Here is a 144,179-nt window from a genome sequence, read left to right on the forward strand (position 1 = left end):
ACTTTTCATCTGATTGGATTTTTTTGTTTGTTTTGATTACTGGTTTTTTGATGTAGGGATTTTAAAGTTTTAAAAATAAACAGAAAAACATGACTATGAATGGATAGGGAGGTGGAGATGGCCAAAGAAAAGTAAGAGGACGTGCAAAACATTTCATATGAAAAAGTAATTAATAAAAATATTTAAGTTGTGATTATGTTCTCTCATGATTCACCTTTAAATTTTCCTCCAAATAAACTTCCTCTTCCACTTCATAATGTTAATTTTTTATATATTGTACTTATCTGGCAATTTTTATTCTCTGTATTTCCACTGAGATTCAGTTGTAATGCAATATATTAATTCTTTGAGAATGCCATCTAGTATATTTTCATCATAACCACTCCCAGACCCTACCAAATCCAGCTTCTACCTCTTCTGTCTTCTCCACAAGTCTGTGTCCTCTGTTTCTTAAATAGGATACAAGGTAACAATTGTACTACCCTTACACTCATAGTTGTAGGGTGTGATGGTTTGAATGAGAATAGCCCCAATTGGCTCATGTATTTACATTCTTGCTCATCAGGAAGTATAACTCTTCAAGAAGGATTAGAAGGCATAGCCATGTTGACATAGTATTGACCTTATTGGAAGAAGTGTGTTATTTCTGGTAGGTCTTGAGAGGTCAAATGCTATGCCAGGGCCAGTATTTCTGTCTCTCTGTTTGTCTGTCTCTCTCTGTCTCTGTTTGTCTTTCTTTCTCTCTCCTCTTTCTCTCTCTGTCTCTCTCCCCACCCTCCCACATATATCTCTATCTCTCTCATCCTCCCCAACGCCCAATGCCTATGGATCTGGATGTAAAGCTATCCACTACAGTTCCAATGCCATGTCTGTCTGCTTTCTGCCATGATGAACATGGACTAACCCTCAAAAACTCTAAGCAATCTCCTAATTAAATGATTTCTTTTATAAGAATTGCCTTAGTTATAGTGTCTCTTTATTGCAATAGAATAGTAACTAAGTCAGAAGTTGGTACCAGGAGAGGGTATTGCTATGTTAAGTCTCATCATGCTGTGAGGGGACCCTGCAAGCATCATGGCAGACAGAGAAAAGAACTGCAGAGAGATGAGAATGAAAACTTGGCTCAGGTTGACTTAATCAGTTTTGATCAAACTTTGGAGTCTAATGCCAGGTGGTTTATTGCCTGCATGTTTAAACAGCGCAATTTGGGGACAAAATATTTTCCCAATGTAATACTATCCCTGGTGTATAATGAGGCATAATTACATTGAAACTCAACTTAAAGTAAATGTCATTTCATCCAAGAAGACGAGTTCCAGAGATAGGCTACCTGTATTAGCTTAAGGTCTATGGAAGGATCTGGCCTGTTCCTGGTCATAAAGGTAATGTTGAAGTCATTTGCGCTATTAGGTATCTCAGGTCCTGGTTGTAGAAGCTTGATATGGATTGGACAAATAGATAATGCAGACCACTAGGCTGTTAATTGCCTCCAATTCCCAGATTGCTGGATGGAAGAACTGGAATCAATCCTGTCTTTTGAGAGGACAATCTTGTGGGCTTAACATTCCTGGTTACCCTAGAGATCTGTGGGTGCAAAAACCTTCAATGTTACTTGTTGGAAGAATATGAAAGACTTTGGGATTTCAGAGTACAAAAACAGTTCAGTTCTTTAAATGGGGCTTAATGGGCCATTCTAGTAAGAGCATGGAAGACAGAAGTGCTAAGGGCAATTTTGACTGTGGTGTCCAAACTCCAAAGTTTAGGAGGAAAATATTATAGGCTATCCTAGAGACCATTCTTGGGATACTTTGCTAAAGAATGTGGCTGCTTTTTGTCCTTGTCCTAAGTAACAGATTTTCTGCCCCCTCCCCATAATAGGATTCTCTGCCAACATAGAAAGTCAGATCAAGCCAAATTGAAAAAGTATAACATGTTTACTTGAGCAAAGCAACATCTGGGCAAGTTCTCCAGTTCCAGTCATTGAGGCCATAGGAAGCACATCTACATACAAAAGCAGGGAAACTTTATAGGTTGTAGGCAAGGGGTGATGACATGTCTGCCACAAATGGAATTTGTGCCTAAATGTGGCAGGGACTTTGGCAGCTGGCAGAAATAAGGGAGGAAGTTGCAGTAGTCACTAAGAAAGCAGAACTGGGCTTTTTGGGCACTTTATTTGTTAGAGACTCAATGAGGGGGTAGAGTTTGAAGGGAGAGAGAGAGACAGAGAGAGGAGGGACAGAGAGAGAGACAGAGAGAGACACAGAGAGAGACACAGAGAGAGATAGAGAGGGAACTTTCCAGATCATATGTTTATTAGTTATCATTCTAATGTAGATCCACAATTAAAAAGTAGCAAACAGGATAAGGAGAAATACAAAATGTACCATTTGAGGAGAAAAGAAGTACCAGAAAAATGTAATGTTGGGGCCAAGTCTTGTGCTCAAGGAGATTAAAAGTTAAAAGTAAAGCACAGTGTTAAATGGAAGAAAGGGAGTGGTAACCTCAGGGCAAGACGTTATTCAGCTAATCCTGAATCCTGTGAAAGGAAAAGGACTGAGGGCTTTCCTAGACCTAAACAAGAGAAAGCTTATGCAAATTGAATTCAAGGAAAAGGCAATATTTCAGCCCCAGCAAGCAGAAGAACCTGGAAGCGTTAGCCATGAGGATTTGGCTTTCAACTCGAGAAGGATACAAAAAGGGGGTTATAGACTCTTCTTCTGTGGTTAAGTGATGGGCCAACCTGACTTCATCTTAAGATTAAAAGCCATCTTGTAGCAAGGTCAAAATAAGCTCATTCTTGTGTTGTGGGGTGGTCTTTATATATGCTGTGAATATGTGTTGCTACCATTGGTTAACAAAGAAGCTGCTATGTCTTATGGCAAGGCAGCATAGTGCTGTGGATATCCCTCTGTATAAATAAACACTGATTGGCGAGTAGCTAGACAGAAAGTATAGGCAGGACTAACAGAGAGGAGAATTGAAGAAACAAGAAGGGAAGGGAGAGACTGCCTGGAGCCCCCTCCATGACAAGAAAAATATATGGTACTAATAAGCCATGAGCCACTTGGCAAAGGATAGATTAATAGAAATGGCTAAATATAAGAGTAAGAGCTAAAGAATGATAGGCCTAAGCTAATGGCCAAGCAGTTTAAATAATGTAAGAGTCTGTGTGTATATTTTATAAGTGGGCTCTGGAACTGGCTGGATTTGTTGGGAGCTGGAGAGAAATTCTCAAGCTACAAATGGTGCCCAATGGGTTGGCAAGAGTTTCCACCTAAAACCTGAGTAAAAAGATTCCAAAACAGAGCTAAAAACTGTTTCTAGTTGTCTCTTTCAAGGTAGAGGCAACCTGCGTGTTTGAGCTACTATCTACTATGTCGGGTTCCTGGTGTGCACTCTCCACCTGCAGTATGGTGGGAATGAGGCCTCTGCAAGTGGCACATTAAGCTGCGTGGCAGATTTAGCCTTTGCTAGTACAAAACAAAAAGAGGTTTCTGGGCTACACACTGCTTTGATAGAAGCATAGACCCACTATTTCTGAGAGTTGATGGCTCTCAGAGCTGGTGGAAAATGTACCACCCCCATGTTGGGAAGCTGAATTGGGCAGAGCAAGCAGCAATAATGCTGTTTCAGTCTTAGAATGCTGTAGTTTCAAGCAATAGGTTCACCATAAGACTGATGTAGGTAGGCTTGAAAGAGTGAGAAAAAGGATTATACAGAGTTACATAAACAAATAGTTTAAAAAATAGTCTTTAAAGAAACAGAAAAGGTAATAAGCCACATAAAGCTGACTATCACACAGAGAATCTGGATTATGTTGTCTTTGATATTGGTAACTAAAGAAAAACATTTGATTGTAAAAGCTGTTGATTTATGCCAAAATGTATACTTTAATGGTACCTTGAATTCAAAATTTGGATGTAAGGATATGTTGCATTGGAAAGGAGTATCTGCTTTTGTTTCCACAGAAAGCCAGAGGCTATGAATTTGTTTCAGATTAAGATATAACAGGTTTGACCAGCCAAGATTACCTGAATTTTCTCTGGTGACACCATGGCCCAGATGATCCAACATCCAGAACCATTTCAAGGCAACTGGCTCAGACGATACACCCTCATGGACTACCCATAATCCTAAAATTTTCTGCTGTGGGATGTTCTGTATGGCAAATGTGTTGCTCTGATTGGTTAGTAAATAAAACACTGATTGTCCTGTAGTCAGGCAGGAGGAAGTATAAGTGGGACAAGGAGGAGAAGAATTCTGGGAAGTGGAAGGCTGAGTCAGAGACACTGCCAGCCGCCACCATGACAAGCCGCAAGTGAAGATGCTGGTAAGCCACGAGCCATGTAGCAAGCATAGATTTATAGAAATGGGTTAAGATATAAGAACAGTTAGTAAGAAGCCTGCCACGGCCATACAGTTTGTAAGCAATATAAGTCTCTGTGTTTACTTGGTTGTGTCTGAGCAGCTGTGGGACTGGCGGGTGAGAGAGATTTGTCCTGACTGTGGGCCAGGCAGGAAAACTCTAGCTACAATTTACTACAACTCTAGCAGGAAGTAGTAAGAGAAGCAACGTCCCCAAATTCTCAAATATACCATGACCCCTTTGGAGATGGAATTGGCTCATTCCTTCTCTAAACCCAAACATATTTCTAAAATAAAAGGTTAAAAGATTCTTTTGTCCCATATCAGAAGAGCCCTCTGGTGTGGGACAGGAAAAAACCAATATTTTTATTTAAATCAGGTTTATTATAAATGTGATCTCTTTCTAAAGACGAAAAGGAGATATGATATAGATATGATAAGATGAAAGGGTAGATTAATGAACCTAATTTTAAAGAGCAACTTGTTTGAAATGTTTTACATTGGTATAGATTTTAGTTCATTGATAAAATTTTAAAGTTAATTTTCTTATACTGTATATATATATTTCTATTCTCGTTTGAGGTATTATGTTTATGTAACTCATTTAGGTAGTAATGGATAGTTTAGACAAACAGATTAATAGTTAGTCATCTATGATAATCATACTTGTAGCCATGTTAGCTAAGTCTTCTAGGTATACATAGATATATTTCAGAGAGACAGGTAATCTTCAAATACGTCAAAGACCTACAGAATATGGCATTTAAAATTTTTTTTAAAATGTGAACTTTCTGGACAGTGAGACATGTCTGCTCCTGACAGCACCAGATTTACTTCAGAGAGGAGGATGGGCATTGAAAACACTCCATATGGAATTTATATTCACCTTGGCAAAAATAGCCATTTGGGCAAGAAACTGTTCTTGCCTGGACTGCTTGATCGACTGGACCTACAGGACCCATAGAAAGATGACCACTGAACTTTGCTTGACAAAATGGTCCTTCAGGTGCCTGCTTCACAGAGAAAACTCCTAGAAATTTTACAGGACACTGAAAAAAATGACCAAGAATCTCTAGCCCTGTGGACTAAATACAGATGCCCCAACTTAACAAAGGAACATGAGGTGACTACCAGGCTGTCAGCTGTCTCTATCTACCCTGCAAGACTCCTGAAAGTTGCTTGCATCCTCCCATCTCTTAGGTAATATTATATCCTTCTGAGGTCTTTGATATAGTTGAAGCTAGAGAGTTACACATTTCCTTAGTTATGATAAAAGATAAGTTAGATATAAAACCTTAACCTCACAAATATATGATAGGTAGAATATTTTCTTTAATATTGTAACTGCAATTCTTGCTTGATAATTGTTTTGTTATTTGCAATTTTACTATGTTAATGTCAAAAACTTCCTTTTTGAAAATGAAGAAAAGGGGAAGTGCGGTGGATATCACTCTGTATAAATAAAAAGTGATTGGCCAGTAGCCAGACAGAAAGTATAGGCAGGACTAACAGAGAGGAGAATTGAGGAAACAGGAAGGGAAGGGAGAGACTGCCTGGAGCCCCCTCCAGGACCAGAAAAATATATGGTACTAATAAGCCACAAAGCACGTGGCAAAGTATAGATTAATAGAAATGGGCTAAATATAAGAATAAGAGCTAGACAATGATAGGCCGGAGCTAATGGCCAAGCAGTTCAAATAATGTAAGAGTCTGTGTGTTTATTTTATAAGTGGGCTCAGGGACTGACGGGACTTGCTGGGAGCTGGAGAGAAATTCTCCATCTACACCATGGAGCCAGATGGGGAATCCAAGCAGAAAGACAAGGAGAAGAAAAGTGGAGTCAGAGGGATATGAGCACTGCCAGGGGAACAAGATGTAATGGAACACAGGTAATGCCACAAAGACACATGGCAAACAGCTTAATTTGAATGGGTTGAGGTAAGTTGTAAGAGTTAGCTAGCAAGAAGCCTGAGCCATAGGCCATTTGATTTGTAATTAATATTAAGCCTCTGACTGGTTATTTGTGTATTGAGGGGCAGGAAAGATTATTCTGTTTACAAATGACACCTACAATCTGTCGTGAATTCACACAGACCTGAGAAAGCTTAAAATAGATTCTGAATACACAAAAACAAAGCCACACTGGGCTTCCTAGTCTTACAATCTCATGCCATCAGCAGCTCAGAAATGGACCTGTCCACCAGCTGCCATAGGCTAAGCAGCATGGTGGATTTTTACAGTCTCTCCCACAGGTCATGATAGAGAGAGGATTCTCCCAGCCTCTCCCTGTGGGCTTGAGAGCACAGCTGCAGACTTAAGGACACAGCTCTACACATACTGCTTCCCAGAATTGGGGAGGTAAGCTTAACTCATTGTCGTGCCTTGTTGAAAAGATGAATGGGGCAGAACCAGCAGTCAAAGATGTGCAGCTTAGCAATTTAAAAACTCTTCCAGTAAGGAAAGAATTAAAGGTGCAAAATAAAACAGATTCAGATGGGAAAATCCTCTAAGTAGGTAACAGTGTGTTTAAAAATATAGGTAAGCTTGGGAGAGAAAAAAAAAAACGGTAGAAAAAGTCCTTTGAAACATTTTTTTAAAAAGCCATGTAAAGATGGAAATTATACAGAGTCTGCATACTGTATAATATTGCATTGTCTTTGGGATTTTTTTAACTGCAAAGAGTCATTTGATTGTAGAGGTTATAAAGTTAAACCAATATGTGTATTTTAAAGGTATCTTGACTTAAAAATTTGGGTCTAAGGATATGTTGCTTTGGAAAAGAGCTCTGCTTTTGTTTCCACAGAAGATGAGGAGCTGTGAATTTTTTCCAAGTTAATATGGTTCCATAAGGGAAGACCCCTTGAGAGGTCTTCAGATGATTCAATATCCAGAACAGCTTCAAGGCAACTGGCTGAGATGATGAAGACTCATAGACTATTCCACTCAGGACTTGACTATAATTCTAAATTGTCTCAGGAGCCACATAAGGTTACCAGTGGCCCCAATCAGTAGGATGTAGTATAGAAAACTATGGCCAAATTACAAAACTATGCCCAAATATTAAAAAATTGTAAATATTTATTTTCATTTAAGGGGAGTTGGTTACAAACTGTTATTGGTCATAGGTAAAAAAAAGACTAAACAAAGGAGTTAAATTGAGAGATCTCTTTCTAAAAGGAGAAGAGAGGATATGATAGAGAAATGATAAAAGAGTAGATTATTGAATCTACTTTAATCCAAAAAACCCAGAACTATTCTTTTTTTTTATTTTAATGCTTGTTTTTTATTTAATTTTTTTATATTTTTTTAATTTAATTTTTTTTTGTAAATTTATTTTACAACATCATTGAGTTCAACATAATAGCCACAGAGTCCCCTGTTCTCCCACTCTCGCCCCCTTCCCCCTCCCCCCACCCTACCCCCCATTCCCACCTCTGCCAGATCAAGGTCTCCCCCGAGGACCGGGATCGACCTGGTAGACTCAGTCCAGCCAGGTCCAGTCCCCCCCTCCCAGACCGAGCCAAGCCTCCCTGCATAGGTCCCAGGATTCAAACAGCCAACTCATGCAACGAGCCCAGGACCCGGCACCAACACACAGCTGCCTCCCAAACAGATCAAGCCAAATGACTGTCTCACCCGTTCAGGGGGCCTGATCCAGTTGGGGGCCCCTCAGCCCTTGGTTCATAGATCCTGTGCTTCCATTCATTTGGTTATTTGTCCCTGTGCTTTATCCAACCTTGGCTTCAACAATTCTCTCTCATATAAACCCTCTTCTTTCTCACTAATTAGAATTCCAGTGCTCCACCAGGGGCCCAGCCGTGGATGTCTGCATCCAGATTCCTCAGACATTGGATGGGGTTTATGGCACAACTAACAGGGTGTCTGGCCATCCCATCACCAGAGTAGGTCAGTTCCTGCCGTCTCTCGACCATTGCCAGCAGTCTTTTGTGGGGGTATCTTTGTGGATCTCCGTGGGCCTCCCTAGCTCTCTGCTTCCTCCCCTTCTCATGTGGTCTTCATTTAACATGGTCTCCTATTTCTTGTTCTCCCTCTCTTTTCTTGATCCAGCTAGGATCTCCCACTCTCTTTCCCTCGACCATTGCCTTTCATTGTTCCCACTCATGACCAGGTTGTTCATGTAGATCTCATCCATTTCTCCGTGGTTTTTTTGGGGGGTCTCGTTTTCCGGGTAGCCTCACTGGTGATGTGAGTAGCAGTCCAGTCATCCTTGTTCCACATCTAGCATCTTCCTATGAGTATTTTTCATTAGTATGAATTTTGGCTTATTGATGTAAATTTAATGTTAGTTTTGTTATATTATATGTATATTTCTAGTCTTGCTTAAGGTTATGATTTTAGAGTTCATTTAAAAATATAATGTATAGTTAAGAAATATAAATTAATAGTCATTTATAATAATCAAACTTATATTCATGTTAGTTAGGTTTGATAGATATGCAAACATATTTCAATCACATAGGTAATCTTCAAACACTTCAAAACTTACAAAACATGGCATTTAAAATATTTTAAGAACTTAGACTTTTGAGGACAGTGAGACATGTTTGTTCTTGGCAGCATCAATTACTTCAAAGAGGATGATGGGCATTGTTAAGAAACTCATTATGGAGTTTGCTTATAATATGGAAAAGATTGGGGCAAGAAACTGCTCTTGCCTGAAGTGCTTGAGAGTATATTGTATAAACTGCACATGCAGGACCCATAGGAAAGTGACCACTGAACTTTGCCAAAACAAGGAGGGATGATCCTCCAGGACCATGCTTTGCAGAAGAAACTGTGAGACATTCTGCAGAACACAGGAAAGTGACTGATGAACTTTGCAATTAGGCAGACAAGTCCTTGAAATTTCCTGCTTCACTGAAAAATATGCCAGAGACTCTTAGGCCTGTGGGCTGAAGATACATTCCCCAATGATACAGAGGAACTTTGGGTGACTGTCCAGACAGCCAGATGTCTCTGTTATTTCTAGAATTTTGGAACTTGCTTACAATATTCTTCCCATTTACTCAGATAATATTATATTCTTCTGAGGTCTTTGAGGGAGTTTTTAAAGACTAGATAGTTATAATATCAGTTTTCCTTGTTTAGGATAAAAGGAAAATTAGATATGAAACTTTACACTCACAAATATAGGATAAATGATGCCAGGGTAGCAAGATGTAACAGAAGACAGGTAATGCCACAATGACACATGGCAAACAGCTCAATTAGAATGGGTTGAGTTAAGTTGTAAGAGTTAGCTAGCAAGAAGCCTGAGCCATAGGCCATTTGGTTTCTAATTAATATAAGCCTCTGTGTGTTTACTTAGGACCTAGTGGATGCAAGACTGGGCAGAATACAGGAAAACTTCAGGCTACATTCCCGTCTTCTGTAAAACTTGAAATTGACCAGGTTTTGACACATTTTCTGAAATGTATCATTTTCCACACCTTGTACCCTGTTCCAGTCAATCCTGGTATACTCCCCCCACTGCCTCTCAGACATTATGAGGCACCCCTCTCTCATTCTCTTTGGACAATCACAGGTCCAAATCTTTCACTTACTGTTTCTAGACCCCCCCCCCAGTTATATTGACCTTCATCCTTGCCCTAAACGCTGCAAGCCTCCTTTCTGTTGCTTCTTCCTTTGGTACTTCCTCTCACTCCTGCTCAGAGGCTGTAGAGGTCTTATGTTTATCCTGGCCTGGTCTCTTACACCAACCCCTTGCAAACACCCAACTTACCATCTTTGTTGAGGGAAGCTCTCTTATAGACCGATCAAGAAACCACCAGTCAGCATATGCAGTGATCACTTCCACTAAAACATTTGAAGTGACCCACCAATGGTCAATGGGCTAACATATATACTGACTCTAAATATGCCTTTTTAATAGCCCATGCCCATCTGTCCTTTGGAGGGAAAGTGACTTCCTCACTACCAAGGGCACTCCCATAGTTAATGGTCCCCTTATTGCCAAGCTAACTGGAGAAGTAGCCATAATTCACTGCAGGGGAAACCAGTCCTCTAAGGACCCAGTGGCCTTAGTCAATGCCAAGGCAAACTCATTAGCCCACCGACAGGCCTCCAGCACCTCTGGATCAACAGAATATATTTTGTTTTTGGTACTCTCCTACCAGCCCTGTTATCAACCAGAGGAGAATGGCAAACTCCTGAAAATTGGGGTCATGCAGACAAAGGATGGATGGTTTTACTTTAATAACTGCCTCATCCTCCCTCAGGAGCTGGCATTGTCCATCATTTCAGACATTCACCAGACTTTATATGTAGGCCCAAAACACTGTTCCATTTCTTAGAGCCCCTCTTTGACCCCACCCATCTTTAAGCTTGTATTTTACAGGTTCATTCCTCCTGCCAGACTTTTGGCACGGCCAACCTGCAGGGGTCTTCCAGACACATCATTGTCTACAGCAACTTTGAGGACACCAATGAAGTGACAACTGGCAGATTGATTTCAGCCAAACGCCATTATCTCCTAACTCTCGTTGAGACCTTCACAGGATGGATAGAAGCTTTCTTCACATCGAGGGAAACAGCAGATGTGGTAGCTCAAGTACTCCTGGAACACATCATCCCTTGAATTGGCGTGCCAAGACCATACAAATGGACAATAGGCCAGCCTTCTCTTCCAGGGTCATGGAGCTCATGTTGTAAGCTCTCAACATTTCCTGGAACATCCGCATCCCCTATTATCCACAATCCTCATGAAATGTGGAGGGGGCCCATGGATTCACCAAATAACCCCTCACCAAGCTCTCCAATGAACTCAGGTTATCTTGGCTTTGACAAGGGCATCTCCTCATTGCCTTTACCTTCCTCTGAGCCACCCCATGCTCTCCTACAGGTCTAAGCCCTTCTGAGCTCCTTTTATGGAAGATCCATCCTCCCCAATCACCGACCTTCCAGCCCAAACTCCTTCACTGGCTGGGTACCTCCCTTACCTTGTCCTTCTAAGGTCCCTTCCCATTCACATGCTGGTAGCTATCTCCTTGCCCCCAAACCAATAGATCTAACTGCCCCTGAGCCTGCCCCATGCACCCTGGGGGAACCAAGTACTCCTCAAACTCCTAGCACTTAAGTCTCTTGAGACCAGGTGGACAAAATCCTACACTGTGATCCTCAGCATCCCTTTGATTGCCAGGCTCCTAGGACAACAAAGCTGGTACCATCTCTTCAGGCTCAAGCAGCCACCTATGCAGGATACATGATCTGTTCAGCAGTGGGGACTCTCCACCCTCCAGTTTCCCAAGATGTCCAATTGAAGGGTGTATCTGTTCTTCTGCCTTGTGCATTCTACTTTGTCAGTACAACCAAGATTTTTTCTGGCAGTCACAGTGCAGGTGTTAATAATCTATTTTTTCCTTGCAACTTGCCTTCTCTGCTCCCTCAAGAAACAGATGCCTGGGGACTCCAGAATAGCAGTAAACCAGATGCTTCTTTCCCCACACCTCCCACTGACTGTGAGCCCTACTGTGTACACAAACTGATTGCTAAACCCACTTTTAAGAGAACGATGTAACAATCACCTTTACTTTCCTTGGACTTCCCACATAATCAACTTTTACAACCTAAACTAATACTTAACTGCAATCCTATTATGTTCTCTTCTATGGCCCAATCCAGAACAATTCATGTGTGTCATTTGCGGGATATAGCAAACATAGAGGTTGAAAACACTCTTCTTCAATGAATATCCACCCAAACTATTGAACACAGCAGCATTGCTGGGTAAACATTGGAGTTTAAAATACTGTTTGTTGTCTGGGTGAGTTGCTGTCAGTTGAAGTTATTGGCTTAATCCCTTGTAAGACTCCATGATTTCTGTAAAGTATCCCACTCCTTCCCAATGTGATTCTTCCTGGGAAGTCAATAAAAGAGAGCACAACAAAAGGGGCACTCACATTCACACACAGGGACAGCCACAGGGACAGATGGACACAGACATAGGGCAGGCACAGACTCAGATTAAAAAAAATAAACAGAGAGAGCAACAGACAGATTTCTTCACACAGGCACAGACTCAGAGTCATGCACCAGACAGATGGGAGAAGATAGGGAGCATGAAGTAGAAAATCCAAACCTGGACTTGCTCTTGGTTGAAGGACTCCAAGTAGAAGTGCTTTTATTTCTTTCCTTAATGCAGCCCTGATACAGTATTGTGACTCTGAGTTAATGGCTGATGTGTTGATTCCACACAATAGGCTCCATTGTTTTGTCAAAACTACATGGCATCAAGCTGCCTTCTAAATATTCAGGCTTGTACCTGTCCATTAGGACAACTATCATCCCTCATCAGAGACATTTATTTATGCAATGGGCTGTGGTGAATGCGCAGACTCACACCTGGCCAAACTTTAGAGAATGCATAACTATGAATTGCTCAGACCTCAACAGGATGTCTGAATCACTCCCTCCAAGGCTCAGGGACTACTTTGGAAGACAGAGGCAGAGGTTGTAGATGATTACTGTAAAAGTGTGTCCAGGACACCTTCATACACAGTGAGGAACTCATAAGCCCCACCCCTCAGTGAGGGATTTTGTGCAGTTAATGTGTGCTGGGGATGGGATGTCATAAAATTTCTTGTATAACATTAGAGGGACCAGCCTTAATATTATATACCCCAGGGGCTCAGGAGAGAGAACTATGAATGGCAAGGGTTATTTTTGAAAACAGAATCGTAGCACACAGAGCTCTTAGTCCAGTCTTTTATTCTTCCATATCTTCTCCTTGGTCTTCCTGTGCCCTGGGAGTCCCAGTATATATACACTTACAGGCAGTAATCTTTTGGCACTACAAAGCCAGGCTTCCAGGGTCAAATGGAGGGGTGATAAGAATCACATAGAGGGGCAGTAATTGTTAATAATCATTTGCAACCCAAAAAGAAAGTGACTAATGGGGAAATGAATTAACTAAGGGCTTAATTCAGGTAATGTCTAAGAAGAGGGATTTAATGTGCTCAATTATAATCTTAAACATGATTGGTAGAAAATATAAAGAATCTATAAGCTGCTAGGTCAATGGGACAAAATAAAACTGTCTTCTTTTTTCCTGTAGCTCCTATCTGTCCAAGCTATCTGCTGTTTAATTTTTTTTCTGCAGGGCGGGGGAAAGTATGCTTGGTTGCTAGGCAACCTGTGATTCCTCTGGTGATAGTTAAAGGGAGATCTGGAATTAGAAGTAAGTTTTGGGAAAGGAGGAAGTTAAGCTTAATTGGCACATCTGCCAGGCCTTCACATATGGGTAGTCTGGATGCTTAAGTCTGTTCTTAGAGAGTACAGAGGTATCTCTGATAAGGTACTTTCCTCCATCTGTGGATGGACCTGGCCAGATGTTGCCAGTGATGATAATTACAGACAGGCTTAAACTGGGGTTCTGGCTGTGCATAGCTGTCAGTGCATGAGGTTATCTAAATATTCCTTTAGGAGAGGGGAAATGGTGTGCAATAAATGATGGAAAAGCTACAATAGCACACAAGAAACTCATAGCAGGAAAAGGCTGATAATCAAAAGCCAAATATTACCATGGCTCCTTGAGCCTCTCGAAGGCCCTTGGCTTCTTCCAGGTATTAGCTTTGTCATCATCAGCTGAAATCCTCCTTTGTAGATTTTTGCAGCTTGTAGCATCAAATTAAAGGAAAAGGAAATGCAGGTAAGCAACCACACTTGAACTCTATGGATGTTAAGGACAATATGGCATTTTGGTGGTGTTTACTTGTGTTTGAGCAGTTTGAGTATGTAAACCTCAACAAGGCTGATTTGTGACTTGCAAAATCCACTAAAATTCATTGATGCCTGTTATGTCCAAAGAAAACTGCAATTCCCAAAACTCCAAGGGCAGGCTCAGATATCCGGAAATGGGCTCAACCTGGACTTGAGGAGGATTTCTGGAAGGTAGATAGAAGTCAACATTCCTCAAAAACTTGTGAATCTCTACCCAAAGGTGTCATTTCCCTTATGACTGGCAGTAGAGAAAATGGCTGCCTGTGGTGCATATTACCATAATGAGGCCCATGCTAGCCTCCATGCTGCTTCAGGGTCACAAGTACTTGTTATGCATTTCAAAGTCTATGCTAGTGTCCTAGGTCCTCTCCCCTCCTCCCCTACCCTAAACTCCCTCTAGTTCAGAAGCATCCCTTCTCACACCTTCTCAGTCTCTTTATAAATCTCTCTCTTTGTGTCTCTCTCTCCTCCTGTCTCCATGTTCCTCTCCCTCTCTCTGTCTCCTCCTCTGTCTCATTCTCTCTCTCTCTCTGCCTCTCTGGCTGTTTCTGCTTCTATCATTAGCCAGGTCCAGTTGGCTGACTATGTTCAGCCAACATCTCCTTCTGCTTTGAACATTCCAGATCACTCTATCTGTTCAAACTCTGGTATCTATAATATAAATCCTTCCCCTTAAACATATCACTGAGTGGTCAGGTGATCAGTTTGTACAATACCAAGAAACAGCTTAAAATATTTGCATAATGCATTTTAATGGGAAAATATTTCAAACATATACAGAATTCAATATATACTATGTCTTCTGCCAGAAAATAGTTAACCATGTCTATTTTTGATAAAATCTTCCTGACAGATTGTCATTTGTTGTGTTCTTTCAGAGAATTATCAGCTTCGGTAGCAACTAAAAAGAAAAGAAAGAACTATCAGTTGCATCACCAAGAACATCACTGGTGACATACATCTCAGGATCAGGAGTAGCAGTGGCATCATCAGTAGAATCTTATGGAGTGACATTAGTATCATTGTGTTTGAAAAGGTGTGAGAATGTGGAGCCTCATTTTGTTGGTTCTATTCTCAGATGTTGCTTCTTCTGAAATATTTGTTTCTAAGAAGATGCTATACTCATAAGTCACAATGTATGCACACAGAAAAATAGAAACTAATATTTAACAGTTATATATCTCTGCTTAGCCATTCAGAAAAACACAAGGTTCACATTAGGAGTGAAAGAAATTCCCTTGTTCCAGAATAGGAGACAACTGTGAACCTACCAGCTTTACGTGGGCACTTTCGTTGGACTAAACTGTTATTTTTATGTGATATATTTTTAATATTATTGGGAAAAAAAGAATCAAATTTTTTCTGGTGCTAGGAAATGCCCAAAAGTTCTATATAAAGCATGAAATTTATTAATCTTACATACTAGTGCCCAAAAAATTAGATTTCTACTACAAAAATCTTCATCTATGTTAAACCATTTCTGTGGTCTCACCTTATCCAATGTTTTGGTTCCTGTAATCTCTCAAATTACTTCGTCTGCGGAATATTATATTGCTTATGTATCTTATCATCATCATAATCGAAACCAGGAACCACATTGCTGGAGTTATAAGGAGTAGCAGCATGTCTTCTGCCAGAGGAGGAATAGATTTAATAGAGGTGTTCATTGTATAGCTGGTGTGGTCAGCTGTATTTACAGAACCAAAAATTTTGTTGCTACCCTGTGTAGGTTCTGGAGTGTCACATGGCACATGAACAAGAGAAGATTCCCGATCAGTAGTGAATCTACTACACTTGTGTTCTGCTCTAAGACACGCTTCAAGAACTGGGTCAGTGTTTGAAAAGGGTCCATGGTGTCATTAGTGTGGTGACCAAGAGCAGGCTCAGGGTCAGTATATGGTCTCCCCCTTGCATGCCCAGTGCAAATACCTAAATAATTGTGGGATCCAGAACAGTGTCCTGGGCTGAATGCGCACCTTTTTTATTATCAACCGGGTCAACTCCTTCTCCATCCCATGTAGGTGGTAAATGGACCAAATTGTGCCGAACGGTAATATGGGGATCACAAGGTGCCTTCTTTTCAACCTTTAAGGAAAATGTGAGACGTTAGTTTTCATTAACATTTTCACTGATTTTATTCATTTTAAGACTTATCTGTTATGTCAGGGTCTTGATTTATAGCCCCCAAATGTCTCTTTTCTCAGTCTAATTTTATCACAACAGCCATTGATATTCAGTACTTTCTGCTTCCTTTCTGTTTGAGTAAAAGGCCCAGAGTTTTGAGAAATTTAAAAGGGGACCTGCTCAGCTTTATGCCTTCTTTCCTTCTTTTCTTTACTACCTGACACTGTCATTCTCTGTATAATGGGAAGTTGTAAAAGGAAAAGGACAAAATGTGTCCTTTCCTGTCTGTATGACTGGGATTTTGCATTCTGGCCAGATTAAGAAAATGTGACAATGAGGAGCTTTTGGAACAAAAGGAACCTCTCTCCTCTGCACTGCATTAATGCTTTCCCCACAACCTTTCACAATTGCCATTAGGTTCCTTGGACAGTAGAACAGTGAGGGTGATTTTGAAATGCATGAGCAGAGGGGAGCTGTGGAGCTGCAAGTTAGGATTCTGGGAGATGCCTTCCAAGTTCTTACTCCTTAACTATGACTATTGTCATACATGGAGGATAGCTATAATGGCCTGCCCCAGCACCTCTCTGGAGACTTGAGTGAGAACAGCCCCCATGGGCTCATATATTTGAATGCTTGGCCACCAGTTGGTGGAACTATCTGGGGGAGGATTAGGAGGTGTGGCCTTTTCAGAGGAGTTGTGTCATTATTGGTTCACCTTGAGGTTTCAGAAGACTTGAGCTATATTCAGACAGCTCTCTGTTTCTTGTGTGAGTCAGTGTAGCTCTCAGCTGCTGCTTCAGCGCCATGCCTGCCTGCTTGAATTATGATGGTGATGGAACTGTATGCATCCAATTGGAACCATAAGCCCCACTCCAAACAAACCCTTCCTTCTAGAAGTTGCCTTGGGCATGGCAATAGAAACTAATAGAACTAACATCTAATTACAGTATGAGTGACATGAACAAAGCCTGAAGGATACATTGGAGTCACTGAACGGGTGTTACCCAGAGTAATATGGCAAAAACAGATGAAGTAATTCTATAATGTTGGCTTAGACAGCATACAAAGAAGACCAGATTATTTAATAAGGTACATTTATGAAATATGAGTTTTGAAAATGTATTTGATGATGCTTGGCAGATGGAAAACCTCACTGAATTTTATTCCACAACAAATAATGACTCCAGGTCTTTGTCATTCTTGACATGTCAGTGACATGCCTAACTTAGCAGTCTCATTGTTTATACTAAGGACATATTGGTCTTTGCTTATGAACAGGTGCATAAGAAACATATTGATTCTGGGGTCTGGAAAGATGACTCAGCAGGGTTTACCACTTTTTGCTGGACCAGAGGCTCTGGCTTTGATTCACAGAACCAAAATCTTGGCTGAGAACCTTCTGGAACTGCAGTGCCAGGGGATCCAAAGCACCCCTGGAGGTCAGTGGGCAGACCACAAACAGAGTGCACAGAAAGAATGCATTCAAAACATTTCCACCCCTAAAATAAATCCACTGAAGTCATACAAGAGTGTTTGGTAGGTTCCTGTTGACATTATCTACTGCATGATTCTCTAACGTTTACTCTCTTTATTTGTGTGTGGTTTCTTTTCTGATTCAAAGAGCTCCCTTTCTGATTTTTGTCTCCATAGTCTAATTTACTATCACGTACCCATGAAAATAGTGGTTCTCAACAGGTGGTTAGTGACCCATTTGGAAAACCTAAGACTGTCTTTCACGGGGTTCACCTAACACCTTCTGAAAACATAGATATAGACATGATAATTCATAAGACGTGAAAAATGACAGTTATCATATAGCAAGGGAAAAAATTTCCTGTGCAGGTTCACCACAACATGAGATAGGTCATCAGATGGCCACACCCTTAGGGAGGTTGAGAACTAGTGCCTTACAGGGTGATTAGATTGTGGGCTCCCAGAAGGGAGGATATGAAGGAGGTGAAGAAATGGGCCAGGCTGGCTTCCTCTTCTCTGACACTATGTGAAATACTGCAGACATAGGAACACAGAGACATCGTTCCTTACACAAAAAAATATATTACATGTCAAATTAGTGGGAATTAAAGGTAAATATATTTCTTTTTCTTTGCAGCTATCAGTTAATACCTCATCTAGCAGAGACATTTCCGGTTCCCCCAAGATGGTCTCGACGCTGGAGGACATTATTGCACAGCCAATATGTTCCTCGCTCTTCTGCAAAGGAAAGGTAGAGGATGAACCTTCTCAGTTAAGGAAATCAATTCTTTTGTTTGGTCTGTATGTGAAGTGTGTGTGAGACCAAAAACCGTTATTTGCTTCGTTTTCAAATGAAGCCGTCTTCTGACACAAAAGAGGCTGTGCTGGGTTCCTTTAAATTATGAATACCAAAATTCAAAACAGAACAAAAGAAAAGTGTTTCACTCTCTTTTGCTCAGTTTCTTTGAGGTCGCCTGAGTTCTGGCATGTGATAGGTGGATCTGAGTTTTATTGCTGGAAGTAAAATGGGAACCATGTCTAAGGATCTTTAACCGAGTATTTTCAACACATGGTTCGTAGTCAAGCAGTTTGCTGGTAATTGTGTTTTCTGGGATGGATCCCGGGTCATTATGCCTGCATGCAGAGTGATCTGCTGGCATTGGTGTGCTAGTGTATTGTATCAATTTCTTTTGTATTTTGTGGAGTGTGTGTGAGTGTGTATTAATGCTGATATATTTACATTCAAAGCATATATATTAAGGCCACCAAATGGCTAATGTCATAAAGGCACTTGCCAGCATGACTGACACTTCCAATTGAACCCTGAGATTGAAATGGTGAGAGGATAGAAACAACTCCTAAAAATTATCCTTGCACCTGCACACTTCTGCTGTGGCAAACAGTTTCTTGCCTTTTCCCATTCACCAAATAAATTGAGAACAGGTTATCCTTGAACTCAAAGAGACCAGTGTCCTCTGCATTATGAGTGCACAGATTAGAGGAGTGTACCAACAAGACCACCTCCTATTCATGTTCTTCCTGCCTATAAGTTCTCTGCATTTCAATGTTTCATACCAGCAGGCTGATGAGGCCTAGGGTATAAAATTTTGGCAACCACCCTGAAAGCTGACTCATCGTTTATACTAAGGACATATTGGTCTTTGCTTATGAACAGGTGCATGAGAAACATATTGATTCTGGGGTCTGGAAAGATGACTCAGCAGGGTTTACCACTTTTTGCTGGGGCAGAGGCTCTGGCTTTGATTCACAGAACCAACATCTTGGCTGAGTACCTTCTGGAACTGCAGTGCCAGGGGATCCAAGGCGCCCCTGGATGTCAGTGGGCAGACCACAAACAGAGTGCACAGAAAGAATGCATTCAAAACATTTCCACCCCTAAAATAAATCCACTGAAGTCATACAAGGGTGTTTGGTAGGTTCCTGTTGACATTATCTACTGCAAGATTCTCTAACGTTTACTCTCTTTATTTGTGTGTGGTTTCTTTTCTGATTCAAAGAGCTCCCTTTCTGATTTTTGTCTCCATAGTCTAATTTACTATCACATACCCATGAAAATAGTGGTTCTCAACAGGTGGTTAGTGACCCATTTGGAAAACCTAAGACTGTCTTTCACGGGGTTCACCTAACACCTTCTGAAAACATTGATATGGACATGATAATTCATAAGACGTGAAAAATGACAGTTATCAAATAGGAAGGGAAAAAATTTCCTGTGCAGGTTCACCAAAACATGAGATAGGTCATCAGATGTCCACACCCTTAGGAAGGTTGAGAACTAGTGCCTTACAGGGTGATTAGATTGTGGGCTCCCAGAGGGAGGATATGAAGGAGGTGAAGAAATGGGCCAGGCTGGCTTCCTCTTCTCTGACACTATTTGAAATACTGCAGACATAGGAACACAGAGACATCGTTCCTTACACAAACAAATATATTACATGTCAAATTAGTGGGACTTAAAGGTAAATATATTTCTTTTTCTTTGCAGCTATCAGTTATTACCTCATCTAGGGGAGACAGTTCCAGGTCCCCCAAGATGGTCTTGACGCTGGAGGACCTTATTGCACAGCCAATGTGTTCCTCGCTCTTCTGCAAAGGAAAGGTAGAGGATGAACCTTCTCAGTTAAGGAAATCAATTCTTTTGTTTGGTCTGTATGTGAAGTGTGTGTGAGACCCAAAACCGTTATTTGCTTCGTTTTCAAATGAAGCCGTCTTCTGACACAAAAGAGGCTGTGCTGGATTCCTTTAAATTATGAATACCAAAATTCAAAACAGAACAGGAGAAAAGTGTTTCACTCTCTTTTGCTCAGTTTCTTTGAGGTCGCCTGAGTTCTGGCATGTGATAGGTGGATCTGAGTTTCATTGCTGGAAGTAAAATGGGAACCATGTCTAATGATCTTTAACCGAGTATTTTCAACACATGGTTCGTAGTCAAGCAGTTTGCTGGTAATTGTGTTTTCTGGGATGGATCCCGGGTCATTATGACTGCATGCAGAGTGATCTGCTGGCATTGGTGTGCTAGTGTATTGTATCAATTTCTTTTGTATTTTGTGGAGTGTGTGTGAGTGTGTATTAATGCTGATATATTTACATTCAAAGCATATATATTAAGGCCACCAAATGGCTAATGTCATAAAGGCACTTGCCAGCATGACTGACACTTCCAATTGAACCCTGAGATTGAAATGGTGAGAGGATAGAAACAACTCCTAAAAATTATCCTTGCACTTGCACACTTCTGCTGTGGCAAACAGTTTCTTGCCTTTTCCCATTCACCAAATAAATTGAGAACGGGTTATCCTTGAACTCAAAGAGACCAGTGTCCTCTGCATTATGAGTGCACAGATTAGAGGAGTGTACCAACAAGACCACCTCCTATTCATGTTCTTCCTGCCTATAAGTTCTCTGCATTTCAATGTTTCATACCAGCAGGCTGATGAGGCCTAGGGTATAAAATTTTGGCAACCACCCTGAAAGCTGACTCATCGTTTATACTAAGGACATATTGGTCTTTGCTTATGAACAGGTGCATGAGAAACATATTGATTCTGGGGTCTGGAAGATGACTCAGCAGGGTTTACCACTTTTTGCTGGGGCAGAGGCTCTGGCTTTGATTCACAGAACCAACATCTTGGCTGAGAACCTTCTGGAACTGCAGTGCCAGGGGATCCAAAGCGCCCCTGGATGTCAGTGGGCAGACCACAAACAGAGTGCACAGAAAGAATGCATTCAAAACATTTCCACCCCTAAAATAAATGCACTGTAGTCATACAAGAGTGTTTGGTAGGTTCCTGTTGACATTATCTACTGCATGATTCTCTAACGTTTACTCTCTTTATTTGTGTGTGGTTTCTTTTCTGATTCAAAGAGCTCCCTTTCTGATTTTTGTCTCCATAGTCTAATTTACTATCACGTACCCATGAAAATAGTGGTTCTCAACAGGTGGTTAGTGACCCATTTGGAAAACCTAAGACTGTCTTTCACGGGGTTCACATAACACCTTCTGAAAACATAGATATAGACATGATAATTTATAAGACGTGAAAAATGACAGTTATCAAATAGCAAGGGAAAAAATTTCCTGTGCAGGTTGACCACAACATGGGATAGGTCATCAGATGTCCACACCCTTAGGAAGGTTGAGAACTAGTGCCTTACAGGGTGATTAGATTGTGGGCTCCCAGAGGGAGGATATGAAGGAGGTGAAGAAATGGGCCAGGCTGGCTTCCTCTTCTCTGACACTATTTGAAATACTGCAGACATAGGAACACAGAGACATCGTTCCTTACACAAACAAATATATTACATGTCAAATTAGTGGGACTTAAAGGTAGATATATTTCTTTTTCTTTGCAGCTATCAGTTATTACCTCATCTAGCGGAGACAGTTCCAGGTCCCCCAAGATGGTCTTGACGCTGGAGGACCTTATTGCACAGCCAATGTGTTCCTCGCTCTTCTGCAAAGGAAAGGTAGAGGATGATCCTTCTCAGTTAAGGAAATCAATTTTTTTGTTTGGTCTGTATGTGAAGTGTGTGTGAGACCCAAAACCGTTATTTGCTTCGTTTTCAAATGAAGCCGTCTTCTGACACAAAAGAGGCTGTGCTGGGTTCCTTTAAATTATGAATACCAAAATTCAAAACAGAACAGGAGAAAAGTGTTTCACTCTCTTTTGCTCAGTTTCTTTGAGGTCGCCTGAGTTCTGGCATGTGATAGGTGGATCTGAGTTTCATTGCTGGAAGTAAAATGGCAACCATGTCTAATGATCTTTAACCGAGTATTTTCAACACATGGTTCGTAGTCAAGCAGTTTGCTGGTAATTGTGTTTTCTGGGATGGATCCCGGGTCATTATGCCTGCATGCAGAGTGATCTGCTGGCATTGGTGTGCTAGTGTATTGTATCAATTTCTTTTGTATTTTGTGGAGTGTGTGTGAGTGTGTATTAATGCTGATATATTTACATTCAAAGCATATATATTAAGGCCACCAAATGGCTAATGTCATAAAGGCACTTTCAGCATGACTGACACTTCCAATTGAACCCTGAGATTGAAATGGTGAGAGGATAGAAACAACTCCTAAAAATTATCCTTGCACCTGCACACTTCTGCTGTGGCAAACAGTTTCTTGCCTTTTCCCATTCACCAAATAAATTGAGAACGAGTTATCCTTGAACTCAAAGAGACCAGTGTCCTCTGCATTATGAGTGCACAGATTAGAGGAGTGTACCAACAAGACCACCTCCTATTCATGTTCGTCCTGCCTATAAGTTCTCTGCATTTCAATGTTTCATACCAGCAGGCTGATGAGGCCTAGGGTATAAAATTTTGGCAACCACCCTGAAAGCTGACTCATCGTTTATACTAAGGACATATTGGTCTTTGCTTATGAACAGGTGCATGAGAAACATATTGATTCTGGGGTCTGGAAAGATGACTCAGCAGGGTTTACCACTTTTTGCTGGGGCAGAGGCTCTGGCTTTGATTCACAGAACCAACATCTTGGCTGAGAACCTTCTGGAACTGCAGTGCCAGGGGATCAAAAGCGACCCTGAATGTCAGTGGGCAGACCACAAACAGAGTGCACAGAAAGAATGCATTCAAAACATTTCCACCCCTAAAATAAATCCACTGAAGTCATACAAGAGTGTTTGGTAGGTTCCTGTTGACATTATCTACTGCATGATTCTCTAACGTTTACTCTCTTTATTTGTGTGTGGTTTCTTTTCTGATTCAAAGAGCTCCCTTTCTGATTTTTGTCTCCATAGTCTAATTTACTATCACGTACCCATGAAAATAGTGGTTCTCAACAGGTGGTTAGTGACCCATTTGGAAAACCTAAGACTGTCTTTCACGGGGTTCACCTAACACCATCTGAAAACATAGATATAGACATGATAATTCATAAGACGTGAAAAATGACAGTTATCAAATAGCAAGGGAAAAAATTTCCTGTGCAGGTTCACCACAACATGGGATAGGTCATCAGATGGCCACACCCTTAGGAAGGTTGAGAACTAGTGCCTTACAGGGTGATTAGATTGTGGGCTCCCAGAAGAGAGGATATGAAGGAGGTGAAGAAATGGGCCAGGCTGGCTTCCTCTTCTCTGACACTATTTGAAATACTGCAGACATAGGAACACAGAGTCATCGTCCTTACACAAACAAATATATTACATGTCAAATTAGTGGGACTTAAAGGTAAATATATTAATTTTTCTTTGCAGCTATCAGTTATTACCTCATCTAGCGGAGACAGTTCCAGGTCCCCCAAGATGGTCTTGACGCTGGAGGACCTTATTGCACAGCCAATATGTTCCTCGCTCTTCTGCAAAGGAAAGGTAGAGGATGATCCTTCTCAGTTAAGGAAATCAATTCTTTTGTTTGGTCTGTATGTGAAGTGTGTGTGAGACCCAAAACCGTTATTTGCTTCGTTTTCAAATGAAGCCGTCTTCTGACACAAAAGAGGCTGTGCTGGGTTCCTTTAAATTATGAATACCAAAATTCAAAACAGAACAGGAGAAAAGTGTTTCACTCTCTTTTGCTCAGTTTCTTTGAGGTCGCCTGAGTTCTGGCATGTGATAGGTGGATCTGAGTTTCATTGCTGGAAATAAAATGGGAACCATGTCTAATGATCTTTAACCGAGTATTTTCAACACATTGTTTGTAGTCAAGCAGTTTGCTGGTAATTGTGTTTTCTGGGATGGATCCCGGGTCATTATGACTGCATGCAGAGTGATCTGCTGGCATTGGTTTGCTAGTGTATTGTATCCATTTCTTTTGTATTTTGTGGAGTGTGTGTGAGTGTGTATTAATGCTGATATATTTACATTCAAAGCATATATATTAAGGCTACCAAATGGCTAATGGTATAAAGGCACTTGCCAGCATGACTGACACTTCCAATTGAACCCTGAGATTGAAATGGTGAGAGGATAGAAACAACTCCTAAAAATTATCATTGCACCTGCACACTTCTGCTGTGGCAAACAGTTTCTTGCCTTTTCCCATTCACCAAATAAATTGAGAACGGGTAATCCTTGAACTCAAAGAGACCAGTGTCCTCTGCATTATGAGTGCACAGATTAGAGGAGTGTACCAACAAGACCACCTCCTATTCATGTTCGTCCTGCCTATAAGTTCTCTGCATTTCAATGTTTCATACCAGCAGGCTGATGAGGCCTAGGGTATAAAATTTTGGCAACCACCCTGAAAGCTGACTCATCGTTTATACTAAGGACATATTGGTCTTTGCTTATTAACAGGTGCATGAGAAACATATTGATTCTGGGGTCTGGAAAGATGACTCAGCAGGGTTTACCACTTTTTGCTGGGGCAGAGGCTCTGGCTTTGATTCACAGAACCAACATCTTGGCTGAGAACCTTCTGGAACTGCAGTGCCCCGGGATCCAAAGCGCCCCTGGATGTCAGTGGGCAGGCCACAAACAGAGTGCACAGAAAGAATGCATTCAAAACATTTCCACCCCTAAAATAAATCCACTGAAGTCATACAAGAGTGTTTGGTAGGTTCCTGTTGACATTATCTACTGCATGATTCTCTAACGTTTACTCTCTTTATTTGTGTGTGGTTTCTTTTCTGATTCAAAGAGCTCCCTTTCTGATTTTTGTCTCCATAGTCTAATTTACTATCACATACCCATGAAAATAGTGGTTCTCAACAGGTGGTTAGTGACCCATTTGGAAAACCTAAGACTGTCTTTCACGGGGTTCACCTAACACCTTCTGAAAACATAGATATGGACATGATAATTCATAAGACGTGAAAAATGACAGTTATCAAATAGCAAGGGATAAAATTTCCTGTGCAGGTTCACCACAACATGGGATAGGTCATCAGATGGCCACACCCTTAGGAAGGTTGAGAACTAGTGCCTTACAGGGTGATTAGATTGTGGGCTCCCAGAAGGGAGGATATGAAGGAGGTGAAGAATTGGGCCAGGCTGGCTTCTTCTTCTCTGACACTATTTGAAATACTGCAGACATAGGAACACAGAGACATCGTTCCTTACACAAAAAAATATATTACATGTCAAATTAGTGGGAATTAAAGGTAAATATATTTCTTTTTCTTTGCAGCTATCAGTTATTACCTCATCTAGCGGAGACAGTTCCAGGTCCCCCAAGATGGTCTTGACGCTGGAGGACCTTATTGCACAGCCAATGTGTTCCTCGCTCTTCTACAAAGGAAAGGTAGAGGATGAACCTTCTCAGTTAAGGAAATCAATTCTTTTGTTTGGTCTGTATGTGAAGTGTGTGTGAGACCCAAAACCGTTATTTGCTTCGTTTTCAAATGAAGCCGTCTTCTGACACAAAAGAGGCTGTGCTGGGTTCCTTTAAATTATTAATACCAAAATTCAAAACAGAACAGGAGAAAAGTGTTTCACTCTCTTTTGCTCAGTTTCTTTGAGGTCGCCTGAGTTCTGGCATGTGATAGGTGGATCTGAGTTTCATTGCTGGAAGTAAAATGGCAACCATGTCTAATGATCTTTAACCGAGTATTTTCAACACATGGTTCGTAGTCAAGCAGTTTGCTGGTAATTGTGTTTTCTGGGATGGATCCCGGGTCATTATGCCTGCATGCAGAGTGATCTGCTGGCATTGGTGTGCTAGTGTATTGTATCAATTTCTTTTTTATTTTGTGGAGTGTGTGTGAGTGTGTATTAATGCTGATATATTTACATTCAAAGCATATATATTAAGGCCACCAAATGGCTAATGTCATAAAGGCACTTGCCAGCATGACTGACACTTCCAATTGAACCCTGAGATTGAAATTGTGAGAGGATAGAAACAACTCCTAAAAATTATCCTTGCACCTGCACACTTCTGCTGTGGCAAACAGTTTCTTGCCTTTTCCCATTCACCAAATAAATTGAGAACGGGTTATCCTTGAACTCAAAGAGACCAGTGTCCTCTGCATTATGAGTGCACAGATTAGAGGAGTGTACCAACAAGACCACCTCCTATTCATGTTCTTCCTGCCTATAAGTTCTCTGCATTTCAATGTTTCATACCAGCAGGCTGATGAGGCCTAGGGTATAAAATTTTGGCAACCACCCTGAAAGCTGACTCATCGTTTATACTAAGGACATATTGGTCTTTGCTTATGAACAGGTGCATGAGAAACATATTGATTCTGGGGTCTGGAAAGATGAATCAGCAGGGTTTACCACTTTTTGCTGGGGCAGAGGCTCTGGCTTTGATTCACAGACCCAACATCTTGGCTGAGAACCTTCTGGAACTGCAGTGCCAGGGGATCCAAAGGGCCCCTGGATGTCAGTGGGCAGACCACAAACAGAGTGCACAGAAAGAATGCATTCAAAACATTTCCACCCCTAAAATAAATCCACTGAAGTCATACAAGAGTGTTTGGTAGGTTCCTGTTGACATTATCTACTGCATGATTCTCTAACGTTTACTCTCTTTATTTGTGTGTGGTTTCTTTTCTGATTCAAAGAGCTCCCTTTCTGATTTTTGTCCCCATAGTCTAATTTACTATCACATACCCATGAAAATAGTGGTTCTCAACAGGTGGTTAGTGACCCATTTGGAAAACCTAAGACTGTCTTTCAGGGGGTTCACCTAACACATTCTCAAAACATAGATATAGACATGATAATTCATAAGACGTGAAAAATGACAGTTATCAAATAGCAAGGGAAAAAATTTCCTGTGCAGGTTCACCACAACATGGGATAGGTCATCAGATGGCCACACCCTTAGGAAGGTTGAGAACTAGTGCCTTACAGGGTGATTAGATTGTGGGCTCCCAGAAGGGAGGATGTGAAGGAGGTGAAGAAATGGGCCAGGCTGGCTACCTCTTCTCTGACACTATTTGAAATACTGCAGACATAGGAACACAGAGACATCGTTCCTTACACAAACAAATATATTACATGTCAAATTAGTGGGAATTAAAGTAAATATATTTCTTTTTCTTTGCAGCTATCAGTTATTACCTCATCTAGCGGAGACAGTTCCAGGTCCCCCAAGATGGTCTTGACGCTGGAGGACCTTATTGCACAGCCAATGTGTTCCTCGCTCTTCTGCAAAGATAAGGTAGAGGATGAACCTTCTCAGTTAAGGAAATCAATTCTTTTGTTTGGTCTGTATGTGAAGTGTGTGTGAGACCCAAAACCGTTATTTGCTTCATTTTAAAATGAAGCCATCTTCTGACACAAAAGAGGCTGTGCTGGGTTCCTTTTAATTATGAATACCAAAATTCAAAACAGAACAGGAGAAAAGTGTTTCACTCTCTTTTGCTCAGTTTCTTTGAGGTCGCCTGAGTTCTGGCAAGTGATAGGTGGATCTGAGTTTCATTGCTGGAAGTAAAATGGCAACCATGTCTAATGATCTTTAACCGAGTATTTTCAACACATGGTTCGTCGTCAAGCAGTTTGCTGGTAATTGTGTTTTCTGGGATGGATCCCGGGTCATTATGCCTGCATGCAGAGTGATCTGCTGGCATTGGTGTGCTAGTGTATTGTATCAATTTCTTTTGTATTTTGTGGGGTGTGTGTGAGTGTGTATTAATGCTGATATATTTACATTCAAAGCATATATATTAAGGCCACCAAATGGCTAATGTCATAAAGGCACTTGCCAGCATGACTGACACTTCCAATTGAACCCTGAGATTGAAATGGTGAGAGGATAGAAACAACTTCTAAAAATTATCCTTGCACCTGCACACTTCTGCTGTGGCAAACAGTTTCTTGCCTTTTCCCATTCACCAAATAAATTGAGAACAGGTTATCCTTGAACTCAAAGAGACCAGTGTCCTCTGCATTATGAGTGCACAGATTAGAGGAGTGTACCAACAAGACCACCTCCTATTCATGTTCTTCCTGCCTATAAGTTCTCTGCATTTCAATGTTACATACCAGCAGGCTGATAAGGCCTAGGGTATAAAATTTTGGCAACCACCCTGAAAGCTGACTCATCGTTTATACTAAGGACATATTGGTCTTTGCTTATGAACAGGTGCATGAGAAACATATTGATTCTGGGGTCTGGAAAGATGACTCAGCAGGGTTTACCACTTTTTACTGGGGCAGAGGCTCTGGCTTTGATTCACAGAACCAACATCTTGGCTGAGAACCTTCTGGAACTGCAGTGCCAGGGGATCCAAAGCGCCCCTGGATGTCAGTGGGCAGACCACAAACAGAGTGCACAGAAAGAATGCATTCAAAACATTTCCACCCCTAAAATAAATCCACTGAAGTCATACAAGAGTGTTTGGTAGGTTCCTGTTGACATTATCTACTGCATGATTCTCTAACGTTTACTCTCTTTATTTGTGTGTGGTTTCTTTTCTGATTCAAAGAGCTCCCTTTCTGATTTTTGTCTCCATAGTCTAATTTACTATCACATACCCATGAAAAGAGTGGTTCCCAACAGGTGGTTAGTGACCCATTTGGAAAACCTAAGACTGTCTTTCACGGGGTTCACCTAACACCTTCTGAAAACATAGATATAGACATGATAATTCATAAGACGTGAAAAATGACAGTTATCAAATAGCAATGGAAAAAATTTCCTGTGCAGGTTCACCACAACATGAGATAGGTCATCAGATGGCCACACCCTTAGGAAGGTTGAGAACTAGTGCCTTACAGGGTGATTAGATTTTGGGCTCCCAGTAGAGAGGATATGAAGGAGGTGAAGAAATGGGCCAGGCTGGCTTCCTCTTCTCTGACACTATTTGAAATACTGCAGACATAGGAACACAGAGACATCGTTCCTTACACAAACAAATATATTACATGTCAAATTAGTGGGAAAATATATTTCTTTTTCTTTGCAGCTATCAGTTATTACCTCATCTAGCGGAGACAGTTCCAGGTCCCCCAAGATGGTCTTGACGATGGGGGAAATTATTGCACAGCCAATATGTTCCTCGCTCTTCTGCAAAGGAAATATAGAGGATGAACCTTCTCAGTTAAGGAAATCAATTCTTTTGTTTGGTCTGTATGTGAAGTGTGTGTGAGACCCAAAACCATTATTTGCTTCGTTTTCAAATGAAGCTGTCTTCTGACACAAAAGAGGCTGTGCTGGGTTCCTTTAAATTATGAATACCAAAATTCAAAACAGAACAGGAGAAAAGTGTTTCACTCTCTTTTGCTCAGTTTCTTTGAGGTCCCCTGAGTTCTGGCATGTGATAGGTGGATCTGAGTTTCATTGCTGGAAGTAAAATGGGAACCATGTCTAATGATCTTTAACCGAGTATTTTCAACACATGGTTCGTAGTCAAGCAGTTTGCTGGTAATTGTGTTTTCTGAGATGGATCCCGGGTCATTATGCCTGCATGCAGAGTGATCTGCTGGCATTGGTGTGCTAGTGTATTGCATTAATTTCTTTTGTATTTTGTGGAGTGTGTGTGAGTGTATATTAATGCTGATATATTTACATTCAAAGCATATATATTAAGGCCACCAAATGGCTAATGTCATAAAGGCACTTGCCAGCATGACTGACACTTCCAATTGAACCCTGAGATTGAAATGGTGAGAGGATAGAAACGACTCCTAAAAATTATCCTTGCACCTGCACACTTCTGCTGTGGCAAACAGTTTCTTGGCTTTTCCCATTCACAAAATAAATTGAGAACAGGTTATCCTTGAACTCAAAGAGACCAGTGTCCTTGCATTATGAGTGCACAGATTAGAGGAGTGTACCAACAAGACCACCTCCTATTCATGTTCTTCCTGCCTATAAGTTCTCTGCATTTCAATGTTTCATACTAGCAGGCTGATGAGGCCTAGGGTATAAAATTTTGGCAACCACCCTGAAAGCTGACTCATCGTTTATACTAATGACATATTGGTCTTTGCTTATGAACAGGTGCATAAGAAACATATTGATTCTGGGGTCTGGAAAGATGACTCAGCAGGGTTTACCACTTTTTGCTGGGGCAGAGGCTCTGGCTTTGATTCACAGAACCAACATCTTGGCTGAGAACCTTCGGGAAATGCAGTGCCAGGGGATGCAAAGAGCCCCTGGATGTCAGTGGGCAGACCACAATGAGAGTACACAGAAAGAATGCATTCAAAACATTTCCACCCCTAAAATAAATCCACTGAAGTCATACAAGAGTGTTTGGTAGGTTCCTGTTGATATTATCTACTGCATGATTCTCTAACGTTTACTCTCTTTATTTGTGTGTGGTTTCTTTTCTGATTCAAAGAGCTCCCTTTCTGATTTTTGTCTCCATAGTCTAATTTACTATCACATACCCATGAAAAGAGTGGTTCTCAAAAGGTGGTTAGTGACCCATTTGGAAAACCTAAGACTGTCTTACACGGGGTTCATCTAAGACCTTCTGAAAACATAGATATAGACATGATAATACATAAGACGTCAAAAATGACAGTTATCAAATAGCAGGGGAAAAAATTTCCTGTGCAGGTTCACCACAACATGAGATAGGTCATCAGATGGCCACACACTTAGGAAGGTTGAGAACTAGTGCCTTACAGGGTGATTAGATTGTGGGCTCCCAGAAGGGAGGATATGAAGGAGGTGAAGAAATGGGCCAGGCTGGCTTCCTCTTCTCTGACACTATTTGAAATACTGCAGACATAGGAACACAGAGACATCGTTCCTTACACAAACAAATATATTACATGTCAAATTAGTGGGAATTAAAGGTATATATATTTCATTTACTTTGCAGCTATCAGTTATTACCTCATCTAGCGGAGACAGTTCCAGGTCCCCCAAGATGGTCTTGACGATGGGGGACCTTTTTGCACAGCCAATATGTTCCTCGCTCTTCTGCAAAGGAAATATAGAGGATGAACCTTATCAGTTAAGGAAATCAATTCTTTTGTTTGGTCTGTATGTGAAATGTGTGTGAGACCCAAAACCGTTATTTGCTTCGTTTTCAAATGAAGCCGTCTTCTGACACAAAAGAGGCTGTGCTGGGTTCCTTTAAATTATGAATACCAAAATTCAAAACAGAGCAGGAGAAAAGTGTTTCACTCTCTTTTGCTCAGTTTCTTTGACGTCGCCTGAGTTGTGGCATGAGATAGGTGGATCTGTGTTTCATTGCTGGAAGTAAAATGGGAACCATGTCTAATGATCTTTAACCGAGTATTTTCAACACATGGTTCGTAGTCAAGCAGTTTGCTGTTAATTGTGTTTTCTGAGATGGATCCCGGGTCATTATGCCTGCATGCAGAGTGATCTGCTGGCATTGGTGTGCTAGTGTATTGTATCAATTTCTTTTGTATTTTGTGGAGTGTGTGTGTGTGTTTTAATGCTGATATATTTACATTCAAAGCATATATATTAAGGCCACCAAATGGCTAATGTCATGAAGGCACTTGAAAGCATGACTGACACTTCCAATTGAACCATGAGATTGAAATGGTGAGAGGATAGAAACAACTCCTAAAAATTATCCGTGCACCTGCACACTTCTGCTGTGGCAAACAGTTTCTTGCCTTTTCCCATTCACCAAATAAATTGAGAACAGGTTATCCTTGAACTCAAAGAGACCAGTGTCCTCTGCATTATGAGTGCACAGATTAGAGGAGTGTACCAACAAGACCACCTCCTATTCATGTTCTTCCTGCCTATAAGTTCTCTGCATTTCAATGTTTCATACCAGCAGGCTGATGAGGCCTAGGGTATAAAATTTTGGCAACCACCCTGAAAGCTGACTCATCGTTTATACTAAGGACATATTGGTCTTTGCTTATGAACAGGTGCATAAGAAACATATTGATTCTGGGGTCTGGAAAGATGACTCAGCAGGGTTTACCACTTTTTGCTGGGGCAGAGGCTCTGGCTTTGATTCACAGAACCAACATCTTGGCTGAGAACCTTCGGGAACTGCAGTGCCAGGGGATGCAAAGAGCCCCTGGATGTCAGTGGGCAGACCACAATGAGAGTACACAGAAAGAATGCATTCAAAACATTTCCACCCCTAAAATAAATCCACTGAAGTCATACAAGAGTGTTTGGTAGGTTCCTGTTGATATTATCTACTGCATGATTCTCTAACGTTTACTCTCTTTATTTGTGTGTGGTTTCTTTTCTGATTCAAAGAGCTCCCTTTCTGATTTTTGTCTCCATAGTCTAATTTACTATCACATACCCATGAAAAGAGTGGTTCTCAACAGGTGGTTAGTGACCCATTTGGAAAACCTAAGACTGTCTTTCACGGGGTTCATCTAAGACCTTCTGAAAACATAGATATAGACATGATAATACATAAGACGTCAAAAATGACAGTTATCAAATAGCAGGGGAAAAAATTTCCTGTGCAGGTTCACCACAACATGAGATAGGTCATCAGATGGCCACACCCTTAGGAAGGTTGAGAACTAGTGCCTTACAGGGTGATTAGATTGTGGGCTCCCAGAAGGGAGGATATGAAGGAGGTGAAGAAATGGGCCAGGCTGGCTTCCTCTTCTCTGACACTATTTGAAATACTGCAGACACAGGAACACAGAGACATCGTTCCTTACACAAACAAATATATTACATGTCAAATTAGTGGGAACTAAAGGTAAATATATTTCATTTACTTTGCAGCTATCAGTTATTACCTCATCTAGCGGAGACAGTTCCAGGTCCCCCAAGATGGTCTTGACGATGGGGGCCCTTTTTGCACAGCCAATATGTTCCTCGCTCTTCTGCAAAGGAAATATAGAGGATGAACCTTCTCAGTTAAGGAAATCAATTCTTTTGTTTGGTCTGTATGTGAAGTGTGTGTGAGACCCAAAACCGTTATTTGCTTCGTTTTCAAATGAAGCCGTCTTCTGACACAAAAGAGGCTGTGCTGGGTTCCTTTAAATTATGAATACCAAAATTCAAAACAGAGCAGGAGAAAAGTGTTTCACTCTCTTTTGCTCAGTTTCTTTGAGGTCGCCTGAGTTCTGGCATGAGATAGGTGGATCTGTGTTTCATTGCTGGAAGTAAAATGGGAACCATGTCTAATGATCTTTAACCGAGTATTTTCAACACATGGTTCGTAGTCAAGCAGTTTGCTGGTAATTGTGTTTTCTGAGATGGATCCCGGGTCATTATGCCTGCATGCAGAGTGATCTGCTGGCATTGGTGTGCTAGTGTATTGTGTCAATTTCTTTTGTATTTTGTGGAGTGTGTGTGTGTGTTTTAATGCTGATATATTTACATTCAAAGCATATATATTAAGGCCACCAAATGGCTAATGTCATAAAGGCACTTGAAAGCATGACTGACACTTCCAATTGAACCCTGAGATTGAAATGGTGAGAGGATAGAAACAACTCCTAAAAATTATCCTTGCACCTGCACACTTCTGCTGTGGCAAACAGTTTCTTGCCTTTTCCCATTCACCAAATAAATTGAGAACAGGTTATCCTTGAACTCAAAGAGACCAGTGTCCTCTGCATTATGAGTGCACAGATTAGAGGAGTGTACCAACAAGACCACCTCCTATTCATGTTCTTCCTGCCTATAAGTTCTCTGCATTTCAATGTTTCATACCAGCAGGCTGATGAGGCCTAGGGTATAAAATTTTGGCAACCACCCTGAAAGCTGACTCATCATTTATACTAAGGACATATTGGTCTTTGCTTATGAACAGGTGCATGAGAAACATATTGATTCTGGGGTCTGGAAAGATGACTCAGCAGGGTTTACCACTTTTTGCTGGGGCAGAGGCTCTGGCTTTGATTCACAGAACCAACATCTTGGCTGAGAACCTTCTGGAACTGCAGTGCCAGGGGATCCACAGCGCCCCTGGATGTCAGTGGGCAGACCACAAACAGAGTGCACAGAAAGAATGCATTCAAAACATTTCCACCCCTAAAATAAATCCACTGAAGTCATACAAGAGTGTTTGGTAGGTTCCTGTTGATATTATCTACTGCATGATTCTCTAACGTTTACTCTCTTTATTTGTGTGTGGTTTCTTTTCTGATTCAAAGAGCTCCCTTTCTGATTTTTGTCTCCATAGTCTAATTAACTATCACATACCCATGAAAATAGTGGTTCTCAATAGGTGGTTAGTGACCCATTTGGAAAACCTAAGACTGTCTTTCACGGGGTTCACCTAATACCTTCTGAAAACATAGATATAGACATGATAATTCATAAGACGTGAAAAATGACAGTTATCAAATAGCAAGGGAAAAAATTTCCTGTGCAGGTTCACCACAACATGAGATAGGTCATCAGATGGCCACACGCTTAGGAAGGTTGAGAACTAGTGCCTTACAGGGTGATTAGATTGTGGGCCCCCAGAAGGGAGGATATGAAGGAGGTGAAGAAATGGGCCAGGCTGGTTTCCACTTCTCTGACACTATTTGAAATACTGCAGACATAGGAACACAGAGACATCGTTCCTTACACAAACAAATATATTACATGTCAAATTAGTGGGAATTAAAGGAAAATATATTTCTTTTTCTTTGCAGATATCAGTTATTACCTCATCTAGCGGAGACAGTTCCAGGTCCCCCAAGATGGTCTTGACGCTGGAGGACCTTATTGCACAGCCAATATGTTCCTCGCTCTTCTGCAAAGGAAAGGTAGAGGATGAACCTTCTCAGTTAAGGAAATCAATTCTTTTGTTTGGTCTGTATGTGAAGTGTGTGTGAGACCCAAAACCGTTATTTGCTTCGTTTTCAAATGAAGCCGTCTTATGACACAAAAGAGGCTGTGCTGGGTTCCTTTAAATTATGAATACCAAAATTCAAAACAGAAAGGGAGAAAAGTGTTTCACTCTCTTTTGCTCAGTTTCTTTGAGGTCGCCTGAGTTCTGGCATGTGATAGGTGGATCTGAGTTTCATTGCTGGAAGTAAAATGGGAACCATGTCTAAGGATCTTTAACCGAGTATTTTCAACACATGGTTCGTAGTCAAGCAGTTTGCTGGTAATTGTGTTTTCTGGGATGGATCCTGGGTCATTATGCCTGCATGCAGAGTGATCTGCTGGCATTGGTGTGCTAGTGTATTGTATCAATTTCTTTTGTATTTTGTGGAGTGTGTGTGAGTGTATATTAATGCTGATATATTTACATTCAAAGCATATATATTAAGGCCACCAAACGGCTAATGTCATAAAGGCACTTGCCAGCATGACTGACACTTCCAATTGAACCCTGAGATTGAAATGGTGAGAGGATAGAAACAACTCCTAAAAATTATCCTTGCACCTGCACACTTCTGCTGTGGCAAACAGTTTCTTGCCTTTTCCCATTCACCAAATAAATTGAGAACAGGTTATCCTTGAACTCAAAGAGACCAGTGTCCTCTGCATTATGAGTGCACAAATTAGAGGAGTGTACCAACAAGACCACTTCCTATTCATGTTCTTCCTGACTATAAGTTCTCTGCATTTCAATGTTTCATACCAGCAGGCTGATGAGGCCTAGGGTATAAAATTTTGGCAACCACCCTGAAAGCTGACTCATCGTTTATACTAAGGACATATTGATCTTTGCTTATGAACAGGTGCATAAGAAACATATGGATTCTGGGGTCTGGAAAGATGACTCAGCAGGGTTTACCACTTTTTGCTGGGGCAGAGGCTCTGGCTTTGATTCACAGAACCAACATCTTGGCTGAGAACCTTCTGGAACTGCAGTGCCAGGGGATCCAAAGAGCCCCTGGATGTCAGTGGGCAGACCACAAACAGAGTGCACAGAAAGAATGCATTCAAAACATTTCCACCCCTAAAATAAATCCACTGAAGTCATACAAGAGTGTTTGGTAGGTTCCTGTTGATATTATCTACTGCATGATTCTCTAACATTTACTCTATTTGTGTGTGGTTTCTTTTCTGATTCAAAGAGCTCCCTTTCTGATTTTTGTCTCCATAGTCTAATTTACTATCACATACCCATGAAAAGAGTGGTTCTCAACAGGTGGTTAGTGACCCATTTGGAAAACCTAAGACTGTCTTTCACGGGGTTCACCTAACACCTTCTGAAAACATAGATATAGACATGATAATTCATAAGACGTGAAAAATGACAGTTATCAAATAGCAAGGGACAAAATTTCCTGTGCAGGTTCACCACAACATGAGATAGGTCATCAGATGGCCACACCCTTAGGAAAGTTGAGAATTAGTGCCTTACAGGGTGATTAGATTGTGGGCTCCCAGAAGGGAGGATATGAAGGAGGTGAAGAAATGTGCCGGGCTGGCTTCCTCTTCTCTGACACTATTTGAAATACTGCAGACATAGGAACACAGAGACATCGTTCCTTACACAAACAAATATATTACATGTCAAATTAGTGGGAATTAAAGGTAAATATATTTCTTTTTCTGTGCAGCTATCAGTTATTACCTCATCTAGCGGAGACAGTTCCAGGTCCCCCAAGATGGTCTTGACGCTGGAGGACCTTATTGCACAGCCAATATGTTCCTTGCTCTTCTGCAAAGGAAATGTAGAGGATGAACCTTCTCAGTTAAGGAAATCAATTCTTTTGTTTGGTCTGTATGTGAAGTGTGTGTGAGACCCAAAACCGTTATTTTCTTCGTTTTCAAATGAAGCTGTCTTCTGACACAAAAGAGGCTGTGCTGGGTTCCTTTAAATTATGAATACCAAAATTCAAAACAGAACAGGAGAAAAGTGTTTCACTCTCTTTTGCTCAGTTTCTTTGAGGTCGCCTGAGTTCTGGCATGTGATAGGTGGATCTGAGTTTCATTGCTGAAAGTAAAATGGGAACCATGTCTAATGATCTTTAACCGAGTATTTTCAACACATGGTTCGTAGTCAAGCAGTTTGCTGGTAATTGTGTTTTCTGGGATGGATCCCGGGTCATTATGCCTGCATGCAGAGTGATCTGCTGGCATTGGTGTGCTAGTGTATTGCATCAATTTCTTTTGTATTTTGTGGAGTGTGTGTGAGTGTGTATTAATGCTGATATATTTACATTCAGAGCATATATATTAAGGCCACCAAATGGCTAATGTCATAAAGGCACTTGCCAGCATGACTGACACTTCCAATTGAATCCTGAGATTGAAATGGTGAGAGGATAGAAACAACTCCTAAAAATTATCCTTGCACCTGCACACTTCTGCCCTGGCAAACAGTTTCTTGCCTTTTCCCATTCACCAAATTAATTGAGAACAGGTTATCCTTGAACTCAAAGAGACCAGTGTCCTCTGCATTATGAGTGCACAGATTAGAGGAGTGTACCAACAAGACCACTTCCTATTCATGTTCTTCCTGCCAATAAGTTCTCTGCATTTCAATGTTTCATACCAGCAGGCTGATGAGGCCTAGGGTATAAAATTTTGGCAACCACCCTGAAAGCTGACTCATCGTTTATACTAAGGACATATTGGTCTTTGCTTATGAACAGGTGCATAAGAAACATATGGATTCTGGGGTCTGGAAAGATGACTGCAGCAGGGTTTAAGACTTTTTGCGGGGCAGAGGCTCTGGCTTTGATTCACAGAACCAACATCTTGGCTGAGAACCTTCTGGAACTGCAGTGCCAGGGGATCCAAAGAGCCCCTGGATGTCAGTGGGCAGACCACAATGAGAGTGCACAGAAAGAATGCATTCCAAACATTTAAACCCCTAAAATGAATCCACTGAAGTCATACAAGAGTGTTTGGTAGGTTCCTGTTGATATTATCTACTGCATGATTCTCTAACGTTTACTCTCTTTATTTGTGTGTGGTTTCTTTTCTGATTCAAAGAGCTCCCTTTCTGATTTTTGTCTCCATAGTCTAATTTACTATCACATACCCATGAAAATAGTGGTTCTCAACAGGTGGTTAGAGACCCATTTGGAAAACCTAAGACTGTCTTTCATGGGATTCACCTAACACCTTCTGAAAACATAGATATAGACATGATAATTCATAAGACGTGAAAAATGACAGTTATCAAATAGCAAGGGAAAAAATTTCCTGTGCAGGTTCACCACAACATGAGATAGGTCATCACATGGCCACACCCTTAGGAAGGTTGAGAACTAGTGCCTTACAGGGTGATTAGATTGTGGGCTCCCAGAAGGGAGGATATGAAGGAGGTGAAGAAATGTGCCGGGCTGGCTTCCTCTTCTCTGACACTATTTGAAATACTGCAGACATAGGAACACAGAGACATCGTTCCTTACAGAAACAAATATATTACATGTCAAATTAGTGGGAATTAAAGGAAAATATATTTCTTTTTCTTTGCAGCTATCAGTTATTACCTCATCTAGCGGAGACAGTTCCAGGTCCCCCAAGATGGTCTTGACGCTGGAGGACCTTATTGCACAGCCAATATGTTCCTCGCTCTTCTGGAAAGGAAAGGTAGAGGATGAACCTTCTCAGTTAAGGAAATCAATTCTTTTGTTTGGTCTGTATGTGAAGTGTGTGTGAGACCCAAAACCGTTATTTGCTTCGTTTTCAAATGAAGCCGTCTTCTGACACAAATGAGGCTGTGCTGGGTTCCTTTAAATTATGAATACCAAAATTCAAAACAGAACAGGAGAAAAGTGTTTCACTCTCTTTTGCTCAGTTTCTTTGAGGTCGCCTGAGTACTGGCATGTGATAGGTGGATCTGAGTTTCATTGCTGGAAGTAAAATGGGAACCATGTCTAATGATCTTTAACCGATTATTTTCAACACATGGTTCGTAGTCAAGCAGTTTGCTGGTAATTGTGTTTTTTGGGATGGATCCTGGGTCATTATGCCTGCATGCAGAGTGATCTGCTGGCATTGGTGTGCTAGTGTATTGCATCAATTTCTTTTGTATTTTGTGGAGTGAGTGTGAGTGTGTATTAATGCTGATATATTTACATTCAAAGCATATATATTAAGGCCACCAAATGGCTAATGTCATAAAGGCACTTGCCAGCATGACTGACACTTCCAATTGAACCCTGAGATTGAAATGGTGAGAGGATAGAAACAACTCCTAAAAATTATCCTTGCACCTGCACAATTCTGCTGTGGCAAACAGTTTCTTGGCTTTTCCCATTCACCAAATAAATTGAGAACAGATTATCCTTGAACTCAAAGAGACCAGTGTCCTCTGCATTATGAGTGCACAGATTAGAGGAGTGTACCAACAAGACCACCTCCTATTCATGTTCTTCCTGCCTATAAGTTCTCTGCATTTCAATGTTTCATACCAGCAGGCTGATAAGGCCTAGGGTATAAAATTTTGGCAACCACCCTGAAAGCTGACTCATCATTTATACTAAGGACATATTGGTCTTTGCTTATGAACAGGTGCATAAGAAACATATGGATTCTGGGGTCTGGAAAGATGACTCAGCAGGGTTTACCACTTTTTGCTGGGGCAGAGGCTCTGGCTTTGATTCACAGAACCAACATCTTGGCTGAGAACCTTCTGGAACTGCAGTGCCAGGGGATCCAAAGAGCCCCTGGATGTCAGTGGGCAGACCACAAACAGAGTGCACAGAAAGAATGCATTCAATACATTTCCACCCCTAAAATAAATCCACTGAAGTCATACAAGAGTGTTTGGTAGGTTCCTGTTGATATTATCTACTGCATGATTCTCTAACTTTTACTCTCTTTATTTGTGTGTGGTTTCTTTTCTGATTCAAAGAGCTCCCTTTCTGATTTTTGTCTCCATAGTCTAATTTACTATCACATACCCATGAAAAGAGTGGTTCTCAACAGGTGGTTAGTGACCCATTTGGAAAACCTAAGACTGTCTTTCACGGGGTTCACCTAACACCTTCTGAAAACATAGATATAGACATGATAATTCATAAGACGTGAAAAATGACAGTTATCAAATAGCAAGGGAAAAAATTTCCTGTGCAGGTTCACCACAACATGAGATAGGTCATCAGATGGCCACACCCTTAGGAATGTTGAGAACTAGAGGGTGAAATGCTTGTGTGTTTCCAGAAATGAGGGTATCAAGGTGGTGAAGAACATTTTATTTATTTATTTATTTGTTTGTTTGTTTGTTTGTTTGTTTGTTTTTTTGTTTTGGTTTTTCGAGACAGGGTTTCTTTGTGTAGCTTTGTGCCTTTTCCTGGAAATCACTTGCTAGTCCAGGCTGGCCTCTAACTCACAGAGATCTGCCTGGCTCTTCCTCCCGAGTGCTGGGATTAAAGGCTTGGGCCACCACTGCCCGGTGGTGAAGGACATTTTAAAAGCTTGGTTTCTCTCTCTGACACTATTTGCAATACTGCAGATATGGCGATGCAGAGGCATCATTCCTCTCACAAGCAAATATGTTACTTTTCATATTAGGTGCAATTATCAGTTAATAAATTTTTTTCTTTGTAATTGTCAGTTATTACCTTTTCCAGTGATGATAGGTTTATTTCAGTCTTCATCTTTTTCAAATTGCAGATGTTAGTAAAGTAAAATAGTTGTTTTTTGCTTTTCTGTAATAGAAATTTAGAGGTTTCACTTTCTTTGTTTTTTTCTGAATTTAATTCTTTTTTGTGTGTGTGTGTCCACACAAATTAAAACTCCTTTATTCCTGAAAGGTTCAGTGTATTGAATCATAAAATGTAGAAACTCTTACTTAAACCTGAAATATCTCAAAATATGCTCATCTATTTACAAATTACTACTTTGTCATCAAGTACTAACCTGTATTTATGCTAGCCAAGTATAAGAGAACATCATGAACTTAGAAACTTGACCTTGCCCTGTGGCTGAGACTACACTGAATTCCCAGTGTTTCAAAATTTCTGATCTTATATGAGATGATTATTAATTTTAATTGACCTCCTTTCATCAGTGTTTCTCTATCCTCGTGGGGAGTCCAAGGTGTGTATTATTTTTCATTTGTAAATAAACACTGATTTAATCACTAATGTGTGTTCTCCATATCATAGTACCCATGAAACAGCTTTTGTCCATTGATTCACATTCAGAAGTCATTAATATGCAACTTATGATTCACTCTAAGGCTCCAGGATACAATTAAACCAGTTTCCTTACCTCCAGCAGCTCACAGTGATAAAGTCGCTTTAATATGAATAGATCAATATCTAATTAAAACCCACCACTATTTTAAATGTTCAAATGTGGCACAGAGAATGTAAGGGTCTATTATTTTAAAACACAAAACAAAAATTCCAGACATTAAAATGTTACTATATGGTAATTGAATCTTCGCTTCTAGAACTGCTGGCTAATTGGGGAATACAAACCTATTATGTAACTAAAGGAAGACTTTTCCACATACTCCTAGGGAATCAAAGAAAAAAACATGCTATAATCTCTTCATAATGAACAATTTGGATGAACAGATTACAAGTGGCTAAATTTCCACAAGTTCCTGCTAGTGTAAATAAGAAGCAAAGACAGAAAAGAGGAGATGCTCTCACATGTGATCCTGAAGTAGGAGTGTCCATAGGAAGATAAAAGCTGCCTGCACTTATGCCAAAGGTAAAGGCACCTGGGCAATTCCTAGAAACTGAAATCACTGGACCTATTAAAATGTATTCAGGTGTATTAACACAGTCATGTTTTAAAATCACTCTAAGGTGTATTTGTATCTGCAAACCATCCTTGGTCAAACATGAAGCATGTATTATGTGAGGACTGTTCTCAATCTTCCACTCACTGTGTTTCCAGTCCATTCCTTTATTGGGCCACCACTATCTGCAAGGACTTATTACTCACTTACAATTTATAGAAATGACAATTCACACCAACAGAATGTTTTTCTCTGGCCAAATTTCCATGCAAAACTGTGATAGGTAAACTATTGCTGCATTTTAACAAAATTCATATGAAAATGAATTTCACAAAGGATCACTTTACCGTAAAAACATACGTAGTGTCTTCTTTCCCTGGTGTGGATGCAGGGCCGTCAGGTTTTTCAGAGAGCCTTCAGAATAAAAACATGCTATAATGAGTTGGTTTGGTCCTTTGATCAACTCTGTTGAAAGATTGGTTACCTGTATATTAAGTGACATTTTTGCATTTATGTAATGCAACCTTGACCTGTGTTTTATGGAGTTTTTTTTTCGGGTTGCTTTTGGGAGTTTCAACTTAATCTATAAAACATTCAGTTAAGACTTACTTCTATTTAAAAATAAAAGTTAAAACAGTCGATGGCTTGGGAGATAGCTCAGTCAATAAGAGTGTTTGCTGCCCACACACAACAGCCGGAGTTTGAATCTTCAGCAACCACATAAAAGTCTTGGCATGGACGTATGCACTGGTAACCCCAGTACTGTGGGTGGGATTTACAGGGTATCATTTGGGCTTGGTGGCTGATAGCTGCTCCAGGTTAAGTCACAGACCTTATGTCAAGTAGATAAGCTAGAGAATGACACAAAACACTGATATCCTCCTCTTCCCTTCATGACTGCACAGACACATGCATCACATGCAACATCCACATATTCAGACACACTAGAGGGAGGATGGTGGTTTTTGCACACACTTTGTTCTGATGGTTGCAGTAACTGATGGCTTTGTGTTTGTGTGCTCAAAGCACCTAGTGCTCCTATTTCATTCTTCTTCCTCTACCCCTAAGGCACCATGACCCCTTTCTTGTCAAGAAACTTTTTAGGCAGTTCCTTGAGTCTCATGCTCTCTCCCAAGAAGTTGGTTTGGTAGAACACGAAATATACCCTATCTCTAAGCATCAAGCTGCCAACAATCGCAGAAGTCACTGCATTTGGGGTGCTTTGAAGTTGTTTTTTCACCACCACCACCACCACCACCACACAGGCATGCACACAGGGACAAGGAAGAGGGCTTCTTCCACATCCTTTGCTTTAATGGCTGCTGTAAGTATATTTTACAGTTGCACATGTATATGACCAGTTCAATTATTACTCCTGGTTCATCCCTCCTCTCCTGAACCTATAGCACACAGTCTCTTCTCTGTTCTCCCAAGAGATGGACATGGTGGAACAGGAAAGCAACCCTGTCTTTACTCTCTCCAGCCAACATATTTTTGACAGTCTATAGATGGCATTGTATTTGTTGTTGTTGTAGTTACCTGTTTTCTAGTAGACACCAAACCATCACCAAATATTGCCTTGTAATGTTAAGTCACAGCCTGTTCTAAAACTCATGGGAGGGGAGCACCGTCTCTCCATCTCCTTTCTTTACTGGCTATGGCTAAGCTCTAGGTGCCTGGGGTTTGTAGTTGGTGAATGCTGATGCAATAGCTGTGTTTTTCTTGCTTCTATGTTGGGCTTCATTCAGTTGTGGGAAACTTCTCTACAGAACCATGTTCAAAGGCTACTGCTGATGGGAACCCAGCAAAGCCCAAAAACTTGAGTCTCAGTTCTTTATACTCATTGTGGATAGCTGTCTCTAACCATGATAGCTGTTTCAGGAGTGTGGGTAAACAGACTCATATCTGACCAACACAGCATGAAGACATTTCAGACAGGACAGGAAAAAAAAAATAAAAGAATAGGGCCGGGCCTTGGTGGCGCACGCCTTTAATCCCAGCACTCGGGAGGCAGAGCCAGGCGGATCTCTGTGAGTTCGAGGCCAGCCTGGGCTACCAAGTGAGCTCCAGGAAAGGTGCAGAGCTACACAGAGAAACCCTGTCTCAAAAAATCAAAAAAAAAAAAAGAATAGGATCTGGTAATAGAATTTCATTGTCATGATTTCCCAAAAGCCATTTAAAGCAGAATGAGTGATCAAAGAGTCAACATGATTTTCAAAAACTATGCTGAACATAGCATTTTAAAGGAAAACATATAAGAAACAATAAAAATACTGGAATGTTTACCAATTTCACACAGAATTCTACCTACTCTGAAGACACAATTTTTTATTCAAATATGTTTACAATATTTTAAAACTATATTCCCCAAGATGGGCTTGAACTTGGTAATCCTCCCAGTAGGCAGGATTGCAGGTCAGTGTCACTGCCTACCTTACTCTTTATTTCACATTTTAGCATTGCTAAAATCTCTGCCATGATATTTTATGACTATAATAGGCAATATTTTTAACTTTGCCACTATACAAAATAAAAGGTTATCATGCAGTCCACTGTGCCTTACATAAAATGATATATGATACAATCCACAGGCCCATGGCAATTCTACAGGTCACATGTATCTATGTAAATTTTAGCTCTTAAAACTATGAAAGGCAAACAAGATGAAAATAGCAGTAACAAAAATCTAAATCCTCAGTCATTGATACTTTGATTTTTTTCACTTCTCAATGCCCAAAAGTAATATTTCTATATTTGCTGCCAACAGGCACACAGCCTAGTCCTCAGACAATAGACATAGTGTCCCTGATAATCCAGACACCAAATGGTAGCAAAGCAAGCCATAGTGCTTTGCCTGGAACCCCCAATGTGTCCAACACATCAAAATTGAGCAAATATCTCTATAAGGAGATAACCCACTGTATCATAGCTCCCTTGCTTTGATTTTTCATAAAGCTTTAAGCCAAAAGAAAATCAGGATTCAAATGAGCATGGGTCTTTGTATTCACTATTTAAATGTATAGAATGTAAGGAAAGCTGACTGGGCAGATAAACATAAACATTTTAAGAATGAGAGGGTCTTGAGAGATAGTAGAATGTGTATGCTGTATAGGAGATGTCTAAGTTCCATGTGGGGAATAAATGGATTGACAGAATGGATAAATACAGTTGGAAAGTTCAGTGTTTTAAAAGAATGTGTTTGTTAAGCAAAGCATATTTTGAAAATATAATTTATTGTTCTATTATTTGTATAAAGCTCACATTTTGAAGACTAAGTAACCACTCAGAACTACAGAGATTACCAAGAAGCATACGGGGTATGGAAAAATCTACTGTTGAGTGTCCCTGGTTCCCCTTTAGAACATAGTGTGAAATAAGAAATAGAAAACAAGGGCTGGGGATGATTGGAAGAGCTCAGTTGGTAAAGTTCTTGCCAGGCAAGCCTGAGGGCCTGAGTTCAGAACTCCCAACACCTTGAAAATCTAGTGCTGGGGATGTGGATACAGGAGGATCCCCAAAGCTTGTTTGCCTGCAAGTTAAGCTGAACCAGTATACTGCAAGACAATAAATCACACCTAGTAGGGATTTGAGTGAGAGAACCTGCCTCAAAAAATGAGGAGTAGGGACCACAAGGTGGTTCATCAGGTGGTGGGACCTGCCAGCAGACCTGATAGCCTGAGTTCAACCCCCAGAACCCACAATATGGCAGAATACAACTCTCAAATATAGCTTTCTTCTGACCTTCACATACTTAACTGCAGGTGTATGGGATATATGTGCACACACACATACCACTCTGTTAATGAGATGAAAAGCAACTGAGGAAGATAATGTCAACCTATAGCCTTCACATATGTACCAACACACATACAACATGTACTCAAAGGAGTGGGGGTCAGAGTCATAGTTCCAACTGAAAATTTCCTTATATGATCCCTCAGCAAACAGGGATCCCACTAATGTAAGATTTCTTAGTGATTCTTTGGGGGGGGCTTAAAGTTGACATTTTATGTAAAAATTTATCTCATGTTACAGTTTTCTGTGTTGTATATAACATAGTATTAAAAAATATCCGTTATGGGCTGGAGAGACGGCTTTGTGTTTACAAACTCTAGTTTTGCTTGTAGAGGACCTGGGTTTGATTTCTAGCACTGACAACTGTCCGTAACTCCCGTTCCAGGGGATCCAACACGTTCTTTTGCACGTGGTGCATTGGAAATACATGCAGGCAAAACACTCATATACATAAATCTAAAAAAAATTAAGTATACACATAAAAATAAAATGTATGTAGTTTCATTAGCTAAATCACTTTAAAGCACCCAATAAAGTGCTCTAAAAGAGACAATGTAAAAGGATTTGTAAACTAACTGAAGTTCTTTGTTTTGCTTCTCTTAAAAAAGGCCTAGGAGTTACCCTTCCAAGTTGGGCAGGTCCCAGATGCCTGGAAGCCTAAAGCAGGCACAAACCCCACTGGGCTCAGTGAAAGAAGAGCCTAAGCATGACCTCTCCCCTCCCTCAGGTTACAGTCCTGGAAGGTGTGTTTCTCCTTAGTTGCCTTGACTGTCACCAACAGTTCCTGTCCCTCCTGTCCCTCTCCCCTCCCCAGGTCCCATTACCTGCTCCTTGTGTCCTGGCCATTCACGAGGGGAAATTTGCTTCGTCGTTTGCGACAACAGTACCCATGACCCAGGCATGAGGGCCACAGGCAGGTGTACCAGCGAGCCCGCTTTGGGGCTTGAATACTAAGGGCATCTGGGTCAATGTCTTCCTGCATGTTCAGCCCTAAGGCTGTGCAGGCCCTCCCTGCCTCCCCCCCCCGCCCCGCCCTTTTACCCACCCGCACCCTCACAAACCCTACAGTAAAAAATAGAACACTGGTAGAATACAAATTTAAAACACTGGTAAATTTTCGCCACTGACACACAGGACCGTCCTGCAAGCGCAGATCCTTGGTTCAGTGGGAGCCAAACTCGGCTTTACCCTTAGCAACACAGCTACCCTGGCATTGTGATGCGCTGTGAGCACACAATGGTGCTCAGCAGTTGTGAACCCCGTGCACGTGCTCTGCGCATGCCCATGTCAGACTCCAGTGACGAAAGCCTACCATGCTCAGAGCATGTGCAAAGCACTGTCAATTGGAATTTTGGAGTAGAGCTACCTGCAGAGCTTCCAAGGCAAAACACTGGGGGAGTTGGTTGGTGGGTCAGGTCCTTAGAGTCCTGCAGCCATGAGAAAATACCTCCCTAAGACTGGCCTGATGGAGATAGAAAAAAATCCATCAGGATTGGGCCAAACCAGATCCAAAAAGACAAATACTGGTTTTGATTTTTTTTTTCTTTTAAAAGTTCTGATATGAGAACTACAATCTGAATAACCACAGAGGTTTGGTACTTGGTAAGGGAGAAGAAGGGAGGAGAGTATCTCTCAAGGAAGGGAATAGTCTATAGTGTTATGAAAATATAAGTGAACACTAGATTAGGAAGGTTTAATTAGAGGAAGATGGGAGAGAAGGATAAAGGAGGGAATATGAGCAGGGACAATCAACACTGCAGACCCTTTGAAAAACTATATGGGAACTGACTACCCCAGAAGCTTCCTATACATAAGTGAAAGGAATCTAAACGGGCTCAAAACATAATAGGTTTGACAAGGCTCCAATTAGACATCTTATGCCGCTATCTTAAACCTCCTGTGCCAGGAACAATGTACAGCCTGTTGAGTCCTTAACCAAAGGGACCCACAGAACCCTCCAAATAGCACAGGGTATTTCCAAGTCTGTTGGTGTCTCTGCACAACCTGATGTTAAGGTCTTGTTTCTGAAGGTAACACTTCTGTCATTGAACATGGAGAAATTCAGCTGACGTCTAACTAGATTCTTCACCTACTAACCAGAGTTCCTGGTACTGGAAGGCAGTCTGTACTGGAGAGAAAGGTAATCCTCAATATCTCTCAGCTACAAACCCTGGGACCCACAACAGCACCCACATGGAGCTCACAACCATCTGTAAATGCAGTTCTAGGGAATCCACCATCCTCTTGTATCTTCACAGGCAGCAGACATACATACAATGTACAATATGCATGCAGGCAAACATAGTACACATGAAATAAATATAATCTTTAAATAATAATGTAATGCACTTATCTAGTAAGTTCACTCTATTAAAGTATACAATCCAGTAGGGTTTTCTTAGTATGTTCTTAAAAGTATGCATTCATCACCCTGTTTGATTTTAAAATATTTTTGTCATTGGAGAAGAAACCATTTATTCACTAGTAGTTACTCTTCACTCCTCCAGACTCTACCCCCTATCAGCTACCAATCTAACTTCCTGCTTCAGGTTTCTCACTCTGGGTGTTTAATAGAAATCAAACCAGCTAATAGGGAACTATCCCATTCTTCTGTCATTTTGCTTCTTTCACTGAGTTTAATGTCTGTGATGTTTATTCATGTTATAGGATGTAGCAGTACTCTACCCTTTTTCAGGGCTAGATACTTGACCATTGTATTAACACAGCACCCTTTGTTTACCCATTCATCAAGCAGTAGTTATCTGGGGTTTCTACCTTTTCTCTATTATAAATGCTGTGCATACTCTGGTGCTAGTGGCTGCATCATTGTATAGCTATACTTCCAGCAGTTATGTAGCAGGTTCCTGTACCTTGGTTCCTCCACTCTCTCTTATGAGCCCCAGCACCTGTACATGCTAGACAAGTGCACTACCCCTAACCTCGATCCTCAGCATGCAACATGTACACTTCAAAGTTTCCTTTTTTCCCATTATTTTACAGTGATTACATGTTGAAGAGACAAATTAAATGAAAGCAAAATGCTAGCAAAATTAATTTCACTTGCTTAGTTTTACATTTAAGGTAATTTGTAAAGGTATTCAAAATTCAGAATATGCAGCCAGAAGTGGTGATACATTTCCTATAATCCTAGCATTCAGTGGGTGGATGCAGGAGCATCTGTCCAAGGCCATCTTCACTTAAATGAGACCAGCCAGGGACACATGAGATCCTGCCCTAAAAAACAAAATAATAACAAAAAAAACAAAAACAAACAAACAAAAACAAAAAACCCACAAATTAACCCACCAATGAGCATATAGTTGACTTTGTATCTCTAATAATTAGAGGTGGCATGCAGTTTTGTAGTATAGAGGATGCTTAAGATTCCAGCTTAGAGAGATGTTGAGACCATGGTTGGAGGAAGCACAGAAACAAATAGCCAAACTAGAGGAAATGCATGAACGGAGAACCAATGGTGGAGGAACCCCCATGGAACTGGACCAGGCCCTCTGGATAAGTGAGACAGTTGATTAGCTTGATCTGTTTGGGAGGGCCCCAGGCAGTAGAGCCAGGACCTGTCCTTGGTGCATGGGTTGACTTTTTGGAGCCTGGGGCCTATGCTGAGGCACTTTGCTCAGCCTTGGTGTAAGGGGAGGAGGGGACTGGACCTGCCTTGGCTGAGTCTGCCAGGCTGGGCTGACTCACCAGGGGAGACCTTGCCTTGGAGGAGGTGGGAGTGTGGAGTCAATTGGGAGGGGAGGACTGAGAGGTGGGAGGAGGGAAGATGGGGGAATCCGTGGCTGATATGTGAAATTAAGTTAATTATAAAATAAAAATACTATAAAAAAGATTCACGCTTACTCTGAGTCACAACAGAACCCACCCTACTTGTTAACCACCCCCTGCCATTTATCTATTCAGAGGCTGCTTTTTGCCTCTGCTTGGCTTCAAACTGGGGGTGAGAGTATAATGAGATGTCTGAAAGGCCCACCATATGCAAAAAGTAAATCAGGCAAAGAATTTGTATGTGTGGCAAGCCTATTTTCTGAGGCCCTCACACTGTCTCCCCACCCTCTCACAACCCTTTCCAGGAAAAGATCAAACATCACCATGTATAGCTTCTTAGTGAGTATTTAGTTTGGCGATCTGTATTATCTTGGACATTTTTGATGGATTCACCACAACAATCCCCCATGGTTGGGCATGTTTACACAAACCTGGCAGACCTAGACACTTCTGCCTAGCCAGTTCCAGGTCAAAATAGCCATTTCCGGGTCAAGGCGTCTCCCGTGACCAGGATCCTGTGACTTTTCATGGTTGCATAAGAGCACACCATGCCCATGCATGGAGTAGTTACATTGACCTGAGTACGCACATGAGCCACCCAGCCTTTATGAGCCTACGCCATATTCCCAGCTCCTCCTCCTCCTCCTCCTCCTCCTCCTCCTCCTCCTCTTCTTTTCTCCACACAGGTGTCTCTTCCACAAGCCTGAGCACTTGTCTGTCCCTTTTATCTTAATAAAAGTCTTGTTAGTGGATTCTGTCGTGTTTAGTGACATTTCCTCGCAGGGTAGGAGCGCTGCAAAATAACTAACATCTGGTGCTGAAACCCGGGACTGCTTCACACAAACCAGGGACTCTGCTCTGTTCATGACAGACCACTCTCTATTTTGCCTGGCCGCACTAAACTACATCCAACACTGCTTCTCTGATTGGAGAGCCCCCCTCTTTTTGGCCAGCGTAAATGGTTTCCTGAATCTGTAAGAATGACTGTTGAGCATCCAGCAGCTCACTAAGTATTCTTGAAACTGGGTGAACCCCTGGCCATGGTCTTTATTGGCTACAGTGGGCCCCTATCACAGGCCTAAATTTCTAGCCATCTCCCATGTCTGCAGCCTGAGATATTCCTCACAGTGGGACCACCGCCACTGGGTGCGTCCTGGGGACCGCATGAAGGAGACATGTTCTTCCGGCTTGATGAAGCGGTAGATGCTGTCCAGATTCCTGGGGAATCCTTGCCTCACGTGGTGGTACCCCACTTCTCTGGCTGACCAGCCAATTAGCGGCCTGTGCCTGGTATCCGTCCTTGGCTTTGGGGACACCTGGGGCCTTGGCTCTGGATCACGTTTGTTTTTTTATTTTATTTTTTTTTATTTTCCTGGCTCTCTGCTGCAGACATGGGAAACAAGGCTTTCAACCCTATAAGTCCTTCCTCTCCATTAGGCTGTCTTCTTGAAGCTTTAAAACCTCTCAGGTTAATGCCTTACACAAAGATTCCTAAGCTGATCCGTCTCTGTACTAAGAAATGGCCCAAATATACTTTAAAAAACAAGAAAAAGTGGCTGCCGAGCAGCTCCTTAGATCCTGATATTTTAAGGGAGTTATCTAATTTCTGTCAGGAAGCAGACAAATGGAAAGAGTTGCTTTCTTCTTTCTCAATGCTAAACCGTCTTTTCTGGATTCCTTCTCTCCTGCTCATATATTCCTAGCTATGCCTAAAACGGTAAGAGCACCACAAAATAACTAACAATTTTTGTCCTCTATTTAATCTCAAGGGCCACAATGAAAAATGGAGAGTGGAGCCCCGGAAGGAGGCAAAAGGCCATATAGGAATTCAAGTTTACAACCCAGACCCAACACCCTGGTTCCATCCCAGATTTTCCCACAAGCCCTGTTTCTGTTTCTGGAAGAACTGACACTGTGGTCCTTTTCCATCTTCTACTTGCCTTAGGGTGGAAAAGGTGACCTGGGTGTGATGGGCTTGGCGGGGTCAAGAGGACCAATGGGCACTGAGTTCAGTGTGTGGTCCAGAGGGACATTCCCAGGCCCTCTCACTAAGACTGGGGAGCAGCAGTTGTCCACAAAGATGGGGAGGGCAGGACTGGAGGACTGTCACCCTGTGCTGGGGAGTCAGGCCTTTGGGGGACATCATGCCCTGGGCTACAGGGACACAGGGATCATGTTCCTGTTGTTCTCTTTGGCTATCAGGGTTTTGCCTCTGGATTAGGCTTTTGAGGGCTGAGAAAAGCTACATTGTTTTTAAGCCTTGTATAAACACAAACCCCCAGGACATCTTCCTGTTTACTACTGCATGCCCCTTAAAACTCACAGTAGAGTCCAGAGACCTAAGCAGCACATTCAGGAGTCCTTCCATTCTTACTGCACACCCAGCTGTCTTGGAGGCTGATTATAAGCAGTCTGCTTTCTTTTAGGGCTTCCCAGGATCCAGAGTAGAAAAGGTCAATCCTTGTCTCTCCTGCCAGACCAGATCCTAGAGTTGGTGGTGGGTAGCATCCCAGATTTTGGTCTGGGTACATTACTGGAGTTGGAGGTGAGTAGAAGACAGGCCCAGCTCTCTCTTGAGATATCAACTGCAGCCATCATTCCTGGCTACTCCTCTGTCTTTCCAGAGACTGATTTTTGGGCTGAGAGAGAAGAGCAGGTCTCCTGAGCAGGGCAATTCTGGTATAAAGGACCACCCAGTGAGGTTCCTGTTCCTCACAGGGAGTAGGGAAACAAATGAGAGCCAGGTAGGGAGTCATCCTCAGTCATCATAGGGGTGCAGGAAGAGAGGACTTAGCCTAAGGCCAGGTTTCTATCACACAGCCTTCTCTTCTACCAAAATAAAACAAACACCAACAAGCACCTGCAGACACATGCCCTGTGTGATGAGGGGATCTGAGAGTCAGGACTTTCTTTGTTTCCTTTTACTACCTAACTTGAAGAGATCTTAGGGGTGCCAGGCAGTGGTGGTGTACACCTTTAATCCCAGCACAAGGGAGGCAGAGCCAGTCAGATTTCTGTGAGTTCCAGGCCGGGACTACACAGCAAAAGTCAGGACAGGCACCAAAACTACATGGAGAAACCCTGTCTTGAAAAACAAAACAAACAAACAAACAAAACAACAACAAAAATCAAAAGAAAAAAAAAGACTTAGTGGGTCTAACCAGAAAGCAAGCTACATAATATCTGAGCCTGGAGCTTTGCAAAAATGAGGGAGTTGGCCTAGGATATATCAGTTTGACATGCTCCTCCCTAACTACCCCTCACCACACACACAGAGAAGTACAATATTAGTGCATTGACCCTCTCTTTTGGTTTTCTCCTAGGGATCCAGAGGTGAAAGGGGTGACTAGGATCACAAAGGAGAAAAGTTAATGGCAAATCTGTACAAGTGATGTGCTGCAATAGAAGTGGAAGCTCCCCCACCTGTGGATTGAGGGATAGTCATCATAAAAATGGCTGACCAAATGTATCCACAGCCAGTTCCAAGTGGCATTTCAAAACAGTCACAGTATTTGTTGTTCTTTCACAGGGTTTCCCTGGATTTCCTGGAATGCTGGGGCAGAAAGTAAGTGTCTAGAAGTAGAGATGACAGACTTAGGTCCACCAAACAGCAAATGGAGCCTCCTTTTGGTCCTTCAGGCAGAATCATTGATTTTAACTAGAAATTAAAGTTTAAGTGGAAACTATTTAATGCTATCCATTTCAAATCCATAGGAGGAAAAATATTCTAATGAAAGTGATTTTTTGAATAATATTAAGATTGTCTTACCTTTGAGGCCACCATTAATGAACAAGAAATTTAAGGAATATCATGTGATAACATATCCATTTTGAAATTGACAAAATTTTTTTTAGAAGTAATATCAGGAACAAATTTATTTTTTCTTTTTATTTATTATTCTTTCATACAACTCATCCCAACATAATTTTCCCTCCCTCCATTCCCACTCTCATGCTCCTATACCTCTGTTCTTCCCACTTCCTCACCACATCCCCCTTTTCTCCCAGATCTGTTACTCCTCTGTTTCCCTTCAGAAAATAGAAGGCTACTCAGGTATATCAACCAAACATTTCATAACAAATGCAATAAGACTAGGCGGAAGCCCTAAAGTTCAGGCTGGACAAGGCAACTGAGTAGGAGGAAAGGGGGCCCCAAAACAGTTGAAAGAATCAGGCACACTAACATGCACACTGTTAGGAGTTCCACAAAAGTGCCCAAGCCAAAAACTCATAGCATATATGCAGAGGACTTAGCAGAGATCCATGCAGGCTTTGCGATTGCTGCTTCAGTTTCTGTGAACCACTATGACTCCTCCTTAGTTGATTTTGTGGGCCATGTTCTCCTGGTGTCCTTGACCCTCTCGTTCCTGGGATCCTTTCTCTACCTGTTCTTCAGGGTTCCATGAGCTCTGCCTAATGATTTGGCATGGAAATCTGCATCTGCATCCATCAGCTGCTGGAAAAAGCCACTCCGATGATGAGTGGGATAGGCACTGACCTATGAGTATAGCAGAATGTTGTGAGGAAGAGTTTCACATTTTTGTTCTATTCTAGGTCTCTGAGTGACCCAGCTTCTGGTTCCAGGTCATGCCTGCCTGAAGACCAGACAAACACCCCCTGTCCAACCCTAGGCCATACCTGCCAGAAGACCAGGTGGGCCAGCTGCCTGTGGATCTCCCTCTGTAATTAATTTTGAACTCTAATTTGATAATCTCTTATATAAATTGCTACAATACTACTAAAGGTACAGCACATATTCCAGTAGAAACACAATAAAAACATAAAATATTTTATTATATGCCAGGAAAAGCAATGGAAACAATGGTGGCTGTGTCCTGACTGTTTTTTTTTTTTTAAATCAACTTGACACAAGTTAGAGATACATATGACCGGGGAATCCATGACTGAGAAAATCCCTCCCAAGTCTGGCCTGTAGTAAAGCATATAAGACATTTCTTTAATTAGTGATTAATGTGCACAAGGTTATGCAGGTTTCTGTGAATGTTTGAAGCTGACTATGCTAAGAGCATGTCCAACAGGAGAGCTTCCTCCTCCTATTAGTTCAACACCACAATGGTTTGTTTTCTCTAGCCTTTTATGAATGCTTGAGGAAAAGAACAGGAACCTTCTTACCTTCCTTCAACCTGTAGGATATCTGAGAACAATTTCAACTTAGCTTTAACCTTTGCCTCTCTGTTTGTTTACAATTGAGACATTTTTTCTCTGTGGGACAATCCTGGCTGTTCTGGAATTTGTTTTGTAGACCAGGCTGGCCTTGAACACACAGACATCCACCTGCCTCTGCCTCCCAAGTGCTGAGATTGAAGGTGTGTGACACTAAGGCTTCATGCACCTTAGCCTCTTTAGGACTTTCTATAACAGAATAAAGAAAAGATCCCCTCTCCTAAGCTTCACGAGCGTGCTTTGAATTGAGAGTAAGATTTTGAGAGGGAGCTGCCTCGTCCCTGGTAGAGAATTCCTCATTCTATTTAGCCTTGTGGGCAGTGAGGAAGTAATTAATCATATCCTCATCTAATACTCTATTTTTTATTTTCTATTCTTTTGAACTTTTGTTGATTCTTTGTGGATTTCATTTCATACATTCAGAGCCTACATTTTTCCACATCTCCTCACATCTGCCCTCTGCTTTTGCAACCTCCCTCACAAATCATAACCAAATTTAAAATTAAAAAACAAAACAAAACAAAACAAAAAACCCAAACAAACAAAACAAAGAAACAAGACAAAACAAAAGCAAAATCAGCCAAAAAAGAAAAATCTGTTGGAAGTTGTAGTGTGGTCCTTTGAGGCACAGTTTACCCTTTAGTCCATTCATGTTTACTTGCAAGTGTTCATTGCCATGAGTCATTGTTCTAGCTCCAGGCCAATGGTTTCTGCTACACCATGGATAATGAGGCTCAGTGGGGCTCCTCATGTATATACTGTTATCCTGTGTCATGGAGATCCTGCTATTTTGGATCTCTATGTTCATCCTCTTCACATGCTCCAACAGTTCATAAATGATTTGGATGTCGGGTTGGGTTAACTCATAGCCCTGATTCTGGGCCTGGATGGTAGTTGGGCTAATCAGTTCTCTAGCTTTCCCTCATCATCTCTACCTGGAAGAGCTACCCAGCACTGTCTTGCCTAGCTCACCAAAGGCACCTGTAGCAAGGAGCAGGGCCAGTTCTCCTGTTCAAGGCCCTGACACTGAAGTCTCCCTCATTCATTTTGCCAGGGCCAGCTCTATTCTTTTTTGCCAGGGCAAGGTGCAGGGCCCTGTTTCCTGATTGCTGTAGGGGGCATGAAAAGGGGTGCTGGGTCCACACTCATGCTCTTATGCACTCAGGACTGGGTCACCTGTGACCTCAATAACATGGTCATCTCTAGTGTGCTGCCCAAGAGGAGTGTAGGTCCCACTCCCCTGTGTGCTATTTCTGGTGTAGGGAAGGGCTAGTTTTCTCACTCTTGCATTCCCAGGGCCAGCTCTCTCACCTGCCATTGGTAGCAAGGGACAAAGGGGAAGGACATCTTTCCCTTCCCCATGCCAACACATGGAAGATGGGGGTGGGGAAGGGGCCAGCTCTTTTGTTCCCATATCTTAGGCCTGACTCACCTGCATCTACAACAGAGGCAGCTCTATTGTGCTTCACAGATGGGAAGCAGAAGCTGCTTTGTCAAATTCCACATCTGGTGAGGGTTAGGGCAAGCTATCGTACACTTGTGATCTCAGTGCCATTACACTCACCTGTCACACGTAGTAATGGATGAAGGAGGGAGGACATCTTTCCCTCACCATGGCTGATCGGGGAGCAAGGTGGAGTCTCCTGTTCTCATGCCTTCAGTGTCAGCTTACCTGACAACTGAGTCAGCTGTAGTCTGCTTCTCAGGTGAGGTATATGCCTAGAGTGAGTTGTGGGGCCATCTTTCCCAAGTCTAGCAGCAAGCTCTCCCTTTCATAAGGCCAGCTTACCTGCTACAGTATTCAGCAAGGGGCAGGGCCAGCCATCCCAGTGCCAGTGAAAAGTGGGACTGACTCGGTACAAACTATTTCCAATGACCCCCTTGCTAACACAGGCCATAGACATCACCGCAGATCCCAGCTGTAACAGTACTATGAACCCAGACATGATCCTTGGCAGCAGCTTGGGCCCAGGCACCATCACAACTCCAGTGGCAGAACAGGCCACTCAAATTGGTGGCTGACTCGGTCACAGCAATGGCTCCTGGGCACTACCATCTACAGAGCCCTTTGTGGCAACTAGATTCACAGACACCACTACAGACCCCAGCCTGAACATGGACATGGACTTAGACATGACCCTACACAGAGGTCCATGCTAGGACATGTCCTTGGATCTAGGTAGCAGCACCAACCACCCAGATCAGCATGGCCTGGGCATACCATGGTCCTCAGACACCAACATGTTCTGAGGTAGCAGATCATACCCTATGGCACTCAGTGATAATTATACTTTCATTGATTTGTGAGCTATCATGTTGACTTTATTTTCAGTTTGACTATTCTTTACTGGTTTTGTTTAGTTAAATTCTGTAATTATTATTTCATTCAACTGTTTCTTTTGTTCTGTCTTTAATAAATCATTTATTTGTATCTCTAATGTCCTTGATCATATCTCTACCTAATATTAGGAACTCCTTGGCTTATGTTTCATCTAAATTGCCTTTCTTGGGGCATATTACAATACAGTTTCTCGCTTCAAGAGGAGGCATATTGTCTTAGTTTTTCATGTTTGTGTATGTTCCCAGTGGTCTGGACAACTAGGGTTTTGAATTGTTTATTAGATGAGATATCTGTTCTCATCTTTGATGTATGGTATTCCTATCATGAGTTACTCTTGCCCCAGTCTGGTGGCAGACACTGGTTCTCTGAGAGGAAAAAGTTCTGTGGAACAATGGATAGCCCCATGGAATAGAGATGGATTTGAATCCTTACCTGGGACCAAACTGTATTTGGTGACACTAGGTCCCTAGTACACAGTGGTTCTATGGATCAGTGGGAAGTAATAAATATATGGATATTGGATAGAAGGAATGGGATAAAAGTGGGGGAAAGAGTGTGATGTTCATTTGTTTCCTGCTTTGAGGTAAGGTCTTCTTCAGTGGTACCAGCTGGCCAAGAACTCACTTTGTAGACCAGCCTAGCCTTGAACTCAGAGATCTGCCTCACTCTGCCTTGAAGTGCAGGGATGAAATGAAGTTTAAATGTCTATGACACAACGTTTGGCTCTCTTTTTGAGTTTTTACTTAGTTTAGTTTTTATATTTGGGATAATAATGCTCTGTCAGATGTACGTCTGGCAAGGATCTTCCCCTACTCTGTCATATTACTTTCCATGGGTTTGATCATTTCCTTATGTATACGACAGCTTAGTAGTTTCATAAGGGCACAATTATTAGTTGTTGGTCTTGATTTCTGAAAAATTAGAGTCATGTTAGCCATACTTCCATACACCTACACAATACAGGATAGTCTGTTTCCTTCCAGCAGAGTCATAATTTAAGGTTTTATATTAAGGAATTTTATCTATTTGGATTTTACTTATGCAGAGTAATAGAGATGAGTTTAACTTATTTCCTCTGCATTAGAATAACCACTTTCACACACTATCTTGTGAATAGAGTATCTATTCTCAAGTGTTTGTTCTGGCATCTCATCTTTGTTCAATATGAGATGTCTTTACTTGTGGTATCCATCATTGGTTCTGTTTCCTGGGGTGTGTCATACTAGGCTAACCATTCCTTTCCTATTTCACAGATTCTTGGTGTACCTTATTATTTCTTGGCAAGATCACTAATTTCAATGACAACAATTAGAGGTACAATATTTCCCCATATCACTGCTATTCAAGTGTCCCTGTGGTTTCTGTAGGCTGTGTTCTCATTCATGTAAGGAAACTTTATTTTCCTCTCTAATTTCTCAAATTCCCTTCTGCTTGTTAGAAAAACACACTGAGGGCATGAAGTGAGGTCTTAACTTTTCAGATTGCATAAATTTCTGGCAGAGGACTTCAGTTCCATTTTCAGTATTAACTTTCAGTAACTCATTTTCCATTGTAACTTCAGTGCTGTGGCATCCAATGCTCTCCTCTTCCCGAAACGGGCATGGCATGCATAAATATAAACTCACACAAACACAGACACATAATTTTTAAAAATGGATTTTGAGATATTTTTACATATTTACTCAGTTTCTGATGTTTTACTTATCATTAATTTGTATTTTAATATAATTTTAAATTATGTATGTTGGTGTGTGTGTAGAGCATGTTTTTGTTGGTGTATATTATTATGAACATAGATGCCCTTGGAGGAAAAACAGGCCTGATCTTTATATAATTAGAGTTGCTGTGTTTGGGAGACACAGGACATTGGAAAGGTACTAGGCTTTTTCTCAGCCTGTTCTATGCTTCTCAGCTTGTCTGAAAGTGTCTGTCAGATATTTTTAGAATAATGAATGTGCTCAGGTTCAAGAATTCCTGAAACTAATATGAGTGTTTCCTTACTGAGTGAGCTTAAAGAAGTTCTCTGGGTGATAGGATGTTTCCTTTCCCTTTAGAACAAATTGTTTATCTTTCTTTAAACATTCTGTGTCTTAATGGGTCCCATTTACATAGAAGGGTTTAACCTCAGAGGAAATAATTAAATAAAGAATGTTTGAAGATGACATAAACAGATCTACTGCTCTGAAAACGAATTGAAATGTACATAAATTTAGAAAATGTGTGTGAGTGGAGTTTTCCCTAATTCCAATCATTTGAGTATATGAGCTGAGGGATAAAGTAATAGGTTCATAAATGGAATCATCTCACATTGTTAGTACATGACTAAACACCATATTTTCACCCTTATATATTCATATTGAATACATATATTATTTTGTCAAAAACAAATAAACTAAATTAAAATAAATAAAGCCTTAAAAAAAATAAAAGATCATGCAAATGTTCAGTAAACCTGTGAGACTAAGGTGGGATCACATTCTGGCTCCATCACAGGAACAAACTGAACTGTCCCAATTCTACTTCCCCAGTTCCACTACATCTGGGTTCACAATTTCTGTGAACCACACTATGGATGTTGTGTGTTTCGTTTATGTATTAAAATGAGGATACCTACAGAATTTCTGGCTGAGAGGTATTCAGTTTTTAATCAAAATTAGTATAAAATTTATTCTGAAAGTCTAATAGTTTCATGTATTTCTATGGTTTCATATATATTACTGCCAATTCTAGTAACCAAGGCCCAGTACTGAGCTGTAATGTTGCAAGCCCAGTGGTACAGTAGTGTTCAAGGGTAAAATAAATATCTGGCTAAAAGTATCTTTCTTAATTCAACAGACAGTGATTCCTGTAAGTCAGGACAACCTCAGGTTCACTAAGTGACTAATGATATTCTTAAATTGATCATCATTTTATGTGCATTTCCACATCTAGTGTAGCACAGTTTATGCAATGATGGGAAAAAAAGCTCATGCCTTGAATATGCCAGGCAGGTGCCCTACTATCTTAGCTATAATCTCACTCATGTCACTATCACCATAAAGGAAATCAACCACATAATATGAGTGTACTATGTAATTTATAGAATAGATTTTAATAACAACTGTAGTGGCCACCTGGAAAACTAGAATGATATAAAAAAAAAAACCATATTTGAACTGAACAAGAGCAAATTCAATGGACCTGTGAAAGTGGACAGGAAAAATACCATGAAGCATAAATCCTACACAATGAAGTATAGAGAACTGAAGAAAATGGGTGCAGGAGAGGTCTTCCTCACCAGGGAAGAGCACATCAATTGGTTTCCCAATGTCAAATGATAAAGAACAAAAGCATACATACAGGTATTAGTAGACAGAGTGAATATGTTATGCTCGTGAATATATATATGTATTTACATATGTAAATGCAATAACAATTAGTGAAAAAGAGGTCACAGATATGAAGGAAAGCAGGGAGGGTTTAAGGAAAGTTTAGAGAAAACTGAACAGAGGAAGAAATGTTTTAATTGTATTAAAATCTCAGAAATAAAAATAAAAGCATCAAAATATGTTATACCATGTATATATGCATATTTGCCATTTTGATTGCAAGATTAATATAACTTAAATGATTTCCATGATTTCCCATAGTATTTAGAAATTCAGTACAAATGAAAGAAAATATCAAGGCACTTTAAAGAGATAGAAGCTGAATATTCAATCATTAGATCATGAAGCATTCAAAAAATCATATAATTTCTTTACTTTTAAATTTGGTGCTGGGCAATGAAAGAGATACCATGATAGAGGGAGACTTCATGTGGATAGGGAGAAACCTGGTGCTAGGCAAGTTCCCAGGAATCTACAGGTTGACCCCAGCTTAGACTACTAGCAATAGTGGAGAGGGCACCTGAACTGAACTGGCTTACCCAAGTAATCAGATTGGTGAATACCCTAACTGTCGTCATAGAACCTTTCTTCAGTAATTGATGGAGGAAGATGCAGAGATCCACAGCCAAACACCAGGCTGAGCTCCAGGAGTTCAGTCTGAGAGAGAGAGAGAGAGAGAGAGAGAGAGAGAGAGAGAGAGAGAGAGAGGGAGGGAGGGAGGGAGGGAGGGAGGGAGGGAGGGAGAGAGGGAGAGAAGAGAGATTCAATGAGCAAAGAGCATCAAGATCATGATGAACAAGCCTACAGACAACCAAACAAAACTAGTGGGAACTCATGACATTTAGACCAACACCTGTGGAGCCTCCATGGTACTGAGCTAGGCCCTCTGCATAATTCAGACAGTTGTATAGCTTGATTTGCGTAAGGGGACCCCTGGCAGTAGGATCAAGATCCATCGCTGGTAAATGAACTGGCTTTTTGGAGCCCACTCCTTATGGTTGGACACTTTGCACAACCTTTAGGCAGGGAGAAGGGCTTGGACCTGCCTCTACTGAATGCACCAGGCTCTGCTGACTCTACATGGGGGGTCTTACCTTATTGTAGAAGGGAATGGAGGGGGAAGGAGGAGGGAAGAGAGAGATCTGTAATTGGTATGTAAAATGAATAAAACATTTCTTAAGAAAAGAAAGTAAATACAAAACAAATTTGGTGCTGTGTAAATGTACCAAAACATTTGTAAATATAATTAGTAATTTATGAAAATAAAGTAATGCTTGAAACACTAAAAATAAATCTACTATATGACCCAGCTGCACCCCAACTGGCATATGTTCAAATGAATCAACATCCTACTTCAGAGATACTGGTTCCAAAGTCTTCATAGACTCCCTTTTCACAAGAACTAGGATATTGAAATAACCTAAATATCCATTGAAAATATTATAGCTCTGAGTCCAGAGGCTTCAGCAAAGTGTTATAAATCTGAAAATCAAGGAATGCTGGCAGTCAGGAGGCAGGGAATACCAGAAAATCGTACTATGCAATGCTCATACAAGAGATTTATTTGAAGGGAAAAATCTAGAAGGGTGTCTGCCTCTGCTCTTATGAGAAGCAGCAGAGAACTTAGCAGAATATAGGGCTTACATAGTGTTTCCTGCAAGTCAGAGTGTCCCATAGTAGGGACTGGTGGGAATTCATGTTCAGATCTTGGGGTGAACTCAGGGATTGGTGGTATTTCAAGTTATGAGCATTGGCACTTTATTCTTTAGAGCAGAGACTGGACCCAACCTTCAGAGCACTTAGAGTGTTCTGTGTGTGGACCCTGGTGGTTAGAGGTCCTCAGGGGAGGGGCCTGACTACTCATTTGCCTCGAGGGGCTTGCATCATTGAGCAGAATAATGTACCAATGATAATGTGGCACATAAACGTTATACAACACTATCAAGCTATAAAGAGTAATGAAACATTATAGCAGGCAACTGGATGGGTATTTTTTTTAGAAAAAAAATCATATTAAGTGGAACAACCCAGGCACAGAGAATGCAAACATTGAATGTTCTCTTACACCTGACCCTCTGATTCAAAATCTTCTTTTATGATTACATATCCAGAAGTAACTGCAGAAACCAATATCGTAAAAAAGGTTTTGGTGTGTATACCACTGTGAAAATGATCTAATCAGGGAAATAACTCTGTAAACTTCACACTATTGGTTGCTTTAATTGTGTCTCTTAGGTTTGATTATACTGGTTTTCATTTTCAATAAATTCTAGAAGTTTTACAATATCCTTTTCATTTCTTCCTTCACTCAATTTTGTTTGAATTGTATGCTATTTAACTTCTATGAATTTAAGTATTTTGATATGGTATATACATTTAATAAATAGTGGTCATATATAATGCAGAATGTAATTTCATTATTTCTGTCTTTGTTGGCATTTGCTTTGTCATAATAAGAATTCACGTTTCAAGAATGCCCCATGTGCTGTCGAGAAAAGTCATGTATTCTTTAATGTTTTCTTGGAATATTTTGTACATTTCTGTAAAAATCCATTTGTTTGGACAGAATTTAAAAAAAAAACACATGTCATAAAATAATCATAACTGTTAATAGTAAATATACATAAACAAGAAACTATGTGCAAATTTTCAAAAGAGATATTCAAATCCCTTTCAATGGGAGGCTCCTCTAAATAAGAGAACCACTTCAATGAAAATTCTGAAAACTAGAAAGGATTTGAGTGATATTCTACAAGTTGTGAAAGAGAATAGATAGTACCCCCAACCTCAAAAAGTTACCATTCTTACTTGTAGGGAAAAGGGGCTGGTTTGAGAAATCCACCCAGAACCTAGATTGCAGAATTAGGGAAGGATGGCTCAGATAAAGCCAGTGAGAGAAACACAGTTTAGCTCAAATCAGAACCATTTCTGCCGCTGTCCAACTGATTTGTGAAATCAACCAATCACAGAGCAGGACAGTAGAATCCTGGCCCTAGGGAACAGGACCAGGGAAAGAAACACAGCCTGTGTTTGGGACCTGAGCCAGAGACGTGAACACTTTATCCCCAAACCCAGAACCCAGGAAATATGTCCTGACTCTGAGACCAGTACCAAAATAACACTCTTGGCCCCTAGAATCAGAGTAAATGAAAGAAATGTGCCCTGGCCTTAGAGGTAGTGTCAAAAAGCCAAGAAAGGACAGTGAAAGAAATACAGTTTAGCCTTGAAATCGGGGCCATCTCTGCCCCTTGCTCACAAAACTGGCCAATCCCTGGGCAGAAAATAAACTAACCAATCACAGTTGACTCTGAGCCCTAGACATCCTAAATAAACCGCCCTGCCTGGTCAGTTGTGAGCTGTTCACTCCATCCTGGTAGAGGCAGATACTCTCCTGGACTCCTCCTTCCCAAATAAACCTCTTTCTCAAAAGAGTATTGTGTGAAGACCTTCATTGACTGGTGAACAGAAGAGCCTTACTGGGACGTCCCATGGTGGACTGAGCAAGGGGGAGCTGAACAGAAGAACCTTGCTGGGAAGTCCCTTACTGGACTAAGCGAGAAAGAGCTGGTAACACTGAGCCAGACATTGTGGCTCTCCAGGAGAGGAGCAGGATTGCTGTTTCCTGGGGGGAAACCATCCCCCATCATACCATCATACCAGGTAAATCCTGACCTTCCCGAAGAGTCAGGATAGCCTGACTTTCCCGAAGAGTCAGGGTACCCTTCCTTGCTGAAGCAGTTCCAGTCCTGACTCTCCCGAGAAGTCAGAAAACCTTCCTCTCCAAGGTTGGACTGTTTCTTTGCAGTCCAAGCCATCAGACTGTGCAAAACAGCTCCAGGTGTCCGGGCCACCTTCAGGGCAGAACTCTTGTTCTGAGTAGCTCGAGGTGTCTGGGATACCTCGCCTTCCAGGGCTGAATTGTCTCCTTGCAGTTTCAGCCATCAATTTACTAATATTTTGGTGCCAAAACCCTGGTCACCAAACCCAGAGTTTTTGCACTTTACTTACATTTGGTGCTGAAACCTGGGACACCAAACCCAGAGTTTCTGTGGTTTACTAACATTTGGTGCCAAAACCTGGGTCACCAAACCCAGAGTTTCTGTGGTTTACGGTCATTTGGTGCCAAAACCCAGGACACCAAACCCAGAGTTTTTGCGGTTTACTTACATTTGGTGTCGAAACCCGGGATAGACTCCCTTGGTGCCTGTGCTCTCCCCTTATGGTCTGAGCCACACTAAGACTCTATCCCTCATCTCCTGTCCATCTGCAACAGACCAAACTTCCAGCTCACCGATCGCTCAGCATTCCATCCAACAGCGGCAATTAGGTGAGTTCCCCTTTTGGTTGGTGTAAACCTTTTCCTGGGTCTGAGGAAGTGACCTTTGAATGTCCAGCACCCCTCTAGTACTCTTGGAAGTGGAGGTATCCCCAGACAGTGTCTTTAAGGCTAAGGCTGGCCCTCTTCACCTGACCACACCCCCATCCTAAGAGATGCAATCAGGCAGTTATAAGCATCCCTTCCTGTGCTCTCCCATCTTCTCACAAAAGGAGCCACAAAAGTCTACCATTTCAGCCTTTCCTCTGGATGATTCCTTCCCCCTAGAGCTCGGTTTTCTCTCGCCCTCTGGCTTCTACTAAAGCCCTGCTACCAGGCACCTGAGTCTCTCTGTTGGCTTAGCCGGGCTAAGCAGGACCCCAGTTGAGTTGGGTGATGACCCTCTGAATGGCTTGGTCCCTGGCCGGTCCTCCCTGAGTCAGGAGATGCCCATGACTACAGGCTGCAGTGAATGATTCCCTCCCCTCTCATCCATGGGAGCCCTGCACTCCATACCTTCTCACACCCCCTTGTGATGCCTCCTAGAAAATCTCAAGCCTTCACACCTGGCTCCTGATTTGAAAGGCCCTAAACTTGTTCGCTTGTGCAATACAGTTTGGCCTCATTATCCTTTAGATAATCAATCTAAATGGCCACATAATGGCACACTAGATCCCAATATTATATGGGACCTTTACAACTATTGTGAGTGATCGGGGAAATGGAAAGAGACCCTATATGTCAAAGCCTTCTCTTACCTTCTCTCTAAGCCTTCTCTCTGTTCCCCCACCCAGCTATTACTAGCTATGAAGTCAGAACAGGATGAAACATTTTCTTTTGAGCCAGCTAATGAGCAACCACTCTATAAACCAAAGCCAAAGTCCACATCTTCTTCTCTTGCCACACCAACTCCAGTGTCATCCGTGTGACATGAACAATTATGTCAATTATAGCGTACGGGAGATACGTGTCCCATGGGACTAAGCTCCCTGGAGGTCCCTGCCAGAGTGCCTGTGTTATGTCTCCTTCTCGAAGGACACATACTTCACAGATCATGAGTTCTCAGGGCTATGGGTTCTGTATAACTGCTTTTCTGATAATGTTCTAATTAATCGATAAAACACAGCCAAAATTAATGAATGCTTGGGTTGTGAACTGTGGAGGAATAATTAGATATAGCAGAATGAACTATTCCTTAAAAACCTCAAGCCTCGAGGCCTGCGGCAGGGGCCCGTGGAGGTAGACGGGCCCAGCGGCAGCCCGCTGAGGTAGACGTGCCCGGCGGCAGCGGCCGACAGGGACATTCAGGCCCGGTGGCGGCCCCCAGAGGCAGACAGACCCAGCGGCAGCTGACAGGGACATACAGGCCCGGCTGCAGACCGCAGAGGTAAACAGGCCCAGGGACGGAGATAAGCAGCTTGGAACAGGGACGCCCCTAACCCCAACATCTGGGGAAGAAGCTATCTCCGTGGGTCAGAACCAGAACGAATCTGAACACTCCGTCTGAGGACAACCCAGGGCCCAGCTGCTGATCCTGTGAAACCCAACAACTTGGAGGTGTTGGTGAGACTACCCTGCTCAGCTGAAACCCATCTGGGAGAGGATTCAGATGCCTACAGTTTAAAGTCTGAAGAAACAAGATCAGCTGAGGAGTTGACAAATGAACAAAAAGTGACCTGAGAACACAGAAGAAGGCGCTACCCAGACACCAAACCAGATCACCAGAATCATAAGTATATAATTCACCGATCGAAATCAGCTGCCCCTGAAGAAATAGCCCAATAGCACCAATTTAACCAAGAACCACTACTAAACCAAGACTAAAAATTAGAACAAGAGAGGCACTCTCAGACACAGACACCACCTGCACCTCACAGAGGAAGAGATGAGTAGACGCCAGTGCAAAAATACAGGCAACAACATAAAGACCTATATGGCAACATCAGAACCTAGTGATTCTACACCTGCAAGACCTAAACATACCATGACAGAAGAAACAGAAGAAATCAACCCTAAAAATGACATTAAGAAGATGATAGAGGCCCTTAAAGAAGAAATAAAACATTCCCTCAATGAGGAAATAAAAACTTTCCTTAAAGAGGAATTGAAAAACTACCTTAAAGAGGAAATAAAAACTTTCCTTAAAGAGGAAATAAAAAACACCCTTAAAGAGGAAATAAAAACTTCCCTTAAAGAGGAAATGAAAAACTCCATTAAAGAGGAAATAAAAAACTCCCTTAAAGAAATGGAAGAAAAAACGAACAAAAATGGGAAGAAATCAAAGAAAGCCAAGAAAAAGCAATTAAACAGATGAAAGAAACATTCCAAGATCTGAAAAATGAATTTGAGACAATAAAGAAAACACATGCTGAGGGAATGCTGGAAATAGAAATCCTGACAAAACGAACAGGAACTACAGAAACAAGCATAACCAACCGATTGCAAGAGATGGAACAGAGAATCTCTGACACTGAAGACACGATAGAGAAAATAGATTCGTCAGTCAAAGAAAACAATAAAGACAAAAAAGTCCTAACACAAAACGTCCAGGAAATTTGGGACACCATGAAAAGACCAAACCTAAGAATAATAGGGATAGAAGAAGGAGAAGAATACCAACTCAAAGGCACAGAAAATATATTCAACAAAATCATAGAAGAAAACTTTCCTAACCTAAAGAAAGAAATACCTATGAAGATACAAGAAGCTTACAGAACACCGAATAGGCTGGATCCAAAAAAAAAGTCCCCTCGCCACATAATAATCAAAACACTAAACACACAGAATAAAGAAAAAATATTGAGAGCTGCAAAGGAAAAGGACCAAGTAACATATAAAGGCAAACCCATCAGAATAACACCAGACTACTCAATAGAGACTATGAAAGATAGAAGATCATGGACAAACCTCATGCAGACACTAAGAGACCATGGATGCCAACCCAGACTATTATACCCAGCAAAACTCTTAATCACCATAGGCGGAGTAAACAAAATATTCCAGGATAAAACCAGATTTAATCAATACCTGTCCACAAACCCAGCCCTACAGAAAGCACTAGAAGGGAAAATTCAACCCAAAGAAGCTAAACACATCCATGAAAAATCAAGCAATAGATAATCCTACACCAACATACACCACAGAAGGACAACACAACACAACCAAAAAATAACAGGAATTAACAATCACTGGTCATTAATATCCATCAATATCAATGGTCTCAACTCACCTATAAAAAGACACTGGCTAACAGAATGGATTAGAAAACAGGACCCATCCATATGCTGCATACAAGAAACACACCTTAACTCCAAAGACAGACACTACCTCCGAGTAAAGGGCTGGGAAAAGGTTTTCCAAGCAAATGGACCTAAGAAACAAGCTGGTGTAGCTATCCTAATATCTAATAAAATAGACTTCAAACTAAAATCAATCAAAAGACACCAGGATGGACATTACATATTCATCACAGGAAAAATCCACCAAGATGAAGTCTCGATTCTAAACATTTATGCTCCAAATACAAAAGCACCCACATTCATAAAAGAAACACTACTAAAGTTTAAAACGCACATCAAACCCCACACATTAGTAGTGGGAGATTTTAACACACCACTCTCACCAAAAGATAGATCTACCAGACTGAAACTTAACAAAGAAATAAAGGACCTAACAGATGTTATGACTCAAATGGACCTAACAGATATCTACAGAATATTCCATCCTAACACAAAAGAATATACCTTCTTCTCAGCACCCCATGGAACCTTCTCAAAAATTGACCACATGCTTGGACACAAAACAAATCTCAACAGATACAAAAAAATTGGAATAACCTCCTGTATTTTTTCAGACCACCATGCCTTAAAGTTAGAACTCAATAACAACAAAAATTATAGAAAACCCACAAACTCATGGAAACTGAATAATACCCACCTGAAACATCAATGGGTCAAGGAAGAAATAAAGACAGAAATTAAAGAGTTCCTAAAATTCAATGAAAATGAAAGTACAACATACCCAAACATATGGGACACTATGAAAGCAGTGCTAAGAGGAAAATTCATAGCTCTAAATGCACACATAAAGAAGATGGAGCAATCCCATACCAATGAATTAACAGCACAACTGAAAGCTCTAGAACAAAAAGAAACAAACTCACCCAGGAGAAATAGACGCCAGGAAATAATCAAATTGAGGGCTGAAATAAACGAAATAGAAAACAAGAGAACAATACAAAAAATCAATGAAACAAAGAGTTGGTTCTTTGAAAAAATCAACAAGATAGACAAACCACTAGCCAAATTAACCAAAAGGCAAAGAGAGAACACCCAAATTCACAAAATCAGAAATGAAAAGGGAGACATAACAACAGACAATGAGGAAATCCAGAGAATCATCAGATCATACTTCAAAAACCTGTACTCCACAAAAATGGAAAACCAGGAAGAAATGGACAATTTTCTGGATAAATACCAAATACCAAAATTAAATCAAGACCAGATAAACCATTTAAACAGACCAATAACCCCTAAAGAAATAGAAACAGTCATCAAAAGTCTCCCAACTAAAAAAAGCCCAGGACCAGATGGCTTCAGTGCAGAATTCTACCAGACCTTCAAAGAAGAACTAATACCAATACTCTTCAAAGTGTTCCACACAATAGAAACAGAAGGAACACTACCAAACTCTTTTTATGAGGCTACAATTACCCTGATACCCAAACCACACAAAGATGCAACAAAGAAAGAGAACTACAGACCAATCTCCCTCATGAACATTGATGCAAAAATACTCAACAAAATATTGGCAAACCGAATCCAAGAATACATCAAAACAATCATCCATCACGACCAAGTAGGATTCATCCCAGGGATGCAAGGATGGTTCAACATACGGAAATCAGTCAATGTAATACACCATATAAACGAACTGAAAGAAAAAAACCACATGATCATCTCCCTAGATGCTGAAAAAGCCTTTGACAAAATCCAACACCCCTTCATGATAAAGGTCTTAGAAAGAATAGGAATACAAGGAACATTTCTAAACATAATAAAAGCAATTTATAGCAAGCCAACAGCAAACATCAAATTAAATGGAGAGAAACTCAAAGCGATACCACTAAAGTCAGGAACAAGACAAGGCTGTCCACTCTCCCCATATTTATTCAATATAGTACTAGAAGTTCTAGCTAGAGCAATAAGACAACAAAAGGAGATCAAAGGGATACAAATTGGCAAGGAAGAAGTCAAACTTTCACTATTTGCAGATGATATGATAGTATACATAAGTGACCCCAAAAACTCTACCAGGGAACTTCTACGGCTGATAAACTCCTTCAGTAAAGTGGCAGGATACAAGATCAACTCAAAAAAATCAGTAGCCCTCCTATACACAAATGATAAAAGGGCTGAGAAAGAAGTCAGAGAAACATCACCCTTTACAATAGCCACAAATAATATAAAATACCTTGGGATAACACTAACTAAACAAGTGAAAGACCTTTTTGATAAGAACTTTAAATCTCTAAAGAAAGAAATTGAAGAAGATATCAGAAAATGGAAGGATCTCCCATGCTCATGGATAGGTAGGATTAACATAGTAAAAATGGCAATCTTACCAAAAGCAATCTACAGATTCAATGCAATCCCCATCAAAATCCCAACACAATTCTTCACAGACTTGGAAAGAAAAATACTCAACTTTATATGGAAAAACAAAAGACCCAGGATAGCTAAAAGAATCCTATACGATAAAGCAACCCTTGGAGGCATCACCATCCCGGACCTCAAACTCTACTATAGAGCTATAGTAATAAAAACAGCTTGGTACTGGTATAAAAACCGACATATGGACCAATGGAATCGAATTGAAGACCCTGACATTAATCCATGCACATATGAACACCTGGTTTTTGACAAAGGAGCCAAAACTATACAATGGAACAAAGAAAGTATCTTCAACAAATGGTGCTGGCATAACTGGATGTCAATATGTAAAAGATTACAAATAGATCCATATCTGTCACCATGCACAAAACTCAAGTCCAAGTGGATCAAAGACCTAAACATAAATCCAGTTACACTAAACTTAATAGAAAAGAAGATAGGAAGCACTCTTGAACGCATTGGCACTGGAGACCATTTCCTAAATAAAACACCGACAGCACAGACCCTGAGCACAACCATTAATAAATGGGGCCTCTCAAAACTGAGAAGCTTTTGCAGGGCAAAAGACACAGTCAATAAGACAAAAAGACACCCAACAGATTGGGAAAAGATCTTCACCAACCCCACATCTGACAGAGGATTGATCTCCACAATATATAAAGAACTCAAGAAACTAGACATCAAAGCACTGAACAGTCCAATTAAAAAATGGGCTAAAGAGCTAAACAGAGAATTCACAAAACAAGAACTACAAATGGCTGAAAGACATTTAAAGAAATGCTCAACATCCTTAATCATCAGAGAAATGCAAATCAAAACGACTCTGAGATACCACCTTACACCTGTTAGAATGGCTAAGATCAAAAACACCAATGACAACCAATGTTGGAGAGGATGTGGAGCAAAGGGAACACTCCTCCACTGTTGGTGGGAATGTAAACTTGTACAACCACTATGGAAATCAGTATGGCGGTTTCTCAGAAAATTAGGAATCGAACTACCTCAAGACCCAGCCATCCCACTCTTGGGCATATACCCAAAGAATGCTGATACATACCATAAAGATACATGCTCAGCTATGTTCATAGCAGCACTATTTGTAATAGCCAGAACCTGGAAACAACCTAGATGCCCATCAACGGAAGAATGGATGAAAAAAATGTGGTACATATACACAATGGAGTACTACTCAGCAGAGAAAAACAATGAAAGCATGAAATTTGCAGGCAAATGGATGGAACTAGAAAAAATCATCCTGAGTGAGGTAACCCAAACCCAGAAAGACAGTTATGGTATGTACTCACTCATTGGTGGATTCTAGATATAAAATGAACAATTAGACAACAACCCATAGAACCATAGAGGCTATATATATAGCATGGAGGTCCCTAGGATGACTGTGGCATATAATAAATTTCAGTTTTACTCAATTATTGAAAAAAAATAGCCAAATGAATGGAAACACATGAACTATAAACCAAAGGCTGAGGGGCTCCCAGCTGGATCAGGCCCTCTGAATAGGTGAGACAGTTGATTGGCTTGATCAGTTTGGGAGGCATCTAGGCAGTGGGACCAAGTCCTGTGCTCATTCCATGAGTTGGCTGTTTGAAACCAGGAACTTATGCAGGGACACTTGGCTTAGTCTGGGAGGAAGGGACTGGACCTCCCTGGACTGAGTCTACCAAGTTGATCACAGTCCTCGGGGGAGGACTTGTCCTGGAGGAGGAGGGAATGGAGGGTGGGCTGGGGGTAAGGGGAGGGTGTGGGAGCGGGGAGAATAGGGGAACCCATGGCTGATATGTAGAACTGAATGGTATTGTAAAGTAAAAAATATATATCACAAAATAAAAGAATAAAGGATGTTGTCTTGCCCATCAAAAAAAAAAAAAAAAAACCTCAAGCCTCAAGCCGCTAGATAATAGAAAGTATAATAGTTCAGGCACTTCTAGGGAATGAACACTCACCCACTAGGAATCCTTTAGGAATCCCAACTAAAGTGATTTATGGCAGAAAACATTATCTCATAGGAGGCAGATGGTGGGCCCCTCTGTTGAGAAAGTTCAGCATGGAAAACTTAAGGACTACAGCAGAACTCCTTCCCCTTACAGGTGTAAAAGTACAAGAGTCCATATTCCAGCAGGTAAAAAGGTTTTATATTAGAAGAGATATGTGGTAAAGAACTGAAGAAAGACTTAGGGAGGATCTGCAGCATCCAAATTGGCTAAATGGGTCATGAGAACCAGAAAAGTAGAAGTACATAATAAACTAGCAAGCGGCTGAGATAAAGATGAAGGACACAGCTGCAAGAAGCCTACACAAGTCTAGGAACTGTACTAAGTTTAAAAAAACACAGACTGCTCTTTGGGTCATCAAGTTCTTGTGAGTGAAGGCATACGTCTAGCACCAATTAGTAACTGTGTGCTTGATTTTTTTAAAGATGATGTAATTGAATTATTGCCAAGCTCTTGTTCCTTGTATGACTTGATAGTTTTCTTTTCTGTATATAAACTACTGATTTACAGAAGTAAAATTGCAGCAGATTCAAACCGCTTTTGAGTGTGTTGTCTGTCTGTCAGTCGCCGAATCCTTGCCTTCCTGACTACCCAAGCCCTGATTCTCCTACAGTCGTGGTACTCCCAGTGGGGCAGTCCGTGGCACTCTCTTCCAGTCCCCTCAGTTTCCCTTTCTCCATCCTCAGAAACAGGTCATCCACCAGGTCAACCCTCCCTGGCATCCACTTTTAATACACAAACAGCCCCTAGTCCTCCTGTTCATTGTTCCTGCTCTACCTTGGGACCTCCTATACCTCCTCAATCTAGACCAGCCCCAGTTCTTCGTTTGCGAGTGGTTGCTGGGGTGGATGGTCTAGTCAGGGTAAATGTCCCCTTTTCATTATCTGAGCTCTCCCAAATATAAAATAGGTTGGGGTCCTATACGGTCAATTCTTCCACTTTTTTATTAAATAATTCCAGTACATTACCCAATCCTATGATCTTACCTTTCATGATGTCTATATGATTGTTTGTACAAACAATCTTGCCCCAGAGGAGCTTAGGTGAGTCTGGTGATCAGGCTAGGTTCCATGCAGGCAAACTCCAGCCAACAGATAACACCTACCCAGTGAGGGCTAGGGCAGTCCCAGACCAGGAGCCGGGATGGGATTACAATAACCCAGGGGACATTCTAGCTAGAAATAGGTTTGAACCTGCCTCCTAGCTGGCTTCTGCAAGACTGTCCTTAAGTCAATAAATCATGAAAAAGTCCAAGAGGTCATACAGGGGAAAAATGAAAACTCATCTGAATTCCTCAACTGCTTTACAAAGGCCCTCTCACAATGTATCAACCTGGATCCTGAGACTCCAGATGGAAAGCACCTCCTTATGAAGCCAACCTTTGAGTCACCCATTACTGTCCTTTCTCTTCACCATCTGTCACACCTTTTAACATATAAGGGCCTTCTAACATTACCTCCCTCTCAAGTTCTCCCTTCAGGTGGCACTGGTTGAGAACACAGCACTGACTTTTCAACCATGTCCACCTCTTTACATCTCAAATCTTCTCTCCCAACCAGTCCTGGAATACTCCCCATCACACTCACACGTTGAGACCCTAAGAGAGTCACCACCCCATCTGATACATATGCAGAAATGAGCATTACTTCAGGCCACTTATACATGGTATACAGATGGCAGCATCTTCCTATATAAAGGAGTACATGGAGTGGAATATGCAATTGTCTCAGATACCATAGTGGTCAAAACGCAAGCTCTTCCAGCCCATACCACAAATCAGCAGGCTGAACTGGTAGTTCTAACCCATGCTTCTCAAATAGCAGACAACCCTCAAAACTATATACAGACCACCTTAAATAATAACTAAAAGTGTTAATGGTCTTAACTGCCTAAGGAAGAGATAGAGACAAGTAGAATGGGTAAGAAAAGCAGGTCGATGTTTTTTTTTTGTTTGTTTGTTTGTTTTTTTTGCTTCTGTGAAACAGATTTGACTACCAGTGAGAGACATAAACTAAGGTTGACAAGTTGGAAAAATATTTTCCATATAGATGTAAGTAAAAATAAGAAAGCATGGCTATTCTAATATCTCATCATTTTGATTTCAAACCAGACCTAGTCTGAAGAGACTGGAAGAAAATGCTATACTCCTAAAAGAGATACTACAATCCTAACTATATATTCACTCAACACAGAGACACCAGATTTCATAAAATAGTTTTAGTTTAAAACTACAGAACAATGTCAACAAAGTGATATTGTACCTCATTCTCACTGATAGGCAAGTCATCTGGAAAAAGACTAAATAAAGAAATTGTAAAGTAAAATTATGTAGAATGTTAATTCTACTTCTATATTTAGCAAAATTGAGCATGTCTGAATTTCTAGATAGATTACATGTTTACATTAAGGAGAGGTGGTTCAGTATGAAAAAAGCAACTTTCAGTAAACTGTGCTCATATAAAAATAACTTTAAAATTTCTTCAAAATATGAGCATCATGGTCAAGAATTCATTTGTTTCCTAACAACTAGTGGCCTATAATGCTCAAAACTTTGACAAGACAATCATTTTTATGAATTTTAATACAAAATATACAAAAACTAGAACAATTCTGGTAATTCTTTTGTCACACACTGACAAGACCTTCCATGTCTATGGAGACAAGGTGATGTAACTTAAGACTCATTTGTCCTCTAAATGCAAAGTCCATACAGCAATGAAAAACAACATTGGATATTGGTCTTCTTCAAAACTCTGAGCACATAGACTTACAGCCTGCATTTCCTTCTCTGAGAATCAGGACATAAAAAATTATGGGGACATCATAGAGGGTCTAGCTATCCTCCAAAACTGATATTTCATTTGAATTTTGGAAAAAGTTAATGACACAGTATGCTAATTTACTAATTCTACCTATTAAGCCCATTGTAACTTTAGAATATCTGGAAAGTCTAGATGTCTCTACCAATGAATGTAGTCTCACTATGTATATCTGTGTAGAGTAGAACTGTCTTTGTAGACCAGGCTGGCCTTGAACTGAGACATATCTGACAGCTTCTGCCTCCCAAGTGCTGGGATTGTATCTGTGCCTGTTCTACACATGTGCCAAAATACCTGTTTTCAGAAAAAAGTCAAATCACTGTAAGAACTAATTTTTGCTAAAGGAGGGTTCTAAAGTATGGTGGTATTTTATTTGTACTGAAATGTGATTTTATTTGTATGTTAATAAATAAAGTTGCCCGAGGGACAGAGCTAATAGCAAGCCATAGCAGAGCTAGGCATTCGTGGTGCACGCGTTTAATCCCAGCACTTGGTAGAAGAGCTAGGCAGATCTCCGTGTGGTCAAGGATACAGTCAGTGTTGGAGACACATGCCTGTAATCTCAATACCATAGAAGACCTGGAGGGCTGTACATACAGGCAGTGATGAGGCAGTCATGTGTTTAGGTTTACAACCAATGAGAAGGCAGAACAGAAAGACTATATAAAGACAGACACACAGGAAGTAGGTCTCTTTCAGAGAATTAGGACCACCACAGGAGGAAGGGTAAGGTTTTAGCTCTGAGCTCTGACCTCTTGGCTTTCTTCTTTACATTGGTTCTGTGTTTCTTATTTAATAAGATGGTTGGTTACATCTACACTAAAGTATTAAGTGTAAGTGTATTTTCTATAATTTAAATTGATGACACATGGAAAGAAGGAAGAATAAATAAAACTTCACAAATTTGAACAAGCCAAAGTTCATGTTATATTATACCTTCAACATGAACTATCAAAATCATCTAAGGTACACAAACATGTATCACATAGTATCATGTTTTCAAACTACTGTGAGAAATATTTTGTCATTTAATGTGAAAAATACTAATTAAAAGGAAAATATGTACATTTGGGCAGTAGTAGTATCAGAAGTAGCACAAAAAACTCTCATGACCCTATGGCTGGCTGGCAAGGAATTATCGGATCTGGTTGACACAGGTGCAGATGTTACCATTATTAGAAAGGAGGAATGGCCCATAACTTGGTCATTAGATGCTACCTTGACCCCTTTGAAGGGAATAGGACAAAGTCAAAACCATGAAAGGAGTTCAAAAATTTTAAATTGGAAAGATCAGGACAGTTATCAAGGTATCATACAACCTTGTGTTATAGCCAGATTACCAATCATCTTCTTGGGTAGAGACTTATCTCAACTTGGAATAATCATGTGCAGTACTAATGATGTTATTACCACTCAAATGTTGAAAAATGGGTACTTACCAGGTAAAAACTTAGGAAAACATGGAACAGGAATACTAAAACCTCTAGAGGCCACCCCTAGTCAAAAAGAGCAGGATTAGACCATTTTTTCCATGGGGGTCATTGATACTCCTGTGACTCATGCAGAAAAAATCAGCCTGTGTGGGTCAATCAATGGCCTGTTACCCATGAAAAATTATTGACTGCACAGCAGCTGGTACAGAAGTAGCTTGAAGCTGGCCATATCACCCCTAGTAATTCTCATTAGAATACTCCTATCTTTGTTATTAAGGAAAAAAATCAGGTAAATAGCGGCTATTACAAGTTTTAAGGGCAGTGAATAAAATGATGGTATTGATGGGAGACTTTCAACCTGGCCTCCCTTCACCCATCACCATACCTTTGGGACATTTCAAAGTTATCATAGACTTGAAAGATTGCTTTTTTTTACCATCCCCTTTCACCCAGAGGATCAAAAATGCTTTGCCATTCAGCCTACCTGCCATCAATTTTAAAGCACCAGTGAGGAGATGTCAATGGCATGTCCTCCCACAGGACATGGCTAATAATCCCACTTTATATAAATCTTATGTTGCTCTTGCAATATAATCAGTAAGAAATCATTGGCCAATCATGCTGCACACTAATTTCATTTCCATCATTTTTCTTTTGTTTCTATCTCCCCCACTGCTAAAAGCAAGCAAACAAACAAACAAACAAACACCACAGTTACGGCTTTGGTCAGATGGCTTAGTGGGTGAAGGTGCTTCCTGCCAAAGCTCATCATATGAGTTAAATTCCTGGGACCCACGTGGAGAAAGGGGTGACCTGACTCTAGCAAGTTCTCATCTGACCCTCACACACGTACCATGGCGTGTCTGTGTATACACGCACATCCCTGCACATATATACATACATACATACATACATACATACATACATACATACATACATACATACATGCAATAGATTATGCTGAGTGTGAGGACTCCTCAGAAGCTTACCTTCAACAACCCAAAAGCTTGACTAAGCACACAAGTATTATAATTCACTATGCAACAGTCTCTAGTTTTATATACATTTAAAGCATTTTGTTAAGAATGTAAAATGAGCAGTTTTTAAAACCATGTTTAGATATAGGCTTGGTAGTGCAGGCCTCTAAGCTTAATTACTTAGGAAACTGGGGCAGAAGAATGCTGAGTTCAAGGCCATCCTGCTATAGAGTGAGTTCAAAACCAGCCTGGGCAACTGAATGAGACTCTGTCTCAAAATGAATAAAAACTTAAAAGGTGCTTGAGACCCAGGTGGGTGGTAGAGTACATGCACAGCAGTGGTGAAACCTCAGTCCAGTATCAGTCCAGTCAAACAAACAAACAAACAAACCAGCCAACGCTTAATAAATACAAATAAATTTATAAATCATTTCCATTCAGATAAAAATTTTAAGTCACAGTAATTCTAAAGCTAGGGAACATTATTTTATTCAAATTGAGGTATTTTATGAAATATCCAACATCTTCAGGAAGTTTTCTTCTAATATGGAAGCTACCTGAAATAATGACAAGGTTAATTAATACCTTAATTTTTACTTATGCCACATTCTGAATGCAGGATATTTAGAAAAGATTATTTTTACCAAACTATTACCTACTTTCTTTTTCCAGTTTATGTAACTCATAATAACTCTGGATTTAGTCACATCCCAAGTGGATTTTAAACAAACTTCTTGGCATCAATTGTCATATGTATCCTGATATGTTCAACAACTGGTAAATGTAGTTTGTTTCATGAAATAAAATTTAGTGAGTCCATGGTTCAAAATAAATATTTGTGCCGGGCGTGGTGGCACACGTCATTAATCCCAGCACTCGGGAGGCAGAGCCAGGCAGATTTCTGTGAGTTCAAGGCCAGCCTGGGCTACCAAGTGAGCTCCAGGAAAGGTGCAAAGCTACACAGAGAAACCCTGTCTCGAAAAAACCAAAAAAAAAAAAAATTTGCTCATATTCTTAAAAAGTATTATATTGGAGTGGAGAGGCAGGAATGGTATAGATGCAGTGGTCATATATGAAGTTCTCAAAAAAAATTTAAAATAAAAAACTACTATCTTGCACTGATGAGGCAACATTTTGTCCTTTGTATAGATTCTCACATATCTTAGTAAAACTATATGTTACCTTGTAATACAGTTGTGCTGTGGGATGGTCTGTATGTCAAATCTGTTGCTCTGATTGGTCAATAAATAAAACACTGATTGGCCAGTGGCCAGGCAGGAGGAAGTATAGGCAGGACAAGGAGGAGAAGAATTCTGGGAAGTGGAAGACTGAGTCAGAGAAACTGCCAGCCACCACCATGACAAACCGCATGTGAAGACACTGGTAAGCCACAAGCCACGTGGCAAGGTATAGAGTTATAGAAATGGGTTAATTTAAGCTATAAGAACAGTTAGCAAGAAGCCTGCCACAGCCATACAGTTTGTAAGCAAAAAAAAAAAAAAAAAAAAGAAAAGAAATCATTGGCCAGAAATGTAAATAATCCACTATATGGATGATATTTTGATAGCTGGAAAAGATGGTGGCAAGGTTTTAAAATGTTATGATGAACTTAATAATGCCTTGCAAAGTAAGGGACTGGAGGTAGCACTTGATAAAGTTCAGCTAAAGGTTCTATATACTTATCATGGATTCCAAATGATGGCATCTAAAATTTCCTCTCAGAAATTAGAGTTAAGATTAGGTAAATTTAAAACCTTAAATGATTTTTAAAAACTTCTTGGAGATATTAATTGACTTATCCCATATTTGAATCTCAGTAAGAGTGATGTAAAAACCTTTATGATATATTACCTGGAAATGCTAATGCCATGTCTCCCTGTGAGCTTACTCTGGCAGGGAGAAAAGCATTTCAAATCATAGAACAAGCCATACGATCACAAGCTGCCACATTTATGGATTATGATAAACTTTTGAAATTTATTATATGTAGAACAGTTCTTTCATCAACTGCTGTTTTTTGGCAGACTGCACCTTTAATGTGGATGCATCTCCTGGCCACACATAAAAGGGACATTGGACCATATTATGAGGCTGTATCTCATCTTATAATTTTAGGGAGAGAACAAGGAAGGTGCTATTTTGGTAGAGAACCAGATGTTATTATACAACCTTATACCAAAGAACAAATTGATTGGCTTATGCAAACTACTGAATTCTGGCCTATTGCCTTGGCCTCATATTTGGGAATCTTAGATAATCATTACCCTCCAGATAAACTTATTGATTTTGCCAATAAGCATGAATTTGTATTTTCTATGTGACATCATTTGTTCCCTTGAGGTATGCCCTATTGATATTCACTGATGGCTCCTCAACCGGCACCAATGCTTTTGCTTATAATTATGAAGTAGTACAATTTACTACAAATGGCTCCTTTGCATAAATAACAGAGCTACATGCTGTCATTGCAGTTTTTCAGCATTTTCTGATCAATTTCTTAATATCCATACAGATAGTGCTTACATTACACACTCTGTGACTTTGCTGGAAACTGCCAGTCAAAATAAAAATGTTGCCAACACTGGGGATTTGTTTAGGAAATTACAAACACTTATTCAAAGGAGAACTTGTCCTTTCTTCATAAGGCACTTATGTGCTTATTCTGGACACCCAGGGCCTTTGGCTGAGGGAAATCAGAAAGCTCAACCAGCTGCTTGCCCATGATCCTATAATGCACCAAAATTGGAAAGTTTTTAAAGATTTATTTGTGTGTGTGTGTGTGTGTGTGTGTGTGTGTGTGTGTGTGTGCCTTTTTCTGATTGTTTAATTGGAACGATTTGGACATTTCACCATATATATGTATTTCATATATATTTATGTATTTTGCATTTATACATGAAATATATGCATTTATCGTATATAATGAATCATATATGAATATATATACATGTTTGATATGTGTTTTATATATCATATTTATATGACATATCTGCATGTATATATTTCAAATTTCCATAAAGACTTATAGCATATTGTCCTGCTGTACAGCAGCTTCCTCTAAATTGAAAAATTCACTCATGTAGGGAGCTGGAAAATTCATGAAATTCAGGAAGTAAACATACTTCCCATTTGAGAAATCTGAAGCTTACAAGATTTGTGAAGTCCCTTCCCTGTCTTTATAAAAACATTAGATAAATGGAGGAGACTCTGACCTGCCAAACTGCCTAGAGGAGATTTTGGACCTGGTGAGCTGCTTGCAAATTGCACAGAGAGCTCATCCAGCAATACAGCTTTCAACAGTTGCCACCCATGCTGGGATGGACTTTTCTGGTGATGCAACTGCTTTTGAGTCACGCCTGTAAGTAACCCCTCACCTACACTCCAATTAAAAAGCCTGCCAAGAAGTCATTAGCTCACCAAATTGGTGCAATCATGACTTTGGTCTCTCATTGGGTGACAGACCTGTGTGTTTTATCTTCCCAGAAAAAGTTTAGATACAACTCCTCAACATGTATAAATTCCATGTCCATAGATACAAGCAACCATGGATTGAAAATGCTGGAAAAAACCATTTGTGTAGTGAACACATGCAGATCTTTGGTTGTCATTAGTTTCTAAACCAGCAGTTCTCAATCTGTTGGTCATGGCTGTCAGAAAACACGTATTTCGTATCATCTTAGGAACTGTGACACCACTCAGTGGCAAAATTACAGTTACGAAGTAGCAACAATAATACTGTTATAGTTGTGGCTCACCACAACATGAGGAACTGCATTGCAGAGCCACAGCGTTAGGAAGGTTGAGAACCACTGCTCTAAATGGTTCTAATGCAGAACAGCTGTCTGCAGATCATTTACGTGTGTTAGCTGTCCTGCATCACCTAGACGTGATCTAGAGGTCATCTGCAAATTCTACCCTAGATAGAAGAGACTTGAGCAGCAAAGATTTTGTGTACAATCTTTGTTAATGCCAAAGAATAGTACAATTTTTTGTATCTCTATTTTAAATTTCTTAATAAAACTTATAACTAAAGAAATGAATAATTGTGCCAGCAAGACAGCTCACAGCAGGTCAAAGAATTTCCTGAGCATAGGCCTGATGATCTGAGTTAGATCTTCAGACCCATAGTGGGAGGAGAGAACCAAGCCCCAAAAGTTGTCAAAAGTTGAGCTCCACACCCACACCTGACATGCATTCACACACACACACACACACACACACACACACACACACACACACACACACACACATATACACACACACACATACACACATACACACACACACTGAAAATAATATCGATAATGATAATGATAATAATAATAATAATAATAATAAAAGAAATTAGTAACTGACATTTGCCTAATATAAACAAGTCCTGGGGTTCATCCTCTTCACCAAAGAAAAGAAATGAGTAACCGAATAGTGAGGATGTTAAAAACCAAGCATAGAAAATGGATATATAGTCTGCATCTTTATGTCTAGCCATCAATAAAGGGGTTGCTATGCACCTCCTGCTGGCCAAAATCATTCCACTACTTGCTTCTGTAAATACAGTTTTATAGGAAAGTATAAGTCCTCTTCACATGTTGCCTGTGGCTGCTTTTCTACTATGAACCCCAAACTGATGCTCAGACAGATTTTTAGCACATCTGTGATCAGAAGTCTCAGAACCTCTACCCCAGCATCCTAGCCTCCATGAGTTCCATAACCTGGCCACCCTTTGCATCACCATCATAGCCATGGGCAGTACACATATTCTCCCAGAATCCTCTCCAAGGTCCCCAGACTCAGGCCCTTCTTCCCACCCTTCTCCTTGGGAAGTAAGCTCCCTCCACCCTCCACCCTCCACCCCTCCTTCATTAAACCATGGGCTTCCTCCTAACCTGTTTGAAGCAGCTCTCCACAAGGTTAGGTGGAAACATATTTCTGCACAAAAACATCAGAGAAGGGAAAGTGGTTAGAGTTTGGGAGTGAGCCAAAGGTCATTCCTGCACTGATAGCCATGGAAACAGTAGCAGCAGGCAATGTAGAAATGCATGGTGTGGGCCCAGTGTTGAGCAAAGTACCTGCCCTCCATCATCTGACATAAATCCTGCAATGACCCTAGAAGTAAACACTGTAAACATCTCTAGCTTCCACAGGAGGTAACCGAAGGCCAGAGGAGATCGCCCAGACCCATAGAGCTGCTCAGAGGTGCAGATGTACTTAACATGGATTGATTATAGTTAGGCGGCTCCCAAAGTCATGGAATCTGATTGCCATAACGGTGATGGTGGAGCCTTGGACTAAAGAAGTTTACAGAGTAATAGGAAGTGGCCTTGTTTTTGATATGCTTACTCTGGATAACCATCATGTGCTCTTTGCCTGTTAGGATGCAGCTAGAAGGTCCTCACTAGATGCTTGTGCAAAGATTCTTTTGGGCCCTGTATAACCTTTGTAAATGACTCAGTTTTCTTTCCTGATTCCTCAACTCTGTCCCATGCATTCAAGGCTACCATTTGACATAGAATTAAGGGTTACATATCATATAAACATTGTGTTTGTACTACAGCATATTGGCCTTCTCCAACAAGCTGATCCTGGAAGACTTGTATTCCTTTATCCCTCCACTGTTTTTCTATGTTTTTAGCCTCTTCCGTGAACCACATTTGCCACTGGAGCCATTGACCAGGTTCCAGAACAGCCTGTGCCATTTCCTGCCAGTCCTGTGGTATAATCCTATTATATGTTCACCAGGAGTTTAACATTTGCTTTACATATGGGGAATGCATGCCATAAGATACTATTGCTTCCTTAAACCTTCATAAATCTAACATTTCCATTGGAGTCCAAATATTTTGTGTATTCACTTGATCAGGTAACTGCTGTACAGTTACTGTATAAATTAAGGTTGATTGTGTGAAAACAGGCATTCTTTCTGTAACCTTATGATCCAATCTTGAAACAACTTCACTGTTACTTTCTTCTCGCTGAATTTGAATTTCTCTATAATTCATTTTAACAGGTTTAACAGGTTTTTCTAAAACTTTTATCCTGGCACTTAAATTGACTATCTTTTTAAATATTAAAATAGCATAAGAAAAGCAATAAAGTGCATCATTCGATCAATATTAATCTTCTTGTATAGTTGTTCCATTGTCAGACTGCCTAAAATTTCAAACAATGCCCAATTTTCTTCCAGTGTACACATAAAACCCATTTTTTTGTGTGTGTGTGGAAAAATTGTATAAAGGATTAGAAGACAGGGGTTCAATATTCCAGGCTAATGGGGATGAAAGTGCTAAGAAACTTGATCTGGCATCATGGTTTGCCTTCTTGTTCTGAAAGGTTTCACTGTACTCTGTGAGTGTGAGCAGTTATCACATGTCCAGTGAGACAAAAGGAAAGAATTAACATAGTGAAAATCACAGCTGTATACATTTACAGTGATCTAGGCAGGCATGGTGAAGGTGTGGTACATAGACTTGCATTTGAGTTCAACCCTGTACCTTTTGGATTTCTGCTTATTTATTGAATTGTTTTTAATGGTTAATTACTCCCTGCTGGACCTTCTCTCCCTTTAGTTCTAGGATGGGACTCAGGGCCTCTTGTACACTTGATGAAAGCTCTACTCCTGAGCCATGCCCTCTTACTCCATCACTCATGTATGCTTTTACTAGCCTACAGTCAGCCTTTAAAAAAAATCACATTTATTCAGTGTGTGTATGTGTGTGTGTGTGAGAGAGAGTGTGTGTGTGTGTGAGTGTGTACAAAGTAGTCAGAGGACAATCTGTGGGAGTTAGTTCTCTCCTTTCATCGTGTGGGGCCAGGACTAAACTCAGGCCATCCAGCTTGGCAGCAATCCTCTTTACCCATCAAACCACCTTGTCCTCCCCACCCCCACTTCTGCAAATAGTTTGTTTTGTGAACTCCTTTCCAGCAACTCATCTTTGCCACCGCAGCTTGAAAGCACCTGCAGAACTACACAGTGAATAAATGCAGCTGTGTGCTAACACCATGATTAAAAAATGCCAACAACACAGATATCAGGCCATATTTGATTCACAGACTAAAATGTCAACTCCCACACAATCTTGTTGTTTCTGGGTCTTAGAGAATTTGTTCCAGACACACCCCCCATCCTAGGTAGACTCCAAAACCCTTGTATTTCTAAAGTCTTTTACATAAAATGGCATCATATTTGCACAAAACACATTCCTGTCTTCTTTCATTTTTAACTCATCTCTATATTACGTTTAACACCTAGCACAGTGGGTAAAGGAGCTTGTCACCAAACTTGAAGTCCTGTGTTCAATCTCTGGGACTTACATGGTAGAGGAGAGAATGGATGCCAAAAAAGTTGTCCTCTGACCACACACATGCAGTAATAAATACAAGAATAACTCCACCTACCACAACTTCAATACTCTGCGTATACTTGCAATGCTATATTGTTTAGGGAATAAGAAGAAAAGTCTGTTTGTGCCCAGTACAGATGCAAATTGAACAACTTTTTATCAATTGATTGATCGATTTTTGGTGCTGAGAATTAAATCCAAGCCTTTGCACATTCTAAACTCACACTACCACTGATTTTTTAAAAAAAGATTTATTTTGAGGATGGAGAGATGGCTCAACATTTAAGAGTGCCTGTTGCTCTCACAGAGAACCCAGATTCTGCTCCCAGCACCCACAGGGCTGCTCACAACTCCCTGTAGCTCTTGTTCCAGAGGATCCAAGGCCCCTTTCCGGACTCCATGGTCACAGCACACACAGTGCACATATATACATGGAGTCAAACACTCACACACATAAAATAGAAATTATTTTTATCTTTTTAATTATGTGTATTGACATGTGGCTATGTGCACTTGAGTTCAGGTGACTGCAGAGACAGAAGAAAGAGTTGGACCCTCTGGTTCTGAGCCACCTGACCTGGTCCTTTCAAAGAACAGCAAGCATTGTTAACCTCTGAACCATCTCTCCAGCCTTACCATAGAGTTTTAAAAAGTATTCCTTGGTAGTTTCATATATGAGCACATGTATATTTAGATCATGTCTAACTCTCTTCTTTTTTCTCTTCAACTCTTCTTGACTCCTCCTAACTCCTTTTAACTTCATGTTGCTACCTCCTCCTCTTTATCCACGGAGTCCATTTAGTGCTGCCCACCAACCACTGGAGCATGGGCAACCTATCATGGGCCACACTACTGTCAAGAGCTCTTGAAGCTAGATGTGAGCTGATTGATTGACTTTCTGATACGGGGTGTTTCTACTCAACTCAGGCTAGCCTTGAACTCCTGCTTCTTCTGTCTCAGCCTCCTAAATGCCGAGATAATTGGAGTGCAGCTCTAGGCTTGACTAACTGAACACTTTATATCCAGTGTTGGTTTTATTGAGGAGGTTGATTTGTGGATCTGCAGAGCCAGCTGCTGGACTGTAGGAAAGAGACAAGTGTTCAGGATCCTGACTGGTTTGGACTCTGTTGAATGCTCTTGGGATTTTAGGTGATTTCAAGTTATCATTTAGTAACTAGGAACTTGATGTCCCAGAGAAGAGAGAGAGACTGCTCATCTTCTGTGCTGTCCTGTGTCTGTGAGTGTTCAGAGCAAAGTGAGAAGCAACACTGAGGCTTCAGAGGACCAGTTCATTTGGAGCAAAATCCTGAAAGGGGCTTCGCACTGAGAAGGAGTTGCAGGATGCAGGGCATGGAAAGCCTAGTCAGGCAACTTGTCTTTTGGAAGCAGGTGGAGAACTCAGACAGATACAGAGGGCAGCCATCTTAGAAGACAGCCACGTGGGGAGTGGCATCCAAACAATGCTGGAACAGTTCAACATGGTGGTGCATGCCTGCAATCCCAGCTACTTGGGAAGCTGAGGGGATCAGTACTGAGAACTGAACTTGGAGCCTTGAACATAGTAGGCAAGTACTCTACCACTGAGCTATATAGTCTGTCCCTCTTTAAATGAGAATTTTATTTTCTGTTTTGGTGTGTGTGTGTGTGTGTGTGTGTGTGTGTGTGTGTGTGTGTGTGTGTGTGTGTTTGTACATGTGAGTGCAGGTGCCAATGAGGCCAGCACGGGGCATAGCAGTTCTGAGCTGCCTGATGTGGGTGCTGGGAATGGAACTCTGGTCCTCTACAGAAGCAATATGCACCCTCAATCACTGAGCCATCTCCCACCCCTTGCCCAGTAGCTCTCTTTTTAACTTTTTATTTTAAGACAGGGTCCTACTAAGTTGCAGGTGCTGGTCCTGATCTTGTAAACAGCCTTCCACCACCATCCTCTAGAGTAGCTGATATTACAGGGCTGTCAACGGCTGGGTCAAAAGCCACGGTTTCTAAGCTGTTTGGTAACTTCCAAATGTTTGGCTGCTAAACAGATTGGCAGGTTTTATATTCACGAGCATTTTATTTAATTCATGGAAAACACATCATCCCGTTTTGGATATCTTAGCAAAAATAAGTAAGTTAATAAGAAAAAATAAATACGGACACAGGTAAAAAAAAAGGGGGGGGGCACAAAGTCTGAGGTCTCACCCCAAAAGAGGGTCATGAAACTCAAGCTGGGACTAGAAGTGTCATCATTTCTTTCCCAGTGACCCCTCCCTTACAGCATTACTGTCCTGGTCACGCACACTGGGCAGCCACATTAGTTGCGTACCACTGTTTCCCAGGCACCTGCTGATTTTGTCCTTGTGAAAAGTCGACTATGGGCGTCTTAGGGCTGGACACCCAACTACTGTGGATAGGGGGACTAGTCTAAAGATGCCCTTTCAAGAGCTCTTATGCAATGGGTATTCAGCAAAGGCCTGGCACTTTAGTTTGAGAGCTGCAGCAGCTCCCAGTTGCTTGAGATGATCTCAGTGAAGGAGGCTGGAGGCAGAAAATCTGAAAGGTGTGCAGTATTTTGTGTTTCTTGTTTGTGTGTGTGTGTTTGTTTGTTTGTTTTTCTACCCTGTCTCTAACCACCCTCTCTAGTGTTTGGGTCCGAAGACCTTAACCTTTTGTTGTTGGGATTAAAAACTGTATCTCATCCAGGGCAGGCTCTCAGTAGTCTCCACATGGGCATTGCCCCTCCCCTGAATTCTGAGCTGCAAGTGCCTGCCCCTCCAACTTACCCACTCCTTTCCTGGAATCCTCCCTCACCAGACCTGGTCTCCTCTGTCCCCAGAGAGAGGCGATGAGCAGTCATGGCAACAGTCTGTTCCTGAGGCAGAGCAGCCAGCACCTGGGTGGTGTGGGCTCTCTGCAGGGACCTCAGGACAGTTGGCAGCAGAGAGCACTGCGCATGCGCATGAGCCTGCAGTCCATGATCAGAGAGCATGTGTGGCGCTTTCTGCGCAGAAATGCCTTCATCTTGCTCACAGTCAGCGCTGTGATCATTGGTGAGCTCTGCTTCTGTGAGGCGGGACTTCTATTAACTACCCACCCTCTCAGGTGCACTCATCACACAATCCCTTAGCCCATCAGAGGACTCAGGTAGAGAGGGCACATACATGCACAAACATAGCTGTATGAACACGATGTGATGTCACATGTGTGGGTATGGGCATCCGCAAGTACACTGAACAGACATGCACTTTATGACTACACACGGAGAAGGATAAAAATATCTTACATATGAATATATCTTACATATCTTAATTGAGAAGTGCAGTAACATAAACTGTGCTAATGTTCATAAAAAATATACAGCTATCCATCATACCCTTAAGAGATTGGTTCTTCAAACACTACCTCATTTTATTTAAGGAACTTTATTGTCTATTGGTTTGGGTATCCACAAGCATTTGTTATCTGTGGGTGCTCAAGTCCCTTAAATAAAATGAGGTAGTGTTTGCCAGTTCTGTGGCTATCTTGCTCTCTAGGTTACTTGTAACACCCAAAGCAATGTAACTGCTAGGTAAATAGTTGTTATACTGTATTGTGTAGGAAATATTGATAAGAGAAAATATCTGTACAAGTTCAACAGACACAACTTAAGGAATTATGAGGTTGTATAAAATAATGGGTTCCTCATGACATCTTCATATCTGTATACAATGTGCTTTGATCATATTCTTTTTCCTTTATCCCCTCTTACCTAGTCACCCTCTGCTGGTTCCTTTTCTCTCCCCAAATAGCCCCTTTTCTGCTTTCCACAGATAATTTCCCCCTAAAAATTTCCATGTGTACTTGATTATTTAGACAGTGTGGATTCCAAGGATACCACAGCCAGCTGTCTTGGACTTTGTGAATACTTTCACACACTCATCTATGCATTTACATCTACATGCTTAGAAGCCCAATTTCATATGCACTTCCATATTTGAAAGTGGTAGCATAGAGCTGGAGTGATGACTCAGTGGTTAAGAGCACTGGTTGTTCTTCCAGAGGTACTGAGTTCAATTCCGACATAGTGGCTCACAACCATCTGTAATGAGGTCTGGTACCTTCTTCTGGCCCACAGGAGAACACTGTATGCATAATCTGAAAAAAAAAGAAAATGATAACACAGACAAAAGAGTCATACTTATAGACAAACCCAAGAAATGCATGTGCATATCTTTGTATATGATTCTATGTACATATGAATGTGCACACACACCTATGCACACACAAATGCACACAATGCACATATATATATCCATATGCACAAAACTACATGCACACATTCATTCACACAAATCCTCATCATGCACACACACATATATACCCATGCTCACACAAATGTACACATACTTACACACATACACACATGCACATACATACCCATATATACATCTTTTTATACATGCCCATTCATTCACAAACACCCACATTTGTATATAACACAAGCACACACACACACACACACACACACACACACATACACATACCCATGCACAAATGTATCCATGCACACACAAATCCATGTAATACCCATGTACACAAATGCACCTCCTAGAATAGTCACTGCCCACCTTACTATACTCTTTTAGAGATGTATGGACAGTGCTTGGGGTTGAGATTCATAGTTCATTCCATGAACCTTTCCTGGCATTGCCTTGCACCCACACCAGCTCTTCTACCACCAGATCAAGTACTTCTCTTTTCCTGGTTAGCTGCTCATGAGGATGCTGCAGATGCTGGTGCTCCCCCTCATCGTCTCCAGCCTTGTCACAGGTGAGACCCCAAGCCACTGTGCATCTACAGGACCCATTCCAAGCCCACACTTGAGAAAAGAGCCAGGGCTTCCCCACCAATGGGGGCCCTTTCCAAACACATCAACTCAAGCTGTTCCCAGATCTTGCTTCAGTCTTGCTGTCACAGGATCCTTGTGTGCCAATAACTTCCTAGTACTTGTTCTTGAATGTAAAATCCCATCCTGCCAGAGCTCTGGGCTATTCAGGGGGAAAGAAATGCTTTGGAGGGTCAGGGGAGGTAGCTTGGATATGGGGTAGATGGTAGATGGAATGTGGTTGAACATGTAGGAGGTGAGTGGGATGGAGGTGACAGGATGGAGGGTGGAGGAAGGAAAGGAGCTTTGATGTGTTATGTAGCACCTTTTCTTCTGAATAGTAGTTGTTTTCCCTTCAGGGCCATCGGATCTTCATTTTATGGTTCACCTCTGATGCTGGAGGAGAAGAGCATGTATAGGCAATATGTCAGCAAGTGTGCATGGCTGTTGCCCTGGTTTCATTTATGTTGTTACAATAAAATATTTGACAAAAAACAACTTAGGTTTATTTTAGCTCACAGTCCAGGTTAGAGTCTATCATTCAGGGAAGTCAACATAGGAACTTGAAGCAGTTCATCATAACCCACCCACAACCAGGAGCAGAGAGAAAATAAATGGACACATGCTTATTTGTATCAAGTTACATCTCTACACATATACAGTCCAAAATCCCTTGCCTAGGGAATGGTGCTACACACAATGATTGTCCTTTCTCCTTCAATCAATGTAATCTGGACCCCCCCTTCCCCAGTCATGCCACAGGTCCACCTGATTTATAAAATTCCCCACTGAGCCTCTCTTCCTAGTGGTACTAGATCGTGTTGAGTTAACAACTAAAACTACTCACCAGAATTGTGTTTCAATACAACTTTACAAAAGTAACTAGTGCACCAGATTTAGGCCATAGGTGATGTTTAGTAACCCTTGGGTTTAGGGACAGAAATAATGATCAAGGCTGGTTTCTTAGGTTGGGCTTCTTTGAAGCCAAGCCTGACATGTAGATCTGGTCACCAGAAACTCACCGAGGGAGAAACACACGACCAAGTGAAGATAGAAGGACAGGATGGGGAAGGAAGCTAAGCAAAGGCATGTGTTCAGAAGAAGGCTGGTGTCTCAGTGTGCTCCCACTGGGCAGGGGCTCTGAAGTGTGAGCAACATCATGGAAGTGTCTCTCACCACCAACTCTGTCTTCATCTGAATCCCTGCACCAGCAATCATTGACTGCTGCTGAACACTGGGGCCTTTCTGGAGGAGGAAGCTCCCATTCTATGGAGGATCACTCTCTGGAGATAAGTGCACATTGTTAGAATCTAAAAATCATAGCAACTGGATGGTTGCATGGCCTGGTAGGAGACATATAGGTACAGCATGAACAGTATCCAGGCTAAATGTAGAAAGGGGTGGGTTCAAGGGAGGTGGAAGTTGTGGGGAACCCTGGGATGAAGACTTCAATGATTGTGAAATTTATGGTGCAGGATAGGGGGAGTGTTGGGTGGAAGTTGAAATGTTGACTTGGAGTAAAGGGGAGGTACTGTGATTGGTAGAGTTACTTGGAATAATAAAATGGAGTGGTATGTATTCATGTGTGTGTGCTTCCCCACAACAAATCTATGGTAGTGAGAGAACTGGTTTTGAGTCAGTTCCAGGGTGCTGGCCCAGTGCATTCAAGACTACTTCCTACTTTCTCTTCTATCAGGTTCAGAGTATCTGGATTTATGTTGAGGTCCTTGATTCACTTGGACTTAAGTTTTGTGCATGGTGACAGATATGGATCTATTCACAGCCTTCTACACATTGATATCCAGTTATTCCAGCACCATTTGTTGAAGATGCTTTGTTTTTTTCCATTGTACACTTTTGGCTTCTTTGTCAAAAATATTATGTTCATAGGTGTGCAGATTAATGTCAGGGCCTTCAATTCGATTCCATTGGTCCACATGTCGATTTCTTTTGGTAAAATTGCCATTTTTACTATGTTGGTCCTGCCTATCCATGAGCATGGGAGATCTTTCCCTTTTCTGACATCTTCAATTTCTTTTTTCAGGGACTTGAAGTTCTTGTCATATAGATCTTTCACTTGCTTCTTTAGTGTTACCCCAAGGTATTTTATGTCATTTGTGGCTATTGTACAGGGTGATGTATCCCTGATTTCCTTCTCAGCTTCTTTGTCCATTGTATATAGGAGGGATACTGATTTTTTTGAGTTGATCTTGTATTTTGCTGTGTTGCTGAAGGTGTTTATAAGCTGTATCAGTTCTTTGGTGGAATCTTTGGGGTCACTCAAATATACTATCATGTCATCTGCAAATAGGGAAAGCTTGACTTCTTCCTTTCCAATTTGTATCCCCTTAATCTCTTTATGTTATCTTCCTACTTTTTCTTTTTTTTTTTTTTGGTTTATTGAGACAGGGTTTCTCTGTGCAGCTTTTTGCCTTTGCTAGATCTTGCTCTGTAGACCAGGCTGGTCTCGAACTCACAGAGATCTGCCTGCCTCTGCCTCCCGAGTGCTGGGATTAAAGGTGTGCGCCACCACCGCCTGGCCTCTTTATGTTGTCTTATTGCTCTGGCTAGAACTTCAAGTACTATATTGAATAAGTATGGGGAGAGTGGACAGCCTTGCCTCGTTCCTGATTTTAGTGGAATTGCTTTAAGTTTCTCTCCATTTGTCTACTGCCATACCACCCTGAATGCGCCGGATCTCATCTGTATTTGTCTTCTTAATAAACAACTCTCCTTTTCCGGCTGCAGCTTTCTTGAATGATAGATGACAGAAGTTGTGCGTATTTGAACAAATGTTTCATGATGAATTGCTACCTGTGCAATCTGCAGATGATCAACACAGTCAGGCTGATTATTTTATTTGTCTCCTATGGTTTCATTCCTTCCCCCACACCCTCTTCTGCTGCCTGTGTCTCCTCTCTCCTCTCATTTTCTCAGCTCCTCCTTATTTTCCCCTCCCTTCCTCTCTCCTCTCTTCTTTCTTCCCTTCCTTCTCTTTTCCTCTCTCTGTCAGTCCTTCTCTTCTTCTCTCCCTCTCTCCCTTCTCTTTCTCTTTGCTGATAGTGAGAAGAGACTTCAGGTTTATTCTCTTTGAAATACAAACACAGCATCAATAGCCACACCCTCCACACCATACATTAGATTTCCGGAAACCAGTCATCTGGTATCTAGACATCTTGTACCCTTTGAGAGACATTTCCCCAACTCCCAGCCCATCTGCCCAGCATCACGGTTTCTTCTTTTTGCTTCTGTGACTTCAACTTTTTAAATTTAGTTTCACATCCAAAGAGAGTTCATGGAATATTTTTCTTTCTGTGTTGGCTTGGGAATTTAACTTAAGGTGCCCTTCCCTTCCTGATCTTCCAATCTTCTGTTCTCTCTTTCCTCCTGAATTCCCACAACATCACAGCCACAACTGCCAGTGTAGGAGCAGCTGGCATCCCCCAGGCAGGACTGGTCACCATGGTGATTGTGCTCACGTCCATCAGCCTGCCCACAGAGGACATCTTGCTGATCATAGCTGTGGATTGGTTCCTGTGAGTGTGACTTGGCTTTGACCCTGGGCTCTTCTCATAACTTTTCCTGAAGGATTCTGCAAGGACATGGTTGTAGGAATTGAGGGGTTTAGGGAGGCATTGGGATGGTCTGTTAGTGATGGCTTTGGACTCCAAGCCCATAGATTTATCATCTTTGGGACACAGAGTGAGGAGAATTCTGAAATGAGGTCTCTATCTATCAGCCCCTCCCCCACTCCTTGTCAGACCATTTCATACAAAAATCATACAAAAGTGTTCAAATATTTTTAACTCAAATATTTTAAACAGTTTTTCCCTTAGTGAAATCTTAGTTCTGAAGAATTTTACAAGTGAAAAGAAAACACAACTTACCTGCTGCATAAAATAGTGAAGAATTTTGACTTATACGATCACCTGTGATGATGGACAAAAGAATTTTGGTGGATTTTTGCACTGGACCCTATGAATGCATATGTTCTCTCTCTTCTCTCCTTCCTTTCCTTCCTCTGTACTTTTTCAGTAATTAAATTTGTTCTTTGACAGGTCAGGCATGTATGCAATGCTTTCTGGTTACTTTGATCACTCTCTAACTCCTTCCCACCCGGTCAGCTTTCCTCCCTACAACTCTGCTCCCCACATTCATGTCTTCTGTTTGTGATCCACTGAGCATAGCAGAGCCATTTGTGTATCTTGCTGGGAGACTGTGCCATGGAGCTTAGTAGGCTTGTGGGAAGGCACACACCTGAATACAGTGACTCCTAATCTATCAGCAGGGAGGAGCCACCCATACCCTGTTCCTCCCCCTCCTCTGTTGCTCTCTTTCCCTCCTCCCTTTGTTTCCTTCCTTCTGTTCCCTCTGTCCTTTTCTTCTCTTCTATTCTCCCTACCTTTTCTCCACCTGTCTCATTCCCTCCCTTCTTCACTTCCCTCCCTCCCTCCCTCCCTCCCTCCCTTCCTTCCTTCCTTCCTTCACTCCCTCCCTCCTCCCTCCTCCCCCTCTCCCTCTTTCTTTTTTCTTCTTTCTTTCTCTCCTCTCTCTTTCTTCCTCTGTATACTTCCTACATCACTACCTCCTTTCACCATTTTTCCTTCTCTCATTTCTTTTCATATAACATGGAATTTACATAAAATGCTAATTTTCATTCCAATGTAGGTGCTGTGAGCAAGACCAAGTCCCATTTGTACAGAAGGACTAAAGTTCCATTTGAACAATACCCAGCCTGCCCCACACCTACATAGACTCATGTCAAACAATCTGTATCAAACATTCATATCTAATAGTCGGAACCAGACACTTGTACCTAACAAGCCTACACCAGATGCTCATGTTTAATACTCTGCATCAGATGCGCATATTTAATACTCTGGATCAGATGCTCATGTTTAATAATCAGTGTCAGATGCTCATGTTTAATAATCTGCATCAGATGCTTATGTTGATATTTTATTTGTACTAAATTGTGATTTTATTGGTATGTTAATAAATAAAGTTGCCCAAGAGTCAGAGCTATTAGAGCCATAGCAAAAGCTGGGCAGTAGTGGCACACACCTTTAATCCCAGCACTTGGTAGGCAGAGCTAGGTAGATCTCTGTGTGTTCAAGGATACAGCCAGCATTGGAGACACACGCCTTTCATCTCAATACCAACCATAGAAGACCTGGAGGTCTGTACAGACAGGCAGTGACTAGGAGGTCATGTGGTTGGGTTTACAACCAATGAGAAGGCAGAACAGAAACTCTATAAAAAAAAAAAAGACAGACATAGGAAGTAGGTCTCTTTTGGAGAGGTAGGACCACTGCGAGAGGAAGGGTAAGGTTTTTAGCTCTTAGCGCTGACCTCTTGACTTTCTTCTTTGCATTGGTTCTGTGTTTCTTATTTAATAAGACTGTTGGTTACATCTACAGATGCTCATGTTTAATACTTTGTATCAGATGCACATGTATAACAGTCTGAATCAGATCCAAATGTCTAACATTCTATATCAGATCCTAATCTCTAACCATCTGCATCAGGCTCTCATATCTAATCATTTTTAGGTTAGTCATATTTAGGAACAAGAGTCACAAATTAAAGAAGAGATCTGAGGATATAAGGGATAATGTTGTTAGAAAGGAAATCTGAGGAAGAGCAGGGCCTGTTCTAGGTCATGTGGTTGTGAATTAGCCTGGAAGCCCTTCTAGTCTACCCTGGGTTCTTGAAGGAGCCTTTCACCCCCTTCCATTAATCTATTTATCCTCCACCAGTGACTGGCTGCATATGATGACCAATGTACTTGGAGCCTCAATTGAAGTGGCCGTCATTGAGAATTTGTACCAACAGGAGCTGGAGCTGGAGAAGGTTGAGCTGACCCTTGCCAGCCTGGGGAAGCCCTACAAGTCACTCATGGCACAAGAAAAGGGGGCATCAAGGGGTCAGGGAGGTAATGAGAGTGTCATGAGAGAAGCTTCCAGCTCCGCCCAGGGAGGAGGGAAGGGACTGGGAGGGGGGTCTTGGGGACAATTTGTTGCCTAACTGACTGTGGGATGAACATACATGTTCTGTGTGGTTTCTCGAGGGGCTGCTGAGATAAAAGAGAAGGAATGAAAGGTCTTCAAGGTGTACTCATCACTGTTGCATTTGTGTGCTTCAAATGCAAGAACAACCTAAGGGAGGGAAGAATTACTTGGGATATGGTTCTAAAGGGCTTTAGTTCTCTATAGTGGGAAGGCATGGAAGAGCAGATCAGCTCACTTCATGGTGGTCAGTAAACAGAGACATGAGAAATGGGAAGTTACCAGGATGGGACACAGCTCTCCAAGACACCCTACTTGTGAATACTTCCTTCAACTATCCCCTGCCTCCTCCTTTTGACCATTTTCCAATACAGCCGTCATAGTAGGAACCATCAAGGGACTGATGCATTCATTAGGTCAGGGTCCTCATGATAGAATTATCTCTGAAAAGGCCCTCACAGACACATAGAGGTGCGCTGTATAAATTTTCTAGGCACTTGTTTCAGTCCAGTCAAGTTGACAACGACAGTCTGTCATCACAAAGGGCTGTCTCTGTCCATTTCTGAGTATGGTGAGAACTTGAAGGATGGTGTGAGGATTTGGAATTAGGGGAAGGGAAATCTTCAAATTCAATAAGAAAGATCAACTGACATTCTTTTGTTGTGTGTTCAAGACAGGGCTTCTCCATGTAGTTCTGGTGCCTGTCCTGGATCTCGCTCTGGAGACCAGGCTTGCCCTGAACTCACAGAGATCTGCCTGGCTCTGCCTCCAGAGTGTTGGGATTAAAGGCGTGAACCACCGCTACCTGGCTCAACTCACATTCTTTGTGTTCTCCAGGAGAGGTTGAACTGACAAGAAAAATACCTATTATTTCTTGTGATTAAGTGATCTGTGGCTTTTGTGTTGAGGTCCCAAAGACCACCTTCAGATTTAATGATTCTTAATAAGACACACAAAACTCCACAAAGCCATTCTCCTCTCAGATATGGTTCATTATGTGAAGGGCACTGATTGAAATGAACAAAGGCAAACTCGTTGGGACTGGGCTGTGCTAGACCAGATGTGCTCTCGGCTGTTGAGCCCTCTCTCCAGCTACTACTTTTTTAAAGATTTAAAAAATTTCATTCTTCAAGAATTTTGTATATTTATTCAGTGTATCTTGAACATAACCACTCTCTACCCCCCTTCCAATCCTTCTTAGAACTACCCCTACAAAACCCCTTCTCAAGTTCATGTCCTCTTTTCGCATCCCACTCTGTCCAATCAATTCTTTCTTGGGTGCATTGATTTGGGATGTTCCACTGGATCATAGTCAACCTACCAGGTGCCAATTTCCTGAAAAACACTGACCTCCCATGTCAGCAGCCTTCAGATGCTAGGCTTTTCAGCTAGGGATGAGGCCACGAGTCTCTCTTCCATATATGCTGGAATTTTGACTGGATTGATGTTGTACAGGTATTGTGTAAACAACCACAATGCCTTTCAGCCATTTGAAATACTTCTATTGAGAATTTCTGTTTAGCTCTTTAGCCCATTTTTAAATTAGATTATTTGATATTTTGCTGGCTAGTTTCTTGAGTTCTCTATATATTTTGGAGATCAGCCCTCTGTCAGATGTGGGGTTGGTATAGATCTTTTCCCATTCTGTAGGTGCCTTTTATCTTATTGTCTATGTCCTTTGCCTTACAGAAGCTTCTCAGTTTCAGGAAGTCCTATTTATTAATTGTTGCTCTCAGTGTCTGTGCTACTGGTATTATATTTAGGAAGTTGTCTGTAGCAGAATCTTAAAGGGTCTTATTAATAAAAAACAAACTTGAGGCCAGTTATTGGGTGAATGCTGGATGCCAGAGAAGCAGAACAAGTCACAGCTACCTCACTTCACCAATTTCTCAGCTGATCCTGTTTCCTCAGACTGGAAGCCTGTCAGTCCTCATCCCAAATGAATCTCAGCTGAACTGCTGCTAGAAGCCTAAAAGCTTAACCAGCCAAATGTGTATAGTTTCTGGTCCTTGCGCCTTATATATCTTTCTGTTTTCTGCCATCACTCCCTGGAATAAAGGTGTGTGTCACCATGCCTGGCTGTTTCCAATGTGGCCTTATACTCACAGAAATCTAGAGGGATTTCTGCCTCTGGAATGTTAGGATTAAAGGCGTGTGCTACCATTGCCTATCCTCTATGTTTAATATTGTGGCTGTCCTGTACTCTGACCACAGATAAGTTAATTAGCGTGCTCAATATTTTGAGGAACACAGTACCACCACATTTGTCTCCAGGGCCAATGCATTCCCACTTTCTCTTCTATCAGGTTCAGAGTTGATTTATGTTGAGGTCTTTGATCTACTTGGACTTGAATTTTGTGTATGGTGACAGATATGGATCTATTTATAATCTTCTATATGTTGACATCCAGTTTTGGGTGGGATTTGATTGTGTGGGGGGGTTAGTCACTTTTCATCTAATTGTTTTTTTGTTTGTTTTGATTACTGGTTTTTTGATGTAGGGATTTTAAAGTTTTAAAAAGAAAGAGAAAAACATGACTATGAATGGATAGGGAGGTGGAGATGGCCAAAGAAAAGTAAGAGGATGTGCAAAACATTTCATATGAAAAAGTAATTAAGCCGGGCGTGGTTGCGCTCGCCTTTAATCCCAGCACTTGTGAGGTAGAGGCAGGCTGATCTCTGTGAGTTCGAGGCCAGCCTGGGCTACCAAGTGAGCTCCAGGAAAAGGGCAAAGCTACACAGAGAAACCCTGTCTCAGAAAGAAAAAAAAAGAAAGAAAAAGTAATTAATAAAAATATTTAAGTTGTGATTATGTTCTCTCATGATTCACCTTTAAATTTTCCTCCAAATAAACTTCCTCTTCCACTTCATAATGTTAATTTTTTATATATTGTACTAATCTGGCAATTTTTTGTTCTCTATATTTCCACTGAGTTTTAGTTGTAATACAATATATTAATTATTTGAGAATGCCATCTAATACATTTTCATCATAACCACTCCCAGCCCCTACCAAATCCAGCTTCTACCTCTCCTGTCTTCTCCCCAAGTCTGTGTCCTCTGTTTCTTAAATAGCATACAAGCAAGGCAACATTTGTACTACCTTTGCACTCATAGTTGTAGGGTGTGATGGTTTGAATGAGAATAGCCCCAATTGGCTCATGTATTTACATTCTTGCTCATCAGGAAGTATAACTCTTCAAGAAGGATTAGAAGGCATAGCCATGTTGACATAGTATTGACCTTATTGGAAGAAGTGTGTTATTTCTGGTAGGTCTTGAGACTTCAAATGCTATGCCAGGGCCAGTATTTCTATCTCTCTGTTTGTCTGTCTCTCTCTGTCTCTGTCTCTCTGTCTGTCTTTCTTTCTCTCTCCTCTTTCTCTCTCTCTCGGTCTCTCCACTCCACCCTGCCACACATATCTCTATCTCTCTCATCCTCCCCAACTCCCAATGCCTGTGGATCTGGATGTAAAGCTATCCACTACAGTTCCAATGCCATGTCTGTCTGCTTTCTGCCATGAGGAACATGAACTAACCCTCTAAAACTCTAAGCAATCCCTAATTAAATGATTTCTTTTATAAGAATTGCCTTAGTTATAGTGTCTCTTTATTGCAATAGAATAGTAACTAAGGCAGAAGTTGGTACCAGGAGAGGGTATTGCTATGTAAAGTCTGACCATGCTGTAAGGGGACCCTGCAAGCATCATGGCAGACAGAGAAAAGAACTGCAGAGAGATGAGAATGAAAACTTGGCTCAGGTTGACTTAATCAGTTTTGATCAAACTTTGGAGTCTAATGCCAGGTGGTTTATTGCCTGCATATTTAAACAGCACAATTTGGGGACAAAATATTTTCCCAATGTAATACTATCCCTGGTGTACAATGAGGCATAATTACATTGAAACTCAACTTAGAGTAAATGTCATTTCATCCAAGAAGATGAGTTCCAGAGATAGGCTACCTGTATTAGCTTAAGGTCTAGGGAAGGATCTGGCCTGTTCTTGGTAATAAAGATAATGTTGAAGTCATTTGAGCTATTAGGTATCTCAGGTCCTGGTTGTAGAAGCTTGATATGGATTGGACCAATAGATAATGCAGACCACTAGGCTGTTAATTGCCTCCAATTCCCAGATTTCTGGATGGAAGAACTGGAATCAATCCTGTCTTTTGAGAGGACAATCCTGTGGGCTTAACGTTCCTGGTTACCCTAGAGATCTATGGGTGCAAAAACCTTCAGTGTTACTTGTTGGAAGAATATGAAAGACTTTGGGATTTCAGAGTACAAAAACAGCTCAGTTCTTTAAATGGGGCTTAATGGGCCATTCTAGTAAGAGCATGGAAGACAGAAGTGCTAAGGGCAATTTTGACTGTGGTGCCCAAACTCCAAAGTTTAGGAGGAAAATATTATAGGCTATGCTAGAGACCGTTCTTGGGATACTTTGCTAAAGAATGTGGTTGCTTTTTGTCCTTGTCCTAAGTAATAGATTTTCTGCCCCCTCCCCATAATAGGATTCTCTGCCAACATAGAAAGTCAGATCAAGCCAAATTGAAAAAGTATAACATGTTTACTTGAGCAAAGCAACATCTGGGCAAGTTCTCCAGTTCCAGAGATTGAGGCCAGAGGAAGCACACCTACATACAAAAGCAGGGAAACTTTATAGGTTGTAGGCAAGGGGTGATGACATGTCTGCCACAAATGGAATTTGTGCCCAAGTGTGTCAGGGACTTTGGCAGCTGGCAGAAATAAGGGAGGAAGTTGCAGTAGTCATTAAGAAAGCAGAACTGGGCTTTCTGGGCACCTTTAATTGTTAGAGACTCCATGAGGGAGTGGAGTTTGGAGGGAGAGAGAGAGAGACAGAGAGAGGAGACACAGAGAGAGAGAGACAGAGAAAGACAGAAAGAGACACAGAGAGAGACACAGAGAGAGAAACAGAGAGAGATAGAGAGGGAACTTTCCAGATCATATGGTTATTAGTTATCATTCTAATGTAGATCCACAATTAAAAAGTAGCAAACAGGATAAGGAGAAATACAAAATGTACCATTTGAGGAGAAAAGAAGTACCAGAAAAATGTAATGTTGGGGCCAATTCTTGTGCTCATGGAGATTAAAAGTTAAAAGTAAAGCACAGTGTTAAATGGAAGAAAGGGAGTGGTGACCTCAGCGCAAGATGTTATTCAGCTAATCCTGAAACCTGTGAAAGGAAAAGGACTGAGGGCTTTCCTAGACCTAAACAAGAGAAAGCTTATGCAAATTGAATTCAAGGAAAAGGCAATATTTCAGCCCCAGCAAGCAGAAGAACCTGGAAGCATTAGCCATGAGGATTTGTCTTTCAACTCGAGAAGGATACAAAAAGGGGGTAATAGACTCTTCATCTGTGGTTAAGTGATGGGCCAACCTGACTTCATCTTAAGATTAAAAGCCATCTTGTAGCAAGGTCAAAATAAGCTCATTCTCGTGTTGTGGAGTTGTCTTTCTGTATGCTGTGAATATGTGTTGCTACCATTGGTTAACAAAGAAGCTGCTATGTCTTATGGCAAGGCAGCATAGTGCTGTGGATATCGCTCTGTATAAATAAACACTGATTGGCCAGTAGCTAGACAGGAAGTATAGGCAGGACTAACAGAGAGCAGAATTGAAGAAACAAGAAGGGAAGGGAGAGACTGCCTGGATCCCCCTCCAGGACAAGAAAAATATATGGTACTAATAAGCCATGAGCCATGTGGCAAAGGATAGATTAATAGAAATGGCTAAATATACGAGTAAGAGCTAGACAATGATAGGCCTGACCTAATGGCCAAGCAGTTTAAATAATGTAAGAGTCTGTGTGTATATTTTATAAGTGGGCTCTGGAACTGGCTGGATTTGGTGGGAGCTGGAGAGAAATTCTCAAGCTACAAATGGTGCCCAACATGTTGGCAAGAGTTTCCACCTAAAACCTGAGTAAAAAGATTCTAAAACAGAGCTAAAAACTGTTCCTACTTGTCTCTTTCAAGTTAGAGGCAACCTGAGTGTTTGAGCTACTATCTACTATGTCGGGTTCCTGGTGTGTGCTCTCCACCTGCAGTTTGGTGGGAATGAGGCCTCTTCAGTGGCACATTAAGCTGCGTGGTAGATTTAGCCTTTGCTAGTACAAAACAAAAAGAGGTTTCTAGGCTACACACTGCTTTGATAAAAGCATAGACCCACTATTTCTGAGAGTTGATGGCTCCCAGAGCTGGTGGAAAATGTACCACCCCCATATTGGGAAGCTGAATTGGGCAGAGCAAGCAGCAATAATGCCATTTCTGTCTTAGAATGCTGCAGTTTCAAGCAATAGGTTCACCATAAGACTGATGTAGGTAGGCTTGAAAGAGTGAGAAAAAGGATTATACAGAGTTACATAAACAAATAGTTTAAAATATAAAGTTTTTAATGAAATAGTAAAGGTAATAAGCCACATAAAGCTGACTATCACACAGAGAATCTGGATTATGTTGTCGTTGATATTGGTAACTAAAGAAAAACATTTGATTGTAAAAGCTGTTGAGTTATGCAAAAATGTATACTTTAAAGGTACCTTGACTTCAAAATTTGGATGTAAGAATATGTTGCATTGGAAAGGAGGATCTGCTTTTGTTTCCACAGAAAGCCAGAGGCTATGAATTTGTTTCAGATTAAGATATAACAGGTTTGACCAGCCAAGACCACCTGAAAAGTCTCTGATGACGCCATGGCCCAGATGATCCAACATCCAGAACCATTTCAAGGCAACTGGCTCAGATGATACACCCTCATGGACTACCCATAATCCTAAAATTTTCTGCTGTGGGATGTTCTGTATGGCAAATGTGTTGCTCTGATTGGTTAGTAAATAAAACACTGATTGTCCAGTAGTCAGTCAGGAGGAAGTATAGGTGGGACAAGTAGGAGAAGAATTCTGGGAAGTGGATGGCTGAGTCAGAGACACTGCCAGCTGCCACCATGACAAGCCGCATGTGAAGATACCGGTAAGCCATGAGCCATGTAGCAAAGTATAGATTTATAGAAATGGGTTAATTTAAGATATAAGAACAGTTAGCAAGAAGCCTGCCATGGCCATACAATTTGTAAGCAATATAAGTCTCTGTGTTTACTTGGTTGGGTCTGATCGGCTGTGGGACTGGTGGGTGGGAGAGATTTGTCCTGGCTGTGGGCCAGGCAGGAAAACTCTAGCTACAATTTACTACAACTCTAGCAGGAAGTAGTAAGAGAACCTATGCCCCCAAATTCTCAAATATACCATGACCACTTTGGAGATGGAATTGGCTCATTCCTTCTCTAAACCCAAACATATTCCTAAAATAAAAGGTTAAAAGATTCTTTTGTCCCATTTCAGAAGAGCCCTCTGGTGTGGGACAGGAGAAAACCAATATTTTTATTTAAATCAGGTTTATTATAAATGTGATCTCTTTCTAAAGAAGAAAAGGAGATATGATATAGATATGATAGGATGAAAGGGTAAATTAATGAACCTAATTTTAAAGAGCAACTTGTTTGAAATATTTTACATTGGTATAGATTTTAGTTCATTGATACAAATTTAAAGTTAATTTTGTTATACTGTATATATATATTTCTATTTTCGTTTGAGGTATTATGTTTATGTAACTCATTTAGGTTGTAATGGATAGTTTAGACAAACAAATTAATAGTTAGTCATCTATGATAATCATACTTGTAGCCATGTTAGCTAAGTCTTCTAGGTATACATAGATATATTTCAGATAGATAGGTAATCTTCAAATATGTCAAAGACCTACAGAATATGGCGTTTAAAATATTTTTAAAACTGTACACTTTCTGGACAGTGAGACATGTCTGCTCCTGACAGTACTGGATTTACTTCAGAGAGGAGGATGGGCATTGAAAACACTCCATATGGAATTTATCTTCACCTTGGCAAAAATAGCCATTTGGGCAAGAAACTGTTCTTGCCTGGACTGCTTGATCAACTGGACATAAAGGACCCATAGAAAGATGACCACTGAACTTTGCTTGACAAAATGGTCCTTCAGGTGCCTGCTTCACAGAGAAAACTCCTAGAAATTTTACAGGACACTGAAAAAAATGACCAAGAGATTCTAGCCTGTGGACTAAAGACAGATGCCCCAACTTAACAAAGGAACATGAGGTGATTGTCCAGGCTGTCAGCTGTCTCTGTCTACCCTGCAAGATTCCCGATAGTTGCTTCCATCCTCCCATCTCTCAGGTAATATTATATCCTTCTGAGGTCTTTGATGTAGTTGAAGCTAGAGAGTTACAATTTTCCTTAGTTATGATAAAAAATAAGTTAGATATAAAACCTTAACCTCACAAATATAAGATAGGTAGAATATCTTCTTTAATATTGTAACTGTAATTCTTGCTTGATAATTCTTTTGTTATATGCAATTTTACTATGTTAATGTCAAAAACTTCCTTTTTGAAAATGAAGTAAAGGGGAAGTGCTGTGGATATCACTCTGTATAAATAAAAAGTGATTGGCCAGTAGCCAGACAGGAAGTATAGGCAGGACTAACAGAGAGGAGAATTGAGAAAACAGGAAGGGAAGGGAGAGACTGCTTGGAGCTGCCACAAACACAAGAAAAATGTAAGGTACCAATAAGCCACGAGCCACGTGGCAAAGTATAGATTAATAGAAAAGGGCTAAATATAAGAATAAGATCTAGACAATGATAGGCCTGAGCTAATGGCCAAGCAGTTCAAATAATGTAAGAGTCTATGTGTTTATTTTATAAGCAGGCTCAGGGACTGACGGGACTTGTTGGGAGCTGGAGAGAAATTCTCCATCTACAGCATGGAGCCAGATGGGGAATCCAAGCAGAAAGACAAGGAGAAGAAAAGTGGAGTCAGAGGGATGATGAGCACTGCCAGGGGAGCAAGATGTAATGGAAGACAGGTAATGCCACAAAGACACATGGCAAACAGCTTAATTTGAATGGGTTGAGTTAAGTTGTAAGAGTTAGCTAGCAAGAAGCCTGAGCCATAGCCCATTTGATTTGTAATTAATATTAAGCCTCTGACTGATTATTTGGGTATTGGTGGGCAGGAAAGATTATTCTGTTTACAAATGGCACCTACTATCTGTCGTGAATTCACACAGACTTGAGAAAGCTTAAAATAGATTCTGAACACACAAAAACAAAGGCACACTGGGCTTCCTAGTCTTACAATCTCATGCCATCAGCAGCTCAGAAATGGACCTGTCCACCATGCTGCCATAGCATGGTGGATTTCCACAGTCTCTCCCACAGGTCATGATAGAGTGAGGATTCTCCTAGCCCCTCCCTGTGGGCTTGAGAGCACAGCTGCAGACTTAAGGACACAGCTCTACACATACTGCTTCCCAGAATTGGGGAGGTAAGCTTAACTCATTGTCGTGCCTTGTTGAAAAGCTGAATGGGGCAGAACCAGCAGTCAAAGATGTGCAGCTTAGCGATTTAAAAATTCTTCCAGTAAGGAAAGAATTAAAAGTACAAAATAAAACAGATTCAGATGGGAAAATCCTCCAAGTAGGTAACAGTGTGTTTAAAAATATAGGTAAACTTGGGAGAGAAAAAAAAAACGGTAGAAAAAGTCCTTTAAAAAAATTTTAAGCCGGGCAGTGGTGGCGCATGCCTTTAATCCCAGGACTTGGGAGGCAGAGGCAGGCAGATCTCTGTGAGTTCGAGGCCAGCCTGGGCTACCAAGTGACTTCCAGGAAAGGCGCAAAGCTACACAGAGAAACCCTGTCTCGAAAAACCGAAAAAAAAAATTTAAAAAAAAGCCATGTAAAGATGGAAATTATACAGAGTCTGCATACTGTATAATATTGCATTGTCTTTGGGATTTTTTTTAACTGCAAAGAGTCATTTGATTGTAGAGGTTACAAAGTTAAACCAATATGTGTATTTTAAAGGTATCTTAACTTAAAAATTTGGGTCTAAGGATATGTTGCTTTGGAAAAGAGCTCTGCTTTTGTTTCCACAGAAGATGAGGAGCTGTGAATTCCTTCCAAGTAAATATGGTTCCATAAGGGAAGACCCCTTGAGAGGTCTTCAGATGATTCAATATCCAGAACAGCTTCAAGGCAACTGGCTGAGATGATGAAGACTCATAGACTATTCCACTCAGGACTTGACTATAATTCTAAATTGACTCATGATCCACATAAAGTTACCAGTGGCCCCAATCAGCAGGAAATAGTATAGAAAACTATGCCCAAATTTCAAAACTATGCCCAAATATTACAAAAATTGTAAATATTTATTTTCATTTAAGGGGACTTGCTTACAAACTGTTATTGGTCATAGTTTAAAAAAAGGCTAAACAAAGGAGTTAAATTGAGAGATCTCTTTCTAAAAGGAGAAGAGAAGATATGATAAAGAAATGATAAGATAAAAGAGTAGATTATAGAATCTACTTTAATCCAAAAAACCAAGAACTAGTCTTAGATATTTTACATTAGTATGAATTTGGGCTTATTGATGTAAATTTAATGTTAATTTTGTTATACTATATGTATATTTCTACTCTTGTTTAAGGTATTATGATTTTAGAGTTCATTTAAAAATATAATGTATTGTTAAGAAATATAAATTAATAGTCATTTATAATAATCAAACTTATATTCATGTTAGGTTTGATAGGTATGAAAACATATTTCAATCACATAGGCAATCTTCAAACACTTCAAAACTTACAAAACATGGCATTTAAAATATTTTAAGAACTTAGACTTTTGAGGACAGTGAGACATGTCTGTTCTTGGCAGCATCAATTACTTCAAAGAGGATGATGGGCATTTTTATGAAACTCATTATGGAATTTGCTTATAATATGGAAAAGACTGGGGCAAGAAACTGCTCTTGCCTGAAGTGCTTGAGAGTATGTTGTATAAATTGCACATGCAGGACCCATAGGAAAGTGACCACTGAACTTTGCCAAAACAAGGAGGGATGATCCTCCAGGATCATGCTTTGCAGAAGAAACTGTGAGACATTCTGCAGAACACAGGAAAGTGAATGATGAACTTTGCAATTAGGCAGACAAGTCCTTGAAATTTCCTGCTTCACTGAAAAGTATGCCAGAGTTTCTTAGGCCTGTGGGCTGAAGATACATTCCCCAATGATACAGAGGAACTTTGGGTGACTGTCCAGACAGCCAGATGTCTCTGTTATTTCTAGAATTTTGGAAGTTGCTTACAATGCACTTCCCATTTACTCAAGATAATATTATATTCTTCTGAGGTCTTTGAGGGAGTTTTTAAAGACTAGATAGTTATAATAACAGTTTTCCTTGTTTAGGATAAAAGGTAAATTAGATATGAAACTTTAAACTCACAAATATAGGATAAATGATAGAATATTTTCTTTAATTTTGCCAAATAGACTAGATATTGTAACTGTAATTCTTGCTTGATAACTGTTTTCTTATATGTAATTTTACTAAGATAAAATGAAAAAAAGTTTCCTTTTGATTAGACAGAAAAGGGAAAGGGCTGTGGGGCGGTCTTTCTGTATGCCGTGAATACATGTTGCTGCCATTGGTTAATAAAGAATCCACTATGCCCTATGGCAAAGAAGAATAGACCCAGGTAGGGAATCCAAGCAAAGAAACAAAAAGAAGAAAGTTGGAGTCAGAGGGATGATGAGCACTGCCAGGGGAGCAAGATGTAATGGAACACAGGTAATGCCACAAAGACACATGGCAAACAGCTTAATTTGAATGGGTTGAGTTAAGTTGTAAGAGTTAGCTAGCAAGAAGCCTGAGCCATAGGCCATTTGGTTTGTAATTAATATAAGCCTCTGCGTGTTTACTTAGGACCTAGTGGCTGCAAGACTGGGCAGAACACAGGAAAATTTCTGGCTACATTACCGTTTTCTGTAAAACTTGAAATTGACCAGGTTTTGACACATTTTCTGAAATTTGTCATTTTCCACACCCTGTACCCTGTACCAGTCAATCCTGGTATACTCCACCCACTGCCTCTCAGACATTATGAGGCACACCTCTCTCATCCTCTTTGGGCAATCACAGGTCCAAGTCTTTCACTTACTGTTTCTAGAAAGCCCCCTAATTATCTTGACCTTCATCCTTGCCCTAAACGCTGCAAGCCTCCTCTCTGTCACTTCTTCCTCTGGTAATTCCTCTCACTCCTGCTCAGAGGCTGTAGAGGTCTTATGTTTATCCTGGCCTGATCTCTTACATCAACCCCTTGCAAACACCCAACTTATCATCTTTGTTGAGAGAAGCTCTCTTATAGACAGATCAAGAAACCACCAGTCAGCATATGCAGTGATCACTTCCACTAAAACATTTGAAGTGACCCACCTGCCAAAGGGGACATCTTCACAAAAAGCCAAATTAAGGACTTTCAATAGAGCACTCCAAGAAGCCAAGGGTCAATGAGCTAACATATATGCTGACTCTAAATATGCCTTTTTAATATCCCATACCTGCTGTGGGATGGACTTTTGTGGGGCATTTACCCACCACCCCCACATCTTCCCAGAGTTTTCTTGAGTGCAATCAGCAGGAAATATTAGATAGAAGGATTTATAGCAGAGAATCTTGCGGAGATAAACTGATAGAAAATAAAGGATAGCCTCGAGAGGGCCTGGAACCTATTCCAACAGGCCCCGAATGTCTCTGGCCCAGTGTTTTTATAGAGACGCCAAGGGGTGGAGCAAAAGACCCTCTACCCCAGCACAGCCAAGTGCAGACCATCTCAGACACCTGCACTCAGGCCCGTGGTCCTGATCATCCTCTATTTGGCCCTGCTGGGTAAAGCCACGAGGAACCTGAGAAGGGGCTCCCACAGACTGTATCTCAAATTGCTCTGATTGGTCAATAAGTAAAACACTGATGGCCAGTGGCCAGGCAGGAAGTAGGTGGAACAAGGAGAGAGGAGAATTCTGGGAAGCGGGAGGCTGAGGCAGGGAGACACTGCCAGCCTCCGCCATGACCAGCAGCATGTGAAGACACCGGTAAGCCACCAGGCACATGGCAAGGTATAGATTTATGGAAATGGATTAATTTAAGCTATAAGAACAGTTAGCAAGAAGCCTGCCATGCCCATACAGTTTGTATGCAATATAAGTCTCTGTGTTTACTTGGTTGGGTCTGAGTGGCTGTGGGACTAGAGGGTGACAAAGATTTGTCCTGACTGTGGGCAAGGCAGGAAAACTCTAGCTACACATTCCCATTTGTCCTTTGGAGGGAAAGGGACTTCCTCACTACCAAGGGCACTCCCATAGTTAATGGTCCCCTTATCGCCAAGCTATCGGAGGCCCTCTAGCTCACTGGAGAAGTAGCCGTAATTCACTGCAGGGGAAACCAGTCCTCTAAGGACCCAGTGGACTTAGTCAATGCTAAGGCAAACTCAGTAGCCCACCGACAGGCCTCCAGCACCTCTGGATCAACAGAATATATTTTGTTTTTGGTACTCTCCTACCAGCCCTGTTATCAACCAGAGGAGACTGACAAGCTCCTGAAAATTGGGGTCATGCAGACAAAGGATGGATGGTTTTACTTCAATAACTGCCTCATCCTCCCTCAGGAGCTGGCACTGTCCATCATTTCAGACATTCACCAGACTTTATATGTAGGCCCAAACTTTGTTCCATGTCTTATAACCCCAGAGGTTGTAGATGATATCTGTAAAAGGGTGTCCAGGACACCTTCATACACAGTGAGGAACTCATAAGCCCCACCCCTCAGTGAGGGATTTTGTGCAGTTAATGTGTGCTGGGGATGGGATGTCATAAAATTTCTTGTATAGTATTAGAGGGACCAGCCTTAATATTATATACCCCAGGGGCTCAGGAGAGAGAAATATTAATGGCAAGGATTATTTGTGAAATAGAATCTCAGCACACAGAGCTCTTAGTCCAGTCATTTATTCTTCCAAATCTTCTCCTTGGTCCTCCTGTGCCCTGGGAGTCCCAGTATATATACACTTACAAGCAGTAATCTTTTGGCACTGCAAAGCCAGGCTTCCTGGGTCAAATGGAGGGGTGATAAGAATCATATAGAGGGGCAGTAATTGTTAATGATCATTTGCAACCCAAAAGGAAAGTGACTAATGGGGAAATGAATTAACTAAGGGCTAAATTCAGGTAACATCTAAGAAGAGGGATTTAATGTGCTCAACTATAATCTTAAACATGATTGGCAGAAAATGTTAAGAATCTATAAGTTGCTAGGTCAATGGGAGAAAATAAAACTGTCTTCTTTTTTCCTGTGGCTCCTATCTGTCCAAGCTATCTCCTGTTTTTTCTGCAGGGTGGGGGAAAGTGTGCTTGGTTACTAGGCAACCTGTGATTCCTCTGGTGATAGTTAAAGGGAGATGTGGAATTAGAGGTAAGTTTTGGGAAAGGAGGAAGTTAAGCTTAATTGGCACATCTGCCAGGCCTTCTCAAAGGGGTAGTCTGGATGCTTAAGTCTGTTCTTAGAGAGTACAGAGGTATCTCTGATAAGGTACTTTCCTCCATCTGGGGATGGACCTGGCCAGATGCTGCCAGTGATGATAATTACAGGGAGACTTGAACTGGGGTTCTGGCTGTGCATAGCTGTCAGTGCATGAGGTTATCTAAATATTTCTTTAGTAGAGGGGAAATGGTGCCCAATAAATGATGGAAAAGCTACAATAGCACACAAGAAACTCATAGCAGGAAAAGGCTGATAATCAAAAGCCAAATATTAGCATGGCTCCTTGAACCTCAGCTTGACCTCTGGAAGGCCCTTGGCTTTTTCCAGGTATTAGCTTTGTCATCATCAGCTGAAATCCTACTTTGTATATTTTTGCAGCTTGTAGCATCAAATTAAAGGAAAAGGAAATGCAAGTAAGCAACCACACTTGACCCCTATGGATGTTAAGGACAATATGACATTTTGTGGGTGTTTTTACTTGTGTTTGAGCAGTTTGAATATGTAAACCTCAACAAGGCTGATTTGTGACTTGGAAAATCCAGTAAAATTCATTGATGCCTGTTATGTCCAAAGAAAACTGCAATTCCCAAACTCCAAGGCCAGGCCCAGATATCTGGAAATGGGCTCAACCTGGACTTTAAGAGGATTACTGGGAAGGTAGATAGAAGTCCACATTCCTCAAAAACTTGTGAATCTCTACCCAAAGGTGTCATTTCCCTTATGAATGGCTGCCTGTGGTGCATATTACCATAATGCGGCCCATGCTAGCCTCCAGGCTCCTTCAGTGTCACAAATACTTGTTATGCATTTCAAAGTCTATGCTAGTATTTTAGGTCCTCTCCCCTCCTCCCCTACCCTAAACTCCCTCTAGTTCAGAAGCATCCCTTCTCACACCTTCTCAGTCTCTTTATAAATCTCTCTCTTTGTGTCTCTCTCTCCTCCTATCTCCATGTTCCTCTCCCTCTCTCTGTCTCCTCCTCTGTCTCATTCTCTCTCTCTGCCTCTCTGGCTGCTTCTGCTTCTAACATTAGCCAGGTCCAGTTGGCTGACTATGGACTACAGACTATGGACTATGTTCAGCCAACATCTGCTTCTGCTTTGGACATTCCAGATCACTCTGTTCAAACTCTGGTATCTATAATAAAAATCCTTCCCCTTAAACATATCACTGAGAGGTCAGGTGATTAGTTTGTACAATACCAAGAAACAGCTTAAAATATTTGCATAATGCATTTTAATGGGAAAATATTTCAAACATATACAGAATTCAATATATACTATGTCTTCTGTCAGAAAATAGTTAATCATGTCTATTTTATATAAAATCTTCCTGACAGATTGTCATTTGTTGTATTCTTTCAGAGAATTATCAGCTTCCGTAGCAACTAAAAAGAAAAGAAAGAACTATCAGTTGCATCATCAAGAACATCACTGGTGACATCATCGGGATCAGCAGTAGCAGTGGCATCATCAGTAGAATCTTATGTAGTGACATTAGTATTGTGTTTGAGAAGGTGTGAGAAGGTGGAGCCTCATTTTGTTGGTTCTATTCTCAGATATTGCTTCTTCTGAAATATTTGTTTCTAAGAAGATGCTATACTCATAAGTCAAAATGTATGCACACAGAAAAATAGAAACTAATATTTAACAGTTATATATCTCTGCTTAGCCATTCAGAAAAACACAAGGTTCACATTAGGAGTGAAAGAAATTCCCTCGTTCCAGAATAGGAGACAACTGTGAACCTACCAGCTTTACTTGGGCACTTTCGTTGGACTAAACTGTTATTTTTATGTGATATATTTTTAATATTATTGGGAAAAAAAGAATCAATTTTTTTCTGGTGCTAGAAAATGCCTAAAAGTTCTATATAAAGCATGAAATTTATTAATCTTACATACTAGTGCCCAAAAAATTAGATTTCTACTACAAAAATCTTCATCTATTTTAAACCATTTCTGTGGTCTCACCTTGTCCAATGTTTTGGTTCCTATAATCTCTTGAATGACTTCGTCTGCGGAATGCTATATTGCTTATGTGTCTTATCATCATCATAATTGATACCAGGAACCACATTACTGATGTTATCAGGAGCAGCAGCATGTCTTCTGCCAGAGGAGGAATAGATTTAATAGAGGTGTTCATTGTATAGCTGGTGTGGTCAGCTGTATTTACAGAACCAAAAATTTTGTTGCTACCCTGTGTAGGTTCTGGAGTGTCACATGGCACATGAACAAGAGAAGATTCCCGATCAGTAGTGAATCTACTACACTTGTGTTCTGCTCTAAGACACGCTTCAAGAACTGGGTCAGTGTTTGAAAAGGGTCCATGGTGTCACTAGTGTGGTGACCAAGAGCAGGCTCAGGGTCAGCATATCGTCTCCCCTTGCATGCCCAGTGCAAATACCTAAATAATTGTGGGATCCAGAACAGTGTCCTGGGCTGAATGCGCACCTTTTTTATTATCAACCGGGTCAACTCCTTCTCCATCCCATGTAGGTGGTAAATGGACCAAATTGTGCCAAACAGTCATATGGGGATCACAAGGTGCCTTCTTTTCAACCTTTAAGGAAAATGTGAGACGTTAGTTTTCATTAACATTGTCACTGATTTTATTCATTTTAAGACTTATCTGTTATGTCAGGGTCTTGATTTATAGCCCCCAAATGTCTCTTTTCTCAGTTTAATTTTATCACAACAGCCATTGATATTCAGTACCTTCTGCTTCCTTTCTGTTTGAGTAAAAGGCCCAGAGTTTTGAGAAATTTAAAAGGGGGCCTGCTCAGCTTTATGCCTTCTTTCCCTCTTGTCTTTACTACCTGACACTGTCATTCTCTGTATAATGGGAAGTTGTAAAAAGAAAGGACAAAATGTGTCCTTTCCTGTCTGTATGACTGGGATTTTGCATTCTGGCCAGATTAAGAAGATGTGACAATGAGGAGCTTTGGGAACAAAAGGAACCTCTCTCTTCTGCACTGCATTAATGCTTTCCCCACAACCTTTCACAATTGCCCATTCGGTTCCTGGGACAGCAGAACAGTGAGGGTGATTTTGAAACGCATGAGCAAAATGTGTCACTACCCAGAGCAGAGGGGAGCTGTGGAGCTGCAAGTAAGGATTCTGGGAGATGCCTTCCAAGTTCTTACTCCTTAACTATGACTATTTTCATACATGGAGGATAGCTATAATGGCCTGCCCCAGCACCTCTCTGGAGGCTTGAGTGAGAACAGCCCCCATGGGCTCATATATTTGAATGCTTGGCCACCAGTTGGTGGAACTATCTGGGGGAGGATTAGGAGGTGTGGCCTTTTCAGAGGAGTTGTGTCATTGTTGGTTCACCTTGAGGTTTCAGAAGACTTGTGCTATTTCCAGGGAGCTCTCTGTTTCTTGTGTGAGTCAGTGTAGCTCTCAGCTGCTGCTCCAGCACCATGCCTGCCTGCCTGAACTATGATGGTGATGGAACTGTATGCATCCCATTGGAACCATAAGCCCCACTCCAAACAAACCCTTCCTTCTAGAAGTTGCCTTGGGCATGGCAATAGAAAGTAATAGAACCATCATCTAATTACAGTATGAGTGACATGAACAAAGCCTCAAGGATACATTGGAGGCACTGAAGGGGTGTTACCCAGAGGATTATGCCAAAAACAGGTGAAGTAATTCTATTATGTTGGCTTAGATAGCATACAAAGAAGACCAGTTGATTTAATCAGGTACATTTAGGAAGTATGAGTTTTGAAAATGTATTTGATGCTGCTTGACAGATGGAAACCCTCACTGACTTTTATTCCACAACAAATAATGACTCCAGGTCTTTGTCATTCATGACATCTCAGTGACATACCTAATTTAGCAGTCTACTTTTACCTTTTGGTATCAGGGTTGAGGAGGTATGTGCTACTTATGTGAAAAACTCACACATTCGAAAACTTACCCAGCATCGTCAACATAACACAGAGACGATTAAAGCTTCAGAAGCATTATTGGTCTAAACATTATATGTCTCAACACTTCAAATGAATCATGTGAAAATTTTTGGTTCAGCGGTTTCATTGAGAATGACAACTTGGACCCATCAAAGCATGTAATACTTATCAGACTTAGACACATCTTCTTTTTCTTTCTTTTGTTATAATTTATTTATTTATATTTTATTTGCATTGGTGCTTTTGCCTGCATGTATGTCTATGTAAAGGTTCAGATCTTAGTGTTACAGACAGTTCTGAGCTGCCATGTGGGTGCTGGGAATTGAACCCATGTCCTCTGGAAGAGCAGTCAGTGCCCTTTACCACTGAGCCATCTTTCCAGCCCCCAGGACACATTTTCATATGTCACATGTTTCATTCATTGCTTCTTCCTCATTAACTAAGTATGCTTAAGTCAGTTACAAAAAGGGAATGCATAGGCCACATGGTACAAGGATAGTTTTCCCGGACACACGCCACAAGAAAAACAGAAACACTGAAAATGAGTGAGAAGACCCTAAAGGTATTTTCCTGAACTGTTTTACAACAGGAGTACTAATGAGTTTATACAGACCATTTATTTACCAGATTAGATAATTTCACATGATTCTAAAAATTATTTACCAATAGGGTGTGTGCAGGCTTGTGTGCATGCAGTTCTATGCTTGTTTGTACAATACTAGTGTGTGTATGTATGTGTGAATGTGTTTGTGTGTGTGTGTGTGTGTGTGTGTGTGTGTGTGTGTGTGTGTGTGTGTTTGTGCATGTGTACATATGTGACAGCCAAAGTATAACCCCACAGGAGGGATTCTCCCTGTTATTCGGTCAGACAGGGTCTTTTACTGTTTCTGCTGATTTGTGTGTTCTACTCTGGCTGGCTTATAGGATTCACAGTTGTTCTACTCTCAGCCTCCTATATGGATAAAGGTCTGCTGGGATTGTGTACGTGAGATGCTTGCTGTTAGTTATGGATGGGAACCAAGGTGCTTAGGCTAGCAAGGGAAGTACTCAGCATGTGATGAAGTGAGTGTGCAGTTTTTTTCTTGTGTGTATTAGTGTAAAAATATTTTTTGTCAAAATATAATTGAGAGGGCTAAGCTGATAAAGGCCTAATATAATATCACATACACATTAAGACAGTGGTTGTCAACCAGAGGATAGTGATCCATTAGGCAATCATAGGACTCTCATTCAGAAAGGTCACCTAAGAACTTTGGAGTACATACATACTGACATTATAATTCATAACACTAGGATAATAACAGTTATGAAGTAGAAAGGAAAATAATTTCCTGTTCAGGTTCACCACAACATGAGGAAGGTCATCAGATGGTCACAGCCCTAGGAAGGTTGAGAACTAGTGCCTTAGAGGGTGATTAGCTTGTGGGCTCCCAGAAGGGAGGATATGAAGGAGATGAAGAAATGGGCCAGGCTGGCTTCCTCTTCTCTGACACTATTTGAAATACTGCAGACATAGGAACACAGAGACATCGTTCCTCTCACAAGCAAATAGGTTACATGTCAAATTAGTGAGAATTACCAGTAAATATTTCTTTTTCTTTGCAGCTATCAGTTATTACCTCAAAAGTAGACAGGTTCATTGCACTTTTGATGTTCTTTAAAGTGGAGATCTCACTATCTGAGAAAAGCTGTTTCTTGCTTTTCTGCAAGAGGAAGAACTTTCTCGGTTTTGAAACTTAACTCTTTTGTTTGGTTGTGTATGTAAAGTGTGTGTGAGCACCATACGTACATTTTTTTTTTCAAATGAAGCCGACTTCTGAAACAAAATACCCTGTGCTCTGTTCCTTTAAACTATGTATACCAACATTAAAAACAGACTAGTCTGAAGTATTTATAATTGGTGTTCCAAATGGAAAGAATAGTCATATGGGGGAGGGGAATGTGTGAAAGATATACTAAGACAATATTCCAGAACCCAGGGAAGACATAAATCTCTAGACTGCAAAAAATAAGTAAATACATAAAATTATTCAGTGTACTGACGCTTTGGCAGTGAAAAGTTTCACCAAAATTGTTTTTTTTTAATTAACCAAAGCTTAGAAAAACATACCACAATCTCAAAAAGAAATCTTCATTTATTCATTTAAAAAATGTTCTAAGAGTTCAGTATATTGTGTTGCTTTTAAAGGAGTTTGTTTATAACCTAATAAGAATTCGGAGAAGGTTCTGGCTTGTCAGAGTGCAGAGAAAGGAGAGGCTGGAAGAGGGCATCTCTGAAATGAAATGATTGACACATATAAAAAGATGCTAATATTGAACACCAATTATAAATACTTCAGTTGAGAGCTTCTTGCTTGTGCCTCTCCAACTTCATTTCTGTATTCCATACATTCATTTGTCTCATTGCATTCAGGGTGATTTCTCTATATGTTCAAGATAAGCTGTGCTGTAAAAACAAATAAGCCCGGAGAGAACAAGCAAAGTTTACGTTTTGTCTATATCATAGTTTGCTCCAGGTTTTGGAGCTCTGGGCAGAGGACTCCAGACCCTTTGCTCTCTTGTTGCTGCTGCTATGTGGGGACCACAACCTTCAAGGAAGAAGATGGAAACCCAGGGTGTGTAGTGTCCAGGACTAAACATGACTTCTACTCACAGCCTAGTCTGATTTCCCTCAATCTCAGTGCAAAGACATCTAGGAAACAGAGTTTTCTGGTGTGCTCTGGAGAGGAAGATGAAGTGATGAGTGTCTAACCAGATTTTATAATATTTGCTTTATTTGCTTTTCCAATAAACGTATTCTCTTTTACCTAACTGAAAAAAAAAAAAAACAGACTAGGAGAAAAGTGTTTTACTCTGCTTTGCTCAGTTTCATTGGGTCTGCTTGAGTTTTCTCATGTGATCAGTGGATCTGAGTTTCATTGCTGGAAGTAAAATGGGGATGATGTTCAATGATCTTTCCCTGAGTTTTGCTTCAACACATGGGTTGTAGTCAAGCAGTTTGCTGGCAGTTGTGTTTTCTGGGATGGATCCCGGGTCATTATGGCTGCATGCAGAGTGATCTGCTGGCATTGGTGTGCTTCTGTATGGTTTCAATTTCATTTGTTTGTTTTCTTTCTTTCTTTTTTTTTTTTTTTTGGTGTGTGGGCATGTATGTGTTTATATTAAAGCTAATATATTTACAGTCAAAGCATACATCTAAGGGCCACTGAGAGGGCTAATCTGATAAAGGCACTTGCCAGCATGACTGACACTTCCAATTGAACCCTGAGATTGAAATGGTGAGAGGATAGAAACAACTCCTAAAAATTATCCTTGCACCTGCACACTTCTGCTGTGGCAAACAGTTTCTTGCCTTTCCCCATGCACCAAATAAATTGAGACCAGATTGTCCTTGAACTCACAGAGAGCAGCTGGCCTCTGTGTCATGAGTGCAGGGATTAGAGGAGTGTACCAACATGCCCAGCCTCCTATTCATGTTCTTCGTGCCTATAAATTCTCTGCATTTCAATGTGTCAAACTGGCAGTCCAATGAGGCCTAGGGTCCAAGAAGTTAGCAAACACCCTGAGGCTGGCTAATTATTTCTACTAATGATATCTTGGCCTATGCTTATGGTCATGTGCATAAGAAACATATTCTTTCTATGGTTTGAAAAGATGACTCAGCAGTGTATACCACTTTTTCCTCTGGCAGAGAACCTGGGTTCACAGAACCCAATGTATGGAAAAGGGGCTGGCTAGAGAAACCCACCCTGACCCTGGAGCCTAGTATTAGGGAAGGATGGCTCAGATAAAGCCAGTGAGTGAAACACAGTTTATCTCATATCAGAGCCATCTCTGCCCCTGTCCAGCTGACTTGTGAAATCAACCAATCACAGAACAGGACAACAGAATCCTGGCCCTAGGGCCTAGACCAGGGAAAGAAACACAACTTGTGTTTGGGACCTGAGCCAGAGAAATGAACCAAGGAAATATGCCCTGACTCTGAAACCAGTACCAAAGAAACCCTCTTGGTGCCTAGAATCAGAGTCAGTGAATGAAAGGTGCCCTGGCCTTAGAGGTAGTGTCAAAAAGCTAAGTAAGGTCAGTGAGAGAAACACAGTTTAGCTCAGATCAGAGCCATCTCTGCCCCTGTCCAACTGACTTGTGAAATCAACCAATCACAGAGCAGGACATTAGAATCCTGGCTCTAGGGCCCAGGACCAGGGAAAGAAACACAGCCTGTGTTTGGGGCCTGAGACTGAGAAATGAACCCTTTATCTCCAAACCCAGACCCCATGAAACACGCTCTGACTCTGAAACTAGTACCAAAATAGCACTCTTGGCCCCTAGAATCATAGTCAGTGAAAGAAATGTGCCCTGGCCTTAGAGGTAGTGTCAAAAAGCCAAGAAAGGACAGTGAAAGAAACACAGTTTGGCCTTGAAATCAGGGCCATCTCTGCTCCTTGCTCATACTGGCCAATCCTTGGGCAGAAAATAAACTAACCAATCACAGTTGACTCTGCCCCCTAGACATTCTATATCAACTGTCCTTCCCAGTCAGTTGTGAGATGTTCTCTCCACTCTGGTAGAAGCAGCTACTCTCCTGAACTCCTCCTTCCCATATAAACCTCTTTCTCAAAAGAGTTTTGGGTGAAGACCTTCACTGACTGGTGAACAGAAGAACCTTGCTGGGATGTCTTATAGTGGAACAGGTAAGTGGGAGCTGAAGAGAAGAACCTTGCAGGGACTTCCAGTAGTGGACTGACAAAGAAAGAGCTGGTAACACTGATCCTGAGATTGTGACAATCCAGGATAGGAGCAGGATTGCTGTGTCCTGTGGGAAGATTATACCCCATCACACCAGGTATATCCTGACATTCCTGAAGAGACAGGATACCCTTCCTTGCTGAAGTAGTTCCAGGCCTGACTCTCCAGAGAGGTCAGAAAAAATTCCTTTCCAAGGTTGGGCTGTTTCTTTGCAGTCCCAGCCATCACAGCTGTGTTAAACAGCTTCAGGTGTCCAGGACACATTCAGGGCAGAGCTCTTGTTCTAAGTAGCCCCAGGGGTCCAGGATACGTTGCCCTCAAGGGCTAAACTTTTTCCAGCTCAGCCATCACAGCTGTGCTAAAGAGCTTCAGGAGTCCAGGACACCTACAGGGCAGAGCTCTTGTTCAGAGTAGCTCCAGGTATCCTTGATCCCTCACCCTCTAGGTCTAAACTGTTTCCTTGCAGTTAAATCCATCGATTTACTAACATTCTGGTGTTAAAACCTGGAACACCAAACCCACAGTTTTTGCAGTTTACTCACACCCACATCTTGGCTCACAACGATCTGGAACTGCAATTCCAGGGGATCCAAAGCCCTCTTGGGTGTCTGTGGCCAGCCTCCACACAAGGTACACAGAAAGAATCCATGCAAAATATTTAAACATCTAAAATAATTAATTGAAGACATGTTGGGTACATTCCTGTTGACATTAGCTACTGCACGATTCTCTAATATTTATTCTCTTGATTTGTTTGTGTTCTTGTCTCTCTGATGCAAGTAGCTCACTTTCTGATTTTTGTCTCCATAGTCTAATTTACTATCACATACCCATGAAAACAGTGTTTTTCAACCTGTGGGTAGTGACCCATTTGGTAATCCTAGGACTCTCTTTCATAGAGATCACCTAAAAACTTATGAAAATATAGATATTGACAGTATAATTCATAACACTCACAAAATGACAGTTATGAAGTAGCAAGGAAAATAATTTTATGTGGAGGGTCACTACAACATGAGGAAGTGCATCAGATGGTCACAGCCTGAGGAAGGTTGAGAACTAGTGCCTTAGAAGGTGATTAGCTTGTGTGTTCCAAGAAGTGAGGGTATGAAGGAGGTGAAGGAATGGGCCAGGCTGGGGTCCTCTTCTCTATTTGCAATACTGCAGACATAGGAACACAAAGACATCGTTCCTCTCACAGGCAAATATGTTACATGTCAAATTAGTGGGAATTACCAGTAAATATATTTCTCTTTCTTTGCAGGTATCAGTTATTACGTCAAGAGAATACAGGTCCATTGCATTTTTGATCTTTAAAGTGGAGATCTCATTACCAGGAGAAAAGCTGTTTTTCACTTTCCTGCAATGGAAAGGTAGAAGATGAACTTCCAGGTTTGGAAATGAATTCTTTCCTTTGGTGTGTATGTGAAGTGTGTGTGAGCCCCCAAACCTCTACTTGTTTGATTTTCAAACGAAGCTGACTTCTGAAACAAAATAGGCTGTGCTGTGTTCCTTTAAACTATGTATACCAAGATTAACAACAGACTTGGACAAAAGTGTTTTTACTCTGAACAGTTTCATTGAGACTGCTTGAGCTTTGATTTGTGATAGGTGGATCTGAGTTTCATTGCTGGAAGTACAATGGGAACCATGTTTAATGATCTTTCGCTGAGTTTTGCTTGAACACATGGGTTGTAGTCAAGCAGTTTGCTGGCAATTGTGTTTTCTGGGATGGATCCCAGGTCATTATGCCTGCATGCAGAGTGATCTGCTGGCATTGGTGTGCTAGTGTATTGTATCAATTTCATTTGCATTTTGGTGTGTGTGTGTGTGTGTGTGTGTGTGTGTGTGTGTTTGTGTGTGTGTGTGTGTGTGTGTATTAATGCTGATACATTTACAGTCAAAACATACATCGCAGAACCTACATACTGAGAGGGCTAATGTCATAAAGGCACTTTCCAGCACGACTGACAACTCCAATTTGATCCCTGAGACTGAAATGGTGAGAGGAGAGAACCAACTCCTATAAAATATCCTTGGACCGGGCCTGGAGAGATGGCTCAGAGGTTAAGAACACTGGCTGTTCTTCCAGAGGTCCTGAGTTCAATTCCCAGCACTCACATGGTGGCTCACAACCATCTATAATGAGATCTGGCTGCCCCTTCTGGCCTGCAGGGATACATGCAAACAGAACACTGTATACATAATAAGTAAATAAATTTAAAAAAAAAATATCCTTGGACCTCCACACTTCTGCTTGGCACATATATTTATTGCCTTCCCAGAGACCAGGTTGTCCTTGAACTCACAGAGACCAGCCTGCCTCTTCTTCATGAGTACAGTGAGTAGAGGATTGTATAAATATTCCCTGCCTCCTGTTCATGTTCTTCCTGCCTATAAGTTCTCTGCATTTCAATGTGTCAAACTGGCAGACTGATGAGGCCTAGGGTCCAGGAAGTTAGCAAACACCCTGATACTTGCTAATTATCTCTACTAATGATATCTTGGTGTATGCTTATGATCAGGTGCATAACAAACATATCATTTTGGGGTCAGAAAAGATGACTCAGCAGTGTATACCACTCTTTGCTCTGTCAGAAGACCTGATTTGACTCACAGCACCCATATCTTAGCTGACATCAATCTGGAACTCCAATCTAGGTTATCAAATGCCCTCTTGGATGTTTGTGGGCAGGCCACACACAAGGTACACAGAAAGAATTTGTGCAAAACATTTAAACACCTAAAAAAATCAATTGACAACATACGAACATTTTGGGCACATTCCTGTTGATATTAGATACTACGGGATTATCTAATATTTATTATCTTCATTTGTATGTGTTCTTGTCTTTCTGATGCAAGTAGGTCACTCTCTGATTTTTGTCTCTGTAGTCTAATTTACTATCACATACCCATGAAAACAGTGGTTCTCAAATCTGTGGGTAGTGACCCATTTGGAAATCCTAGGACTCTTTTAGAGAAGTCACTTAAGACCTTCTGAAAATATATATAGATATTGACTTATAATTCATAACACTCGCAAATTGACAGTTATGAAGTAGCGAGGAAAATAATTTTATGTGGAGGGTCACCACAACATAAGGAAGTGCATGAGATGGTCACAGCCTGAAGAAGTTGGAGAACTAGTGCCTTAGAAGGTGATTAGCTTGTGGGTTCCCAGAAGTGAGGGTATGAAGGAGGTGAAGGAATGTTCCAGGCTGGGTTCCTCTTCTCTGACACTATTTGCAATCCTGCAGACATAGGAATACAGAGACATTGTTCCTCTCACAAGCAAATATGTTACATTTCATATTAGTTGGCATTACCAGTGAATATATGTTTTTTCTTTGCAGCTATCAGTTATTACCTCATCTAGGGAAGACAGGTCCATCTCACATTTGATGTTCTTTAAAGTGGAGACCTCAGTACTGGAGAAAATCAGTTTCTCGCTTTTCTGCAATGGAAAGGTAGAGGATGAACTTTCTTGGTTTAGGAAAATAATTTTTAGGTTTGGTGTGTTTGTCAAGTGTGAGTGGGCCCAAAACCTTTATTTGTTTGATTTTCAAATGAAGCCATCTTCTGAAACAAAGGAGGCTGTGCTGTGTCCCTTTAAATTGTGTATACCATATTAAAAACAGACTTAGAGAAAAGTGTTTCACTGTGAACACTTTCATGGAGATGCTTGAGCTTTGGTATGTGATAGGTGGATCTCAGTCTCACTGCTGGAAGTACAATGGGGACGATGGTCAATGATCTTTCCCTGGGTTTTGCTTCAACATGTCTGTTGTAGTCAAGCAGTTTGCTGGCAATTGTGTTTTCTGGGGTGGATCCCAGGTCATTATGCCTGCAAGCAGAGTGATCTGCTGGCACAGGAGTGTTTGTGTATGGTTTCAATTTCATTTGTGTGTTTTCTACTTTGGTGTGAGCGTGTGTGTGTGTGTGTGTGTGTGTGTGTGTGTGTGTGTGTGTGTTAATGCTAATATATTCTCAGTCAGAGCATACATCAGAGGGCCACTGAGAGGGCTAATCTATAAAGGCACTTGCCAGCATGACTGACAACTCCAATTTGATCCCTGAGACCTAAATGGTGAGAGGAGAGAACCGAGTCCTATAAATTATCCTTGGACCTCCACACTTCTGCTGTGGCACACATGTTTCTTGCCTTCCCCCATGCACCAAATAATTGAGACCAGAGCCCAGCCTGCCTCTGCTTCATGAGTGCCGGGAGTATAGAAGTGTACCAACATGCCCAGTCTCTCATTCATGTTCTTCTTGCCTATAAGTTCTTTGTGTTTCAACATGTCAAACTGGGAGCCTGATGAGGCCTAGGGTCTAGGAATTTAGCAAACATCCTGAGGCTGGCTAATTATTTCTACTAATGATATCTTGTCCCATGCTTATGGTCATGTGCATAACAAACATATTCATTCTGGGGTATGGAAAGATGATTCAGCAGTATATACCACTTTTTGCCCTGACAGAAGACCTTGGTTTGATTCACAGCATGAAACGTAGGAAAAACGGGCTGGCTAGAGAAACCCACCTTGACCTTAGAGCCGAGAATTAGGGAAGGATTGCTCATATAAGGCCAGTGAGAAAAACACAGTTTATCTCAGATCAGAGCCATCCTTGCCCCTGTCCAACTGACATGTGAAATCGAACAATCACAGAACAGGATAGCAGAATCCTGGCCCTAGGGCCCAGGACCACTGAAAGAAACACAACTTGTGTTTGGAACCTGGGCCAGAGAAATGAACCAAGGACACATGCCCTGACTCTGAAAACAGAAACCCTCTTGGTGCCTAGAATCAGAGTCAGTGAATGAAATGTGCCCTGGCCTTAGAGATAACATCATAAAGCTAAGTAAGGCCAGTGAGAGAAACACAGTTCATCTCAGATCAGAGCCATCTCTGCCCTGTCCAACTGACTTGTGAAATCAACCAATCACAGAGCAGGACATTAGAATTCTGGCCCTAGGGCCCAGGACCAGGGAAAGAAACAGCCTGTGTTTGGGACCTGAGCCAGAGAAGTGAACATTTTATCTCCAAACCCAGAACCCAGGAAATATGCCCTGACTCTGAGACCAGTACCAGAATAACACTCTTGGCCCCTAGAATCATAGTCAGTGAAAGAAATGTGCCCTGGCCTTAGAGGTAGTGTCAAAAAGCCAAGAAAGGACAGTGAAAGAAACACAGTTTGGCCTTGAAATCAGGGCCATCTCTGCCCCTTACTCACAATACTGGCCAATCCCTGGGCAGAAAATAAACTAACCAATCACAGTTGACTCCGCCCCCTAGCCATCCTATATAAACCACCCTGCCTGGTCAGTTGTGAGCTGTTCTCTCCACCCTGGTGGAGGCAGCTACTCTCCTGGACTCCTCCTTCCCAAATAAACCTCTTTCTCAAAACAGTTTTAGGTGAAGACCTTCACTGACTGGTGAACAGAAGAACCTTGCTGGTGACCTGTCCAGCAGGTCAGGTTATTAGGTAGGACCCGAGGAGGCACCTCCTGAAAGACCAATGGGGGTGAGAGAGAAAGGAGACCAGTCACATAAAAAGGACAGAGTCAGTCTGAGTCGCATCAAGGTCTAGTTTATTGCAAGGCAAGGCTGGCTTATATATACTGGGGGATAGGAGAAGTGAATAGGGGAAGGGGGACTGATGTAAAATGTCTGAAGAATAGGATCAGGGTGAGGTCTCTTTGGTCCAAAGCTTGTACAACCTACCAACCTGAACATGTTTCAGGAAGTTATTCTAAAAGTACATTTTGTGGTTTTTCCAGGAACGAGTGTTTTTGTAAGTTAGTGATGAACGAGTGTTTTTGTAAGTTAGTGACAATTATGAAGGGTGTAGTCATGCCAGATCATCCAGGCAAGAAAGGTCAAGGCACAGTTATCCATATTTTGGTTCCCAATATGCTGGGACATCCCATGGTGGACTGAGCAAAAGAGAGCTGTTAACACTTAACCTGAGATTGTAGCTCTCCAGGATAGGAGCAGAATTGCTGTGTCCTGTAGGGAGACAATCCCCCATCACACCAGGTATATCCTGACATTCCTGAAGAGTCAGGATTCCCTTCCTTGCTAAAGCCATTCCAGGCCTGACTCTCCGGAGAGGTCAGAAAAATTTCCTTTCCAAGGTTGGGCTGTTTCTTTGCAGTCCCAGCCATCACAGCTGTGTTAAACAGCTCCAGGTGTCCGGGACACATTCAGGGCAGACTTCTTGTTCTGAGTAGCTTGAGGCATCAGAGATCCCTCCCCGTCTAGGGCTGAACTGTCTCCTTGCAGTTTCAGCCATCAGTTTGCTAACATTTTAGTTCTGAAACCTGGGACACCAAAGCCAGAGTTTTTGCAGTTTACTTAAACCCACATCTTGGCTGACAACCATCTGGAACAGGAATTCCTGGGGATCCAAAGCCTTCTTGGATGTCTGTGGACAGGACACACACAAAAAAACACAGAAAGAAAACATGAAAAACATCTAAACACATAAAATAATCACTTGAAGACATACAAGTAAGTTGGGTACATTCCAGTTGACATGAGCTACTGCATGATTCTCAAACATTTGTTCTCTTCATTTGTTTGTGTTTGTGTCTCTCTGATTCAAGTAGCTCACTTTCTGATTTTTATCTCCATAGTCTAATTTACTATCACATACCCATGAAAACAGTGGTTCTCTTCAGGTATGTAGTGACCCATTTGGGAATCCCAGGACTGTCTTTCACAGGGTCACCTAATACCTTCTGAAAATATGGATATAGACATTATAATTCACAACACTCACAAAATGACAGTTATGAAGTAGCAAGGAAAATAATTTTCTGTGCACTGTCACCACAAGATGAGGAAGTGCATCAGATGGCCACAGCCTGAGGAAGGTTGAGAACTAGTGCCTTAGAAGGTGATTATCTTGTGTGTTCCCAGATGTGAGGGTATGAAGGAGATGAAGGAATGGGCCAGGCTGGGTTCCACTTCTCTGAAACTATGTAAAATACTGCAGACATAGGAACACAGAGACATCGTTCCTCTCACAAGCAAATATGTTACATGTCAAATTAGTGGGAATTAAAGGTAAATATATTTCTTTTTCTTTGCAACTATCAGTTATTACCTCATCTAGGGAAGACAGGTCCATGACACACAGGATGGTCTTGACAGTGGAGAACCTTATTCCAGAGACAATCTGTTCCTCGCACTTCTGCAAAGGAAAGGTAGAGGATGAACTTTCTCGGGTAAGGAAATCAATTCTTTTGTTTGGTGTGTATGTGAAATGTGTGTGAGACCCCAAACCTTTATTTGCTTGATTTTCAAATGAAGCCGTTTTCAGACACAAAATAGGCTGTGCTGGGTTCCTTTAAATTATGCAAACCAAGATTAAAAACAGACCAGGATAAAAGTGTTTCACTCTCTTTTGCTCAGTTTCATTGAGTCCACCTGAGTTCTGGCATGTGATAGGTGGATCTGAGTTTCATTGCTGGAAGTAAAATGGGAACCATGTCTTATGATCTTGGCTCGAGTATTTTCAACACATGGGTTGTAGTCAAGCAGTTTGCTGGCAATTGTGTTTTCTGGGATGGATCCCAGGTCATTATGCCTACATGCAGAGTGATCTGCTGGCATTGGTGTGCTAGTGTATTGTATCAATTTCATTTGCATTTTGGTGTGTGTGTGTGTGTGTGTGTGTGTGTATTAATGCTGATATATTTACATTCAAATCATATATATTAAGGCCACCAAATGGCTAATGTCATAAAGGCACTTGCCAGCATGACTGACAAGTCCAATTGAACCCTGAGATTGAAATGGTGAGAGGAGAGAAACAACTCCTATAAATTATCCTTGCACCTGCACACTTCTGCTGTGGCAAACATGTTTCTTGCCTTCCCCCATGCACCAAATAAATTGAGACCAGATTATCCTTGAACTCAAAGAGACCAGCTGGCCTCTGCATCATAAGTGCAGCGATTAGAGGAGTGTACCAACATGGCCAACCTCCTATTCATGTTCTTCCTGCCTATAAGTTCTCTGCATTTCAATGTGCCAAACTGGCTGGCTGATGAGGCCTAGGGTCCAAAATCTTAGCAAACACCCTGAGGCTGACTCATTGTTTCTACTAAGGACATCTTGGCCTTTGCTTATGATCATGTGCATAAGAAACATATTCATTCTGGGGTGTGGAAAGATGACTCAGCTGTGCATACCACTTTTTGCTCTGGCAGAGGCTCTGGGTTTGATTCACAGCACCCACATCTTGGCTGAGAACCATCTGGAACCTCAGTGCCAGGTGATCCAAAGTACACCTAGGTGTCTATGTGCAGGCCACACACAGAGTGCACAGAAAGAATGCTTTCAAAACATTTCCACCCCAAAAATAAATCCACTAAAGTCATACAAGTATATTGGGTAGGTTGCTGTTGACATTAGCTACTGCGTGATTCTCTAACATTTATTCTCTTCATTTGTTTGTGTTTGTGTCTCTCTGATTCAAGTAGCTCCCTTTCTGATTTTTGTCTCCATAGTCTAATTTACTATCACATACCCATGAATAGAGTGGTTCTCAACAGGTGGGTAGTGACCCATTTGGGAATCCTAGGACTTTCTTTCACACAGTTCACCTAACACTTTCTCAAAACATAGATATAGACATTATAGTTCATAAGACGTGAAAAATGACAGTTATGAAGTAGCAAGGGAAATAATTTCCTGTGCAGGTTCACCACAACATGAGGAAGTGCATCAGATGGTCACTGGCTGAGGAAGGTTGAGAACTAGTGCCTTACAGGGTGATTAGATTGTGTGTTCCCAGAAGTGAGGATATGAAGGAGGTGAAGGAATGGGCCAGGCTGGGTTCCTCTTTTCTGACACCATTTGCAATACTGCAGACATAGGAACACAGAGACATCGTTCCTCTCACAAGCAAATATATTACATGTCAAATTAGTGGGAATTATCAGTAAATATATTTCTTTTTCTTTGCAGCTATCAGTTATTACCTCGTCATGAGAAGACAGGTCCATCTCACTTTTGATGTTCTTTAAACTGGAGATCTCCCTACCAGGAGAAATGCTGTTTTTGACTTTTTTTTTTTTTGATATGAGTGTCATTGTTAGAAGTACAATGGGGATGATGTTGAATGATCTTTCCCTGAGTTTTGCTTCAACACATGGGTTGTAGTCAAGCAGTTTGCTGGAAATTGTGTTTCCTGGGATGGATCCCAGATCATTATGGAAGCAGAGTGATCTGCTGGCACTGGAGTGCTTGTGTATGGTTTCATTTTCATTTGTTTGTTTTCTTTTATTAGTGTGCTGTCAAGTGTGTGTGTGTGTGTGTATGTATCAGAGGGCCACTGAGAGGGCTAAACTGATAAATATTCTTGCCAGCATGACTGACAACTCCAATTTGATCCCTCAGACTGAAATGGTGAGAGGAGAGAACCGATGTCTATAAATTATCCTTGGTCTTGTCTCCTTTGCCCCAACCCTATCACATGGCATCACAGGCAAATTTGATCAAAGCTTGAGCTTTGGCATGTGATAGGTGGATCTGAGCATCCTATCCTGGAAGTACATTGGGGATGACGTTGAATGATGTTTACCTCAGTTTTTGCTTCTATGTCAGACTTATATTCTAGCAGTTTGCTGGCAATTTTTGTGTTGTCCCTGGAAACGGCATGGTGCAGGACTGTATTTCCACTTAAATCACTCAGGTGGGAATTAGCACCCTGAATCAGTAATATAGTTATGCATTCTACATTGCCCCTCTGTGTGGCCTGTTGGTATTGTATAAAGAATGAGACATTCAATTCAAGAAAGTCAAGATAAATATTTCTAAAATTGCATTGAATAGTTACACTTAGATCAGAGAAATTGCTCAGCTTATGCATATTTCCCTCTCTTTTTAAGACAGGGTCTTCTTAAGTACCCTAGTCTTGCCTAAATTCATAATCTCCCCACCAAAGCTTTCCAAGTGATAGAATTTCAGGGGTGTTCCACTACACCTAGATATTAAAGCATCTCATCAGCACTAGTTGGTTGCTGTTATAGTGAGGGAGGTTGCTTGTTCATTTGTTTTGCTAACTTGACACAGGCTGAAGATCCCTGGAAAGAGGGATCCTCACTTGAGGAATTGCCTCTATCAGACTGGGCTGTGGGAAAGTCTGTGGAGCATTTTCTTGATTGAGGTTGATGTGGGAGGGCACCTCTTCCTAGAGGTGGTTGCACAGCTTGGCAGGTAGTCCAGAGTAGTATAAGAAAGCTGCAAGCCTTGGAAAAAGCCATGGAAAAGCAGCATTGCTCCCATGATCTCTGCTTCAGTTCCTGCCTCTGGTTCCTGATTTGAGCTCCTGCCCTGGTTTCCCTTCATGATGGACTGTGATGTGGAATTGTGCACCAAATAAACATTTTCTTTCCCAAGTTGGTTTTGGTCAGATTTATCATAGCAACATAAAAACAAACAAGGACAAAATCTAATGCAATTCATATTAAAACTGCTGTCTAAGAGCTACCTTAATCAAGGGTGTGTAGCCTTCATCATCCTGGATGTCAATAGAGGCCTTTTAGGATAATAACAATGTTACCATGTCTGGATGATTGTGTGCCCAGGCATATTGGAGTGACATCCTACAAATTGAAAGGATATTTTAGGAAATTACAGATTATCATATAAAGGCACATTCAACTGTAAGTACTAGATAGCAAACTTCATTTCCTTCTGATGTAAGAGAAGTAAATGGAGTTTTATTATTTACTTATTTCTCTACTCAAGTGTTCATTTGCTGTGCTAGGGATATAGTGCATGGCCATCCCATTTAAGGTAAGTGTTCTATCACAAGTTTCAGTCTTCCTCAGAGCAGCGCATCTTCATAACAGAACACCCAACAGACTGAATTCAGCTTGGATTTAAATCCTACTTTAATTGCTGTTATAAACTAGTTATACATTATATATAGTAGTATTCAGTAGGTAGGATTGCAGACCAGAGCCACTGTGCCTACTTTTTCTTTATTTCACGTTTTAGCATCACTGACATCTCTGCCACTCATAATTCATGATATTTTATGACGATAATTGGCAATATTACATGTTATATATTAGGCTTTCTATGAGCTCCATAACTCAATTTTCCCATGCACAGGATGGGGATTCAACACTGTAGCTATCTTACATTGTCCTACTGTGATGCTTCAATTCACATCTTCAAGAGCATGGACAAGTGCTTCCAGCACCTGACATTCAGTGTTTGGTGGATACAATAATGATTAATCTTCCTACTGACAACAAACACAATATTCCAATAAAGAGAAATAACGGAATTATACCTACTCTTAAGGCACATTTTTTTATTCAAATATGTTTACAATATTTTAAAACTATATTCCCCAAGATGGTCCTGAACTTGGTAATCCTCTCAGTAGGCAGGATTGCAGGTCAGTGCCACTGTGCCTACCTTACTCTTTATTTCACATTTTAGCATTGCTAAAATCTCTGCCATGATATTTTATGACTATAATTGGCAATATTTTTAACTTTGCCGCTATAAAAAATAAAAGGTTATCTTGCAGTCCACTGTGCCTTATATAAAATGAAATATGATATAGTCCACAGGCCCATGGCAATTCTACAGGTCACTTGTATCTATGTAAATTTTAGCTCTTAAAACTATGAAAGGCAAACAAGATGAAAATAGCAGTAACAAACAAAAATCTAAATCCTCAGTCATTGATACTTTGATTTTTTTTCACTTCTCAATGCCCAAAAGTAATATTTCTATATTTGCTGCCAACAGGGACACAGCCTAGTCCTCAGACAATAGACAGAGTGTCCCTGATAATCCAGACACCAAATGGTAGCAAAGCAGGCCATAGTGCTTTGCCTTGCAACCTCCAATGATTTCATAACTCCAAAAATGGCAAATATAAGGAGATAACCCACTGCATCATAGCTCCCTTGCTTTTATTTTCAAAAAGCTTTAAACCAAAAGAAAATTAGGATTCAAATGAGCATGAGTCTTTGTAGTCAATATTTAAATTTATGGAATGTAAAGAAAGCTGACTGGGCTTTATGTGTATGCTGTATAGGAGATACATAAGTTCCATGTGGGGAATAAATGGATTGACAGAATGGATAAATACAGTTGGGAAATTTGGTGTTTTTAAAGAATGTGTTTATTAAGCAAAGACAATTTTGAAAATATAATTTATTGTTCTATTAGTTGTATAAAGCAAAGCACTGTCAATTGGAATTTTGGAATAGAAGTACCTGCAGGGCCTCCAAAGCAAAACACTGGGGGAGTTGGGTGATGTGTCAGGTCCTTACAGTCCTGCAGCCATGAGAAAATACCTCCCTAAGACTGGCTTGATGGAGATAGAAAAAAATCCATCTGCAGTGGGCCAATCCAGACCCAAAAAGACAAATACTATTTTTGATTTGTACTTTTTTTCCTTTAAAAGTCTGATATGGGAACTACAATCTGAATAACCACAGAGGTTTGGTACTTGGTAAGGGACCAGAGGGAGGAGAGTATCTCTCAAGGAAAGGGAAAGTCTATAGTGTTATGAAGATATAAATGAACACTAGATTAGGAGGGTTTAATTAGAGGAAGATGGGAGAGAAGGATAAAGGAGGGAATATGAGCAGGGACAATCAACACTGCAGACCCTTTGAAAAACTGTATGGAAACTGACTACCCCAGAAGCTTCCTATACATAAGTGATAGGAATCTAAACGGGCTCAAAACATAACAGGTTTGACGAGGCTCTAATTAGACATCTTATGCCACTATTTTAAACCTCCTGTGCCAGGAACAAGGTACAGCCTGTTGAGTCCTAAACCAAAGGGACCCACAGAAACCCCCAAATAGCACAGGGTATTTCCAAGGCTGTTGGTGTCTCTGCACAACCTGATGTTAAGGTCTTGTTTCTGAAAGTAACACTTCTGTCATTGAACATGGAGAAGTTCAGCTGACGTCTAACTAGATTCTTCACCTACTAACCAGAGTTCATGGTACTGGAAGGCAGTCTGTACTGGAGAGAAAGGTAATCCTCAATATCTCTCAGCTACAAACCCTGTGACCCACAACAGCACCCACATGGAGCTCACAACCATCTGTAAATGCAGTTCTAGGGAATCCAGCACCCTCTTTTATCTTCACAGGCACCAGACATGCACACAGTGTACCATATGCATGCAGGCAAAACATAATACACGTGAAATAAATGTAAACTTTAAATAATAATGTAATGCACTTATCTAGTAAGTTCACTCTATTAAAGTATACAATCCAGTAGGGTTTTCTTAGTATGTTCTTAAAAGTATGCATTCATCATCCTATTTGATTTTAAAATATTTTTGTCATTGGAGAAGAAACCATTGATTCACTAGTAGTTATTCTTCATCCTCCAGACCCTACCCCCTATCAGCTACCAATCTAACTTTCTGCTTCAGGTTTCTCGTTCTGGGTGTTTAATAGAAATCAAACCAGCTAATAGGGAACTATCCCATTCTTCTGTCATTTTGCTTCTTTCACTGAGTTTAATGTCTGTGATGTTTATTCATGTTATAGGATGTAGCAGTACTCTACCCCTTTTCATGGCTAGATACTTGACCATTGTATTAACACAGCACCCTTTGTTTACCCATTCATCAAGCAGTAGTTATCTGGGGTTTCTACCTTTTCTCTATTATAAATGTTGTGCATAATCTGGTGCTAGTGGCTGCATCATTGTATAGCTATACTTCTAGCAGTTATGTAGCAGGTTCCTGTACCTTGGTTCCTTCACTCTCTCTTATGAGCCCCAGCACCTGTACATGCTAGACAAGTGCTCTACCCCTAACCTCGATCATCAGCATGCAACATGTACATTTCAATTTTTCCTTTTTTCCCATTATTTTACAGTGATTACATGTTGAAGAGACAAATTAAATGAAAGTAAAATGCTAGCAAAATTAATTTCACTTGCTTAGTTTTACATTTAAGGTAATTTGTAAAGGTATTCAAAATTCAGAATATGCAGCCAGAAGTGGTGATACATTTCCTATAATCCTAGCATTCAGTGGGTGGAGGCAGGAGCATGTTCACTTAAAAGAGACCAGCCAGAGATACATGAGATCCTGCCTTTAAAAAAAACAAAATAATAACAACAAAAAACAAAAACAAAAAATCCACAAATTAACCCCCCAATGAGCTTATAGTTGACTTTGTATCTCTACAATTAGAGGTGGCATGCAGTTTTGTAGTATAGAGAATGCTTAAGATTCCAGCTTAGAGAGATGTTGAGACCATGGTTGGAGGAAGCACAGGGACAAATAGCCAAACTAGTGGAAATGCATGAACTGAGAACCAATGGTGTAGGAACTCCCATGGAACTGGACCAGGCCCTCTGGATAAGTGAGACAGTTGATTAGCTTGATCTGTTTGGGAGGCCCCCAAGCAGTGCAGCCAGGACCTGTCCTTGGTGCATGGGTTGACTTTTTGGAGCTTGGGGCCAATGCTGAGACACTTTGCTCAGCCTTGGTGTAGGGAGGAGGGGACTGGACCTGCCTTGGCTGAGTCTGCCAGGCTGGGCTGACTCACCAGGGGAGACCTTGCCTTGGAGGAGGTGGGAGTGTGGAGTCAATTGGGAGGGGAGAGCAGAGAGGTGGGAGGAGGGAAGATGGGGGAATCCGTGGCTGATATGTGAAATTAAGTTAATTATAAAATAAAATTACTATAAAAAAAGATTCACGCTTACTCTGAGTCACAACAGAACCCACCCTACATGTTAACCACCCCCTGCAATTTATCTATCCAGAGGCTGATTTTTTCCCTCTGCTTGGCTTCAAACTGAGGGTGAGAGTATAATGAGATGTCTGAAAGGCCCACCCTATGCAAAAAGCAAATCAGGCAAAGAATTTGTATGTGTGGCAAACCTATTTTCTGAGGCCCTCACACTGTCTCCTCACCCTCTCACAACCCTTTCCAGGAAAAGATGAAACATCACCATTTATAGCATCTTAGTGAGTATTTAGTTTGGCGATCTGAGTTATCTTGGGCATTTTTGTTCTCTATTTAATCTCAACAACCACCATGAAAGATGGAGAGTGGAGTCCCGGGAGGAGGTAAAGGGGCATATGGAACTCAAGTTTATAACCCAGACCCAACACCCTGGTTCCATCCCAGTTTTTCCCACAACCTCTGTTTCTGTTTCTGGAAGGACTGTCACTGTTTCCTTTTATTACCTAACTTTAAGAGATCTTAGGGGCACCAGGCAGTGGTGGTGCACACCTTCAATCCCAGCACTCGGGAGGCAGAGCCAGTCAGATTTCTGTGAGTTCCAGGCCAGCCTGGTCTACACAGCAAAAGTCAAGACAGGCACCAAAACTACATGGAGAAGCCCTAGTCTTTAAAAACAAAACAAACAACAAACAAACAAACAAAACAACAACAAAAAATCAAAAGAAAAAAGACTTAGTGGGTCTAACCAGAAAGCATGCCTTTACTGGGCAAGCTACCTATTACCTGAGCCTGGAGCTTTGCAAAAATGAGGGAGTTGGCCTAGGAGTATATCAGTTTGACATGCTCCTATCCCTAACTACCCCTCACCACACACACAGAGAAATACAATATTAGTGCATTGACCCTCTCTTTTGGTTTTCTCCTAGGGATCCAGAGGTGAAAGGGGTGACTAGGGTCACAAAGGAGAAAAAACAATGGCAAATCTGTACAAGTGATGTGCTGCAATAGAAGTGGGAGCTGACAGTTTTAGGTGTTAAAGAAAAACCATTCAGGGCTGGAGAGATGGCTCAGTGGTTAAGAGCACTGGCTGCTCTTCCAGAGGACTTGAATTCAATTTCCAGCACCCACATGGTGACTCACAACCATCTCTAATGAGATCTGGTGCCCTCTCCTGGCATGCAGGTATACATGCAGGAAGAACATTGCCCACATAATAAATAAATAAATCCTTAAAAAATCATTCAGTAAATATCCATGGAGTGATATATTGATATAACAAAAATTGTGAAGGTGGCAATAGACTGAGACTTGGGGACACTTTTACTTAGGTTTAGGATCTAGAGTAAGGCTGGGCATTGGATGAGGGAAGATGTCATAGCCTAAAGAAAGATGCATACATGACCAGGCAGAACAGCTCCCAACCTGACTAGGAATCACTGGGTCCTTACATTGTAAGGCATTAACCATGTAAAACAGCCCCTGACATGATAGTGCTGGGTTCTCAGTGCTGTAAGGTCCTGACCATGCTGAACAGTTCCTGAGCTAACATGAAAATACTGGGTCCTGAGGATGTAAAGAATTGACTGTGTAGGGCAGCCCCTAAGCTGTCTTGTTTACTTTTCTATTGCTGTGATAAGATAGCATGAGCAAGACAAGTTATGAAAGAAAGTGTTTCAGAAGCTTAAGTTCATGATAGGGGAGAAAAACATGGCATCAAATAGCTGAGAACTTCCATCTAGATCCACAAATGGAAGAGTGAGAGAGATAGAGAGAGACAGAGACAGAGACTCACTGGACATGGCACAAGTCTTTTGAAACCCAAAGCCCAACCCCAGTGACACACCTCTGCCAACAAGGCCACCTCTCCTAATCCTTCCCAAACAGCCCCACCTACTGGTAACCAAGCAATCAAATACATGAACCCGTGGGGGTCGTTCTCATTCAAACTGCCACCTAAGCTAGCATGGTAATGCTGGATCTTCATGTTGTAAGGTATTGACATTGGAAAGTGTCATCTTTACCTAGGTCACAAACGGAAATTCTTCAAATATGCAAAAAAAAAAAAAACGTGTTTTCTTAGTATTTTTAATTATTTTTAAACATTCACTTTAAAGTGCTACTTCCTAAAGTGGAACATTTTGATTGGGCATTACCCAGCCATCAGGTCATGATAAAGTACTTTCAGTCATTATGCAAGTCACTAGGACTTATCCTTAACTTAACCTGTCAGAAACTGAATTCCTGCGATCCTAGATTTGATGCTACATTTTAAAAATAGAATAATTATATAAACAAATTAAAACAAACTTCAAAAGAGAAGTGAGTCCCTTAAGATATTTGGTCTAGGTTTTCATTCCCTGCAACAATGACTATCAAAGACTCATACATCACTGTAAAATTAAATATGACAGTTTCCCTGGCTTCTGCATTATTTCCTAGACTTGGCAACAGGAGCTATCTTCCCCTTTCATGGAAGGCTGCTGTGGATATCACTCTATATAAATAAAACACTGATGGCCAGTGACCAGACAGGAAGTATAGGCGGGACAAGGAGAGAGGAGAATTGTGGAAACAGGAAGAAGGGGGAGAGACACTGCAGCCACCGCCAGGACAAGCAGCATGTAAAGACGCTGGTAAGACACAAGCAACTTGGCAAGGTATAGATTTATAGAAATGGGTTAATTTAGGATATAAGAACAGTTAGCAAGAAGCCTGTCACGGCCATACAGTTTATAAGTAATATAAGTGTCTGAGTGATTATTGTGGGGCTTGGTGGAACCTGGAGAGAAGCCCTCCAGCAACAGAAGGCTGTTTTAAAACAGAGCTGATAAGATAGCCATAATAAGGTCTTAGGAGAGAAATTAGATTAAGAAATTATGGGCTGCTTCTAGTTCATAAAGAGAATGGCCATACTTCCTTCTGACAATCTCTTTTTAAAAATTCATATTTTTTTAATGGTGATGTTTTCTCCTAGCCAAGCAAGACATGCCCTGGGCCTCTTTAATAGCCCAGGGGAATTGTGAAACATCTCCATGGCCCATTGACCCATGATATTTTCACCATTGAGCATCCTGAAGGACAACATGGTCAAAAGACTATATGGACTCAAGAAATATTCTTTCTAAAGGTTGATTTTTAATTGTATCTATGTGTGTGTCTATGTGTAGGTATGTGCACATAAGTGTCAGTGCCTATGGCAGTTGGAGGTCTTGGATACCCTTAGAGTTGAAAGGTTTGTGACTATTCACTGCCTGGAGTTGCAGGCAGTGTGAGCTACCTGACATAGTTGCTAGGAACTGAACTTGGGTACTCTGGAAAAGCAATAAGCATTCTTTTTCAAATTAAGAGATTTTCTATTCATTTTACATACAAACCACAGATTCCCCTGTCCTCCCTCCTCCCACCCCACAACCTTGCTCCTCCAACCCACCCCTCATTCCTACCTCCTCCCAGGCAAGGTCTCCCATGGAGATTCAGCAGATCCTGTTTCCTCAAACTAGAAACCTCTGAGTCCTCACCCCAATGGATCTCAGGTGAATTGATAAAAGCCTAAAAGCTTAAAGGGCTCTGGTTCCTGGATTTTAAGCCTTATATGCCTTTCTGCTTCCTGCCATCACTTCCTGGGATTAACCGTGTGTGCCACTATGCCTGGCTAAATTTCCAGTGTGGCCTTGAAATCACAAAGATCCAGATGGATCTCTGCCTACAGAATGCTAGGATTAAAGGTGTGTGTGCCACCATTTTCTGGCTTCTATGTCTATTTAGTGGCTGTTCTGTTCCCTGACCCCAGATAAGTTTATTAGGGTGCACAATATATTGGGGGACACAATATCACCACAGTGCTCATCAATGAAGAAAGTCAGGACAGGAACTCAACTCAAACAGGGCAGGATTTGATCCCTAGGCCACAGAATGGTGGTTCACAACCTGTGAGTCATGGAACCTCTGGGGTGCTGTTGAGGTCCCCTTTCATAGGGTCACATGTCAGATATCCTGCATATTGGATATTTGCATTACAATTTATATCAGTATCAAAATTAAAGTTATGAGTAGTAACAGAAGTAATATTCTGGTTGGGGACACCACAACTTAAGGAACTGTATTACTGGGTCCCAGTATTAGAGAAGTTGAGAACCATTTCCATGGAGGAATGCTGCTGACTGGTTTGGTACCCATGTCTTGCTCAGTCTGCTTTCGTAGAGAATCCAGTACCTCCATCCCTGGGAGGGTACCACCCACAAGGAGCTGGAACCTCCCAAATAAATCACCAATTAAGAAAATGCTCTATAGGCTTGTCTACAACATGATGTTATGGAGGCATCTGCTTAACTGAAGTTCTCTCTTCTCAGATGACTTTAGCTTGTGGGACACAAAAATCCAGCATAGTCACTATTGCCTGGGTCCCTGCTGTGAAGGCTGAAGTTGAATCAGCGTTGCAGGCACCAGTACCTGGATTCAGGCTGCCACAGCTTCCAGGGACTGATTCAGCCATAGTCTAGAGTGGGAACAAGAGTGGAGTGTGGGGAACACAGGGAACCTTCTGCCCAACTGGATCTTCACGGCCCCATTCACCCTGCCCTTGGCTGGAAACTTCTCTTTTTTTACAATGGAGCAGCTAAGACCCAGAGAGGACCAGTTTTTAAGTCTAAGCCTCTCTTCTTTCTGGCAGGAAGTTACAACATTCCTGTGTAACTTTATTTTTTAATTTCAATTTCTTTTGCTAGGACTGATCATGTGGAATAGTAGGGGAGAAGGTACAGATCTGTGATATCAGAGGTCTAAGAGGAACGCCCAAAAAAGTATAATGGTGGTGCTGGTTTGAGGGCTGTGGTAGAGGCCTTGTCTAGCATGTGTGCCCCCTGAGTTTTCTGTCTGTAGCATGATAAGGAAGAGGAAAATAAACAAAACACCAAAGTACTAAGGATACTGTGCTTTTCAAATGTGGACATAACTCATGTGTGTTAAGAATGATAAGCAGTGCTGGTTACCAGAACTGGTTACCATGCAGAAAGGTCACGAAGCATGACAAAGGCCAATATCGGAGCTTTATTTGGGGGGGGAGGCAGAAGAACCAGGCCTGGGGGAGACCCACATGCAGAAAGGAAAGAGAGAGAGAGAGAGAGAGAGAGAGAGAGAGAGAGAGAGAGAGAAGAGAAGAGAAGAGAAGAGAACAGAACAGAAGAGAAGAGAACAGAAGAGAACAGAAGAGAACAGAAGAGAAGAGAACAGAAGAGAAGAGAACAGAAGAGAAGAGAACAGAAGAGAACAGAAGAGAACAGAAGAGATAGTGGGTGGGAGAGAACAGAGAGGGAAGATTGAGGTCTGTGTCTGGCTTTTTAAGGAGCAGGTAGGCTTACAGAGCTACGCCAGGCATGAGCTAATTGAGTGACCATGTCACGCGAAGGTAGTCACCAGTGCACACTGATGATATAAGATGCAAGATCCTTTGCCCAGCTCCTGAACTGCACATGTGTGGTCATGTAGCTGGAGTAAGGGCAGAATTTTAACATTCTAGACTTTTTGTTTATTATAAAAAAAAGTGAGTGAACAGGAATAGGGGTGTCGTTTCTCCCAGAAAAGCTGCTTCCAGTTGACTTGGTTGGTGTTGGTTGACTCTGGGGCAGTAGGGAAGGGTGATTCCAAGGTAGACAGTCATCCTGGGATGGTCCGCTATCGTATGCTGCCTCAGAGCTGTTCATCTTTCTTGGCTTGGCATTTTGGCTCCTGTTGCATCTGATAGGATGCTGGTGAGACAGAGAAAAGCTTAGAAGAAAGAATTATTATTATTATTATTATTATTATTATTATTATTATTATTATTATTTATTCCTTTGAGGATTCCAAGGGTGATAGAGGGGATCCCAAGACCAGAAAAGTTTGGGTTTGGCACTTATCAGAAGTACGTCCAACCTGTCAGATGGGCTTAAGCTAGTTTCTGGAGCCTAGGAAAAATTTTAAACACATATAGAAGCAGCCGTGAGAAAATTAAAGTCTTGGGTTCCTGACCACTGTAGTGTTTAGTACTCTACTTAATTCTTACCTGAGATAAGCCTTATTAGAGACAGATTATTTTAAGGCATCTCTTTCCTTTATTAGTTTAGCATCCAGGAGACACAGGTGATCAATTTCTGAGAGCATTTAACAGTAATAGATGGTTATATTAAAGTCTGTTGTTTTTTTTCAGAGCCCAGATCCTTTTGGTCTGGGGGTGTAAATACCTTTTAACTGTTATGGTTCCTTTACCATCTGGGTATATGTTTGATGGTCCTTGGATTCCAGCTATATGGTAATCCTGTAAGAATTAGCTGAGTAGTTAATTAGAAGAGGGAAATGGGAAGAGAAAAGCTTGTGGGCTGAGACCTCATTCTTCTGGAATTGGGGACAGGCAGAGAGCAGGGCCCTGTCTGTGTCACTGTGCATGGTAAGCACTGCTGACCAGTCTGGAGTGAGGCACATGGAGGGAGCAAATGAAATGAAAGCTCCTACCTTAGCTGGAATTTGTTTCCCATTAAGTAACCCTGAAAGTACAATTAACTCTGGTGAGGTGGGTAAGACTGTCCCCCTACCCTGAAAATAGGGAAATGAGGAGAGGTGGGACCCCAAAACTCCTTCAGAACTGAGGAAGTGGTTTGGTGTCCAACAGGAAGGAAACAGATCGCCTCCATGCTGGATCCTGGGTTTCCTGTAAGCCTGTGGCCAAGCCTGGGAAGTCTGCTGGAGGTCGTTGTTTGTCCCCATGCCACTTGGTGCCTGGGTGCAGTCAGCTGACCAGTTGTCTCTCTAGGTGGCACTTTGAAGAAGACTAAATTGATGGCCCAGCAGGGCATGCACTAGCCTGAGTAGCCTTCTAAAACAGGGACCTGGAAGCCCTTATGCAGCCATTTGGATGGCATGTGCCAGCATTTGAAAATCCTGTTCACAGGCTTTCTCATCTCTCCCATGGTCCACCTTAAATGCAACAGCTGAAACTTCCACCTGTGGGGTCAGGACACTTGCTCTCCAGATGCTTAAGTCTTATGTCAGTGAGTTCTGGGAGACAAGAGATGGATTTTATTCTGTGTCTTGAATTTTTTTGTGTGATAATTTGGTGGCTTGAGAACAGCTTTAGGAAGACCTGCCAGAAGGCAAGCTATAAACTGATCTCTGGCTAAAGAGCCATCTGGAATATTGTGATTCTTCATGTGGGTTCTGATCGTAAACTTATTTGCATACATCCTAGCCTGCTACCAGACCTGTCTGTGCTTAGCAGCCTACCCAGTACTGGAGAACAGAGCAGAGAACAGATAAAATAAGGTTCTTTAGAGTCAGAGATTCCTTAAGTTCAGGAATGCAAGTGGTCAGGAGAGAGGGAAGCAGAAAGGGAGGGTTTGGAGCTTAGGTAAAAGCATGGGGATAAAGTAACTCTTTTCATTTGCCCATTCGCTGGCAGAAGTTAGACAATTCCTGTGAAATATCTGGGTTAAAGTAATCATTATGCGGCCAAATTTCAGAAGAGGAGTGGACCAGCGAGGAGGAAGTCCCCATGTCTGATGGCTGCAGCCGAGAAAGAAAAAATTAAAATAACAAATGTGATCCCCAGGCTCCTATTTCAAGCATCCTTGAGAACAGGCAGTCTATGGACCAGCATTAACAGCACAAATTACACAGTCATTGTCATGATAAGGGTAAAGGCTGAGCCTAAGTACTGGAAGACTCCCCGGGAGTCCAAAAGGCATTCAATACCTTGTCAAGAGAGAATGTGTCATGGTAAGCAGCTGAGGACACCCTGGGAGTCTGGGGTAAGGAATATATCTTAGGCTACAGGCACAGGAAATGAGGAGGGACTCACCAATCTTAGCAGTGTGTGTGTTGTGCAGAGAAAATGAAAAAAATGGAGTTGGTAGTAGTGGGCAGCACAAGATTCTGGACTCAGAGACCTGGATGAAGAGCAATGGAAGAGCCTGTCTCATTAAGGCACCAATGTTAAGAATGATAAGCAGGACTGGTTACCCATGCTGGTTACCATGCACAAAGGTCACATACAAGCCATGACAAAACCCAGTATCAGAGCTTTATTAGGGGGGAGAGAAGAACCAGGCCTGGGAGAAACACATGTGCAGAGAACAGAGAGAGAGAGACAGAGAAATGATAGTGGGGGGCAGAGAAGGGAAGAGAGGGGTCTGTGTCCGGATTTTTAAGGAGCAGGTGGGCTTATGGAGCTATGCCAGGCATGTGTTGTTTGCGTGACCATGCCATGCACACATAGTCACCAGTGCACACTGATGATGGAAGACGCAAGACCCTTTGCTTAGCTTCTGAACTGCAGTCATGCAGCTGGAGTGAGGGCAGAATTCTATCACTGTGTAATCTTATATATAATATTTTGTTTGTAGACATAAAAATTAGTACTTTGTTGCTTTTGTTTTACTGAGACTAGGTCTCACTATAAAGCTCTGGCTGTCTTGGAATTCATTTTGTACAATAGGCTGTCTTTGAATACGCTGAAATCCACCTGTCTCTGATCCTCATGTGCCTATGCCACCATGTCCAGCTAAGATTTTTAAAATTATTTTTAAATTGTGTGTGTGGGTGTGTGCATGTCAGTGCAAGTGTCCAGGGATGGCACTGATGCCCAAAGGGCATCAGATACCCTGGAGCTTGAGTTACAGGTAGCTTTGAGATGCTTGGTGTGGATGCTGGGAACTGAACCTGGGTGTTCTGCAAGAGCAGTACTCACTCCAGATAACAGAAGCATCTCTCCAGGCCATGTGTACAGTTCTGATTTGTGTTATCAGGCAGGGATGTGAGTACATGTACATGTACACATATCTACACAGAAGAAAAGCTCTGTTCCAATAGTTGGGAATTGGCATGTGGTTCAGTTGTTACCACTGCTTGCCCAGCATACCTCCTGAAACCCTGAGTTTGATCCAGGGCATCTCATATGTCAAGTATGGTAGTTCACAGCTATAATCCCAGCACATGGTAAAAACAGGAAGATCAGAAGTTCAAGGTCATTCTTGAACATAGTGAGTTTGAAGCCAGCCTGGGATACAAGAAAATTTGTCTCAAGAAAAAAGAAAAAAATAAGTATTTCACAAGGCACCACCACTGCACCCCTGGCTATCAGCATCCCCAAAGGTAACCAGGCCCAGAAGTTGTTTCCAATTTCCAAGGGTCTCTGAGGACAAAGCTGGGCTGGGCCATTTCTTGTTCCTTACAGCCTGGTAAGGATAGCTGCTGACTGCCAAGTTTCCTGGCTGACAACATTATGCTTCTTTCCCTGATACTGCTGTACAATACAGGAGAGTGCTGTTACCTGTCTTTGGTCTTTAAGCATGACTCCTGCTTTATCATCTTCATGTCCCTCTTTGAATACTCCAATACCCTGCCAGCCACGGCATGTCTTAGAGACCAAGTAAGGGAATCATGACATCAGGTAGCATTTAATTAAGAGACCCAGGAGTGTCCCTCAGTATAATGAGAGAAGACAATAAGGGAGCCATTTAGTCTCCAACCTGCAAGCATCTAGTGAGGGGCACAATGCCTAGGCTGGGGGTTTCAGGGGCAGTGAAAGGGCTTCCCCGTGATATCAGTCTGCCTGCCTAAAATAAAGATGGGATGAGGCTTAAGGCCTGACTGCTGTATCATGTGATCTGAGGATGTTCACTCTCTGTCCTTTCTTCTGTGACTGTTCTCCACATCTCCATTCCTTGTCATTTTACTGCCTTTTTTATACTGACATAAACCAGGTTCCTTGAAAGGACCTCTGATTAAATAAACATTCTTTCCTCTCCACAGTTCCCTGTGTGTTCCTTGACCTAATTCCTTGGACAGGACAGAAGGCTGGCACCCTGGGTCTAGGAGTTGACCATGACCCTAGTGTGGGCCGTGGTATAAGAGGAGTGAAGGGACACGAGCCCACTTGAGCATGTGGCTCTGGCAGCCTTGCCCTTCTCCCCAGTTCCCTCTGCCTTGCTAAAAACCATTAGATTACACTCCTAAAGCTAGCCACTGTTACCTTACTTGGCACTTACTCCTCCTGAAGCTGACTGTCAAGGTCAGGCTATCTAAAGTTTAGCAGTCAGAAGCCCCCTTCAGTTTACCTAATTAACATGCCCAATTAAAATGCACATCCTAGCCTGTTATAACACAGACCTTCTGGATGCATCCCTTTCTCCTCTTATGTCACAGGAGATTTTATAGGATTATGAGGGCTAATATGAAAAATGACTGGAGTTATGCAGGATATCAATGTAACGGACCCCACTATTGAGACAAAAGGAAAAAAACATCACTGAAGGCATTCAGCAACCAGTTGATTCCTTTTGTCTAAATCTGGGGGAACATACTATCAAGACTGAAGTACCTATTAACT

General features: G+C 41.3%; 1 protein-coding gene and 2 long non-coding RNA genes across 19 annotated transcripts; 2 read left to right on the forward strand and 1 right to left on the reverse strand.

Annotated features, from left to right (window-relative positions):
* Nucleotides 1-14,836: 14,836 nt before the first annotated feature.
* LOC143270149 (uncharacterized) lies at nucleotides 14,837-88,055 on the reverse strand. Of its 16 annotated transcripts, none has more exons than XM_076559021.1 (19): nucleotides 87,944-88,055; nucleotides 82,695-82,737; nucleotides 42,454-42,520; nucleotides 40,974-41,060; nucleotides 38,898-38,984; nucleotides 37,028-37,114; nucleotides 35,162-35,248; nucleotides 33,294-33,380; nucleotides 31,426-31,512; nucleotides 29,557-29,643; nucleotides 27,696-27,782; nucleotides 25,827-25,913; nucleotides 23,957-24,043; nucleotides 22,089-22,175; nucleotides 20,221-20,307; nucleotides 18,352-18,438; nucleotides 16,080-16,188; nucleotides 15,596-15,733; nucleotides 14,837-15,004 (listed from the first exon to the last, which is right to left on the reverse strand). In XM_076559021.1, the coding sequence occupies exons 4-18, from the start codon at nucleotides 41,007-41,009 to the stop codon at nucleotides 15,597-15,599; spliced, it is 1,326 nt and encodes a 441-aa protein (XP_076415136.1). In that variant the 5' UTR covers nucleotides 41,010-41,060; nucleotides 42,454-42,520; nucleotides 82,695-82,737; nucleotides 87,944-88,055; the 3' UTR covers nucleotides 14,837-15,004; nucleotide 15,596. The 16 variants fall into 16 exon arrangements, with proteins under 16 accessions (XP_076415136.1, XP_076415138.1, XP_076415137.1 ...); XM_076559023.1 differs by having other exon boundaries at nucleotides 42,467-42,520; nucleotides 87,911-88,055; XM_076559022.1 differs by having other exon boundaries at nucleotides 87,911-88,055.
* Nucleotides 47,156-57,309, forward strand: LOC143270156 (uncharacterized). 2 transcript variants are annotated; one of them, XR_013047131.1, is made up of 5 exons: nucleotides 47,156-47,283; nucleotides 47,932-48,041; nucleotides 52,114-52,232; nucleotides 53,011-53,252; nucleotides 54,242-57,309. It is a non-coding gene; the product is annotated as an uncharacterized LOC143270156 (long non-coding RNA). The 2 variants fall into 2 exon arrangements; XR_013047132.1 differs by lacking the exon at nucleotides 52,114-52,232.
* Nucleotides 88,056-118,890: 30,835 nt separating the features above from the next.
* LOC143270160 (uncharacterized) lies at nucleotides 118,891-129,527 on the forward strand. The gene is made up of 5 exons (XR_013047138.1): nucleotides 118,891-119,050; nucleotides 120,370-120,497; nucleotides 122,462-122,575; nucleotides 126,215-126,342; nucleotides 128,090-129,527. It is a non-coding gene; the product is annotated as an uncharacterized LOC143270160 (long non-coding RNA).
* The last annotated feature ends 14,652 nt before the right edge of the window (nucleotides 129,528-144,179 follow it).

This window comes from Peromyscus maniculatus, chromosome 22 (genome assembly GCF_049852395.1).
Source record: "Peromyscus maniculatus bairdii isolate BWxNUB_F1_BW_parent chromosome 22, HU_Pman_BW_mat_3.1, whole genome shotgun sequence".
NCBI classification, from domain to species: Eukaryota; Metazoa; Chordata; class Mammalia; order Rodentia; family Cricetidae; genus Peromyscus; species Peromyscus maniculatus.

What these genes read in the sequence shown, in the direction of transcription:
- LOC143270149 (XM_076559008.1), bottom strand. Translation starts at nt 46,883, where the DNA reads ATGCAGGAAGACATTGACCCAGATGCCCTTAGTATTCAAGCCCCAAAG. An exon ending in AACTGTCTCCGCTAGATGAG is followed by an intron (nt 33,381 to 35,161) that starts GTAATAACTGAT and finishes TTTCCTTTGCAG; the next exon opens with AAGAGCGAGGAACATATTGG. An exon ending in AACTGTCTCCCCTAGATGAG is followed by an intron (nt 18,439 to 20,220) that starts GTAATAACTGAT and finishes TTTCCTTTGCAG; the next exon opens with AAGAGCGAGGAACATATTGG.